This window comes from Pan troglodytes, chromosome 13 (genome assembly GCF_028858775.2).
Source record: "Pan troglodytes isolate AG18354 chromosome 13, NHGRI_mPanTro3-v2.0_pri, whole genome shotgun sequence".
NCBI classification, from domain to species: domain Eukaryota; kingdom Metazoa; phylum Chordata; class Mammalia; order Primates; family Hominidae; genus Pan; species Pan troglodytes.
In genome coordinates this window covers 48,861,760-49,005,938 of record NC_072411.2, presented here as the reverse complement: position 1 = coordinate 49,005,938, position 144,179 = coordinate 48,861,760, and the positions used below count along the sequence as shown (strand labels likewise).

The window sequence follows — 144,179 nt, the reverse complement described above, 5'->3', positions numbered from 1 at the left end:
TGTGATTTCTTCTGCCTTGTAGGGTGTCCCTGATACTCATTTTAATATTCTTTAATTATAAAAAAAGATTTGTGAAGTGGGATATACATGGAACTGTGCCTTGGGCCTCCGTGGGGTTGATTCTGGCCAAGGATAAAAATGAAAGTAGAATTCTTAATTGGTTTTCGTGATGCCTAATTATTCTGGGGCCTGTCTGAAATGGAATGCATTTTGTTTTGTGGTAAGTTTTGTGGCTGAAAAAAGAGGCAGCTGCCTGAATGGTGAGATTTCAGAAAGTCTCCAAAGTACCCTGGTTTTCATTATCTCCTCATCATACCTGAAATTAGAGGAACATTTCAACTGAAAAAAATCTTTGCATTTTTCACAAGTGACTTCAGGAAATTCAAACACTGTGGAAAGAAAAAGCCATTCTTATTTGTTACCTTTTTGAGGGACTTGTTTCCTGATTATTTTCTAACATAAAGGCTAATAAAGATGAACCTGTCAAACAAATAGGTAAAGACCAGGGACTTTTCAGAAGCCTATGTTTGATATTATTGTGGAAAAACTGAAGAAACTGGTTTTAAAATATATATACACACACATTTTTTTGATCCCTAAACATATATACTTGTATGTGTATTTATATATACATGTATATTTATATGTATGTATAAATATTCACACATGTATTTGTATGTATGTATGTACATATGTATATATTTGAGTGTCTGATAAAAGATTAATTTAACCTAATGCTTTGATTTTGAACAAACTAATTATACTGCTCCTACCTTGAAAGAAAAGCATCTCTCACGGTGTGTATCAATGCCTACTTTTTCAAGTCTAAAATGTATTTTATTTCATTTATGTCTGTTAATGTAGTTATCTCTGGGTCATATAATTATGATTTTAATTTTTTATTATACTTTATAAATTAAAAAAAATAACTATGTGTTTGTTTAACTAGAAGTAAGAAAAATAAGAAAATGTCCATTAGGTTTCTACCCACTCAAGGAATTGACTTGTAGCTACCTAATCCCCTTGATCAATCATGAAGCAACCTGTGCCTTAGAGAAATTGGAATGGAACACTATATAGTTATTCAAAGTCAATACTAGTGACTGGATTTCAACCGCAGCATCAATACAATCAGAAGGATAATTGATAAAATGCAAAGTTGATGTTACTTCTGATGGATTTTAGTTTAGCAAAATAAACCCTAAAAAAATCAAATCATTTTCTAAACTTCAATTTTGAGGAGAGGAAAATCAAAAGCTTTTACCAAACTTTATACAGAAATGAGTCAGAAAGCTTCAATTCAGTTCAGTAAACACTTATTCAGTGTCTACTGTGTGCCTACCAGATACCACAACATGCTCAAGATATGTACAAGAAATCAACGATTATGGAGAAAGTGTTTTAAATAAACAAGGAAAATGTCTGGAAGGATGTAAGACAAAATTACCAGAGGCTTATTCTGCATAGTAAGATTATGGATGATGATTCTTCTCATTTTGCTTCTTTGCCTATACTTAAGTTTATACTCATCTCTCTCTCTCTCTCTCTCTCTCTCTCTCTCTCTCTGTGGTGTGTGTGTGTGTGTGTGTGTGTGTGTATGCACATATGTCTACCTCCTATGACTTTACTATCTGCATTTGATATGGATGCTCCTTTGTGATTTTTATTTCTGCTTCCTCAATCCACAATTCTGCCCTACTGGGTAATAACATATTAGTGGAAAGAGAGTACTTTATACAGCAAGTTTTTAACTCACCTTTCTATACTTACCTGGATGCCATGCTATTGTCACTCTAAATGCCACCTACTTCAAGAATTCCCACCTCCTCTGTGACACTTTCTCTGACCATAAATTTTAAACACTTGTCTCTTTCAGTGATGAACATTTGGTGATAAGATACCTTGTACTGCTATTTATCTTAATACCTTACCCTACATAGTATGCATATTTTAAATTTCAAAGCAATTTCACGTAAATTATCTCTTTTTTATTCTGTGAGATAGTCAGGGCGGATATAATCTCTATTTTTGTTATGTGGGAAGACAAAGGATTAAGTAATTTGCCTAAATTTCTAAAGAGCCAAGACCAATAGCATAGACTTTCTGACTCTTTATATGATTTTATTTTCAGCATATGAGGCTACACTTAGTTTATTTTTATTTGGAAACCATTTTTTCTCTCTGACTACACTGTAAATAAACTCTGTGAGCTCAGGGACCCACTAGCACTTAAGACTATAGTATATAAAATAGGTCCCCTATAAAATTGTTCACTGTTTAATATTTTGACAATGTCTTTGAGGCAAATTAACTTATAAATCAAAGCAAATTTTCCAAGCTCATCTTTAAAAGATAAACCTCACAATACTAATTCTGCAGCTTTATCCTTCTTCAAGCTTTTATTTTAATATTTCATTTTAAGGTATACTTGCTTGTTTATTTTAAGATGTAAGCAGGAAATTTAGGAAAAAAAAAAACAATTCCACATTTAGAAAGAGAAGACACTTTCTTTCAACTGAAAGGGAAAATTAAGAGAGGAATGACTTATTGAGGAGAGATGAGTGTAACTGACAAAAGCTCTCACTGGAGTAGGAGAAAAGAACATCATAGGGGGAAGAGAGAAGCATAATGAAATGTAATGTAGGGGTTCTTTCCAGATTGTATATATTGCTGACAAGAGTGGGGATAGGAGGCTCTCACAGGTATAAGGCAAGATTCAACAAGGTTTGCAGTATACTGATGAGCTGAGATTTTCAACTACCAGTGGTGTCCAAAGTAGATAAACTCCTAGCAAGTCAATCTAGCTAGAATGGCAAAATTTTATGGTAAGCATTGATGCTTCTGGATGAGTTGGTTGGATTAAGGAGCAAGGTAAATCACTCAAAAGCCAAAGGTAGGAAATGAATACCTAAGGGAGAGTATAATTTTTCTATTTATAGCAAAAGTAAAATCTAGTTAGGCAAACAATGATACCAATGAACTGGGGTACTGATACATACTCTAGTTCTTTCAGTCTTTGTATATATCATACAAACTTAAAATAATGTTTATATTATAGTGATTAATGAAATCAGTATAATATATGTTTTGTATAAAAATAATGGTGGGTAGAAGCATGTGCTTGTCTCTCTCCTTTCTTGGATAATTTCTATGGAAGGTACTTTCACTCATTCAACATTTATTTTATCAATCACCGTATAAGGTAGGCCCAATAGTAGGCACTGGGGTTATAATGGTGATGTAAGCAGACCTGAGCTCTGGCTTCACAAAGTTTTCAGTCTGGTTGGGGGATGGAGATTCACAAATAAATGTAAAATTAAAAACTGTGGTAGAAGCTTTAAAGGAAAATCTTGGGTTGCTATGGAAACATATGGCAGAAAGATGAGACAAAGTCTGGATGATACAGAATTCTCACTTGAGGAAGGGACATTTGACCTGAGGTTAGAAAGAATTAACTGCATCATTGTAGGTTGGGGAAATGGTGTACAAAAATGAGTATACAAGGCAAAGAGTCCACAGGGACTTTAGCGTTCAGGCTAGGAATATCATGGCTGTGGAAGAGCCAGTATAGAACTGTACATACTGTAACATCTATGTGGGGACCTGCCCAAACAGCAGGCCTAGTGTCTAGGGAGATCTTGTCACCCAGAGAACATCCTCTGCAGAGTCAGTGTTGTATGATGACACACAAGTTTTTCTAATAAAGATTTTAAGAAGAGGCATAATAATGTAACAGTAATTATTTAAAAAATGATGAATATGGTAATTTAGTAAATACCTATTTTGATGGTCATGCACTTGCAGGCTGTTGTTTGACTCACTGCTATCATCTGAATTGTGTCCCCTTCTCCACCCTCCACCATCAAATTCTTGGGGAGGAATTAGGTTTAGATGAGGTTATAAGGATGGAGCCCCCATGGTGGATTAGTGCCTTTATAATAAAAGGCACCAGGGAACTTGCTGTCTCTGTCTCTCTGCAATGTGAGGACACAGCAAGAAGGTGGCTGTCTGCAAACTAGGAAGAGAGCCCTCACCAGAATCCATGATCTCAGATTTCCAGATTGTGAGAAATAAATACCTAAGTAATTTTGTTGTGAAAGTCTGAGCTGACTAACACACTCACAAATTGTTGTTTAATTTTTTTTAATTGTCAACATATAAAAATGGGCAATGGCAGGGTGTGGTGGCTCATGCCTGTAATCTCAGCACTTTAGGAGGCCGAGGCAGGCAGATCACTTGAGGTCAGGAGTTTGAGACCAGCCTGGCCAACATGGTGAAAGCTCATCTCTACTAAAAATACACACACACAAAAAAATTAGCCAGGCATTGTGGTGCATGCCTGTAGTCCCAGCTACTTGGGAGGCTAAGGCACAAGAATTGCTTGAACCTGGGAGGCAGAGGTTATAGTGATCAGAGATCCTGCCATTGTATTCCAACCTGAGCGACAGAGCAAGATCTGGTGCAGTATACCCACTTTCCCACAGGATATCAATCTGGCAGGAACTGGGTAGTGTTTGCTCCCTTTAAACAAAATTCATGTCCCAGTTCACAATCCCCATTTCACTTTTTAAAATCTTATCCATTATCTGGCTTTTAGCTTTTACTGGTGTGGTTCCTTTGGGCATTCAGATTTGTGACCTTTCACTAAATTAATCAGATCTAGAAAAATAGTGATGGAAATTTAAACTAGAAAATAAAATATACTATATTTAGAAGATAATTTTTTTTTTTTTTGAGATAGAGTCTCACTCTGTTGCCCAGGCTGGAGTGCAGTGGCACGATCTCAGCTCATTGCAACCTCCGCCTCCTGAGTTCAAGCAATTCTCCTGCCTCAGCCCCACAAGTAGCTGGGATTACAGGCACCCACTACCATGCCCAGCTAATTTTGTATTTTTAGTAGAGATGAGTTTTACCATGTTGGCCAGGCTGGTCTTGAACTCCTGACCTCAGGTGATCCGCCCACCTCAGCCTCCTAAAGTGCTGGGATTACAGGTGTGAACTGCTGTGCCAGACAGTAAATGATTTTTTAAATCTCATATCAAAACTGTAATAAAAGGTAGGAAGCAGAAAGCTTCAGAAATCCTTGAATGTGGCAGGTAAATAAGTTATAACATCAGTTGTTAGTTTGACAATTCCTTTACTAACTACCTCTTTACTTTCTCTTATTCTAGTAATTATCCCCACCCCTGCATCACCACACAGAAAATAGACTCTTTGATAAAGAAAATGATGACATGACAGAGTTGGTTAAAAAAATAATTGTAATTAAAAGAGAAGAGAAAAATCATATTTTCATATATCAAAATTACTGTGATTTTCAAAAATCATTAAACTCTTGGTTGAATTATCCCAAGAGTCCTTTCCTAGTCTCACAGACTTGTTAGTCTCATTTATCTTATTCACAAAATAAGAAAGAAGAATTTGCTATTTGTTCAATGAAAACACGTACATATCTTAGGGGACAGAAAGAAATCTTAGAAATTAGTCTTTGATTATAGTCCAGAAAGGATCTTGAGAAAATCAGCCAAATAGATGGAAAGAAAGAGTAATATAGCACTCTAGGTTATTTTCTCTATTTCTTTTTTTACCGAGAGTTTATGTGTGTGGGTTTAGTATCTCCCCCAGCCCCCACCCCATCTTGGTTTTCCTTGATTTTCTGCCCACCGTTTTTTTTGTTTTGTTTTGTTTTGTTTCTGCTGGGAGTGGGGGCAGAGTCTCGCTCTGTTACCCAGGCTGGAGTGCAGTGGCACAGTCTTGACTTACTGCAGCCTCAACCTCGTGGTCTCAAACAATACTTCTACTTCAGCTTTCCAAGTAGCTAGGACTATAGGAGGCACATGCCACCAGGCCTAGTTAATTTGATTTTTTTGTAGAGATGAAGAGATGAGGTCTCACTATGTTGCACAGGCTGGTCTTGAACTCCTCGACTTAGGTGATCCTCCTGCCTTGGCCTTGCAAAGTGCTGGGATTACAGGCACCACCCACCATGCCCAGCCCTTCCCACTAATTTTTATTTTTCTGTTGTACTCTTTTCATTTCAGCAAATGGCCCAGTATTGTTCAGGTTTCCCAAGATGGAGATTTGTGTGAAGACATTTTATTGGGCTGTGCTTTTGAGTACAAGAGTACAACACCTGTAAAGGAATGAACAGTCAGAAAGCAGGAGTAGGCAGAGGGAAAAGTACAGTGCAGTTGCAAGAGAAGTCTCTGCTTATTTTATAGTTTTTATAATTATTGTTTGCCAGAACCTCTCAAAATATTTTACTAACCAGTCTATTCCCTTGCACCAGTATTCCATAAGTTCACACACTGTGAAGGTTTTAATAATTGCACTGCTACAGTATGACAGAAACTAGCAGTGTTCCTTATACCATCAGGGGTAGGGTTCTCATGATATTGGGCCCTTTCTACCAATGCATTCTGTATCACTTTGATAATAGGATATTCCTGTAGGCTCTATCACAGAATAAAGTCAGCGGAGGTTGTCCCTGTATGTAGTATGTCCACTCAAGCATACTACTTCCCCAAGTCTTTGAGTTCCTTCTTCCACTATCTTACGTGGCAGTTCTAGCATTTCACTCCATGTGAATGATTACTTTTTCTAACTTTCCCAGCTTCTAATCCAGGGTATTGGTGGTGCCTTTTGTTTGCTTGTGTGTTTGTTTATAACGAACAGCTTTAATGAGATATAATTCATATACCACACATTTTACCCACTAAAGGTGTTCAATTTAATGGTTTTTGGAATACTCACAGAATTGTTCAACCATCACCAAAACTAATTTTGGAGCATTTTTATCACCTTAGAAAGAAACCCAGTACTCTTTAGATATCACTCCCCATTCTCCCTTTCTAAGCAACCACTAATCTGCTTTTTGTCCTGTAGATTTGCCTGCTATATTTTTTAGATACTTTATATATATTGAGTCATATAACATGCGGCCTTTTATGAATGACTTCTTTTACTTAGTATAATGTTTGCAAGGTTCATATATGTCATAGCACATATTGTACAACGTTCCTTTTTTATTGCTGTTTATATTTCATTGTATGTATATACCTCATTTTGTTTATCTACTTATCTGTTGGACTTTTTTGTTTTCAGTTTTTACTATTATGAATATTGCTTCTCTGAACATTCATATACAGGCTTTTATACGGACATATGTTTTCAATTAGTCTGCATATACACCTAGGAGTAGAATTTCTGGATCCTATAGAAATTCTATATTTAACCTTTTGAGAAATTGCCAGACTGTTTTCCAAAGTAGTTGTCCTATTTTACACTCCTACCAGCAGTGTATGAGGGTTTCAATTTCTCCATATCCTCTTTAAAACCTGTTATTTATTTATTTTTATTATAGTCATCCTAGTGGGATGTGAGGTGGTTTCACATCGTGGTTCTTATTTGCATTTCACTCATGACTGATGATGTTGAGAATGTCTTCATGTGCCTATTGACACATAAAATAACACTGGAGAAATGCCTATTTTAATTTAGTTTTAAATTGAGCTTTTTTTTTTTTTTTTTTTTTTTTTTTTTTTTTTTTGAGACAGAGTCTCGCTCTGTCACCCAGGCTGGAGTGCAGTGGCGCCATCTCGGCTCACTGCAAGCTCCACCTCCCGGGTTCACGTCATTCTCCTGCCTCAGCCTCCCGAGTAGCTGGGACTACAGGTGCCCGCCTCCACGCCCAGCTAATTTTTTGTATTTTATTAGAGATGGGGTTTCACCGTGTTAGCCAGGATGGTCTTGATCTCCTAACCTCGTGATCCACCCGCCTCAGTCTCCCAGAGTGCTGGGATTACAGGCGTGAGCCACCGTGCCTGGCCGAGCTATTTGTTTTTTAAGTTTTAAGAGATCTTTATATATTCCTGATATAAGTTCCTTATGAGATATGTGATTTGCACATTTTTTCACTCATTCTGTAGGTTGTCTTTTAATTTTTTGATGATGTCATTTGAAGTATAATAGTTATTAATTTTAATGAAGTCAAATTTAACTAATTTTTTACTTTGTTTTTTTGTGCTGTTTGTGTAATATCCGAGAAAACATGGGCTATGGCTTTTTTAGTGTGTCAACTTGGCTATGCTAAAGTCTCCAGTTGTTTTGTTTTTGTTTTTTTATGAGACAGAGTCTCTCTCTGTCACCCAGGCTAGAGTGCAGTGGTGCAATCTCGGCTCACTGCAAACTCCGCCTCCTGGGTTCACGCCATTCTCCTGCCTCAGCCTCCCTAGTAGCTGGGACTACAGGTGCCTGCCACCACGCCCTGCTAATTTTTTGTATTTTTAGTAGAGATGGGGTTTCACTGTGTTAGCCAGGATGGTCTCGATCTCCTGACCTCATGATCCACCCGCCCTGGCCTCCCAAAGAGCTGCAGTTTTTAAATCAATACTAACTTAGGTGTTACTGTGAAGGGATTTTGCTGATATAATTAAAGTTCTTAATCAGTTGATTTTATATAAGAGGCACTATCCATCTGGGAAACCCTAAGTGCAGCGGTGAGGCTTCTCTGAAAGACAGAAATAATTGTGGATTACAACTTTGGTCTGTGTTTGTGAATTGTCATCTCTCTCTTGATCTTCCCTTCTCCATGAATTAGAACACACTTAGCCAGCCCCAATAAGTGTGTAAGCCAATTTCTTTGTAAAAAAATTGTGTGTATACATGTACATATATATGTTTATATGTGTGTATGCGTGGTATACACACAGGCACAATTTCCTGTTGGTTCTGCTTCTTTGGGTGAGCTCTGAGTTCAGTGATATAGTGTTAAATCTAGTATTGTCAAAGGATGGTGTTTCCCTATCAATAAATTTATCTCAATAAATACATTAACGTGATTTTTAAAAATAAATGATCCCTTTTCCAGCTTTGTATTCTGCCCTCCTCCTCTTGACCCATAGTCTCAGAATCCAAGTCCGTGCTTACCTCTCCACCTCTGTTGGAAAATGCTGGATGCATCCTGAAGCTCCTTTAGTGTATATTACCTTGTGTTTCTCAACAGACCGAACAGTCTTGCAGCTGGATTATGTCATATTTTTATAATTATTGCTCTAGAGCCCATTTAGGAAGGTAGGGAGAAATGTTCTCCTGCAAGGCAGATGCCTCGATATGGTCATTAGACAATAGTGGAGCACACCTACACCTTTCACCAGGAGGACAGGCCACTTCTTCAGGGAAGTCAGTTCAGGGAAACCTAGTGACTCAACTTTTTTTGTTGTTCATCCACTCAAATAGGCCCCTCCTACCTCTGAGGATCTCACTTCTTCTCAATCAGAACCTCGACCATAGTTATCAGATGTTCTGGTGGTTGGGAATTTGATCTTCTCTGGGCTCTGCTAATCTTCTACCTTAGTTCTGAGTTTAATAAACACCTTGTGTGCACTGCAGCTATGGTAGGTGAATATATCTTTACATTCTGCCAAAAACATCCACTGCTTTTTTTGTTTTATTTTTTCAAGTTGGTGATCATTCAACCTCAGACTGTCATTAACTTGTTCTGTTCATTGACAGTTTCCAGAAAGCCACGCAAAGCCATAGTCTTGAACCTCTCAATCACATGACCTAATACACTAACCAGTGCTTCCCTTTCTATCAGTATTTCATTCCATTTCATTAATTGTGACAGTTGTAACAATGGACCCATTATAGCATGCTACAATACTATCAATGTCTATCAGGGAAGGGGTCCTCATGGCTGGCCTGCCAGCAGGTGACGATCTAGTTCCAACATCACATTTTTAGATTCTGCTTGTAGAGCCTCAACTAACACAAATCCCCTTAGGTTGGATACCCTGGAAACAGATTCTGAAGCAGAGATCTGCGTAAAGGAAATGATTGGGAGAGTTTTCTGGAACCACACCATCTGAGGGAGTGGGAAGCAAGACTGGACAGAGAAAGAAGCAGAACTGCATTCCACAACAAAGGCCTCAAATGCACCTATGGAAATCTCTGAGCTGGGGTGGCACTTTAGGATTGTTCTGGATTTTGCCCCACATTTTAATGGGCCAAGACTTTTTAGCCCATTATCTACCAGTCTTTCTCTAGAGGCTGTCTCTGGGAAGGATGTTCAACTTTGGGCAAGGCAGCAACTTTCAGCTGAGAGCAGTTTCCAGGGAGGGACTTGGCTATGAGCAGTCAGCAGTCAACACTCCCAGAGGCTGGGGAATGAGTGCCTTTTTCCTGAACGTGGGAAGGAAGGATTTGGGCAGCACACCACAGCATCTGCTACATCACACCACCATCCCACAACTGCTCCGGCTCAAAACCTGGATCCTTCTTCTTCTCACATCCCACATCCAAGCCATCAGAGTACGCTTGATGAGACCTCCAAAATATCGCCTGAATTTGTTCACCTGTCACCATTTCTACTGCAAAAGTTCATATCCAAACAGCTGTTTTCCTTTACCTGGATGTCAGTCTCCCAATGATTTTCCCTGCATTAGCCTATTAGCATTCATCCATTTTCTTCACAACAGAATAATCTTCTGAAACCATAAAGTGTATTTCATATTTTAGAACCTTCTAATTGTTTCTTATGGCAGGTAGCATAAAATTGATGTTCATTATCATGGTCTACTCTCATCATAACAGTTGCCCTTTTTGAGTCCAGAACCTGCTAAGTACATTGCGTTCATTGTCTCATATAATCCTCACAGTAGCCCTTTCAAGATGCTATTCATGTCACTATTTTACAGATAAAGAAACTGTGTCTTAGTGAGGTTAAGTATCCAGCATGACTACAGCTGCAAAGCAGTGGAGCCTGGCTTTGAACTTAGTCCTGTCTGATCCCAATGCCTTACACAATTCTACCATCCCTGTTGTTAATATGTGTACGTATATTCAAATTCCAAACTTTTGCCCTCGTTTTAGACAAACATTGTTTTGGCTTCTCAGACAACCTCTCACCTATGAAATCATCACCACTATTAGCAACTCATATTTTTTTCTAAGAACAGAAAGTATTTAATAAATATAATTTAATTTTGTATTTTGTCTTCACGAATATTCGGAAAATGATGGAGTCAAGAAATAATTTCAGATGGGGAAAGTAAGCCGTAAGGAGGTCAAGAGAACTGTCAAGGTAACCAAGTTAGCCGATTCTGGAAAGAGGAATAGAAATACATCACCAGCCTCTGAGCAATGCCTTTTCCTACCATGGCCTCCTGTCAGCCTGTGGGAGTTTCTTCATGAGAATACTACCTCTATTTCTTTCTTTCTTTCTTTCTTTCTTTTTTTTTTTTTTTGAGACAGAATCTTGCTGTTGTCACCCAGGCTGGAGTGCAATGGCGTGATCTTGGCTCACTGCAACCTCCGCCTCCCGGGTTCCAGCAATTCTGCTGCCTCAGCCTCCCAAGTAGCTGAGATTACAGGTGCCCACCACCACGCCTGGCTAATTTTTGTACTTTTAGTAGAGACGGGGTTTCACCATGTTGGCCAGGCTGGTCTTGAGCTCCTGACCTCAGTTGATCCACCGCTTCAGCCTCCCAAAGTGCTGGGATTACAGACATGAGCCTTTGTGCCTGGCCACTACCTGTATTTCTTAAGCTGCACACCACTACCACTCGATATCCGTGTTTTCAGACAAGAATGGAGACTCGCACTCTAGGAGAAGCAGTCTGGGGTCGTCATTGACTAATCAGAAGAATGGCCAACAGGCTGGAGGGCTTGTGATTTCTTAAGCCTCATGCAGCTTGAAAGGCCGGCAGTCTTCATGCACTTGAGAACATTAAAACCTGATGCCTCCTTGTGAAGGTTTCTTCTGGGAGTGACAATTCATCCACATCTTTTGAAGCTTCAGGTTTAAACCTGGGTCACTGCAGTTGCTCCAAGAATTGAGAGGGAGGAATTGATATCTTTTAGTGTTTTTTTGTTTCTTTTTTCTTTTTTGTTCAGCAAAATTATCTCAACATTGCATGCAAATAATTAAAAATAAAACAAAAAGTCAGAAGAGCTGCTAGTTACTATTTAATGACCAGCTCCGTGGCAGCAGTGCACATTCCAAAGATTTCCCAACAGGTTGTGTTTATACCGCTAAACCTTCAGCGGGTCCAGCGTTTTCCCCCAGCCTAGAGCACACTCCAAGAGCTAGTATTTTCCCTACCTGAGAACTTTAAAAATGACCTAAAAAAAATAGCCAGGAATGTAGTGGCTCATTGTTGATGATGTTGTTAGCCTAGAGAAGTTAGCAGCAAAAACTATCTTCTTGTTTATTACTGAATAGATGATGAGAATACTCGTTCTTTGTCAACTTCATCAGAGAAATTACCATACATTAAGAGAAGGCAAGTCATTTCAAAACTTGGTATGCAACCTATTTGTTTCTGGAAAATCAGGATATAAACTTGAGCTTAAAAGCAATGAGAAAGCTCAAAAGGAAAGATTTGTAAATTGTAACATTCTGACTTAATATTTCTGTTAAAAATACAGATACTGAGATCTGTTAAATAAATAATAACCAATATTTTTGTAGGCCTGTGTGTAAAGACTACTTTGCACATGCTATTGCATTTGGCTGTGTTAAGTTTTTCAGGATTCATGAAATATTATAGTAACAAGAAGTACCACTCTGAGTATGTCAGGAAGTGTGAAGTGTTGGTGCTTGTAGCAATAAAACCACTGAATCTTTTCCTAAGGAATTTCTTGGTATTGCGTTTTATAACAGCTGAGTTGGCTAAAGGATCCTTCCTTTAGCTTTATTGAATAGTTCTTGGTCAGAGTTATCTATTTCCAAATGAATATACTATCTGCACACAAAACTTGCAGTGTATAGATCAAACCTTTAATTAGTAGTTAGCATATGGAAATCTATAAGAAAATGATGTGGTTTATGGGAAAAAATATAGGGTCACAAATCAAGAGATGAGAGTGCTGTTGAGAATAACAATAATAGCAGCCAATATTTATTTAGTTTTTAGTTTGTGCCCAAAACTGTTTTAAGCTTTTTCTCTATAGCTCATTTAATCCTTGTAACTATTCTATGGATTAGATCTTGTTGCTATTTCTGACATACAGATGAGGACACTGATGGTTAGAGGAGTTAAGAAACTTACTGAAGGGCCCTGAATTTTTAGGTGGAAGAGCTGGGATTCAAAACCTAGAAATGTTAACTGTAGAGCCCATGCTATTAATGGCTTTACTGAATTGGCTTCTGATTAGTAGCTCTTCCCTTGTTAAATGAACATGGCCAATGTCCTTTCATTTTTATTCAATCTATTGCAATGATCTGATACCTACCATCACTATTCCCATGAAGTTGTTTCCAGGATTAACTGAAATAATATTTTTAAAAGCACTTTAAAAGATAATGTGCTCTTCAAATGCAAGGTGATATTATTACATTGTATACAATGGTTAGTTACTCAGAGCAATGGTCTATTAAATGGTCAGCAATGAGTGTATTTGGTATTCTAATAAATGGAACCACAGTAACAGGCTTCTACTACATGTACACTCATTAGTTCTTCCTAGAATTCATGAGCAAGTCAAGGCTCAAACTGCCTCTAAACACAGTTATTTGGAGATACATAGGCATATTTCCGGAAACAGGGAGGAACTGCTGTTAATTGTTTGCACATGCAGACATTGTCTCAAATATGATTTTGCTATTTCAGAGATTCCCTTGTCATAACTATCAAAATGACACAAGCGGTACTTTTTTGTAATCTCCATATTTGACGCATGAAAGAAGACTTAATTCCTGTTTGAATAAACAACATAATAAGGTTATTGAGATTAGAGACCATTACTATATAAAATTATGTCTAAGTGGCAGATATAATTAACATTGGATTGTAATTACACTAATTACAAGTCACATTAAGACACTCCAGTAATGACAAAGTGAGAACCCTATAATTGAATGGAATAAGTAGGGAAACATGCTGCTCACACTAATTACCTAAATGAGCTAATATGTCTTCAGAGTGACAGTCATGCTCAATGTTATTACGCAGACAAAGCAGTTGAATGAGGTATTTTTAAATTTATTTTTATTTATTTATTTTGCTAATTTTCTTTCTTTATTCTCTCCAGGACCTATTTCAAGTCATCACCTGCTTCAGAATTACACTCTTGAGCCAAAGAAAACAAAAACTGCAATTAGAGATTTCTCTAACCTTGTTAAAGGAGACTATGCACAGCAATCCATAAACTCAGGTAAGATTCCAATCTTAGTGTGTGTGGAATGTACTGAACACCAGTTGGTTTCTCAGACTGGTGATGCTCTGAAATTTCTCCTCTGTTTGGCCTTCCAAATCAAGCAGCTCCAGCTCACTGTGTAGTCTGCAGCATAACAATCATCATATTGTGGGTGCTGAAGAAACAAATATGGCTTCCAGCAACCCCACTTCAGAGAGGCCCTGGAAAGTGATAAAACCTGAATTATTCAGGACAATTAGTGCAAGCATTGCACTGGAACTCATATTTCAGCCTAAGCTGTTATGTGAGACTGTAAACTAATAGTGGAATATGAATTCACGGCACTGTGAATATTGTTTTTTTTGAGTTGTTATTTCTTTCCCCGCTTCATATTACTTTTCATTTATATGCCCCCAATTGTCTGGGGGCACTGCTTGGGTGAGAAAAGAAAATAAAGGGAAGAGACTGAAGCTATTTAAAACCTTTCTTCCAAAAAAAGAGATTTTTTTATTTTAAGGCAGGGAAATCACAATATGTGGAAAACAGAATTGATGCACTTAAATTGATAAACAATGCTGAGCATTGCTTTTCTTTCTCTTGTGTTGGTGAGGAAAGAAAATTGTGTCAGGCATGCTTTTGTTAGCAGAGCTTTGGAGCGGTTTCTGTGCATTCCACTTTTTACTGTAGCCATGTAAATGGGTTTTTCTTATCTTCATCCAGAAACTGCAATTTTGCCTCTAAGAAACCAGGCCTATGGGTTTCTAATACAAAGCAGTAAACCAAATATACAAGGTTTATTTTATTTATTTATTTTCGAGATGGAGTTTTGCTCTTGTTTGCCCAGGCTGGAGTGCAATGGCGTGATCTCGGCTCACCGCAACCTCCGCCTCCCGGGTTCAAGTGATTCTCCTGCCTCAGCTTCCCGAGTAGTTGGGATTACAGGGATGCGCCACAATGCCCGGCTAATTTTGTATTTTTAGTAGAGACGGGGTTTCTCCATGTTGGTCAGGCTGGTCTCGAACTCCCAATCTCAAGTGATCTGCCTGCCTCGGCCTCCCAAAGTGCTGGGATTATAGGCATGAGCCACCACACCTGGCCCTACAAGGTTTACTAATAAGTGGGTGCTATATTAGTTCAAAGGTGACAATTTTACCCTCCCACCCTATTAATATTTGGCATGTAGCTAAGAAATAATGACCTTGTTCTTTTGAAGTACTCCACTTCCAGGGTTATGTAATTCTTGCAATCAATTATATTTTAGTTCAAAATTGACTTAATTTTGAATTTGAATTAGGGTTATACTCCATTAATTCTGTAGTTGTACGAATTCATATAATCAAGCATTAGGATTTTACATAAGAAGGTGTTTATTGAAATAAATAGTAATGCATAAGAAGATGTTTATTGAAATAAATAGTACTGGAGGCCAGGCTTCCACTAATGACCACGCAAATCAGAGGCAAATAGAGCTTGGCATGTTTAATCTGAGATAAGGAGTGGGGTGACTTAGATTGTATCCTTAGCACTATCCTGTTCTCACTGATGATTTTGCAAGTTATTCATTATTTCTGTTTTGATATGATGGCGATTTCACTGGTTACTTGCAACTTATTTAGTCCTTGAGGCTTAAAGCAGCTGAGAAACTTATTTCATTTTATGTCACTACCTCCTGGTAAATGAGTTAGCCAAGTTGGCAGAGCAGTAAGATATCCCAGACCAGGGTTGGCAAACTTTTTCTGTAAAGAGCCAGATAGTAAATACTTAAGTTTTTCCGGATCACATATGGTCTCTGTCACATATATTTTTTTCACAACCCTTAAAAAATGTAAAAACCATTCTTAGATTGCTGTATACTAACTGTGTATATTGTGTGTATATTATCTATGTACAATTAGTATACAGGGCTGTATACTATTAGGCCATAGGCAGAATTTGGCCCACAATCTGCTTGCCAGCCCCTGTATTAGACAAATACAGGGTGTCACAGGGAAGATTGTTCTTTATTAGAAACTGAATAGAAAACTACTCAAATCAACTTTTCCTAAATACTGAAAAATGAAATGTAGACCATAGATACTCAAAGATATGGACATTTTAATTCTATTTATACTTGAATAAATTACTATACTTGGACTATCTGAGTTGGAGATGGGATGGGGGCTTCCACACAGGCCATGGGGAGCAACCTGGCCTGGGGCTGGGGGTCAGAGCCTAGGTGAAGTGAGGAGGACATCTATGCAAAGCTGGAGATGGACTGGTGACATAACAGGGTGATAGGGTTTGCCTGTGTCCCCACCCAAATCTCACCTCGAATTGTAGCTCTCATAATCCCCACATGTCATGGGAGGGACCCTATGGAAGGTAGTTGAATCATGGGGTGGGGGGGTTTCCCATGCTGTTCTCATGATAGTAAATAAGTCTCATGAGATCTGATGGTTTTGTAAAGCACAGTTCCCCTGCACGTGCTCTCTTATCTGCTGCCATGTAAGACATCCCTTTGCTCTTCCTTTGCCTTCCACCATGATTGTGAGGCCTCCCCAGCCATGTGGAACTGTGAGTCTATTAAACCTCTTTTTTTTTTAAATAAATTACCCAGTCTTGGGTATGTCTTTGTTAGCAGCATGAGAACAGACTAATACACAGGGGTTTGATCAAATAAGTAATTCTGCTAAAGGTATGGTGATCCAGGTATCAGAAGAGAGTTACAAGTATGGAAATGAATGAAACTAGAATGATTTCTGAAGTTTTCAATACATGTGGATTCATAAATAAATATAGATGTAAGTTGTGGTATACATACACACACTCATATATAGTCATGTACTGATTAGTGATGTTTTGGTCAAGGACAGACTCCATAAATGACAGTGGTCTCTTAAGATTATAATACTGTATTTTTACTGTACATTTTCTATGTTTGGATATGCAAATACTTACTATTGTGTTACAGTTGCCTACAGTGTTCAATACAGTAACAAGCTGTACAGGTTTGTAGCTTAGGAGCAATAGGCTGTGCCATATAACCTAGGTGAGTAGTAAGCCATACCATCTAGGTTTGTGTAAGTACACTCTATGATGTCCCTGTGATGACAAAATTGTGTAATGATGCATTTCTCAGAATGTATCCCCACTGTTAAGTGATGCATGACTATATACCTTTCCTACCTCTGTCTACTGCAAGGGTCTGGGAGCAGCAAAATCTTAAAAAGAATTAACAGTCTTAGTGCCCAGATCATGAGTTCTCAATATCGTTCTCCATTAAATGCAACCAGGGCTCCTCAGAGAAATGATTGATTCCAGAACTAAGGCAGGAAACGTATGAGTCTAGAACTTTTTTTTTTCTGTCCTGGAAACAAACAAAAAGATCACAGAGTAACTGGGTTGTGTCAAAAAATCCAGAAATGAGTTTGAAGGGCCCCTCATCGGGAGAGTCAGGAACAATTTCAGGAGGGCTGACTTGGGTAGGCTGCTGTATCAAAGGGCTTGGATAACCATAATCCCTCATGGGAAAAGGAGTAGCAGACAAGAAGGTGTTGGTGGAACAACGATATGGAGGGGAAACATTCTCATTGTCAAAGGTGGTTTAATATCTGGGAAAGAATCCTTGATATTGCCATTTTGCTTCCATGAACACTGTAGAAAAACACTTGGTTCCACTCCTGGTCCTCCAGGCCCCATTCCAGCACACTCAGATGTGTAATTCTTGCACCCCCTGTCAAGCACACCCACTTCCTTATCCCTAGTAACTGGCTCTATCTTTAGAGTACTGTATATATAAAAAAACCAAATCAATACTAAAGCCCATTGAGTATCTTGGTGCCACCATGATAGGTCAGTGCAGTATTCTCCCTATCACTGCTCTAACAAATTTTCTGCTATAATTCTAATATTACATTCTCAAACCTTAAGACATATTTCTGTGCCTGAGAACTTCTTATCTAGACTAGAAACTAACACTGATTGTCTGACATTCCTTTTTTAAATTAATCACTTTTATTTTAGGTTTGAGGGTACATGTGAAAGTTTGTTACATAGGTGAACTCATGTCATGGGGTTTGTTGTGCAGATTATTTCATCACCCAGGTATTAAGCCCAGTACCCAATAGTTAACTTTTCTCCTCCTCTCCCTCCTCCTTCTCTCCACCCTCCAGCAGACCACAGTGTGTGTTGTTTCCTTCTTTGTGTTCCTGAGTTCTTCTCGTTTAGCTCCCACTTATATGTGAGAATATGCAGTATTTGGTTTTCTGTTCCTGTGTGTTTGCTAAGGATAATGGCCTCCAGCTCCATCCATGTTCCCCCAAAAGACATGATCTCATTCTTTTTTATAGCTGAATAGTATTCTATGGTGTACACGTACCACATTTTCTTTATCCAATCTGTCATTGATAGGCATTTAGATTGATTCCATGTCTTTGCTATTGTGAATAATGTTGTGATGAACATGCACTTGCATCACATTCCTTTCTTAACCTCTGGGGTTCAGTATGTTATGCTGTAAAAAATGGACCTTCAGCTAATATTATTATCTTAGGCTTTAACCTTCCCAGATACTATCTGTCTACTCAGTACTAGATCAATTGTGACTGTAGAGTTCACGTCCCTGTTTGAAAGTTCATTTGTAGGTATCTCCACCTATGCTGAATAAACAGAGGTCCAATTTAGGCCCCATTTTCCCTACCTTTATTTTTTGCAACACTTCTGGATGTACTCAGTGATGTTTTCAGATGTAAATGCAATCTCCTGCCTAAAGCAACCTTGGCTAAGTCAGAAAATATACCAAATGCCTTAGTCCCTCCATCTGATGGGGCTTAGAACTAAAGCCCCCCAGAGAAACAGCTAATCTGGTCATGACTGCTGGGCTCTTTGTTGCTCCCCCAATGCCTTTGCTACCAAGAAACCTATGTATGGCCAAAGCCCCAGGAGTGTTCTTTCCCTGCGAGGCTGTGCGCCTTTGCTTTCCTTTTCTTCTCTTTCCTGTCTGCACTGTGGCTCTGTTCAAAGGCTTGAATTTTTGCCATGGTTCCTGCTCCTTAGTTCTGCCTGAACCACGATCTCATGGTTTCAGCACTGTCATTTTCTCTTTAGTGTCAGTCCTTTTCACCTAAGAAAAGATTCCCGACCTGTATATAATCCAGTTTGGTAGCTAGGGCACTGCAACATCTGGACAAATCTTTTCAATTAAAATTTCTTCCCCATCATAATATGTAAAATATGTTTAAAATGTGGTCTGAATTAGGTTCCCTCACTGGTATTTGGTGCATATGTGTACTCCTTTGAGACCCCCTGTAGTAGGCTCCTCTTACCATCCCTTAATCCACTGGGTTTCACCTTCCTCACCCTTCTTGCTTTCCTGCCATCCCTTGAGCTCAGTCTTGCTTGAGTGAAGGCAGTTGTAGGCAAATCAGTACTCTCAGTGTCACTCAGGCATGGTTCTTGATTTTAAGGCACATCCTGGCACCACATAATATTCCGTCTGCCACGTGCTACTTTGAATGGATAGCCTTGCACCTGAGATGCAACCTAATGAAATTGACTAACGTGCTATTGTACATTTATATTTTTCGTAGTGCTCTAACCATAGTTAAGAGCAGAGTTTTGGAGTTGAAGCCTCACCTTGACTCTAATTCTGGGCAAGTTATTGAACCTTTCTGGGCATGGTGGCACACCATGAGGATAATGTATAAATAAAATGTGGATAACAATTCATAATTAATCATGAGGTCATTAAGAAATGATAACAATAGCTACTTATCCAGAGATATGTGAGAGGGTGCTGTGCTAAGTGCTTTACATATATTATTTCTAATTCTTAGAATTAAATTACATAGAGTATTGTATTCTCATTTTATAGAGGAGGAAATTGAGGTTTAATGTGGTTCAGTAATTTACTGAGCTCACCACAGTAAGCAAGATGCAGAACTAGAATCCAATTCCAAGGTTTGGCTAACTCTTAAACTCTAGCATATTTCACTTTGTTCTGCTGGACGCCACTGATGGGAAGGTTTTTCTCCAAAAAAACAAAGAGACACATTTCTCTGTGGCATTTCCTGTTTTCCTTTTTCAAACATCTTTTTAGTTGCAGAAGAGTTGCCAGAATCAAAGACATAATTCATGTGTTGAACTGCTGCAGGCTGGGAAGAAAAATGCATTTTTAATCGTTTAACTCGTTCACTGCAGGTATTTAAGTGCTTCAGGTGAGGTAGAAATAGACATATTTTAATGAGAAGTTGCATTGACTGGACGTTGGTGGGGATGAAGGACATGTGAGACAGGAATGGCAAGATTCTAAGGATCCTAGCCTGCAACATATTAGGTGCTTTTGAAAATGGTAAGAAGGTGAATTTAATTCTTTGGGATCCTGGGGAAAGCGAGTCTCCACAATGTGCTGGAGATTTCCTCAGGGTAGTGTTTCCTGATCTCTTTAAAGTTGGTCCCCTAAGTATTCTTTAAGCCAACGAACTGTTTGATTCCTCAATCACATTTTTTATATTTGTAATTATTATATTTGTCTGTTTTCCTTATTTTTTCCCTGGAATGTAGTCTTTAAAGACCAGGCAAATGAAATAGTGATTGACACATAGTAAGTGCCCAATAAATACTTGTTGAATAAATATGACAAAAGTCCAAAGAAGATCCCCTACCTATGTGTGGAGATTGAGTTCAGGAACTGCCATACTAAAATCTACATACCTGTTCAGGGACAGCCAGGCAAGATAATAACATGTATAAATGCGTTTTCATTAATATTTCCTCTGTACAGTTTTAATTCTAGAAACAGGCTTAGAAATAAGATATGGTATCTCTTACCCACAAATACATGCAGGGAGGAAAGCAGGATTAGATGGGATTGAAGAAATGGGGCTGTGGAAGTTGATGCTCTGACACAGATGGCCAGACAGTCTAAGAGGCAGTGCAAAGATGTGGACAATTTCAGCACATGTTTTTTTTTCCAGTAGGTGCAATTTCATAGGTCTGAAGGAGGTGTAGGATGCATGACACCCAAAGTAAGATACACAGTGGTGTCATCGTGGTGGCTCAACCCAGCAAAGAGCCAAGAGTGTTCCAGTGTTCAAAGGAGAAGACAGGTAAGAAATAAACAACATCAGTTTGCCTTTGAGTTCCTATGGGTCAACAGCACCCTTAGATGGCATATCATACACTAGACTTAACTTTGTAGCCTTTAAATCATGTTATAGAATTTGAGGGACTAGAAAAATATTCGCAGCAATTCACTGAATGATATAAGGCTTATACAAGCATATGTACCATTTGAGGCAAAACATCCCTCTATATTTTTATCTACAACTATATATGCAGAGAAAAAAAACAGATTGGGAGGAAATATATGAAAATGTTATTAGCGATTATCTCCAGGTGGTTAAATCTCAGGTGGTATATGGTTTCATCTGCATGTTTTCCAAGTCTTCTCTTGTTAACATGAATTACTTACAGAATAGAAAAAAAAAAAACAGAGGAAGACTCTACTAGGCAAGATAAATCAAAATAAATCAGACCGTGCTGGTAATTCTTCTTATGTCTTTTTTTCTTGTCCACTGGATGAACTTTTTTGCTCTCTCTCTGAACTACAGACTGTAGTACATCCTGGGTTGGTTCTTGGCATCTTCCAATAAACCCCTGCTCAGTCAAGATCCTGCTTTGACAAGGTCTAACCTCTTGCTGTTCACAACATGTGACATTTAGATGTGATGGACATAGAGACCTGGACTTCATTAGAAGAATTTCAGGCAGGAAAATTGAGGCAAATATCACATTTGGAGATATCCTGATATGTTACCAGATATCTCTGATACACCAGTTATCAGAGATCTTAAAGTAGAAATCTTTTACCTAACATCCTTAATGACAACTCCACAGACTTCTACATGTGTGATAAAGAAGATGCTGAGATATGGTAAAAATGTAAGAAACAAAATACTGAATGTATTGGTTTATTTCTAAGATTATAATGGCTGCTTTAGAATTATGGATGAGATTAGAGCTGAAGTTTTTTGTGGAGCTGGAAAAGACAAAGACAGAGTAACCCATATCTAATTCTTCCCATTGTCGGCCTCTGGTTGTCCTTCACTCTTATTTTCCCAATTATATCTACCCTTTCTACCTCACAAGAAAGCCTATTTGTCACATTTTCCCTTCAACCATAATATACAAGTTCTTTATTTTATTCTTTGCCAGGTAACTGATTAGGCTCTTTTTTTTACATGAATCCAAGTTGAGGTGTTGATAGCTGATAACGACTAGATGTGTGAGATGTGTTAAAATGTGTGCTGATAACATTGACATTTGTTCAGTGACCTTCAGAATCTTAAGTCTAGTGGGAATTTAAGACACCATGAGGTGCTGTAAGATAAAAAGTGTAAGAGCAAAAGGGTCTTTCATAACCCCAGATAATATAGACAGCTGTCTAATTGAGCTTAACATTTGGCCAATTCTTATTTTCAGAGCAAATTGTCTGGAATCAATCATGTTTACCTCTGATTTCTGTGCAATACCTAATATTTAAAACTTAAATTTAAAAAATTGTAACTACTTATTTCAGAAAACTTTTGATGTTGGATTTCAAAGATAGTCTGATCTTTTTTTATATAGTTCCATTAAGATGATTGTTATGTACTCTCTCCATCAAAAGAATTGAACATCAATGGTAGCTGTAACGTGGTATATTTGTATATTCAATTCTGTATCCTTTTGCAAGTTAGTCAAGGATAGAGAAGTTAAGTTGCTTGAAAAAAAATACTATAAAACTCTGTGACAAAAACACTGATTATTTCTAAAAGGTCAATTGAAATGGACTGATTATGCTTTGTCATTAAGTGGCCCTTAACCTATACTGTGCTGCTCTTAATTTCCTTGGTGTGGCCTTGTGTTTGTGAAATTCACATTTAGAGTTCTGATTAGATTTTTTTTTTTTTGCATTAAGAAGAGAGAAAGACAACCACTTTTTCCTTCCAATCATTTGTGCATTTTTTTCTTTTTTTCCTGCTTTGCCTTTAGTTGAACTGTTTGCCTATATCATTTTATTTTAATGCATATATCAACTTTTACTTTATTGTCCTCTTAAGACACATGGCAAGTAGGAGATTTTTTTTTTTTTTTTTTTTTTTTTTTTTTGAGACGGAGTCTCGCTCTGTCGCCCAGGCTGGAGTGCAGTGGCGCGATCTCGGCTCACTGCAAGCTCCGCCTCCCGGGTTCACGCCATTCTCCTGCCTCAGCCTCCCGAGTAGCTGGGACTACAGGCGCCCGCTATCACGCCCGGCTAATTTTTTGTATTTTTAGTAGAGACGGGGTTTCACCGTGTTAGCCAGGATGGTCTCGATCTCCTGACCTCGTGATCCGCCCGCCTCGGCCTCCCAAAGTGCTGGGATTACAGGCGTGAGCCACCGCGCCCGGCCAGGAGATTTTTTTTATTTGGCTATCTGATTGTAATTCAGAGGTGTGTGTGTGTGTGTGTGTGTGTGTGTGTTTGTGTGTGTGTGTGTGTGTTTGAAGTTTAAGAAAGTTTAAAAACAACTTCCACCATGAGATCAGTTGTAAGACATTGTGGAAAATCACTTAATTTCTGTATCTGCCTTCTCATCTAAAAATTAAGAATAACAGTGTGTTTTTGTATTTTGAAAAGTGATTGTAAAGTTCACAATGAAATAGTTAAAAGAGGTTTTAAAAGTATAAAGTACTGCTTAAATATAAGAAAAATGCTACTTATATTGCTTTGATTTTTTGTATTTCTGCTTTATAAATTGCATATTTTAAAGATAAGTATGATACTCAAATTTCCTGTTTTTCTTTATTTTTATTGAGATAATATCTAAAGATAAAATATCTACATAAAAATATCATAATGATATACATAGACATACAAATATTTTTCCTTTTTTTTAATTTAGTGTAAGATTTCCATTTTGATTCTCAGTGAGTAATAATCTTAAATTTGGCAATTTGATTAACATACATACACTTTGTATTTATAAAATTATGGTGAAGAACTTAAGGTTTGCTCATTAACATGAAATAATACAAGCTATGATTAGACAGTGACAATTCTGTTTTGCCATATGGTTAGGAGACAACAGAACTTAAACTTTGAGGAGCTAAATAAGTAAAACAGATTGTTCTGCCATTGGACAAAAGTCTCTACAAAAATTTGACCATTGTGCAAACTGAAAAAAATATTCATCAAGATTTTACAGTCAACAATTTTAAGATTTTTTTTCTTGTGATGCTATGCTTCAATTCGTATATTATGCTGATCAGGTTAGCATCAATCTTTTTAAGTAAGACATTCTGTGCTGGATAATCCCTGTACAGTTTTTGAGGCCATTTAAAATGAGTAAATAAGTAAAGAATTTGTGATCTATGGGATTGTAGAAACAATTTTGAGCAATTTTGTGCTACAAATATTAGAAGAATATATATTGGTAAATACTATATTAATGGAAAAAAGAACTCACATTTTGCAAGAGACTTAAAATAATTAAACGAGCTCTTTGACTAATGCTAACCCCTGTAATAAATCTGTCATTTTTTTCCTGGAACCTTGCAGTTGCATGGAATTTCTACAGTCTCTGCAAATGCGACCTCATTTGGGCAGATATTTTTAAATGTTTGCCAGAAAGTAAACAGGAAGCAAATCTGAAAGTAATTTGGAAAAGTCAGGAAGATACTCTCCTTCCAAGAATCTAACTCAGTTACCACTGCTCTCCTTGCTTCTATTTAATACTCAGATAGCTTTTTGTTTAAAGAACCAGGTGACAACTGTAAGTTAAGTGGATTTCAGCACCTTCCGGACACCTCAAAATAAATCACCCAGATTCTTCTCTCCCTCCTGCAGCACCACCCCCCCCCCCCCATTTAATGAAGAGTTGTATATGCTGCAAGAGACTATTTGATCATTGAAGAGAGACAAAATGTTCTGCTTTTCAGCACATTTTAATCCACAGCTGGTGCACAGATTGGCAGAGAGTATATGTTAGTTTTAGCTGTGAATTTTTTCAAGTTGAGGTTGCCTATATTTAGATCGCTGGAGTTTTAGGATTGCTGAAAGTAAATGTTTGAATGAGAAAAATATTGACTGGAGGAAAATACTGTTTAATAGAGGTGTTGATTTTGACCAGCCTAAAATATGCTCATGTTGGATGAACATTTGTAATAGGAGAAATAAAATTGTGGGTATTACTGGGAAGGCACATTTATTCAATTACCATGCACTAAAGATAAACTAAGGTGTTTAATTTGGTGTCTAAAGGGTACTTGACTCCTTTGGAGAAAATAAAATGCCTTTGTAGGTTCATTTCAGAAAGCAAAGTATTGAACTTTAGAGATAGAGAAGCCAACACACAACCTAATTCACACTTTTAAAGTTAATTTTGCAAATCATCAAAATCCTAAAGTAATTACTATTGATTCTTGGACTACCTTGCAAAACAGGCTGTTCATCCACAGGAGATAATGCAATGTTGATATATGTTATTTCTTCCTGAACTGACTGAATTCATTCAACAAATATTTATTAAGCACCTATGAAGTGCCAGGCAATGTGCCAAGCACCGAGGATGTTTTAATTTAACTTTGATTGTTACTGCTCTGTGAGATGTAAATAAACACAATAGATTGTTTTAAACCCTGATTCTATTCTATTATATGCTTTTTAAAATAACATGGGTGAATTTATTTCTTAAGATTTGAGTGCTTTTTTAGCCAGAATGTTATTTCATTAGTTTTAATGGTAGATTTACCTAGTAGCTCAAATAATTCAGAATGTGTAGGTTTTACTCAAACCTTACCTTTGTTCAGTATGAGATGCATAAAATATGGACTCAAAGTAACAGAAACTATAGCATTATATGACTTTTTCTTTCCAAATCTCTCTCACACATAAAGTAAGCTGAACAAAGTTAGTTCTGGTATAAAAAAGGATAACTGTTTTAAATAAGAATTATTGTTTCAAAATGACTGGAGAGGAATGAATTGGGTTGTTGGGTGTTGGGGACCTCTACTTTAATTTAAACAAGATAAATCATTTTTAGTTCATTTATTTGTATTTTATCACCAGGTCAGGAATTATACTCTAAGTTAAACTGCATAGAGAGGGGGAAATTGGCAGTATATATTCAAAATATTTACCATGTACATTATCTGTGAATTAAAAAAACACCTCAACTGTGACTTTGTCTTAGGGAAGTGATTGAAGATATAACACTATATGTACAAGGAGAGTCATAATTATGTCATTTGTAATACTGAAAAATGGATATAAACTAAATATATATTATAAAATATTTCTTAAATAAATTACAGTACAACATAGAGGCCGGGTGTGGTGGCTCATACCTGTAATCCCAGCACTTTGGGAGGCCGAGGCAGATGGATCATGAGGTCAAGGGATCAAGACCATCCTGGCCAACATGGTGAGACCTCATCTCTACTAAAAATATAAAAATTAGCTGGGCATGGTGATGCGCCCCTGTAGTCCCAGCTACTTGGGAGGCTGAGGCACGAGAATTGCTTGAACTCAGGAGGCAGAGGTTGCAATGAGCCAAGATTGCACCACTGCACTCCAGCCTGGAGACAGAGCGAGACTCCATCTCAAAAGAAATAAATAAAATAAAATAAATTATAGTACAACATAGACTGAACATGATGGCATGCTAAGTGACCATAAAAATGGTTTTCTTAATAATGTATCATGGCCGGGCACGGTGGCTCACACCTGTAATCCCAGCACTTTGGGAGGCTGAGGCGGGCAGATCACGAGGTTAGGAGATCGAGACCATCCTGGCTAACACGGTGAAACCCTGTCTCTACTAAAAATACAAAAAATGAGCCGTGCGTGGTGGCAGGCAACTGTAGTCTCAGCTACTCAGGAGGCTGAGGCAGGAGAATGGCATGAACCGGGGAGGCGGAGGTTACAGTGAGCGGAGATTGTGCAACTGCACTCCAGCCTGGGTGACAGAGCAAGACTCCGTCTCAAAAAAGAAAAAATAAATAAATACAAATAAATAATGTATCATGAATATGCTTCTATTGAGTTCCACTGAAACTGCTTTTATTAAGATCACCAGAAAGCTTCACAGAGCAAACTGGAGGGGCCTTCCTTTCCTGCAGTCATCTCACTTGACTTTTCTGTAGGAGTCTTGTATCTAGCTGACCACACTGTCCCCTTTGAAACACCTTGTTGAACTTGTGACAACACACTTTCTTAGTTCTTTCTCCTCTGCACTAAATGCTCCAGGGATCTCCATTTTTCATCCACACTTTTTACCTAAGTAACTGCATACATCTAATAATGCTACATACTAGTTATAGATCAGCACTTCACACGTATGTATTCACAAACTTGACTTTTGCCTAATACTTCACAAATATATTCAACAACCAGTAGATAGCTCTATGTAGATATCTGAAAGAAATTTAAAACACAACTCTGCTAAACTAAAACCTTGATTTTTTTACCTCTCCAACTCTATTGTCTCCAATTTCTAAAAGTATATTCCATTATTATTCACTAATTTTTTCAAGTAAAAAACTAAAAATTATCTTTGACTTTTTTCTTTCTATCCAATCCCTCATCACACCCATTCCATCAGCAGGCTTGCTTACCTAATACTATATAATATCACAAACAGAGAATGGACAGTCTAGCCGGGCACGGTGGCTCACGCCTGTAATCTCAACACTTTGGGAGGCCAAGGCGGGCGGATTGCCTGAGGTCAGGAGTTTGAGACCCACATGGCCAACATGGCGAAACCCTGTCTCTACTAAAAATACAAAAATTAGCCTGGTGTGGTGGTGCACACCTGTAATCCCAGCTTCTCTAGAGGCTGAGGCAGGAGAATCACTTGAACCTGGGAGGTGGAGGTTGCAGTGGGACAAGATTGTGCCACTGCACTCCAGCTTAGGCAACAGAGTGAAACTGTGTCTCAAAAAAAAAAAAAAAAAGTCTGCACATCCATCCATCTGTCCGTCCGTCCATCCATCCATCCATCCATCCATCCATCCATCCATCCATCCATCCGTGCATCCATCCATTCATTTAGCCAGCCAGCCAGCATGTGTTTTTAGGACCTTGATAAAATCTACACTATCTCTATTCTCTTTTCTAGTCCTTCTTAACTGATTCTTTTAAATGCAATAAAATTAAAAATGCCAAGAGACAAATATCAGTAGGTTTTTTTTTTTTACCATCATCTTATTCTCTTCACACTGCACTAATGAATGTATTTGTATCTTGCTTATAATACAGTGGTTTTCGGTTCTTTGCTAGTGAGTTGTCTTTTCCCAAAATATTCCAGTATTCTGAATTTTTCAAGATAAAATGTGAAAAATAAAGCCATCTAATTCTTATTGAAGACACCTTGGTTGGGGGAGACATTTTCCTTTCATTTTCTAATAGATGCATTTAGAAAATAAGCATATTTTTTAGATACAGGTGTTTTCATAAGAATTTTGTGAACTAATTACATCCTGGTCCTCTCTCTCTCTCTATATATATATGTGTGTATATATATATACGGGTGTTGGGGGAGACTTTAGACATAAAGGGTGATAAATGGAGAGCACTATGGCTTACGTCCCCACTTTTCTCAAAGGTCTATATTTAATACCCTAAAAAAGAGGAAGAACAATTCGAAGCCAACTGGGCTTATTGGATCAAGGGTACTCTGAGTCTAGAGGGACATATGGGACTCTTTTGGGGCCACAAAACGATGTCCTGGCAGAGATGAGCCACTGACAATTTTCTTTACCTCAGATCAGTGGGCACTTCTGATAAACTGAAGGCTCAAGAAAGCCACTAGTGGAAGATTTCAGTGACTGGCAGAGTGACAGAGTATGCTATAGCAAAAGAAAGCAGAATGGAAGAATACAAACAAATTTGGCTTAAATGCATGTGAAACAATCCTAGAAATCACTGAAGAAAATTTGAAGACTAGATCTTTTGCATGGAGAAGACAAGTGTCATCAAAATTCAAACATTGACCATATAACTACAATTGTGCCTGAATGGTTTTTGCATGGAAAACTGTGGATAACCATCATTTTAGATATTTCTGCATTTTCCAAGTTTTTTATTGATTTTATGATTAGATTTAAGATTTTTGATTGTGTTTTCAGTGAAATCATCTGGTCTTGGTTACAATCCCAATTCCATTTTGGGCGATTTATTTAACATCTTTATTCTTCCTTTAAACATCACCCAAACTGGGACAACAGTGAAGTGTAAAAGAATTAAGTACCTATAAAGCACTTAGGACAGTGTCTGACATCTAGTTAGTGCTACATAGATAATTACCATTATTATATTAATACTTATTGCAGCTCATAATCTTTACATTGAAAAACAAGCAATGAAACACCCAGGAGAGACTATGGGTCAAATATTTTCTAACAAATCTTGGTAAATGACTTTTTTTTCAATTTATAGGTGGCATTCTTTGTTTCCCTAAGACAATTATATTTCAACTACAAATAACAGCAATTCCTCCTTTTATTTCTTCTTCAGTCATCAGAAGTCCTAGAAAAATGTAATCATGTTAATGGTAGATAACTTTAATGAAATGCTTTTCATGTTTGTTCATTAGGTATAAAATTTGCTTTTGACTTCATGTATGTCTTTTATCATTTCAACGATGTATATTTTTATTTATTTACTTAATTTTTTATGAAACAGTTTTCTAGACCCAGGGCATTAGGCAATGCAGAGCAGTGACTCTGAAAAAAAAAATGAGTTGAAACCCATAATTGTCCCAGCTTACTTCTTTGAAAGAGTCTCTAAGCAGTGGTGGTGTGAGGAGGAACCTAAGAGGAGCTTATCAAACTCCTGGAGTTGAGGAATTGCACAGTGAAGTATCTCAAAGGAGAGATATGCTCAGATAAAGAACCCAGTGATCTGTAAAATGTCCCTCTTGATTATTCAGCAGAATACATTTTAATGCACTGATGTGAAAAAATTCCCCAAGGTCAGGAAAAGAACCACCAAAAAGAATTAGAGGTAACAATGGCCAGTGCTTACAGAGACCAAGAAGGGTCTTGTTACTCACAGGCTGGTCTGGAAAACCTTACAACTAATACGCATTGGTGAGAGTATATAGTAAACAAGTCTTGCTTCACTCGTGGAAATAATTAGCCCCAGGATAAACCCCTCCCTGGTCTTGCCTATCAAATCTTATAAAGTAAGATCCAAAAGAATCAAAATGATTTTAAGTAACTTAAGTATGTCTCAGAACAAAGTTCAAGGATATTTTTAGGAATACAAAATGCCCAGTACCCAATAAGATGTGTACCAGGAACACAAAGCTACAGAAATATAAGACCCCCTAATAAGGAGAATAAAAACATCCAAATGAATCCAGAAATGATGCAGATATTACAATAGCCAGACAAGGACACTAAACACTTGTTTTAATTGTATTCCATATGTTAAAAATGTTAGTTAGAAATATAGAATGCATTAAAAAAGATTTAAATCACACATATAGAAATGAAAAAATACCATGTGTGAGATGAAAAATACACTGGATGGGATTAAAGCAGATGATTAGACATTGTGGAGGAAAAGATGAGAGGACTTGAAGTCATAGCAATAGAAACTATCCTCAAATTAACACATAGACAAAAGAGTACAACAGCAAATACATGAGGGAGCATCGGTGAACTGTGGAGAATGCCAGTGGACTAATATACATGTAATCAGACTATGAAGGAGGCAGAGAAAATATCTGAACATGTAATGGCTATTTTAAAATCTAGTTTGATGAAAACTATAAATCTACACATCCTAGAAGCTCAATAACTTCAAAGGTAAGGGGTACTTAAATTAAACTTTTGTAATATTTAATATTAATACATATGGTTTTTAATTGTTGAATTGTAGTTTGATTTTTCACCACTTCTGCCAGTCATATATTTCACATTGTTTCACGTGCACTAAGTCTAATTCAAATGGATACCTTTTGTAGTCTCATTATTTTTTAATTTAAAATACGTAATTGACAAATAAATATTGAATATATTCAAAGTATACAGTGTAATAATATATGTATACATTGTGTAATATTTACCAAAATCAGATTAACACACCCATTACCACCCATGCTGTACATTAGATACAAAGAACTTGTTAATCTTATGACTGAAAAGATCGTACCTTTTGACCAACATCTCCCCATTCTCCTACCCACCAGCCCCTGCCAACCACCATTCTCTCTGCTTCTATGAGTTTGACCTTTTTAGATTCCACATATAAGTGAGATCATAATGTATTTGTCTTTCTGTGTCTGGTTTATTACACTCAGCCTAAGATACTCCAGGATTATCCATGCTGTCACAAAAGTCAGGATTTCCCAATTTTTTTAAGCTGATAGTATTTCATTGTATATATGTACAGCATTTTTAAATTCATTCTTCTGTTGTTAGATACTTAGGTTGTTTCCATAGCTCGGCTTTTGTGAATAATGCTTCAGTGAACATGGGGGTGCAGATATCTTTTTGGAGATATTGATCTCCAAAAAAATCTCAAAACACACACACACACACACACACACACACACACACAATTAGCCGGGTGTGGTGGCAGTTGCCTGTAATCCCAGCTACTCAGGAGGCTGAGGCAGGAGAATCACTTGAACTGGGGAGGCAGAGGTTACAGTGAGCCGAGACCACACCAATGCATTCCAGCCTGGGCTACAGGGCGAGACTCTGTCTCTGATGTAATATCTCTGATGTATATCTCTGATGTAATATCCTTTGGATATATACCTAGAGGTAAGATTACTGGATTTTATGGGAGGCTCTATTTTTAATTGTGGGAGGAACCTTCCTACTGTTTTTCATAATAACTGTACCAATTTACATTCCTACCAACAATGTACAAGGGTTTCCTTTTCTCCACACTCTCGCCAACACTTGTTATCTCTTGTTTATTTCGTACTAGCTATCTTAACAGGTATGAAGTGATATTTCATTGTGATTTTGATTTGCATTTCTCTGATGACTAGTGATGTTGAGAATCTTTTCATTTGCCTCTTGGCCATTCACATGTATCCTTTGGAAAAAATGTCTATTCAGGTCCTTTGCCCATTTTAAAATCAGGTTTTTGTTTTTATATTTGCTATTGACTTACATTAGTTTCTTATATATTGTAGATGTTAACCCCTTATCAAATATATGGTTTGCAAATATTCCCTCCCATTCCATGTGTTGCCTTTTCATTTTGTTGATTGTTCCTTTGCTAGGAAGAAGCTTTTTAGTTTGATGTAGTCTTACTTGTTTATTTTTTTCTTTAGTCACCTGTTCTTTTGGTATTATATCAAAAAATAATTGCTAAGGCCAGTGTCTAAAAGATTTTTCCCTATGTTTTCTTCTGGAAGTTTTATGATTTCAGAATTTACACGTAAATTTTTAATTCATTTTGAGTTAATTTTTGTGTGTGGTGTAAGACAAGGGTCCAATATTATACTTTGGTGTGTAGATATTCAGTTTTTCTAACACCATTGTGTATTCTTGGTATCCTTATCAAAGATTAGATGGTTGTATTATTTCTGGTCTCTCTAATTTGTTCCATTGATCTATGTGAGTGTTTCTATGTCATTACATACTGCTTTGATTACTACAGTTTTGTAATATAGTTTTAAATTAAGAGTGTGCTGTGTCTAGCTTTGTTCTTCTTTCTCAAAGTTGCTTTTATTGTTTCATGTTTATAAACATAACGGATGACTGATAAGTATGTCCTCATGAAGACTACGCACTTAGCCGGTTGGTTACTGGATAACGGAAAGTCATGCAGGAATATATATATATATATATATATATATATATATATATATATATATATATATATATTCCTCCTTAAGCCTCTTATTAGCTAGAAAATATAAATTTAGCCTAACCATATAAAAGTTAAAAAGTAAAAGTTAAAAAGTAAAGTTAAAAAGTAAAAAGTTAAAAAGTAAGTAGAAAGTTAAAAGTTAAAAAGTAAGTAGAAAGTTAAAAAGTTAAAAGTAAAAAGTTAAAAAGTAAAAAGTAAAAGTTAAAAAGCTAAAAGTTAAAAAGTAGCTTAGCATCTTCTATATAATAGGATGTAAATAAAAGTTGAATTTAAAAAATCCACCTAATAACAAATACTATTTTAAATTATAAAAAGTAGAACCTCTACCTTTTTCAGTATGGTAATCTCCACTGCCATCAGCTTATTGTGAACAGGTACTTTGTAATGAACACATCAAAAAGATTGATTATGGGAAGTCATGTTTAAGATTTCTGAAATTGATAAATCTGTTTTTTAAACTATTTTTTAAACTCTGGCTCTTTCATTAGAGAAACTCCAACATTGTTGCCATTGTTATTTAAACTCTGTGTCTTATTGGAAACATCATTAATTTTTAAAAACAATGTGACTGTATTTTGAATAGAATTAAAAAAATCACTAAAAGTAATTGGTGACTAATTTATGGACTACTTTAAATAAAGCTTTTGTAATATTTAATATTAATATACATGGTCTTCAATTGTTGAATTATAGTTTGATTTTTCACCCCTTCTGCCAGTCGTATATTTCACATTTTATTCAAATGGATACCTTTGGTAGTTCATTATTTTTAAAAAATATTTAATAGCTTTTTGTGGTTCTTGTATATTATTATTCTTTAAAAATCAAACCAAAACTCATATCCTTATCACCCAAAAAGTATATGTGAGGGAGCTTCAAGCGAAGACTGAAACTCAAATTGGTATTTTTCTAGATTCCTGGGGGAAAACAACAACAGTATATAAAGACCTATGGTTACTAGGTTATGCAACTTTATGATTCACTTTTCTCTTTTGACTCTCAAACTTTTATAACTATATTTATATATTCTTATTCAGGCTTTAATTCACCTGGTGAATCTTTTTTTTTATTTTTTGGGACGGGGTTTTGCTCTGTCGCCCAACCTGGGGTGCAGTGGTACTGAAACGGAAAAGTTCCCTTATCCCCCTTGCAGGGCATGTGATGTGGGTGTGGCTTGCTTCTTCAGTGCTCTGCTGCTCAAACCTCTAGGGGAAGCACACAGACAACCAGGCTGTGGAGCCCTAACCCCGTGACAGTGTCTAGGGGTGAATGTTTACAGCTCCTGAAGCCCCAGTGGGCATGTGTTACAGGGTGCTCTTTTAGTTTTGTCGTGTATAGGTGGCTTGTCTTAACCAGTTCAATTAGACCCTCCACCTTATCAAAAGGACAGAGGGCTTTCTTTATTCCAGGTTCTTGCCTTGATGTACCAGAGGAATCAAATCACATTTGGGCTTGGAGAATGAGTGCAAGGTTTCATCGAGTGGAGGTAGCTCTCAGCAGATGGGGGAAGTCAGAAGGAGATGGAGTGGGAAGGTTTCCCTCTGGAGTTGAGCCTCCCAGCAGCCTGGGCTCTCCTCCGACTGCCTCAGCCAAACTCCACATTCTTCTGCTTCTGATGGTTGGTGGCCTGCCAGTGTGCTGGTGCCTGTCGGTTAGTTCCTCTCCATGTCCAGCCACCTGAGTGTTGTGCTCCTCTCCATGTCCAGCTGCCTGTGTGTCTGCCTGCTAGGGTCTTGGGTGTTTTTAAAGGCAAAGGATAGGGGCGTAGCAGGCCAGAATGGTCTTGGGAAATGCAACATTTGGATAGGAAATGCCTGTCCTCACCTAGGTCCGTGGGGGTGGAGCCCTAGCCAGGGACCACACCCTCCTCTACCCAGCATTTCCCTTCCCCAGCTCTGTATCATTTAAAGGGACCATGCTCTTCCCTTCCAAGCACTTCTCTTCTGTATCAGTACCCTCACAGATGACTGCAGCCTCGACCTCCCAGGACAAAGTGATCCTCTAACCTCAGTCTCCCAAGTACCTGGGACCATAGGCACACGCTATGATGCCTGGCTAATTAAAAAAAAATAAAAATGTAGAAATGAGGTCTCCTTATGTTGCCCAGGCTGGTTTTGAACTCCTGGGTTCAAGCAATTATCCCACCTTGGCCTCCCAATGTGCTGGGATTATGGGCATGAACCACTGCACCCAGCCTACCTGGTGAATCTTGATTCTTTTTTCAAGACTCAAAATTAGCTCCTCAGTGAAGATTATCCTTTAAACTCAGAGTTAAGAGATACCTCTTGTGTATTGCACAGCACTGTGTACTCTGCAGCTTCCATTATGATTCCTATGTGTTATGCTAAACTATGATGTCTTTGAGGGAGGGTCATAGCTGGGTATCTTATACGATAATTGATACAGTCCCTGGCATAAGGGTAAATACTTTGTAAATGCTTTTTGAATAGTCATTTTTAAAGAAATTGACATGGAAAGATCACAACATTTATTATCATGTAGTTTTAAAAGAAGCTAAATATGTTATTTTGCTTAATTCTTTACTCAATTGCTATCATTGTTTTCAATATTACAATGATGGTGCAGGAAAGCAGACAACGTGTTTCTTTCTAAAGCTGTTTTATAAATAGACTAAAAGTATTAGATATTTACTAGTACTTTTTACACTGGTTGAAATGACCCAATTTTTTTCATCTTTCCTCAAAATACATATATTTTCACAATTCAAATAATATTTGTAGATACAAATTAATTTCTATATTGTAAATAAAGTGTTTTAAATCATAGAATGCTATGCAGAGATGAGACAGTAATAGGAATACTTCAAATATAATTTTCATTCTTTACATAATTTTTAAATATGAGTTCTGCATGGTAAATTTTATAAACATGATATCATATTTGGCTTCTATATACCAGTTTTTAAAAGGCTTGCTGCCAAAAAAAGAAAAAGAAAACAACTGAATATCATTAGAAGGTTATCAGAAATAGGAAAGAGTAACAAAAAAACACGGTCCTCTGAATAAAGATATACAAAGATGGAGAAGACATATATGGTCCATGATGGATTTTAATAAATCCTAGGAAAGAGGTAGGAATGGTTCAGTGAGAAATTCAAAGAACTTGGAGTCAGGAAAACGTATCCTCTGGGTCTCACTTCAAACAAGCATCGAATAAGACACCAAAAACATAAAAGCACCAGGACCAAAGGAATAGTAATTTTCACATCAAGTGTTTTTTAATTAGATATTTCTTTTTCAGATTATACCATATACCCCCCCCCATTTTTTTTGCTAAAATACAGTTACTTTGCAACAAACTTACTCTGAATGAGTTTTCAAATAGTCTTTTAAGTGTGTTAAATTATAATTACAGTTTGTATGGCCTGCCCAGTCATTCTTGCATGTAATTTGCTCATGTACTCTGGGAGTAGGAAATGATTGAGGGTATGAAATACTAACAGGCCTTATTATGAGAGGGGAGCATTTATGTTTGGATTTCTTAAAACTGCAGTGTGGAAGTCCTCTATTGTTTATTTATTCTTATGTTTAGCATTTCAATTTTGCCACTAACTTTAGGAAACTCATGTATGTGTTAGTCATCAACCAGCAAGAATAATTGTCAATTTGTAAGTGTTAATTCTATTTCTATCATAAATGATATGCTTTTGTAGCCTGAATTGTGAACTTAAACTCTAACATAGTTGCAGTGTGAAGAGCTTATTTCTGTTTTATAGTGTCATGAGGTTGTTAGGAAGATTGAGGAAGATATGGCATGTGAAAGTGCTTTGCAATTTTTAGGAAATGATCCAAATGTAAAATATTAATTTTATTTATTAGAGTACCTAGTGTGTGTTGGGCACTGATAAACCTTATAGTCAGCATGATTTAAATTGACACTAGGAATTTCCAAATGGCATTATAGGTTTTTTATTTTAACCATTCAACCATGATTACACACTTTAGGAATGGAAAATCTGTTTTTATTCACTGATGGAAATTTATTAATTTAGTGAAGGAAAAGCAATTTAAATCCATATTTTATTATTTGCTGTTACCCAATTGAGGTATTAGTCTCTCTTTGGTCTTTAGCCACAGTGTATTTTCAATGTTATGTTTCATCAAGCTCATGTGGATTGTGGAAATAAGTAATAATAATAAAATTTTGTATTGATAAATAGATTATGAGTCATTTTACTATCAATAGTGAATGTGTATAGTTTATTTTTATGGCCTGGCTCCATGTCATTACACAGAGATTCACACAAATACATTTATCTGTTGGTACCTTTCTTTGTTACTGTCTTTTTGTTGTTGTTTGTTTGTTTGTTTTTGCTACTACCTCCCTTTGTTATCACCTTGCTTTGTTAGTCCTTCCTTTGGCAAGTTCACTGGATAATTATGTGATAGTGTCAATATGCCACATGTTAGAGAGAGTTGATTGAGTACTTTCTAACCAAAAGATAGTGTACCATTCATGGTTCTACTTGCCTGGTTTCCAAAATGGATTTATTCTCTGATTCCAGTAGCCAAAACTATCTTCAACCATGTACTGTGATTTTTATATCTAAAGAAACAGCACAATAGAAAGCAGTGAGGAATTTGGTTAATCTGAGTTCTCTCTCGTGCATGTTCTATCCCTTCCTCTCTCTCTTTTCAAATGCCAGTCAGTTAGAAATTGTCTTTTCACACAACCCCAAATAGCCTCACTCCAGTGCAATATTTGCCGATAGAGGCAACTACATAGACCAAGAGGAGGGAAATTGTTTCTGTAAGTGCTTTTGTTCCCAGGAATCTCTGATATTAAAAGAGAAATTTTTTCCATGTGAATTTTTATAGACGTGAATTTGAGGGGCAGGTCCTAATTAAAGCAGGTCCTACTGGAGTTGATGGTTTTGCAACCCTGGTACTGTCCTTTTGGCTCAGACAATGCTCCCAGGACCAATGCCTGGGAGCTGAGCCCTTTCAGCTCGCAGTGATGCTGACTGCTTTCAAGTCGGCCTGTGTCTCCCCCTTCTGGCTCTGGACTGGGTGGTCATTTCACAGTCTTTGCCCAGAGTCACCTTGTCAACTCTGTAAATAACTTCCTTGATTACTTACAAATCTTTAAGCCAGGATTTGTGTTCTGTCTATGTCACATAGGAACTGGGGGCAGCTGGGAAGAGCCACACTTCCGGAGCTTCCTGGTCTCATTGTGCTGTCCAGCACATAATGATGTATCTGTGCTCAGGTTGTTATAGAACAGCCTGACTTCCCAGAGGGAGAAGGGAGAACTGGATGGAGTAAGAGCCTCCACCGTCCTTGATGTTAACCTTACTTATGTAACTCATCTCCTTTGCTCTAGACCAAAGCCTGAAATGGGGAATATTAACATAAGAGCACAATCCTTTTGAGCTCCTTTTCAAGCTCTTGATTTCCTTTTCTTGATTGGAGACTGTGGCTTTTTATTTTTCCCATCCTTCATTATTATGCCTTTCTTCTTCCTGACTCCATCAAAACCTTAATGACAGAAAGAAATAACTTCTATTATTTCAGGTGAACTCTATCAACTTATTTCTCCAAGCTAAATTTTTAAATTGCTGAAGGGTTGGAGAGCTTGCAGTAGGAATTTAAAAACAAAACAGAACAAAACAAAAACATGAAATGACACTCAAGACAACCAGTAGAGCTTGAAGGTATATTTATTTGGGGGTGTGGAGGGTAAACCAGCAGGGGTCTCATATTCAAAAAAGCAAAAGAGAAAATAAAAATAATCTTAAAATTAATTTTGAAGGTATTGTTTTTATCCCCTGCTGGAATGTTATATGAAAATATCATAATAGCGAAGTTTTTTATAGTGGCTGCTCATAAAAAATGCTCAGAAAGTATTTATTTTGTGAATGAATGATATGTAATACATATTAAAATGTTAACACCACTATTAATTTTTAGATTTATTACACTGTGTTAAGAGAACATGAACTGTATTATTCCTCTTTTTAAAATATTTGGATGTCTTCTTTATGCTTAAGTATAAGAAAATACTTATGATTATTCCATGATGCTAGCAAAAAGACACATTCTTTGTTAAGTCTCTCATCATTCAACCTTATTAATTATATTCTTTCTTTTTTTCTTTTTTCTGTTATTTATCTCTTTCTGCCTGTTTGGGTGAAGATTGAAATATATTAGACTCCCATTATTACAGTATTTTTTCTACTGCTTTTAATTCTTCCTCTGCTTTTCTTTTTCCTTCTTTCTTCTCCTCTTTCTTTTCCTTCTTTCCCCCTTTTTTCCTTTGTATTTCCTCTATCTACCTTGTTCTTCTCTTTGTTTTCCTTTTTATTCTATTTACCCCTTTTATCGTTATTATTTTGTATGCTATCACAGTCTGTTCTGTGGTATTTGGTACATGGTATTTGATTTTGATTATAAACTTTATTAACAAAACAATCATATTTATATATTTACTTCTTTGTTCTAATGGAATTGTAATTTTACAGGGTAAAATTTTTTCCTTTTCTTTTTATTGCATGTGCATTATATATATTATATATATATATTTGACTTCTTGAAATAATGTGAACTATTTACTTCTAGATGTATCACATGTAGATAGACTTTAGTTGCATTTTTAAAAGTCAATGTGAATCTTTGTCTTTTATTGAGGGAAATGAACGCACTTATAATTACCGTCCATATCAGACACATATGTTATTTGTTTTCTTGGCTTATTCTTTCTTTTTTTAATGACAAATAAAAAACTGTATATATTTATGGTGTACATTATGTTTTCATATATGTAAACATTGTGGAATGGCTAAATCAAGCTAATCAACATATACATTACCTCATTTATTATTGTGGTGAGAATATTTAAAATCTAATCTCTTAGCAATTTTTGATTATACAATATATTGTTATTAGCTATAGCCACTGCAATGTACAATAGATCTATTGGATGTATTTCTCTTGTATAGCTGAAATTTTGTATTCTTTGACCGACATCTCCCTAATCCCCCAATCCCCGGCCTTTATCCTCTAGTGCCCTTCATTTTCTTCTCTGTTTCTATGAATTTCACTATTTTAGATTGAATAGATGAGATTATGTGGCATTTGCCTTTCCATTTCTAGTTCATGTCGCTTAACCTAAGTTGCATTGTTTATATACCTCCTTTAGCATTTCTTATAGTACAGGACTTCTGTAATGAATTCTTTCAGGTTTTTTATATCTTTAAGTCCTTATTTCACATTAAAAAAAATTTCTGGGTATAGAATTCACCCAGACAGGTTTCAATTTTCTTTCTGTATTAAATGTGCTGCTCCAGGTCTTCTCACTCGCATTCTTTCTGATAAATAATCTGCATCACCTTTAACTTTGTTCTGCCATATAATGTGTATTTTCTTCCTCCAACTGCTTTTAAGATGTTCTTTTTATTACCATTTTAGAGCAATGTGATTATTACATACATAGGTGTGGTATTTTCATGTATCTTATCTGTGGATTTTTGAGCTTTTTGGATTTGTGGGTTTATAATTTGTATCAAATTTAGAAATATGAGGACTGTTTTTTCAAACATTTTTTTCTGTCACCTTTGTTTCTTATCTTTGTTAAAGACTTGGATTACAGATCTATGAAGCCATCTAAACTTGTCATACAGCTCACTGATGCTCTGCTAATTTTTTTTAAAAATTAATTTTTCTCTGTATTTTGGATAGTTTCTGTTTTTGTCTTCTTTACATTAACTAGCTTTTCCTTCTGCAATATCATAATGTTAGTTTCATCTACTATATTTTTGATTCTTCATACTGTATTGTAGTTTTCATCTCTAAAAGTTCCTCTTTGGCATATATATACATCTTCTAGGTCTCTACTTAACTTTTTGAACAAATGGAATGTGGTTATAACTTTAAAAATATCCTTGTTTGCTAATTCGAACACCTGTGTCATTTCTGGTTTATTCTCGATTGATTTCTTGTTTTTCATTATGAGCTGTATTTTCTTGCTTGCTTTCATGACAAAATCTTTTGTTTGGGTAGTAGACATGTGAATTTCACCTTGTTGGGTAGCTCATATTTTTGTATTCCTGTAAATGTTCTTGAGCTCTGTTCTTAAGCACAGTTAAATTACCTAAAAAGATTTTAATCTTCTTAGATCTTGCTTTTAATCTTTTTTAGGTAGAATCAGAGCAATGTTATCCTAGGGCTAATCCTCACCTCTGAGACCTTTCTAAGTATACTATCAAATATCCTGTAAATCTGAACTTTTCCTGATTGACTGGTAGGAGACTGAATTCCTGGCCAGTTACTGTTTCCTCTAATTATTTCAGGTAGTTCTTCTCCAGTCTGTTTTTTTTTTTTTTTTCACTTGTTTATGCTGATCAGTGCCCAGTTCAGTACTTGAGAGGAACACATCACAGGATCCCAGAGTAGTCTCCATGTGTGGAGTTCCCTTTTTCAGTACTTTATCTTGTGACCTTGACCTGCTTTGGTTTCCTGGGACTCTCAGTTCTGTCTCCCCATTGTAGGGAATCTGCTGGGCTCTGCTTAGGTTCCCCCTTGTTGGGCTGTAGTCTGAGAACTTTCTTAGGACACTAAGCTGAGTGATGGTAGTACTCATCTTTCCCTGAGAGCGCCCCATCTTTCAGAGATCACTCCCCTTCATTCCTAATGTAATGGGGCTTGCAAACCATTGCGTATGTACTGTTTGGCTTTTTATTATTGTTGTAATTTCATGTGAAAATGTAAATTGGGTTCCTTTTGCTTCATCTTAGCCAGAAGCCTCCTTCATTTTTCTTATTTTTTGTTTAAATTTGGGCTTTATATTGTCTTTGCATTTTGTAAAATTAAATTTGATTGCATATAGTTCTGTTACAATTTTATGTATGCTTCTGCTTGATTTTAGTGTTTGAAATTCTATTTTAAATATTAGTTTCCCTTTTCATTTACTTAGATTTTAAAATTAATTTTATATTTCAGTTTTCATATGTTCTGCTGTTCAGTTACTTCTTTATCAATATACTTGTATATTGTCTTCACTAGTTGTGTCATATAATCTGTACATTCTCAAAAATTTTCAAGACCACAATTCAGTTTTGAAATTAGTCTATTCAAGACTTCTAATATTTATAACACATCATTTCTGGTGTGGGGGCAAATGGTGAAGTTTACTTTTTTTTTTTTGGTTTACCTCTATTTTCCAAATTTTTTTTCACTGAATTTACACTTTTATTACATAAAAGTTTATTTTGCAAGAAAAATGCTTTTCTGTTCTGTCTGGATTATTCATTTTTAAAGAAGACCTTACTGCTATGCTGCTGTATTTCTGTTTACTTCTCCTTGTCCTTGAAAGGCGAGAGATTTATTGAAGCCAAATATACCCTCCCTTCAAATGAGAGGTGTGCAATGTTCTTGGAACCTCCCACTCCCCTTCTATGGGGTATTCTAAAACAAAAATCTTCCTTTTTTATGTTAAACTGGAGGGCTTTTTGGTATAAATTTGTGTTATCATTAAAAAATCAAAAAGCCTTGGATCCACAAGAGAGGAGCAAGGTCCTGTTGGAGGAACTTTATTCCTTCATCCCACAATGTGTGTGTGGAGATACCTCTTCTCCTAGGGATCAGGTTTCTAAATCCAGCCGTCTTGCTCTCACCTCAGTTTGCTTGCATGAACAGCTCTTTTGATACTGTGGCCCAACAGCCTCAGTGCAACCTCTACCGCACCAGGGAGAAGTCCCCTGGCACTGCCATCTTTCCACTTAGTACACATATATTTTTAAATGCTTCAGTAAACATCTTTATCTTTCCCTTTGTATTGATTCCCAGGAGCATTATTACTTCCTGAGAGTGGTGGGCACATTTAACAAATATTTTCAAATTGGCCAGGCGTGGTGGCTCACGCCTGTAATCCCAGCACTTCCTGAGGCCGAGGCGGGTGTATCACCTGAGGTCAGGGTTCGAGACAGCCTGGCCAACATGGGGAAACCCTGTTTTTACTGAAATTACAAAGTTAGTCAGGCGTGGTGGCGCGCGCTTGTAATCCCAGCTACTCCGGAGGCTGAGGCGCAAGAATCTCTTAGAACCTGGGAGGCGGAGCTTGCAGTGAGCCGAGATGGCGCCACTGGACTCCAGCCTGGGTGACACAGAGCGAGACTCTGTCTCAAAAAAAAAAATGCCGGGCGCGGTGGCCCAAGTCTGTAATCCCAGCACTTTGGGAGGCCGAGGCGGGCGGATCACGAGGTAAGGAGATCGAGACCATCCTGGCTAACATGGCGAAACCCCGTCTCTACTAAAAATACAAAAAAATTAGCCGGGCGTGGTGATGGGCGCCTCTAGTCCCAGCTACTCGGGAGGCTGAGGCAGGAGAATGGCGTGAACCCGGGAGGCGGAGTTTGCAGTGAGCCGAGATCGCGCCACTGCCCTCCAGCCTGGGCGACAGAGCGAGACTCCGTCTCAAAAAAAAAAAAAAAAAAAAAAGGAAAAAGAAATGTTTTCAAATTACTTGCTTTCTAGAAAAAAAAATACTGGGCTCCTTTTGCTCTTTGCTCTTGCCATTTTAATGTGGGGAAAAGCTATGCTATCACTATACCAGTTTCTTGGGTAAACATTTTTGTTATTACTTTAATTTGCCTTATTTTGTTTACTAGTAAGGATAAATTTTCTTCGTGTGTGTGCGTGCTTGTGCCATTTGGAGTAAATTACGTATTCAGATCCTTCAGCCATTTTTCTCTAGGGTTTTTAATTATTCTGTGAAAATTTCTGTGTTGCCCCTTATACATTAAGGTTATTAACCTTTTTATATACTTTACAGACTTCTTTATTGTTTACAAGTACACTGTTTTATTTTTTCTCTCTTATTACATACACGCACACACACACAGACCATTATACTATAACATTTTTAATTTAATCAAATTAATAAATATTTCACTTTTTAATTTCTTCCTTTTATTTTATTGGAAAACTCTTCTTCATGGAGAAATGGGATAACTAAATATAAATGAATCCATCTTCTTGCTTCTCTTAGTTGAATATTTGTTAACTGAATGAACAGATAAGTACAGATAAAATTATAGTTTCCCTCCTCCCATCCACCCACCCTGCGTTGCTTTAACCACTTCCAAGGTCTCATGTTGTTGACATTATTAATATTTTATACCTCAAGAAGCAATTCTCACTCTTTTTAACAGCCAACATTACACCATTTTGTAGATCTGTTCAACTCCATTTCTGCTATCTCTGTAGATAGAGAAGGATTAGTAAGACTGATTGACCAGGAGAAAGTGAAATGTAAGGTTACCCAAACTGAGGTAGGCAATACATTATCTCAAAACTTAGTGATGTGAACCATCCATTTATTATGCCTTTTGATTCTGTGGGTGAGGAATATTGACAGGACACAACAGGGAAGCTATGCCTTTGTTCTGCCATGTTTGGAGCCTAGTTGGACTCAAAGCCTAGGGTTATAGTTATCTGAAGGTATGCCCACACACATGGCTGGTGATTGAGGCTGATTGTCAGCTGAGTCCTAAACTGAAGATGTCAGCTGGAACACTTACCTGCTGGCTCTTCTTGTTGCCTGGGCTTCCACTTGCTATCATGGTGGGATCGAATAATAAATGTCCTGAAAGAAAACTGCATTTCTTGTCATGAGCTACCCTTGAGAGACACATATCATCATTTCTGCCATATTCTATTTGTTAAAAATTAGTCATTAAATTTGGCCCTATCCAAAGAGAGGGAACAAAGACCTATGCTTCTCAGTGGAAGAATGTCAATGTCACCGAAAATCTATTTCCAGTTTATTTTCCTGTTAAACTTTCTGTCTCACTTGCTTCTCACTTTCAGTGGCTCCTCTTTTCTTCATGCCAATGAAGATGTAAAATGTTGATCCTTTTCTTTGATTTTCCTAAAAGAAACTCCCACAAGATATTTATATATGTAGCAGATTTTCCTGGGGGTTTGGTGTCTGTGTAGAAGGGGACATGGTTGGTAGTTGTAGAGGGAATAACATGATAGCCACTATGAAGAAAATCATTAAAATTTGAATATAAACAACTCTGCTATTAAAGACCCCTTGGAATATTCCTGTCACCAAGAACGTCTGACTGATCTATATTTCTTTATTGGCATTCACCTCTATCATGTGACGTGGTTTTCCTCTACTCTATCACTTCTCCTCCTCTCTTTTTCTGCTTTTTTACATGCCCATTTTCTACTGGTGTCATTACTATCGATATTTAGTTATTTTATTTCATCACCAGCTTCCAGCAAGGTGAAGCGTATGTGGCACCTGAGCTCCAGGTCAATTATGGGCAATCCTACAAGGGCAGAAGCTGCATTCATTTGTAATTTTAAAAACAAATTTGCCTCACCAAAAAAGCTATCACATGAGTAAACAAATGAGTAAGCATATAATTTTTTTCAAACATGTTGATAATATTCTTTTTAGCATCAAAAATACCCTTTATTGCAAAGACACTACATTTGTGATAGTTTGAGGCTGGGTGCAGAGGCCCAGGCCTGTAATCCCAGCACTTTGGAAGGCCAAGGCGGGCGGATCACTTAAGGTCAGGAGTTTGAGACCAGCCTGGCCAACATAGCAAAACCCCATTTCTACTAAAAATACATTAAAAAAAAAAAAAATTGGCTGGGCATGGTGACACGTGCCTATAGTCCCAGCTACTCAGGAGGCTGAGGCAGGAGAATCACTTGAACTCAGGAGGTGGAGGTTGCAGTGAGCAGAGACCATACCACTGCACTCCAGCATGGGTGACAGAGCAAGACTCTGTCGCAAAAAATAAAATAAAATAAAAATAAAATAAAATATCTGATAGTTTGGGAGAAGAGCTTGATCTTGACTTTCTTGTTATTTTTCTCCTTTCTTCTTCTGGGTCTTGACAATTTTCCCCTAAAAATGTGTCAACCCAAGATGAGTGCTTAAGATTTGTGAAAGTTTTACATTTTCACATGAAGTGTGAATTAATTGTTTTATGTGTAAAGGGGATTCATAAGAGTTGAGATTGAATGTTTTAAACAGCTGTTCTCAAAGTGATATACTCCAAAGGAAATATTTATTTAGCATTCAGGGCACCTCAATTCATTCTAGAACAATAAGGGAAAACATGATTGAGTCCTTTCTAAATTTTCAGTGTTCTGTGACTTGAATCCAGGATAACAGTTTGCATTTTTAGTCTTCATAGACATGAGAAGTTGTAATGCACCTGAAAGGTATTGAGTTGGGAAGATTATATTTAACATAAAATATTCTACACCATCAACACACAAGAAGTTTTCTTTTAGTTGAGAAATTAGTTTTAAAAACCATCGACTTGGTAGTAAAGGCCACCTTTGTAAGAGTGGGGTATAATAAGAAAAGTCATGCCTTCAGTTTCTTCTCACTGGGAAGACAGTGCTTGAATCAGTGGTGAACAATCTAAGGCAATTTCCAATGCTTATAAATGGTAAATTGTGTGGTACACATTATAAGTACTATGGGTTTTGAGAAGAGGAAGTCAATGAAAAATAATGAGTAAGGCTAAGCTTCATGGAACACATAGGAGAATCCTATAGGTAGAATTTGGATGGAATCTTTCTAACTAACTAATAATATGTCATAAGGGTTTCTGGTCATTTAGGAGTAGGAGTAGATATACTGTTAAGTAAAGGAGGTGAAAACATCAGGGCTTCACTTGTGTTGGTCCTCTGAGTGCAATAATTTATACAGTATTCCAGGTGGGGAGGAGAAGCAAGGTAAGCATGACAAAAGCTTATCTATATAAGTGCTTCTGGTAGGTTACCTAAAGAGATATAAAAAGACTCCAGCAGTTTACTATGATTTCTTTTTTCATTCAGAGTAAATATTCATTTTCATATCTATTTCTGTATCTGTGATTTTATGCTCTTTTCCTTAAAAGCGTCCTCAATTTATATAACTCAGACACCATAAAACCTAGGTCCACCCCTGTTTGAAGATAATCATGGAATCTGCAAGCTAGAGGTTAATTTAGTGCAGTTCTCTTTGATCACAAAAAGGCAGCTGATTCATAGCTTGTTAGTAGCAGAACTAAGAACGAAACTGGGAAGCTCTGTCCTTTACACAGCAGGTCTAGTATAGGAATCACCTTTAATGACTCTTCATTTGGCTTCCCAAAGTTATCCAGATCTGATCTAATAAAATATGACAACGAATTATGTCGCTGATGAAGTTAAATTCTTAAAATCTGCTGTATAAAATGGCTCTGGCAGCATCTACCTTTCTTCTGTAGATATTATAGTTTCTTAATTACTACACAGCTGAAATGCCTAGTGTTTAGAAATTGGAATGAGTTCATATAAGCACTTACATTATCAGGAAATATAAATAGCTCATTTATTCATGGTAGCATTACTGTGTTCCTAATATAGTTTTTATTGATGGACACTTGAACTGTATCAATCCACTTAAAATTCAGAATGGTTCTTTTGTGCATGGCTTTATGGCAAAAGCAGTATAATTTAATTTAATATAATCTTTTAAAAACAATGATGTTTGTTTCATAAATGAATATTTTATATGTTGTGTTTAATTAAAATAAAACTATGCTACTGATCTAGAAAACACAAAACAGACTTGAGTTCATATTTATGAAGTGTAGCAATATTGGCAAGGCACAACTTATCTTGTTTATGAGACATGCTTGCTATTACTTGTACAGATTGCAGTCATTTTATTGCTGAGCTTTACATGGTTTACAACCCAACAAATGCAATGAAACTATCATGAGGAAAATAAGCCTATAAAATTTTTTTTAAAAAGAAGGTGGCACTCACAGATTCAAATGCAGTTTTTGCTGAAACACTGGTAGGTTTTGAACTGTTACATCCTTTAAGGCAGTGGGTTTCTGGGTGTATCTCTAAATGAAAGGGAAAAGGCTGAGATGAGACACTAGGCTATTTTTAGTGCCTCTGCTTTGAGCATAATTCCCTGGAGACCTTCTTGCTTTTGCTTTTACTCTATTGATAGGTTCCAGAATTCCAGGTAGACATAGAAATGTTTTTGACAAAGAAACTATTTGAAAACGAGGAAATGGCTTTACATGAGAAAGGAAAGGGATGTGGATGAAAACATTTCTGTCTCCTAATTTAAAGTGAGCAAAGTACATATTGACTTGGTTTATATTTCTGTAAATTGTTGACATGGAGCAGGAGTGAGAAATTGTTGTAAGGTATCTGCAGGCTGTGGTGGTCTAGGTACAGCTCACATCCCATCTGTTATCACGTACAGACTCATTTCATGGGTTTTTGTCTCCTCTAATCCCCTTTGCCAGGGATTATGGATGCCGCCTACCTCTGGACTCAGGCCCACTGCGATTTTTCCTGTTTTTCTGGTTGCTTATTGCTCAACCAACCAATACTTAAAATGTTCTTTCTTTGTGAGATAATCACAGTAGGAAGCCAGCAATGCGGTCTCACTGCCATTAAAAGTCATGCCTCGTGAACCTGGGTGTCTGCATAGCAGGACCTACCCGCTTCAACAAGCCTCGGTACCCCAGCACCCTGTTAGGTTAATGCCAGGCCAGGATGTCACGGTGCTTGACTCTGGGACTCTACCATACTGCCTTGCTACTTAAAAAACTGGCCCTTTTCTTATTACTGTTTCATTCCCATACCTGTTCTACTTCCCCAACTCATTCACTGCCTGCTAGAGGCTGGTGTCTTGCCTTGAATGGATGATTTTTTCCTGGACTGTGCTAATAACTATCACCTTCTAGACTTTAAATATCTCCTATTTCAGTGTCCCATCTATTAGATTTTTTTGGTCCCTCCTTTCCCACTTCATCCCTGACTTCCATATAGAGTCAATGATACATTAAGCTATACTTAATTGTATAGTGTACATGCTGTAAATTGACCATTACACCACCAAGCTGTGCTCAGAGGGGTAAGCCCTATGCCTAGATTTGTTTCTCCATACCCATAACCAATAGTCAACTTCAGCCACACATCTGCAGCGTTTGTAAGTTTGAGGCCTCAGCAGTTCTCTTATTAAAATGGCCTGAATTGAAATTGATCATGACTTCACCTGATGGTTTTCTTTTCCTGTGTACACTAAAAAAAGTCCACATAGGCACTCTGCAGGCAAAATACAATTTTAGTTATTTTGTTAATGGATAATACATGTATGCAGTACAACATTCAAAATGTCCACAATAGAAATTAGTGGCTTTTATCTGTGACACCTCCCACCTCACTTCCACTCACTCAGTTTACTCACTAGATATAACCATGGCTAATAGTACTTTACCCTCCTTTCTGAGATAACATATGCATATGTAGTATATACAAACATATGTGCATATGGTGAGTGTATGTGTCTATTTATATGTGTATTATATATATAAAATTATATACACATGCACACATATTTTACTCAAATGGAAGCATACTAGTAGACTCTTCTATACTTCTCTTTTTTTAACATTACACCTTGAAAGTCATTCTATGTTATATATAAAGAGCTGTCTCATTCTTTTAATAGCTTCACAATATTCCATTGTAGGACTGTTTTCTATTGATAGATATTTAGAATTTTTCCAGTATTTTATAATACAACCAAAGCTACAAAGAGTATTTGTCATTTTGGAATATGCTGGGATATATGTATTAATATGAAAATTATGTGAAAGTGCTGGGTTGATGGTTCTATGTACTTATAATTTTGATAGATATTGCTAATTTCCCTCAATTGAAGTTGCACCATTTTACAGCTAGAAATTCTGGAGAATGTCAGTGTATCCTAAGGAGCATGGCAGAAAACAGATGCATTAATTGGGTAATATGAAGAAGACTAAGTAAAGGAATTATTTACAAAGTATGGGCAGGATACAGAAACCCCAGGGCTTTCCGTGGAATATATATTGAGGTGGGGGTGAGGGGCTGAGGTTACCGCTATGGGACCTGAGGGTGCAAGAGGAGGAAACACTCACTGAAGCCTGAAGGCAGAGAGGGTTGTGTTCAGAGGGCCACCTGAAAGGGGCTGTGAATTGGTGACATGGAGGCAGCCAGCCAGAAGCAAATCCTCAGAAAGGAAGCCTAGGGAGTAAATAATTTCGACCACACTCTCCTTCCTCCTTCTGATGCCTTGCTGATACCATCCATTGCCCAAACTTGACAGATGGCCAGAGATTAAACCAGACCCTTAATGTAATCCCCACAGGTCAGCCGCCTGAAGTACAGAGCAGGGTGGAGAAATGGGACTAGAAGTACAAGCAGGACATCTCCAGCTCAGTTGACCTCTTCATACCATCACTGACACCCTGGTCTACACTATTATTTATACTATGTATCTGAGAGGTGAGATATTATGTATACATTTCTCTTAATATGAGTGGGCAGTGAATCTCGTGAAATAAGTAAGAGATAATTTCATATCTTTTTTCTTTTTCTGGGTAGTATCTATTTCTAACCTTCCTCTTTTACATATATATGTATTTTACTTTTTATTTTTGAAATGATTTTAAATTTCAGAAGTTACAAAACCAGTATGAAAAATAGTCAGAGTTCCTGTGTAGCTTTCATCCATATATGCAAATTGTTAACATTTTAGCATACTCGCCTTATCATTTCCATTTTCTTTCTCTCTCTCTCTCTCTCCTTATATATGTGTAATTATATGTCAATTCATCAATCTAGTATATGTGTACATATATACAAACATACATATCACTATATGTGGTGAACCGCTTAAGAATGGTTGCAAACATGATACCTTTTAAGTGAGTATTTTCTGAAACAAGGCATTTTTTCCCACTTAGCTGTGAGTGCAAAAATCAGGAAATCAATATTGTTCCATCATTACCATCTATTAAAAATTTGTCCTGTTGTCCACATAGAGTCATTCTTGTGTTTGAATGTGGTTTCTCTTTAGTGTCCTTCAATCTAGTATAGTTCTTCAGTCTTTTCTTGTCTTTCATGATTGTATTAGTCAGGGTTCTCTAGAGAAACAGAACCAGTAGGGTACTTATAGAGGTGTTTCTCTGACATTGCAAGTTTGGTTCCAGACCACCACAATAAAGTAAATATTGCAATAAAGTGAATCACACTTTTTTTTTTCAGTGCACATAAAAGTTATATTTACACTATGCTGTGGTGTATTAAGTGTATAATGGCATTAGGTCTACAAAAACAATGTGCATACCTTGATTAAAACATGCTTTATTACTAAAAAATGTCAGCAATAATCAAGCCTTCAGTCAGTTGTAATCTTTTGCTTGTGGAGGGTCTTGCCTCAATGCTGATGACTGCTGGGTGATCAGAGTGGTTGTTGCTGAAGGTTAGACAGTTGCGGTAATTTCTTAAAATAAGACAACAATGAGTTTGTAGCACCAATTGACTCTTTCTTACATGAGAGACTTCTCTGTAGCATGTATTACTCTTTGATAGCATTTTACCCACAGTAAAACTTTCAAAATAGGAGCCAGTCCTCTCAAACCCTGCTGCTGCTTTGTCAAGTAAGTTTACGTAATATTCTAAAACCTTTGTCATTTCAACAATATTCACAGCATCTTCACCAAAAGTAGATTTCATGTCAAGAAACCATATTGTTAGCTCATCCATAAGAAATAACTCCTCACCCATTCAAGTTTTATTATGAGATTGCAGCAATTCGGTCACATCTTTAATCTCCACTTCTAATTCTACATCTCTTGCACTTTCCACCACAACTGTATACTACCTCTACTGAAGTCTTGAACCCCTCAAAGTCATCCATGAGCTTTGGAAGCAACTTCTCTCAAACTCCTATTAATGTCGATATTTTGACCTCCTCCAATAAATCATGAATGTTCTTACTGGCATTTAAAATGGTGACTCATTTCCAGAAGGTTTTCAATTAACTTTGCCCAGATCCATCGGAGGAATCACTACCTGAGGCAGCTATAGCCTTATGAAATGTATTTCCTAAATAATAAGACTTGAAAGTCAAAATTACTCCTTGATCTGTGGGCTGCATAATGGGTATTGTGTTAACAGGTATGAAAGCAATATTAATTTCCTTGTACATCTCCATCAGAGCTCTTGGGTGACTAGGTACATTGTCAATGAGCAGTAATCTTTAGAAAGAAAGCTTAATTTCTAAGCAATAGGTCTCAATAGTGGGCTCAAAATATTCCTGTAAACCATGTGCTGTAAAACAGATGTGTTGTCATTCATGCTTTGTTGTTCCATTTATGGAGCACAAGCAGAGTATATTTAGCATCACTCTTAAGGGCCTAGGATTTTTGGAGTGGCAAATGAGAACTGGCTTTAACTTAAAGTCACCAGCTACATTAGCTTCTAACAAGAGTGTTAGCCTGCTTGTTTTTTTTTTTTTTTTTTTTTTTTGAAGCTTTGTTGCCAGGCATTGACTTCTCTAGCTATGAAAGTCCCATATAAAGGATTTCTTTCAATAGAAGGGTGTTCTATCTACGTTGAAAATCTGTTGTATATTGAAGCCTCCTTCACCAATGATCTTGGCTAGATCTTCTGGATCACTTGCTGCTGCTTTTACTTCAGCACTTGCTATTTTACCTTGCACTTTTATGTTATAAAGACAGTTTATTTCCTTAAACCTCCTGAACAAACCTTTTCTAGCTCCAGCCTTTTCTTCTGCAACTTCGTCACCTCTCTCAGCTTTCATAAAATTGATAAGAGTTAGGGCCTTTCTCTGGATCAGGCTTTGGCTTAAGAGAATGTTGTGGCTGCTTTGGTCTTCTATCTAGACCACTAAAACTTTCTCCTTATCCGCAAGCAGTAAGGCGTTTTGCTTTCTTATCACTTGAGCATTCACTGGAGAAGCACTTTTAATTTCCTTCAAGAACTTTTCCTTTGCATTCACGACTTGGCTAACCATTTGGCACAAGAGGCCTAGCTTTCTGCCTATCTCAGATTTTGACATACCTTCCTCACTGAGCTTAATTATTTTCTAGCTTTTGATTTAATGTAAGAGAAATGTGATTCTTCCTTTCACTTGAACACTTAGAGGTCATTGTAGGGTTATTACTTGGCCTTATTTCAATATCGTTGTCTTAGGAAATAGGGAGGCCTGAGGAGAGGGAGAGAGATGGAGGAAAATAACCAGTTGGTGGAGTAGTCAGAACACACACAACATTTATTGATTAAATTCGCCACATTATTATGGGCATGGTTCATGGCACCCCCCCATCCAATTACAAAAGTAACAGCAAAGATCACTGATCGCAGATCACCGTAACAGGTATAATAGTAATGACAATATTTGAACTATTCCAAGAGTTGACAAAATGTGACCCAGAGACACAAAGTGAGCACATGCTGTTGGAAAAATGGCACCAATAGGCTTGCTTGATGCAATGTTGCCATAGACCTTTAATTTGTTATACACACACACACATGCAGACACATCTATGGAGTGTAATAAAGCAAAGTGCAATAAAACAAGATATACCTGGCTAGGCGCAGTGGCTCACACCTGTAATCCCAGCACTTTGGAAGGCCGAGGCAGCCAGATCACAAGGTCAGGAGTTCAAGACCAGCCTGGCTAATATGGTGAAACGCCATCTCTACTAAAAATACAGAAATCATCCAGGCGTGGTGGCGGGAGCCTCTAGTCCCAGCTACTCGGGAGGCTGAAGCAGAAGAATCACTTAAACCTGGGAGGCAGAGGTTGCATGAGCCAAGATCACGCCACTGCACTCCAGCCTGGGTGACAGAGGGAGACTCCGTCTCAAAAAAAAGAAAACAAACAAAAACAAAACAAACAAACAAACCAAAAAAAAGGTATACCTGAAAGGTATGCCTGCTGAAACCTTACTTTCAGCAGGTTTACCTCAAAAACGATGCTGTGTTTATTTCATTATATCACATCAGGTTGTATGCAACATTGGTAATGTTACTACTACTGGTAATGTTAAATTTTATTACTTGAGTGATACAGCTTCTGCTAGGCTTCTTCACTGTAGAGCTAATTAATAAATTGTGCTCATTAATTAATAAATAATTAAGTATCTTGTGGGAATATGCTTTGAGATTTTCACTGAACAGTACAGTCCTTCCTTCCTTCCTTCTCTTCCTTCCTCCCTGTTTTCCTTCCTTATCCCCTTACTTTTCTTCCTCCTTTCCTTCTTTCCTCTCTTCCCTACTTCCTTGCTTTCATCCCTCCCTCCATCCTTCCTTTATCCTTCCTTCATCCTTCCTTTTGTCCTATCTTCATGTATTTGTGCCAATCAGGTTTTGTGCAGAGAAGCAAGACACTAGGAGATATATATATAAATTAAATATAAATATATACAATAAAGGATTTATTATAAGAATATGACCAAATGCCATAGTGGAAACTGGTTGCACAGTCTTGTGAGCCTTTTGTTTCTGTGTCTGGAGCTGGATTCTGAATCCTATGGGATAGACAATGAGGAAAGGCCAATGGACATAAAGTTGGGGAAGCAAGGATAAGCTAGAATCTATAGGGTTAGAATGGAGTCCCTTGGTCTTTCATCACCTCCAAGCCTCCAATTAGATTTTGGGATGTTCTGTGGCAAAGGTCAGTGCCCTTGACCATGGGGCTAATCATGTACCTCTCCAGGTACCAGAGAGATGGAGGGAGGCCAAGGATCTCACAGGAGTCGGTGACCTGCAGACCTGGTTGCACCCTTCTGACACAAGGTGAGCCAGTAATGTGAGTGAGCTGTAACAGCATCTTGTTCCTTGCACCAACCTTCTAAGCATAAAGGAATACTTCTGTTCGTATACCTTTGTATTCCAAATCTTATGCAAATGATCACTTCTGGCCCATGCTAATTCAGAATTATGCAGGGAAGGGAATTCTGGGAAATGTAGTTACAGATTGACCAAGTTGACACAATACAAACCCACCATGGTATTTATAACAGTACGAATTGATGAATTCGTATTTTACTCAAAGGATTACTATCTATTACAGCTATTATTTATTTTGATGCTCAAATCATTTCAGACTTGCCCAGTGGAAGCCTTTTATACTAACTCTCATATTCTTTTGACATTTTTTCCCATTATTATTTTAGTGTTTCTTTACTTTCTGGCACCAAAAGATGTTCCAGGCTTGTACCATTTGACCCAGCAATCCCATTACTGGGTATATACCCAGAGGATTATAAATCATTCTACTATGAAGACACATGCACATGTATGTTTATTGCAGCACTGTTCACAATAGTAAAGACTTGGAACCAACCCAAATGCCCATCAATGATAGACTGGATAAAGAAAATGTGGCACATATACCCCATGGAATACTATGCAGCCATAAAAAAGGATGAGTTCATGTCCTTTGCTGGGACATGGTTGAAGCTGGAAACCATCATTCTCAGCAAACTAACCCAGGAACAGAAAACCAAACACTGCCTGTTCTTACTTATAAGTGGGAGTTGAACAATGAGAACACATAGACACAGGGAGGGGAACATCACATACTGGGGCCTGTTGGGGGCTGGGGGACTAGGGGAGGGATAACATTAGGAGAAATACCTAACGTAGATGACAGTTGATGGGTGCAGCAAACCACCATGGCATGTATATACCTATGTAACAAACCTGCATGTTCTGTACATGTATCCCAGAACTTAAAGTATAATAAATAAATATGTATATATATATTTCATTCTAGTGATTATATAGAAAGCACATGACATCTGAAAGTGATTAAAGGAGGGAATCTAATATATCAAATATATCAAAAATATATTTTTTCATGTAAAGTTTATATATTTATGTTTATGTATCTCATAAATATATATATAAACTTTATATTAAAATATTTTAATATAAGTTTTGTGGCTTCTGTGCCTCAGAATTTAGGGTGGAAAAAGGAGAGAGTGAATATCATATTTGAGAATAGTTTGAAAACTAAAATCAGAAGCTACAGAAAGTTACATATGGAGTATGTAGGAGCTGCTTTGAGCCCAGTTCTTCATTCTGTTATAGTTCTCCTAATATTTCCTCCCAGGGCTTCCTCTGTATCATAAGACTGGGAACTACTCCCCTGTTGAGACTCAAAGCCTCTCCTTCTGGAGGAAGTCTGTGTAAATCCTATCACTAGCCAATTATGAATAATAATTCTCTCCATTATGCTCAGCTCTGCCTTGTATTTCTATAATATCATCTCTGTAAGAATATATTTCATTTATGAGTTTTCATGTCATAGCCTCTACAAGACTAATTTACCATAGGACAGGGATTATATCTTATTTCTCTTTGTGTTTCCAGTGTCAAGTTCAGGGCCTGGCAAATGGTAAGTGCTCAATAAATGTTTGTAAGATGAATGAATGAAAGAATTTGCCGGTTTCCCTTCAATATTATTGGCTTTTGGGTAGTGAAAAGGGAGCACGTTTCCAGTTTAACCATTTAATCTATATTAATCTCCTCATCCCAACTATTAATGCAGTGGTAAACCTGACCATCTTGGTTTTGTTTATCTAGTTCATTTTTTGGCATGGAAAGGATGGAGAGATGAGTTTCAGATGCTGGTTCTGTGCCATTCGTCAGACATCTCCTGTCCCATGCCATGTACAGACACATTCTGTTCACCAGCTGCTGATTTCTGTTCGTTCTCAGCACATTGTTTCCTGGGCCAATGGTGGCGGTGCTGCTGCTGCTGCTACTGGCCTCTTTTCTGCTACAGTGTCCCCTAATCACATCACACAGATATAAAATGTGTTATCTATCATCCCTTCTGTCCTCCACCTTTTTTTCCCCCTCTGAGAAATAATAGGGAAAAAGGAATATGCCTGCCAGTGTATGTTTTATAAACTTCCCCTGTCCTCGTGATTTAACCCCTAGTTTCTCTGTGAAGAGGATTAGGCACTCCTTAGAGACACCACCAGAATTTGGAATTGGAGCTAGTGCTTGGAGCAGATTTTTAAAATCACTCTGGGGATTTAAATTTGCATAAATTTAAATATTGGGGTCACAGGGTTTTAGCACTAAGCCTGTAAGGGTGAATGCACTACAATTAATTAATTATTGCAGCTACAATGTTCACATTATAATTTGCTGATAAGGAAAGGAAAATATGGTATAAAACTTACAAATTTAATCTGTCATCTTTGTCACAACCTGGCTTATGAGGGGCGGCCTCATGAGATTCTCTTAATATTACTTTTCTCCCCTTGAGCTATTAAGATGCTTGCCTCCCAAAATCTACCTGTAATTTCTAGCACTTCAACCAGTATAACCTTTGAGTAGACATGGCCTCTCCCAGCATCTTAAGTCCTCCCTACCTTCCAGGCAGTGAAGAAAGGATACCTTTGGGAATTCTTCATTCAAATACTTGTATAGTCTTGAGGGGGTAGAGTGGGGAGGAAGACACTTAGATTTCATGTCTACTTCTTGCCTCTATTTTTAAGGCCAAAGCATGGTTGGCATATGCTCTCTGACCATCATTAATTCATTTTTTAAAAGTTTATCACTGTTATTAAGAACTTCGCAGTCAGTAGGCACTGAGGCTATGCAGAGACAAGGCATGGTGCCTGCCTGTCCTGAATTGCTGCAGTCTCGAGGGAAAGGTGTATATGCAAACCAGTTTTTGATTGCCCTCCACAAAGATCAAATTTTAATGTGCCCTCTACAGAGCAAGCACTGCAGGAACAATGGGCAGCTTCTTTCACTGTAGGTAAAGTCTTTCTTAAGGGAGTAGGTCACAGGCTAAGTGTCAAAATGAGTTAGTAAGGCAGAGAACAGATAAATGTTTAGATATATGTATGGTGTTCGGATATGGATTGTTCAACAATTGTAGATCTTGTATGTCTATTGGGTAGGGGTCATAGCAATACCTGAGATTTATTAAATACTTAATAGTAGATCCTTTATTATGTTATCTTTACTTCTCTTCCAAAACATTGATGGCAGGTATTTTTTATCATATTCTACCCATTTTAAAACATAAGGAAATTGATTTCAGAGTGGTTCAGCAACTTGACAAAAGCTAAGTATATAGAAGAATGAGGATTTGAATCTAGAGCTTTCTTTTTAACCATTAATGTTTTAATATTACAAATATATTTTAGGGAGAAGAATTTAAGAGGGGGTTGGAGATGTAGAGAGATGAAGTAAAAGAAGAAGGAAGTAGCATGTCATGAAGTGTTTTGTGGGCCAAATTAGGAATCTTGGCTTCTATCCTGAGAGTAACAAAGTGCCTCTAGAGAGCTTTCAGCTAGTCAGTGTCATGATCTGAATTTGGAAAGGTATCTCTGGCTACAGGTTTAGGAGGGCCAAGATCATAGGCAAGGAGACCTGTTATTGAATTGATTCAGTTGAGGTATGACAGATGAGTTTGCACAGCTCATTAGTAGCAGACAAGCCACACCAAAAAGTCATCTGCTTTTATAATCATCTTGATCTTACTTCCTAGTCAGGTCTTTGGTATCAGCTGGTTCCTCTCATTCCACTCCAAGCCGTTCCTTCCAGTTTTTAATTGATTTCCTCCCAACCTGCTGAAGAGCTCTTTCTTCTGGAGCCTTGCATTGGACTGCCTGTTAATTTGGCATTGCCAAACCAGCAGTTGTCATTGTGATAATTTAATATTTACCTCACTGAAGTAATCTGAGATTTGTGATCTAACTTGAATTTATTACTTTTAATTTAAATGCATATCAATCATAGATATGAAAAGTGTGCTTGCATAATTCTTTTTACCTTGTAAAAATATATAATGCTTATCTCTATATGCAGTTGCACCTACTGCCTGTGCAGCACAAAGAATGTTAAGACTCTACCAGCTCAATTTTTTTCAAGAGAATGACAGTAAGCTACCATTTTGAACATAGGAAAAAGGAAGCTGTTATGTAGTATAGCTGGCCAAGAATAAGATCTAGAAATCTAAGTGGTAGGAGCATGGCAGTAGGTGGTAAGTCAGGCTGGATCCAGAGTTAGGGGTCTGCGAAGGACTTGGTGGCTGTGGGTGATAAGGCAAGACATAAATTCAACCCAAGAATTACGTGAAGGTTGGAAGGTTCAGAAAGACTTTGGGAGATCAAAGCATCAGTTAGGGAAGCTGTTAGAAGTAGATCTAGAGCTTTAAATGTGGGGAGGATGGTTTACTTTGTTTCCTTTTCTGTGTTGGCTTTTAGGTATGAGCTGCTCAGAGTCCACAGCTGTGGCTGTGGTCAGAGGACAAGTTAGTGTTCTCAGTGTATAGCTTGATCCTCATGGAGTGAGACCAGAGCTCTTGGGTGGCTGGTCAGGAGCCTCTCTCACTAAGACAACTGAACTTCTCACAGCAGTGCCATGATGATTGGTCTATTCCGAAAATGCAAGTCACAACTGGACAGCCCAAATAAGTGTATGACAAGTCCTAAAGATCTTTATATAGAGCTCTGAAGCTTATAAAACTCTTTTCATAGACAGTATGTCATTTGATCCTTATATCACATCCGTGAAAATGTGTCTTTAATAGTAATGCCATTATATTAATAGAAGGGCTTCGACCAGATCCTCTAACAACAAATCCTGTCTCTCATTGAAAGACTGGTGGGAGGGATAGTGTGGGAATGCTGATTGGTTTTCCTGGATCATTGGAATTATTATTCGGGGATGCATACCATTTTATTCTGTTACCTTTTACACCTTTCTGACTATCCCATATCTTACAGAAGAACTGTCTCAAGTATTAACTGCTTTATATCCCCTGGAACATTTCTAATTAGAAGTGATTGCTCTCCTCTTTGGCCTTCCATAGCAAACTTCCTTTGTATCTTTCTGTGGCAGTTATATTTTCTTGCCATGTGTCATTGATTTTGTATATGCCCATAAGCAAAGTTTATACCTTCTTCCGAAACCCAGATATAGTAACATGCTTAACACCATGAATATATACCACTTATATTCAACAAATATGTGAACATGTCAGAAAATTCCAACTGTATTTGATTCTTCTAGTGTTGAATGCTGGGATTGAAATGCCAAAAAGCATAAAAAGAAAAGTAAAAAAAAAAAAAACCAAGATAGAGTTAGAGATGTATTGATAAAAATGTCTACCTTGTTTTTCATTCTCGTACTTGAGGAGTTTAATACATCACCTTTTAGAATTGAATATGTTTAGTTAACACTAGCACATGCAGACTCATTCACATATATGAAGATTTGACTTAAATGCTCATGGTGTTCAATAATACCATAACTTTCTTTAAGTTGGCAGAAAGGTGGCCAAAGGAGATGGAGATATAAAGGGAGACAAAGCTAGAAGTTAGTTACAGGTGGGAGAGAGGTCCTGATATAAAGAATTTTTACCAGGCTGGGCGTGGTGGCTCACGCCTGTAATCCCAACACTTTGGGAGGCCAAGGCAGGTGGATCACGAGGTCAGGAGTTCAAGACCAGCCTGACCAACATGGTGAAACCCCCATCTCTACTGAAAATGCAAAAATTAGCTGGGTGTGGTAGTGTGTGTCTGTAATCCCAGCTACTCAGTCAGGAGGCTGAGGCAGGAGAATCTCTTGAACCCGGGAGGCAGAGGTTGCAGTGAGCCAAGATTGTGCCACTGCACTCCAGCCTGGGCGACAGAGTGAGACTCCATCTCAAAAAAAAAAAAAAGAATTTTTGCCTAAGGGATCACAGGAGAAACTAACACTGGGAAGGGGACCTGAAGGATGTGGGAGGACAGCCATGCCTAAAAAGCTCAGAAAGGCCTTTGGATGTGGTCTTCACATCTAGCAACCCTGTGCTATGTGTAGAGAATGAACCTGTGGATCAAGATTTAGTAAAAACAGCAGATTTCCAGCTCCAGGTGCAGGTCATTGAAGTCACCAGCTTCACTGGGAAATCAGGGATTTTTTTGTTTTGTTTTTGTTTTTGTTTTTGTTTTTGAGATGGAGTCTCACTCTGTTGCCCAGGCTGGAGTGTAGTGGCGTGATCTTGGCTCACTGAAACCTCTGCCTCCTGGGCTCAAGCGATTCTCCTCCTTCAGCCTCCCAAGTAGCTGGGATTATAGGCACCCACCACAACGCCCAGCTAATTTTTGTATTTTTAGTAGACACGGGGTTTTGCCATGTTGGCCAGGCTAGTCTCGAACTTCTGACCTCGGGTTATCCACCTGCCTCAGCTTCCCAAAGTGCTGGGATTACAGGCGTGAGTCACCCCGCCTGGCTTAGGTAGGGATTTCTATCTTCTCTCTGGTGGTTTGATAGTATTTAGCTGTAATTCTTTTAACTCTGGTTTCAGGACCAACAGCTTCAGCATCAGCTGGAACTTGTTAGCAAAGTAAATGCTCAGGTCCCACACTAGACTTACTGAATCAAAAACTTAGGCCAGGGCCCAATAAGGTGTGTTTAACAAGCCTTCATGGTGATTCTTATGCTCACTAAAGTTTGAAAGCTAATGAACTAGAAGAGAGTTTAAAAAGTGGGTTGGGGTAAGGCTGGGGAAGGGGATAAGTGTTTAATTAGAGATTCTTAGGAAAAGAGTTTAAAGAAAATTAGACTGAATGAGTTAATTCCAAGCAGAAGGCCATGCCACTTAAAGCTCTAGGTTAATTTGATAATGAGAAAATCAGAATTAGATGCTTTCATATATTGCCTATCCCTGCTTCTTTAGCCAGGAATCTTGAGGTCTCTGGGTGAAGCCAATATGGAAAGTCCAGTTAGGTTAATTTTCTAATTCTTGGTCCTTGTGTTTCATAAGACAGCATTTCATTTGGCATCCCCTCTGAGGCTCTGGCCACTCACTGATTTAATTAAAATCTAAATTTGGATGAGGCAACTTTTCCATAAAATTCTATAATACTGATACATGTAGAATGCATTCTTCTTGGTGTTGACTTCTCAGGATTGGATCTGTCCATTTACTGGATTAGGCTTTGGTAGGGGAGTGGCCTGCCCTGGGTACCAAGGAAAAGCTTGACATTAAGAAAAATCTTCTCTCTTCTCATTTGGAAATAGGACGATGACAACAAAAATGTTGAAAATATTTTTAAAATTTAGTTTGATGGAATGTCAAGCAGAGATGCATAGGTTCAGAAATATTTACATTTGAGAACCAGAAAATAATTGGAACAGAAATGCCTCCGCCCCCTTCCACCTTTTCTGTCAGCTGCTCAGTCATTTCAAAATGGTCTGAAGTTTCTGTACAATCATCTTGCTAATGACTGTAATTCATCACAAGAGGTGTTTAGTTTTGAAAATGAAATATGACTGTATATTTTGGAGATTGATAGTGAGTGCTTATTTATTGATTATACTCCTAGTGTAAAAAAAAAAACAAATATTGCAGAGAAAAATGTATTTTTCAAGGTCCATCACAATAGCTGATGTAAGTTGATGTGTGAGACTACCTGTGACTTTACTTAAAAGAAAACTGATTTTGGCTGTCGTTATGCACCCTTTTTTCAAAAACAATTTTGAGAAAACTTAAAGACATATAGGTCAAAGATTAGTAACAAGAATTAAATCAAATAAAGGAAACAAATCAATATTCTGACCATGTAGTTTCATACATTTGCTATCAATGAGCATTAGTTTGCCTCTGAGTTTCTTAATAACTGTGGCCAAATATATATATTATATATATGAGAAGTCTCAAAATTGCCAATGAAGAACTGATTTTAAAAACAAATTTATTATCTGGAATTTTATGTAGAAGGTGCAGAGTAATGAATATTGCTCTTTACAGTAGTTTTAAAATAAATGCAGAAATGACTGTCATGTGGCTTTTTTTTTTAAAAAAAAAGGAGATGGGGTAAATTTAAGGTCAGAGCACTTAAGGGTATAATTCAGAGAAGGGTAATTATTACATGGGAAGTTAAATGAAATGAAGTTCAAATATGGAGGCTTCCTGTGATTCTTATGAGATATAAGATCAGAACTGAGAATACATGTATTCATTAGAACCTCTTCTCTATTGCTTCTCTCCAGAAGGCTTTAGTTAGAAGTCAAGGTGGTATCAGTTTAAAGTCATTCTGATTTCTGATATGCAGATATCATATGATACTGGCTTAATATAATTTCATATAATACAACTTCATAGACTTTTTAGACGAGAAGGACATTAGGTAGGGTTGTTATTCTGTTAATGAAATGAGAAGGTGAAGGGTATTCTTGCCCATGAGAAAAACATTCTACCATTAAGAGAGAGGAAACTATGGGGACAGCACAAATTTTCCTCAGGAAAACATCTTCAGTTTTTTTGTTTTTTTTGTTTTTTTTTTAAACAGCACTTGCAAAAGCACTTTATGGACTACAGCAGAGAAAAGTTTGACCAACATATTATCTTTTTTTTTTTTTTTTTTTGAGAGGGAGTAGTCTCACTATGTCACCGAGGCTGGAGTGCAGTGCCACGATCTTGGGTCACTGCAACCTCTGCCTCCTGGGTTCAAGTGATTCTCTTGCCTCAGCCTCCCAAGTAGCTGGGATTACAGGCTCGCACCACCACGCCTGGCTCTTTTTTGTATTTTTTTAGTGGATACAGGGTTTCTCCATGTTGGCCAGGCTGGCCTCAGTTCCTCCTGACCTCAGGTGATCTGCCCACTTAGGCCTCCCAAAGTGTTGGGATTACAGGCGTGAGCCACCACACCTGACCCAACCAACATAATTCTTTAAGCAGCACCTCTCCCTTCTCAGTAGAAAAACCAAGAGTGTATTTCCACATAAATGACACTAAGACCTTATTTAAAGTTGTCATTAATCAAAAGTTAGTTTTATTCACTTGAGATAGTGAGATAAGTTTTCATTCACACCAGGAGCGGTGGCTTACTCCTGTAATCTCAAAACCTTGGGAGGCCGAGGCAGGCAGATCACCTGAGGTCAGAAGTTCAAGACGAACCTGGCCAACATGGCGAAACCCCGTCTCTACAAAAATACAAAAAATTAGCCGGGTGTGATGGTGTGTGCCTGTATTCCCAGCAACTCAGGAGGCTGAGGCAGGAGAATATCTTGAACCTGGGAGGCGGAGGTCACAGTGAGCCGAGATCCTGCCACTGCACTCCAGCCTGGGCGACAGAACGGAAAGAAAAAAAAATTCATTCACCTGGGACAGTGGGATAAATAAACAAATAAGAATGCATTAATGGGGGACTTGCAGAGAAATCTGAATCTTTGGTTAAACTAAGCCAGTCCAACTCTTGTTTCTCTCTCTTTTTTTTTTTTTTTTTTTTTTGAGATGGAGTCTCGCTCTGTCGCCCAGGCTGGAGTGCAGCCGCGCGATCTCTGCTCACTGCAATCTCCGCCTCCCGGGTTCATGCCTTTCTCCTGCCTCAGCCTCCCGAATAGCTGGGACTACAGGTGCCTGCCACCATGCCCAGCTAATTTTTTGTATTTTTAGTAGAGACGGGGTTTCACCGTGTTAGCAAGGATGGTCTCGATCTTCTGACCTCGTGATCTGCCCGCCTCGGCCTCCCAAAGTGCTGGGATTACAGGCGTGAGCCACTGTGCCCGGCCTTGTTTCGCTTTTTAATCCCTTAAGAATTCCACATTCTTCAAATAAAAGCAACTTCCTCCCAAGTGAATTTTCTTTTCCATATGCATTGAAAATCATCCAGTCTTAGAGAATGTTTCAGGAAATTTAAGGAATTGTCAGCAGTATGCTTAACTTACTAATTAATCGTACAAAAAAAAATTCTATTTGTCCTGATGATTGGAATGTTCACATTTAATTTGCCAAACAAAAGTTTAAAAACTATATCGTTAGAAATGCTGCAGGCTTTGTAGTGTGGCTTTCCACTGGCTGAATGTTAGAGCAAAACCAAATGTTTATTAATTCTGTCACACTGCTAATAGAACTGTTCTTTTGATTCAACAAACAGAAGCCTGTGTTCTTTGGATGGTTATTTTATTTCCCATAGAGTCTGCATGCTGTTGGCTGATAATCACAATGGCTATGTATCTATTTGGCTCTACTGGAAAATAAAAAAGCAATTTTTAAAATTTGTTTTTGCAATAGTTCTGAAAATACATATTCAAAAATTCTTGAGAAAGTTTCTGGAAATTACTTTTTTTCCTGAGACACATTTTTTTTAATTGTAGAACTGCTAAAATAAAGACCAATGATGGATAGACAGATGAAGTCTCGAGTGTTTTTCCAGCTGCATTTGAGATACCCTCTTGAATCAATCATTGTCTTCTTTAATATATTGTTTTAACTATTTTATGTATATATATATAGAAAGAGAGAGAGACAGAGAGAGGGAGAGAGAGAGAGAGACAGAGAGAGAGAGACAGAGAGAAACATTAACCTACCTACCACCCCCCAGCCATATACACACCACACTCCATGGTTACTGCCTTACTCAAGAGGATGGAAATAATAAATAATAAAGCCGCTGTGACAAGACAGGAATAGAGAGTAGTCAAGCACATAGAGTGGAGCACAACTCTAGGTTCAAATGTCCTCTCTGCCCTCTTGGCCATGTGATTTTGGACAAATTACTTAATCTGTCCATGCATTATTATTTATTTATTTATTTATTTTATTTATTTATTTTATCTATGAAATTAGCATAAAGATAATATAACCGTGACTCTGTAAACCCAAAGTTTTGGGATTACAGGAGTAAGCCACCGCTCCTGGTGTGAATGAAAACTTATCTCACTATCTCAAGTGAATAAAACTAACTTTTGATTAATGACAGCTTTAAATAATGTCTTGGTGTCATTTATGTGGACTCTTCTGCAAGAGTGATTGAGGATTAACAAGTTAGTTCATGGAAGAGCACCAGCAGCTGGTATTGTGATTATTGTCCTAGCCCTTGATGCCTTAATGCAATGCATTTCTGTCCTACAGTTTAACTTTGCCTGGATGCACCTTTTCCTAGGAGCATTCAAATGTAAGTGTACTAAAGTTTTTCACCTCTTAAATTCTTCTGTTTGCTTTTTTTTTTTGAGACAGGGTCTCAATCTGTCACCTGGGCTGGGGTGGTATAGTGGTGCAATCTCGGTTCACTGCAACCTCTAACTCCTGGGTTCAAGCAATTCCCCCACCTCAGTCTCCCAAGTAGCTGGGACTGCAGGTACACACCACCTTGTCCAGCTAATTTTTTGTACTGTTTGGTAGAGACGAGGTTTCACCATGTTGGCCAGGCTGGTCTCAAACTCCTGACCTCAAGTGATCCACCCAGTTCGGCCTCCCAACGTGCTGGTATTACAGGCATGAGCCACCATGCCTGGCCACTTCTGTTTGCTTCTTATCATTGTTTTTGCTCTACTTTTAAACCATTAGCTTTCATTTTTTATTTCCTTTATTAGTTGCTCATCCTGCAATTTTCTGATTTTAATCTGTTGCAAACTGAGAAAACACATTATCAACCCAGTTAAAATTTGAAATAAATTGGGAGTAATTTGATTTAGAGTAAGAACTTGGAGGCTTCCCTCTGAGTAAAGCAAATCCTCTTGACCGCATAAATTTTGTACTTGGTGTTATCTATTTCACTTTCTAGGAACTTTTTTGCTTTTAAATGTAAAGGTGTTGCTATTGAAATGAAATACGGAAATGTTTTAAAAAGTGAAGGTGTTAGATAAGTCACTTTGGAGAAAATGAAGTGTAATATTAAAATGAATTTCCTTCTGAATTTACTTTTGTTCATAGAAAGCCTGGCTACAGAGTAAAAAATGAGCTAGAGGAGGTAGTAAGGCACAGGTAACAATATTTGCTACAGGAGTGTATGAGGAACCTAACGAATGAATTTAAATATCACCTTGACTGCATTTGAAATCCCATGTGGCAATAGGTTCACTACCTCCCACTTTGCTTCCAGAAAATAGAATTGGTCACTAGGGATCACTACAAAAATTCTCAGATTGTCTTCCCAGACCAGGAGCAGCTAAATTTTGGAAATGCAAATTTTCTGCCTCATCTCAGACCTGTTGACTCAGAAACTCAGGGTGGGTCCAGCAATCTGTATTGTAACAGTCCTTCCAGGTAATTCTGATGCAGGCTAAAGTTTAAGACTCAATGGCCAAGGCTGGCAGTGATCAAGCCTGATTACATATTAGAATCACCTGAGGAACTCACAGCCCCATTAATTCAATTAAGATAACAACCAGAGACCTCAGGTGATTTCACTGTAAACATAGTCAACGTCTCTAGACCATTCTTACAAGCACCGAGCAAAGTAAGTCACTGTTGCTTAAAAGCCATACTTTAAAAAGGCTCTGCAATAGATTGAAAGTTTTTATTTCTCAAAATTCATGTGTTGAAATCCTAACCCAAGTGATGGTAATAGGTTGGGCCTTTGGGAAGCGATTAGGTCATGAGGGTGGAGCCCTTATGAAGGGCTTAAAAAGCCCCCTTACAAAAGAAACCTCAGAAAGCTCACTAGCTTCCTTTCACCGTTTGAGGACACAGCAAAAAGACAGCTCCTATGAACCAGGAAGTGGGCATTCATCAGACACAGAACCTACCAGTGCCTTGATTTTGAACTTCTCATCCTCTGCAACTGTAAGACATAAAATTATTTTGTTTATAAGCCACTTAGTCTATGATAATCTTTGGTCCCTGCACTTTTTATACTAATATTTTACTATGTTTGCTTCAGCATGGAAGATATCTATTAAAATGCAAATGTTATCGGTGAGAGCTGATATCCAGAATTAATATACATTAATATCTTTTCTCCTACTAATCTAGCAGTTCTGTAGCAGTGTTTCTCAAATATTAGAGTGCATCAGAATCATGTAGAGGCGAGGTTAAACAAAGCTTGCTATGCCCCACCTTCGGAGTTTCTGATTTGGAAGGTCTGCAGAGAGACTCAACCATTTGCATTTCTAATAAGTTCCAGGTGAGATAGTGATGCTGGTCCTGGGAGCATAAAAACTATTGCTCCTTGTAAATTTGTTTAAGTTCCTTGTAGATTCTGGATATTAGACCTCTGTCAGATGGATGGGTAGGTTGCAAAATTTTTCTCCTATTCCGTAGGTTGTCTGTTCACTCTGGTGATAGTTTCTTTTGCTGTGCAGAAGCTCTTTAGTTTAATTGGGTCCCATTTGTCAATTTTTGCTTCTGTTGCAATTGCCTTTCATGTTTTTGTCATGAAATCTTTGCCCGTGCCTCTGTTCTGAATGGTATTGCCTAGATTTTCTTCTAGGGTTTTTATAGTTTTGGGTTTTACATGTAAGTCTTTAATCCACCTGGAGTTAATTTTTGTATGAAGTGTTAAGAAAGAGGTCCAGTTTCAACTTTCTGCATATGGCTAACTAGTTTTCCCAGCACCATTTATTAAATACGGAATTCTTTGCCCATTGCTTGTTTTTGGCAGGTTTGTTGAAGATCAGATGGTTGTAGATGTGTGGTCTTATTTCTGAGATCTCTATTCTGTTCCATTGGTCTGTGTGTCTCTTTTGGTACTAGTACAATGCTGTTTTGGATACTGCAGCCTTCTAGTATAGTTTAAAGTCAGGAAGTATGATGCCTCCAGCTTTGTTCTTTCTCCTTAGGATTGTCTTGGCTATATGGGCTCTTATTAGGGTCCATATGAATTTGAAAGTAGTTTTTTCTAGTTCTGCAAATAATGTCAATGGTAGTTTCATGGGAATAGCACTGAATCTATAAATTACTTTGGTCAGTTTGGCCATTTTCATGATATCGATTCTTCCTATCCATGAGCATGGAATGTTTTTCCATTTGTTTTTGTCCTCTCTGATTTACTTGAGCAGTGCTTTGAAGTTGTCCTTGAAGAGGTCCTTCAAAAAGTGGGCAAGGGACAGGAATAGACACTTCTCAAAAGAAGACATTTATGCAGCCAACAAACATGGAAAAAAAGCTCAACATCACTGGTCATTAGAGAAATGCAAATCAAAACCACAGTGAGATAGCATTTCATGCCAGTCAGAATGGCAATTATTCAGAAGTCAAGAAACAACAGATTCTGGTGAGGCTGTGGAGAAATAGGAACGCTTTTATGCTGTGGGTGGGAATGTAAATTAGTTCAACCCCTGTGGAAGACAGTGTGGCAATTCCTCAAGGTTCTAGAACCAGAAATATCATTTAACTCAGCAATCCCATTACTGGGTATATAACCAAAGGAATATAGATCATTCAGGAATATAATCATAAAGATACAGGCATGCATATGTTCATTGCAGCACTCTTCACAAGAGCAAAGACATGGAATAAACCCACATGCCCATCAATGATAGACTGGATAAAGAAAATGTGGTACATATACACCATGAAATACTGTGAACTCATAGAAAGGAATGAGATCATATCCTTTGCAAGTACATGATTGGAGAGGCAACTCATTATCCTCAGCAAACCAACACAAGGACAGAAATCAAACACTGCACGTTCTCACTTACAAGTGGGAGCTGAACACTGAGAACAAATGAACACAGGGAGGGGAACAACACACACTGGGGCCTGTTGGGGCCAGGGTAGGAGGGAGAGCATCAGGCTAAATAGCTCATGCATGTTGGGCTTAATACCTAGGTGATGGGTTGATAGGTGTAGCAAACCACCATGGCACACGTTTACCTATGTAACAAACCTGCACATCCTGCACATGTATCCCAGAACTTAAAATACAATTAGGAAACAAAACAAAAAAGCATTGCTCCTAGGAAACACAGGCTTTGACAAATGGGATTCAAAACAAGCTTTAATGAGAGGGAAAGGAAGATATGATGCTCTCCTCCAAATAGGAGACCTGGGCAACAGGGAGGTCACCCTGGTGCAAAGAAATAGAAGAGTGGCTATAAGACAACCCACTTTAATAGAAAACCATAAAATATTGATGTACCTTATAAGTTTTCAACCATTTAGAAATTTAAAAATCATTTTTGCCCAATAACTATAAAAAATCGGTAGTGGGCCAGATTTGGTCTGGGGGATATGGTTTGCCTACTGTTGAATTAAAATATTCTGCTAGTATTGACATTTCAACCTTTTTTGTTCTTTAATTTTTAAGTTTTGTTTTCATTTTACTTAGTTATATTACTAGTAAATCTCTAACAGGGAACCTATACTGATTCTATTCACTCAATGGATATTACCTATTTCTAAAAAGCTAATTTAAATAATATCCATTTGATATGCATGGATTTCTGAGAGGGAAAGGAAGATATCATGATGCTCTTAGGTGGATTTTAAAAAGTCTGGTTTTTTTTTTTTTTTGGAATTATATGTTCTCATGCTTGTATTTGATCAACTTTCCTATTGTTCCTGAAAAAGAAAATTACATGATTATGATTAAAATAGTTTAGCTAATAGCACTAATTTCTGATTTCCAAATTTTTCTCCAATATTTTCCAGAATGTATAGCGTAGCAAAATGGAAATAGAAGCATGCTTAAAAATGCAGACACCTGGGCCTCAGTTTTGTAACTTTTTTTTAGTAAACCTGGGATAAAGCCCAGAAATGAGCAATCCAGGTGATGTTGCTGAAAATGGTCTTTTATTTATTTATTTTTTTGGTGGTGTTTGAAAAAAATTTTTTTTTGCTTTATATATTTGGGTGCTCTGATGTCAGATGTATGTATTTATAATTGCTAGGTCCTCCTGGTGAGGGTGGAACTTCTTATTCAGGAGAACTCATGGCCTTTCTTACTAAATGTCTCTGAAGTTTAGAAGTAAAATAGAAATATTTTTCTTTCTGAAAGTAGTTCAAGTATACATTTGCTTTGTTCACAGGATGATCTTTTGTGACCTCGTCAGAAAAATAAAAATTGTTTAGTTTTCTACTTTAAGATCTTAAGATCAAATTCTTTTAAATTGAACTTTTTAAAAAAAGATATAATGCACAGGTTTATCTAAATTCAGGAGAGATTAGAAACTTTTTGATAGGTCCACTACTCCCAGCTGTAGAAATCAATTTAGTTGGCAGAGTACATGGGAACAGTGCACTGAGCTGCATTCTAGCGATTCTCATGACTGTTGAGCTTTCCATGTGATGATAGCTATCATATTCCTGCAATACTAATGGAAATGTCTACTGATAGTGGTGCTGTCATGCTGTTGACAGACCATTGTGATCAGAAAACATATAGCACTTCTAAAAAAAAAAAAAAAAGAAAGAAAGAAAAACTATGATCAGCAGTTGTTAGCTTACTTTTAATTTTCTTGTTCCTTTTGTAAACTCCAGTTTAGGACCCAACATACATTTTTATGCCAAGGTAGTAGCGAGTTTATAATGAGCTTTGAGTCTCCCTGCATAGGAACAAAGATTGCTTTCCCAGGTGTCTTCAAATAAGACTTTGGTCACTTAATTTGAAGGTTACACATGCTGAGGAGTTGGGGTGGGGGTGGTTCCCCTAAGAGACACAGCTGTCATATTTAAACAGTTAAGCAAATTAGGAAAGCTCTTGTAGAATCTACTCACTGGGAAGGAAGAAAGGAGTCCAGTTCTCAGAATCTTTTGCTTTATTAAAAACAAGTTTAGCAAATACATCTATTAGGAAAGAATACTACCAGAGGAAACCCTTCTTTCTAGAAATCTATGCCCATCAACTCATAAAAGGTCTCAATTGAGGATATTTAGACAAGATTATAAAGAAATGTTTGATGTTTTAAAAATGTGTTTACCTATTAACTCAAAATTTTCACCTACATAGAATATTGTGCTTCATGAAAGCCTTTCGATATGCCTACAGAATAGCCCATCGTGTTCTGGGAGATGTTCTGGGAGACTTTCCTCCAAAAACCTCTCTTCATTCATTTGATCTGTCTGTGAATTGTACTAAAAGTTGGTGTACAACTGAAATGGGCATGTCATAGGTTGGCTGTAAGGGACGCTGTGTTGGAGTCACTTCCTTAAACTATACATCAGTTTGAACGGGCTGCCTCTTGTCTTATTTGGCTTTGGGAACATTCTTTTTTTAATAGTCATGTTTACTCGGACATTCAACCTTGTCCTCATATTTGGTTCCTGTATTCAGCATAGAGAAAGATAGAAGTAGCTGCTTATCAGAGACAGTTTGCCAAGTTCCAGGGTCCCCAGGGAAATGTCTTGAGTAGAACACTCCAGAATATTTCCTAATTTTGATGCTGTAAAACAGTTAGTATTCAGCTCAGGCTGATAGGCAATTCTTGTATTCACGCCATACTAGGTGTTATACTATAGAAGGCATAAAAACACGTTTCAAGCAGTATGTTTTCCTTCCTGGCATTTAGGAAAAACTAAACTCGAGAAGTTTTAAATGTCACTCTGGATTTGCTTGTTTTCTATAGCAGAGGGTTATTTGTTAAGATCATAAAGATACTTTTGTGAATGGTACCTTATCAAAAAAAGAATATTACTACCTCTCATTTGCCACTGTGCCTCTTTTTCAGCAATAATATACTTCTGATCTTGGTGTAAATGTCATATTGTGTGAATATGCAAACATCACATCCGCCTACATATGTTCTGTTGCTTAGTAATTCTTGGCACTGGAGCACAGTGAATTCTGTGCCTAATAAATGAGATATCCATCAGAATGAAAAATGAACTATGTTGGTCTCTTGAATAAGATATCTCTATTTCAGATTTTAGTTTTGAAAGTAGGCTGCGTCGTTGTGTATGGTGGTAAAGAAATTCAGAAGGGAATTGAATTCAAGGCTAACATTTGTTTACTTATTCATGAAAAAATGCCCACCATTTCCTAAGACATTAGCCAGTATTTCATTTAAAGATACTTAGATTTTTAGATTGATGAGGTTTTATTTGAAAAATGTAAAATTTACTTTAATCTGTAAAAGTCTTTCACAGTAAAATACTTATATAATTATTTTTGTCACCCTTTTCAACTCTAAGCCCCCATCTCTTTTTTGTAACATTCATTCATAAAGCTCTGTAATATGAGGTTTTCACTAGGGATCCATCAGCAACTTCAAATCATTGAATTAAAAAATATCTATTAACTCAATTTATTATTTCTCTGAATTGAAGAGACACTACCTCTGCCCAATTAAATATACTTTTCTCTATTTGGGACTTTGAATCTACCAAACAGGGTACCAGATTTCACATTTTAAAATGTCACCCTCTCCCCCGAGATGACTTAAACATCACTGTTTTCTCAGTCCTCACCTTGTGCTAAAGACTGGTGACACAAAGGTGAAAAGATACCACCTCTCTCATTCAGAATCTCATGCTCTTGTGAAAAAGACAGATATGTACTTTGTTACAGCAGACATTTTGACCAAGCCACCAAGAAACAAGAGAGATCGTACAACAAAACAGATACAGAATCATTTTAAAAAAGAAAACAAGAATCAGATGACTCATGAAGCCCTTGTTCACGTTGAGAAATGTTAAATAAGTAAATAAATAAAATATAAAAAAATAAAATATTAGGAAATTGAGGGAAAACAGTTTGGAGAGAGTTGTTAGTTAATAATACTTTAAGTCATAACCTCTCCCAAGGTGGAAGAAGTATAGGGTGTTCCGCACTTTACCACAAATCAAGAGCGGGGCCTTTAAAAGGACTACTAAGAATTTGAGACATGAATTCTTCAGTTTTTGGAATGGGTGCAGAGTATACTGCTGGGAAAATTGAAACAGAGGTTCACCTCAACTTCCTGAGTTTGCTAGGTCTTCAGTAGATCAGCTGTTTACCATATCATAGGATAAAGCCAACAACAACCTTAACTAAATACATATTTTATATCCCTTACTTCAAGTGAACATAGAGTAGAACTATGAATGATCTTTTATAGCCAAGTTATTTTTATTTCAGCTGAAATACTGTGCTTCTGTGCCCTGGCCTGACTTCTGAATGCTGAAAATCCTGCTCTTTCTCTTCACACATTGTCTATTGGGTACTTTACCCCTTCTCATAGTTCCAGCTACCTACTATGGGAAGATGTTTTTCAATTCTTTATCAATATACTCTTGACTCATATCTAATGACATATGTGACTGTTATAACTGGCTGTCCCATGGGTACTTCAGATTTCCGTTTATACAAGCCTGAACTAATAATTTTAAAATAATTCTTCAATTTGTTCCTCCTTTTATGTTCTATCTCACATAGATAACACAATTATCCACCCAGCTGTCACCAAATCTAGAAGAGTAAGAGCCAAATTTAATACATAGGTACTTCTTCACCTTTCAGTTCCTATAAATTACTACCTAATGTTAGGTTTCCCATTCCTTTTTCCTCTCTTATCTTCATCACAGCTAGCATAGTCTAACTCGTCATCACTTGTCTAGACTCTCACTTAACAACTTTCCTGACTCCATTCCTGTTCCACTAAAATTTATCTTTAATAATATTTCTAGAATGAGGATTGTTTTAAAAACAAAAATCTGAACATGGAATTCTCTTGATTAAAATTTATTCAGTAATTTGTTAAAATTCAATCTTTAGAATATGATAAACATTGCTTCCTTGAGCTTGCTCCTTCTTGTACTCTAGCCAGATCTCCTATTACCCTCTGCCTTTTACTTTATGCTCATGCAACCTATACACCGTCTGTAGTTCCCACTTACATCATGCTATGTTCCTCCTGTGTTCCTGTTCTCATGCCATTTTCTTTGCCTGAAATGCCCTCTCCAGTGACACTCACGTTAATGCTATGAAGCTCTCACTAAATGTCTTGTGTGCAATGGTAAAATTTACTCTGAACACTTTTATTTTTATCTTTGCACTGTCTTAATTTTTGTATTTATTTGTTTGGGTCCCTGCCAGATAGTGTTGCTTTTGAATAACCAATGCATAACTAAGAACTTGGTATATTAGAAGTGTTAGATGATCGAATGAGTTAATACATAAATGTCTACTAGTCCTGCTTGGTCTTTTATGCTGTACATGTATAATTCCTGTGAAGGTATAGAGAGGTAATATTTGAACTAGTAGGCCAAAAAGATATTCTAGATAGTTGATCAGATAGAATACACAAGCGCCATGACAGAAGTGATACTGAAAGAATTGTAATTTTGAAATTATCTGTGATATGGGTAAAAAGAAAGAAACATGAGTCAAGAACAACAGTCAGGAGATCTTGGCAGTTGTCCAAGATGAGTATATTTAAAGGGGGATTGGAAAAGAAAATAAGTGTACTTGAGATACTATCAAGAAATATTCAGCCAGAAAAATTGAATATATCAGCTATAAGTGTTAGTGAAGAAAAGTCTTCAGTGTTAAGAAGGCTTAACCATATGATTTGTGACTTCTTAAACATGGGTGAGTAATTGAGAAAAGATGTTTAATCTCCCTGGACTTGGAAAGATTCTAATTTATATAGAATTAACACTATTAAACCCATTGATATTTGTAGTTTTTCTATTTCTGTCATGATGGAGTAACTGGTATTAATCCAGCCCTATTGTTGTAGATGATTAGAAAAATAGACCAAATATAAAACAACTGATTTCAGATATTGGACAAAAGATGACATAGAACTGTTAAGCCTAAGAGAAAAGAAATAAGTGAAGTGAGCTCTGTAACATCCCTTGCTTTCTTCATGGAGTCACTTTCTGAATCATAGCATGGGGGATGGAGGGATTCTGGAGAGAAAGAAATCATAATTTGGGAAATGGGGTTGGGATGAGGCAGCTTGAATTTGCAGGATGGAATACCAAAGAGCAAGAAACTAGAAGGAAAGAGCTTCTGAAATATTCACAAGAGTTGCCTTCAATCTGTCGCTGAATAATAATGTATGCATGTGCAGAGAGAAACTTTATGAAACAAACTATGATCAGTTATCAAGGAGCTGCAAGTTGAACAATTCCCAGAGCTCACACAATGCTGGGAGTTTCCATTATGCAGAACGGAAAGACCTCACTGGGTAACTGAGGCCTTAGGTAGTACCCCAGAAAGGCGGAGCCAGACTACACTTGAGTAAAGCCTACTTTAAATCAACTTTAAAAACATGTTATGAATATATCAGGCTGGTCCATGAGTAATAAAGTGAAAGATACAAAGATAAAATGGATAATACTTCAGGTGAATATTAGATGAAAACTCCCTAAAATGCAAACTGACCCAAGGGGGAAAAAAGAAAAAAAATGAACAAAAGGCAAAAAATAGCAAAATTGGCACAAAATTATAAAAATTAAAAATCAGAGTGCAAAATTGTTTAATAAAAATTTTAATAAAATTTAAATTAAGTATTTAAAAAATTTAAAAGTAAAAAATAGCAAAAAGGAAAAGGAAAAACTGACTCAAGAAAAAAAAGCATTTAAAAATAGATGGCTTTATATCCAATAATGAAATTGAATTTGTAATTAAAAATGTTTTCACAAAAGAATTCCAGTCTTAGGTGGCAACACCGATGAATTCTATCAAAGGTAAAGAAAAAAATATACCAATTCTATAAATTCATTTTTCCAGTAATAGAATATGTGAATACTTTCCAACTCATCTAATGAGGGCAGTATCAACCTTAAACTAAAACTAGGCAAAAACATTACAACAAAACAATATTAGAGTTTGATACCCCTATGAACTGAAATTAGATGCAAAAATCTTTAAATATTAGGAAGTCAAGCCCAGCAATATATCAAAAAGATAATAAATCATGATCAATTGGAATTTGCGCCAGAAATACAAAATTGGATTAACCATTGAAGATCTATTAATGTAATTTACCTTGTTAATAAGATAAATAAGAAAAAAGTAATAATTCTAGAACAGAGGTCAGCTTACAGGCCAGTCACCTATTTTTGTAAATAAAATTTTGCTATAACCCAGTCATACCAGTTTAAGTGTTGTTTATGGTTTTGTGTTACAATGGTAGAGTTAAATATCTGCAACAGAGAGCATATAACTTGTTAGCCTAAAATATTTACTATTGGGCCCTTTAAGAACAAATTTGCTGGCTGGCGCGGTGGCTCTGGCCTGTAATCCCAGCACTTTGGGAAGCCGAGGCGGGCGGATCACGAGGTCAGGAGATCGAGACCATCCTGGCTAACACGGTGAAACCCTGTCTCTACTAAACATATGAAAAAAAATTAGCCAGGCGTGGTAGCGGGTGCCTGTAGTCCCAGCTACTCGGGAGGCTGAGGCAGGAGAATGGCGTGAACCTGGGAGGCGGAGCTTGCAGTGAGCCGAGATCGCGCCACTGCACTCCAGCCTGGGTGACAAAGCGAGACTCTATCTCAAAAACAACAACAACAACAACGAACAAATTTGCCAACTCCTGCAGTAAATAGTAGGACAGAAAGAGAAGAAAATATACAGAGATTGGAAAGGAAGAAGTAAATTGTCTTTATTTCAGACAACATAATTATATAATCATGTACAAAGAAAATCCTACCTATTCTATAAAAACTCTCCTAGAAATAGTCAGTGAAAGTCACAGGAAACATGGTCTAATTTTAAAACTCAGGCTCTTTTTAATATTTTAGCCACAAATGCTTTAACTTTAAACATTTAACAAATTGTATCATTTTATGATATCACTGAAAAACCCCAAAAGCTTAGATATACATAACCTAACAAAATATTTACAAGACCTGTAGAGTAAAAAGAACCATACAGTGTTAACAGAAATAAACAATATAAAAATAAAAATAAATAGACATACCATGCTCATGGATTGGAAGGCTCAGAACTGTTAAAGGTGGCAGTTTTTCCCAACTAATTTATGGATCCAATGCAATACCAATGAAGCCTATGAGCAAGTTTTTAAATTATTTTTATTTTTTGGTGAAAATTTATAAACTGAATCTAAATTCTAAAGAAAAGCAGAATTGGAAAACTAATACTATCTAGTTTAAAGACTTACCAAAAAATTACATTAATGGAGTGAGTAGTAGTATTTGGTGTAAAAATCAATGAAATAGAATAGAAAATGCAGAAACAGACCTTTTTTGACAGGAAGAGCTACATCCTTGGAGTTCAAGTTACAGACAGAAACTCTGCAGATATTACATTACCTGCACGATACCATAAATATCTGTCTGGCAATGGCACACATGTTTAAGATATATGTTAAATATAACAATATGCTGGGAATTTATAGTACCCCTCCTTACTTAATTTATTTGAATTTGTTATAATTTTAACCAGACACTGAATCTATAATTTGATTACATGATAGTAGATGAACATCATTCTTTTGGGTAAATATCTAAGACTTGCCCAACCAACAATTCAGATTGTACATTCTTACAAAAAAGTATATTGTTATATTGACAATTTAAATATAGCACACAAAAATCCTGTGATTTTCATGTATATTATTTAAGTTATTTTTGAAATATGTATTCAATGTAAATGTGGAAGCCATAATTAATAAAACTTTTACAACTATTTCTGATTTTTTATATTTACTCGTAAGTTGCAAGAACAATTTACTTAACATATTACCAAATGTAAATTAAAAAAACAGATTATCTTGAAAGCAACAAGAGAACGATACTTTATATAGAGAGAAAAGGCAATTCTAATTGTGGCTGACAGCTTTTCAGAGACAATGGAGATCAGAAGACAAACTAAATGTTTAAAGTGTGAAAAGAAAATAAGTAAATCAGCATTCTATATTCAGTGAAAATATCTTGCCAAACATATAAGTTCAAGTTTTAACTTTTGACCTTGTTTCTTCTACTTGTTTAATAATCAAAAAAAGAGGTTTAAAGAGGGTTTTTTTTTCTTTTTTCTTTCTTTTTTTAATCATCCAGGCTGGAGGTCAGTGGTATATTCTCGATTCACTGCAACCTCCACCTCCCAGGTTCAAACTATTCTCCTGCCTCAGCCTCCACAGTAGCTGGGATTACAGGCGTGTGCCATCACGCCCGGCTAATTTTTGTATTTTTAGTAGAGACGGGGTTTCACTATGTTGCCCAGGCTAGTCTCCAACTCCTGACCTCAGCTGATCCTCCTGCCTAGGCCTCCCAAAGTGCCAGGATTACAGGCGCAAGCTACCTACCATGCCCAGCCAATAATCAGTAAAAGAGTATTATTAGCAATCATGAAAATAAGTCCTGATTTTCCAGACTGGACAGGAGCCTAAAATATATACATACACTCTACAGGCTGGATCTAAGCAAGATCCCCTTAACACTGAGTTTATTTGTAAAATCAAGCATGATATATATAATTAATACTAGGCAAAAAATAGATAAATAAATAAAATGTCTGCCCACTAAGAAGAATGTGGAAATAAATAGTGTGTTAGGCTTTCAGTATCTGAACATTAAGCATCTGATACACTCAAACAACTCTGCATGCTCTGAACCCCGGCTCACAAAGCAGTTGTCAGATAATTAAGTGGTTTTCCATGTATATCTGCCAAGAAGAAAAATGTAACAGATAGGCTCACACAAATCTTACATCTCATTTAGCAGTATCAATTTTTGTTGTTGTTAATTAATAAACTGGCATTCTACTTGATATATCAGTTTCTTAGAAGCTTGGTTAACACAAGTTGGCCTCCTTGAACATTATTATAATTGTATCCCTGAATGATCAATTTTCTGTATCTTTAAGACTTCTCTGAAACCAGGTTTCCCCATCCAAGAAATCTGTAAAGGATGAATAAAACCCTACACTCCTGAGTTTTTATTTTTTACTTTTTATTTTATATAATTTTAAACTTACAGAAGAGTTGGCAGAAGAATCCATTGGACTCTTACTATACCGTTTCCCCAAATTTAGAATTTGTACATTTTTTTTGCCATTTGTTTTATCATTTTTCTCTGTATACAACATACAGGTCTATGTACACTTACGTGCATACCAAGCATTGTTTCTAATAATGTATTAGAAATGTCGAGTTCCCTTTCTCTTAAATATTTGTGTATATTTCTTAGGAAAATGGGTATTCTTTCATATAACAGTCTGATTAGAAAAATCAGAAATTATCTATTATCCATAGTCTATGTTCAAATTGTTAATCATTACAATTATGTTCTTTATAGCCCCTTGTCCCATCCCCCTGTCCAGTGTCAATCCATTTAGTAGTAATATCGTCTTTAATTTTTATATCTAACAGTTTTTCATTCATTTTTTTCCTTTTTAAGTTTGACATTTTTGCAGCATGCAAAATGTACAGTATAATATCTCTTAAAGATTGCTTGATCTCCTTATGCATTTTTAGGAATAAACCACAGAAGCGATGTGCCATCCTTAATCAAAAGGCATTATGATATAATGTTGTCTCAATTACAGTTATATAAATTTTGATCACTTCTTAAGGTGGTGTCTAACAGATTTCCTTTTTGTGAAGTTACTGTTTTAACCTTTGAAATTATCCAGTCACTACATCTCCAATGGCAATACGCTGTCCTTTAACATCATAGATTGGTTTTGTAGGTTTTTTGTCTTTATATCAATCATACAGTATGTATTCCCCTTGCATGCATTCTTTCATTTTACATTTTTTGTGAGATTCATCCACGTAGCTATGCCATTGCTATTTGATTATTCTTATTGCTATATAGTATTTCTTTGGTGTGATATACCATTTGTTTAATCACATTACTATATAGATTATATTATTGTGCTATACAGGATTTCATTGTTGTGATATGCATGCATTCATGAGCAATTGGTAAATTTCCAGGCTTCATTATTAAAAATGTGCTCTGTAAACATTCTTACAGATGTCATTTGGAGAATCCATGTACACATTTCTGTTGGGTATATATATCTAGAAATGAATTGTTGAGTTGTGCAGTATCCATATATTTAGCATTGGTAGGTAATTTCAAAGAATATTCTGAAGGGCTTGCATTAAAATTACATGAGAGTTTCAGGTTGTCTGAAATAATACCATTTTTATTTCTTTTCAATTTTGTCTTTTCTTTCTTGCCTTATTGTACTTGCTAGGACCTCCAAAAAATGTTAAGTAGCACATTTATCATGAATGAGATTTGAATTTTGATTAAAGGCATTTTCTTTATCTATTGAGATGACAATATGCTTTTTCACCTTTTTTATCTTAATGCATTATATTATATGATTTGATTTTCAAGTGTTAAGCCAACCTAGAATTACTATATTGAAACTACTAAAAATAATGAATTTTCCTTTTTCTATATATCTAGATTTCATTTGTTAATATTTTATGAAAGATTTTTGTATCTTTGTTCAGGAGAGAGATTGCCTTCTAATTTTTTTTCCCTATAATGTCACGTTTTGGTATCAAAGTTATGCTGGTTTCATAAAAAGTTATGAAAGGGTTCTCTCTTTTTCTGTTTTCAGACGTGTATATGTCATATGAGGGAATTTTTTAAAATTTGAAAAAACTCAATGTTAAAACTATTTGGACTCTGGGTATTATATATGTTTCCAATAATTGATTCAATTTATTTGTTTTAGGTAAGAATATTCAAATTTGTAATTTCACTTTCTGCAAATTTTGGTAAATTGTATTATGTAATAACATTTACAGGTCAATGAAATTATTTTTTGCATAAATTTTATTATCATATCTTTCTAAAAAATTGTCCTAGGGTCTCTAGTGATTTCTACTTTTTATTTCAGATATTGATAATTTGCGTTGTTACCCTTTTCTTCTTTATCATTCATGCTAATTGGTATTCAGTTTTATTAGTATATTCAAAGAGCCAACTTTGGTTTTTCCCTATTGCAACTTTATTTTGTACTGTTAATTTCAAATGTATTTTCTTCTTTTATATATTTTATTTGCATTTTTTAAAGATTCTATTCATTTATATTGCTTTTTGGTGCTTTCACTTAAGACTATACATTTCTCTTTGTTTAACCGTATTCACAAGGTTTAGTGTGTCATATGTAATTCTTAGTTTTCGTTTGATTTAAAATACATTTTAACCATTAATGTGACTTATGCATAGACAAATAGAAGTTTGGAAGCATATTGTTTAATTTCTAGTTTTAATTTCCACTTTCTGTGATTATGGAAACTTTCTATATCTGAACTGTCACCTATAGTAATTGTTACCCATTTATGGCTGCTGAACTCTTGATACATGACTGGTGCAACTGAAAAGCTGAATTTCTAATTTTCTTCTAAATTTTTAAAAATTAATTTAAATATAAATAGTTACATGTAGTTAATGGCTTCTTTATTTGTCAACATAGCTAGGGCTTTCAGCAATCTAATTTCTACACTGACATACTGAAGAGTGTGTTTACTAGATTTAGAAAAAAAAAGAAGACAAAGAACTGAGATTGCTGTTTTAAAATCTCTTGATCTGGGGGGCAATGCAAAGTATACTGTGGAGGCCAGATACAATTCTAATTTTGGAGTCAGAATGGGAATTAGGAGATCCCTGGCTAAGCCTTGACTACTCTCCTATGGAGTTGCTGATTTTGTGCTCAATAATGATATAGTAAAATAATATCCATTGTGTTAGACAGCTCTGGTTACATGAGTTATAAACCTTAAGTATGATAATTTGATACATGGAAGAATGAGAATTAAGTCTAGTATGACCTAAGAATACACTGACAAATACTTCAAAGCCTTCTTTCAATTTTTGTATGTATTTTGTCCCTACCTTTCAAATTCAGCATTTAGAAGAGAAATCTTATTTCTCCTTGCTTCAGGTTGTAAATTTTCCTAGAGTAATATCTAGGGAAAAAAGTGAGAGAGGAACAGAAAGGACAAAGAAGAAGGAAAGGTTGAATTCAGTAAATAACTGGGTTTGCAATTAGAAACTATGACATATGGGCTGCATATAAATTAGAATTCAATTATCTTATTGAGGAAAACATGATTACAGTCCTCCTACCTTATAATTATCATTGTACTCTTCTTTATTATTGGTTAAATATTTCAATGACTTATTATATCAGCTTCTGTAATGTCGAGTAAATAAATGATTTGCACTGATGTGGACCTTCAGTAGCTGAGAAAATATTATCTTTCACTGAATTGAAGGTGATTATAATTATTTCCAAGGAAAACTCATAAAATTATCACCTTCTTGAAAAGGAACTCTAGCAAGTCCTGAGTTTCAGAGAATAAAATCAGATCTTCCAGTTATAAAAATAAAAAGAAAAAATCCTCAGGGGCCCTGTGAACAATACTTTCCAAAAATAAGGCTCTTGTCTTTTGGTAACACATCAAAATTTCACCATAGAGTTGGTAACAGCACAGGGAAAAGGATGAAATAACTTTAAGAATACTTTAGAGCTTGGGGATAAAAAGTCCTTTCAGGATAAAAGTCCTTTAGGATATTGTCACATTGGTAGAATACCAACATTACCGTTCCTTTATGAAATGTCACCGTCAGAGAGATTAACTTTAGAAGTATAGGATCACAGAAATGTTTCTATTGATGTTGGCTTCTTTGTTGAACTCCAAAAATGTGTCAAGAGTAACAAATCTATCTGACGTGTCCAGTCAAGGATCTGTTTTAAGCAGAAACCATGGCTTGCAGGACACTGTTACATTTTAATTTTGTTTTCCAGCCACAAAAAGGAGTCTTTGTTTGCAGTCAGGATGAACACCTGTGTAATCCTTAAACGTTTACAGACATGTCTTTAAAAGCTCTATGGTACAGTTAAGATTTAATCTATCAAAGTGGTATAAATAATGCAGACATAGCCTTGGGTGCCAGTTCTTCCCACAGTACATAGAAAAACATCACAGTAAGAACTTCTTTGCTGATTTTCCTATAGCTCAAACAACACTGCCAAGAAGGGCAGAGGAGAGCAGTGTAATTCTAGAGATATAGCCTTGACGTTACTAATAATGTGCTAAAGTCTAGAAATTGAAAATATGGTCTGCAAAGCTAAAATTATGCAGAAGAAATAAGATTCAGATGGTTTCATGCTCAAAACCTTGGATCTCATTTTGAAATGTTTATAATTGAAAAGAAGTGGTTTTAAGAACGGTCAAGTTGTTTTACGCCTAAGTACTGACCTTTCATATTATTTTCATGTAATCTGAGGGCATTTCAATGTTTATCCAAGCTATAAAAACCCTTCTGTTTTCATGAATGTGGAGATACAACCGAAATTTCAAACCAACCATTAATTAAATATGAAATCGGATGTGCAAAGCACTGTGTTGGCTACTATAATGGATAGTGAGAAGTGTAAAATGATTATGAGAGGTGAAGCCAGCTGGACTTCCTGGGTCGGGTGGGGGCTTGGAGAACTTTTCTGTCTAGCTAGAGGACTGTAAATGCACCAATCAGCACTCTGGGTCTAGCTAAAGGATTGTAAATGCACCAATCAGCACTCTATAAAAACGCACTAATCAGTGCTCTGTGTCTAGCTAAAGGTTTGTAAATACACCAATCAGCACTCTGTAAAAACGCACCAGTCAGCACTGTGTGTCTAGCTAAAGGATTGTAAACACACCAATCAGTGCTCTGTAAAAGCGTACCACATCAGCATTCTGTGTCTAGCTAAAGGTTTGCAAACGCACCAATCAGGACTCTGTAAAAAATGGACCAATCAGCACTCTGTGTCTAGCTAAAGGTTTGTAAGTGCACCAATCAGCACTCTGTGTCTAGCTAAAGGTTTGTAAATGCACCAGTCAGCACTCTGTAAAATGGACCAATCAGCACTCTGTAAAATGGACCAATCAGCAGGACGTGGGTGGGGCCAAATAAGGGAATAAAAGCTGGCCACGTGAGCCAGCAGCAGCAAACCGCTCTGGTCCCTTTCCAAGTTGTGGAAGCTTTTTTCTTTTGCTCTTAACAATAAATCTTGCTGCTGCTCACTGTTTGGGTCCTCACTACCTTTATGAGCTGTAACACTCACCACGGGGGTCTGTGGCTTCACTCCTGAAGTAAGCAAGAACACGAACCCACCAGAAGGAAGAAACTCCAGGCACATCTGAACACCTGGAAGGAACAAACTCAGGATACACCATCTTTAAGAGCTGTTAACACTCACCGTGAGGGTCCGCAGCTTCATTCTTGAAGTCAGCGAGACCAGGAACCCACTGGAAGGAAGCAATTCTGGGCACAATTAGACTTACGCTTTAGGTTCTAATCCTAAAGATGATTAATATCTAGGAAGAAAGATAAGGAGAAAGTATTTAAACAGTAGAATTCAAGGCAGTAGATTTGAAAGGGAAAGAAAACAATTGGGTTGGGTTGTTCTAGAAAAACCTCCTTGGAGAAAGAAAACGTGAGACTTGATAAAGACAAGGCTTGGTGCTTTTACAGTCATGTGTCTCATAATGATGTTTCAGTGAACAACAGACCACATATATGACAGTGGTCTGTTGGATTCTAATACTGTGTTTCTACTGTGCTTTTTCTGTGTTGAGATACACAAATACTTATTGTGTTAAAATTGCCTGCAGTATTCAGTACAGCAACATGTTGTACAGGTTTGTAGCTTAGAAACAATACGCTGCATCACATAGCCTAGGTGTGTAGTAGACTACACCATCTAGGTTTGTATAAGTGATGTTCATGTAGTGATGAAGTTGCCTAACAATATGCCTCAGAACATATCCCCATTGTTAAGTGATAGATTATTGTAGATGAGATGGCAGAGGAGTTCTTGACAGGAGCACTGAGGCAGAGTTGGAGAAACTGAGCAACAGAAGATAACCAATTTTAGCTAGAAGAATGGATTTCTTAGAGCAATAGAGAAATCTCTTTGGAGCTAGTCCCCCCGCCCAAAAGAATGTAGAAGGGCTGTGTAGTAAATTTAAGAAATTTAAAGGCCAGACGCGGTGACTCACGCCTGTAATCCAGCACTTTAGGAGGCCGAGGCAGGCAGATTATGAGGTCAGGAGATTGAGATCATCTTGTCTAACATGGTGAAACCCCATCTCTACTAAAAATACAAACCATTAGCCAGGCATGGTGGTACGCACCTGTAGTCCCAGCTACTCAGGAGGCTGAGACAGGTGAATTGCTTGAACCCAGGAGGCACAGGTTGCAGTGAGCCAAGGTCGTGCCACTGCACTCCAGCCTGGACAACAGAGTGAGACATTGTCTCTAAATTAATTAATTAATTAAAGAAGTCTTTGAAATAATCACCTTTATATATAGAAACTAATACAATGTAGTTGTTCAATAAATATTTATTGAATAAATGGAGAGATTATCACTGGATATTTATTATCAGTCTTATCGTAAAGGTCCATATGGAAACAAAAATAGGCTAATCTATAGCAGATACATTTAGAGTAGAATTAGAGTCAAGATGAGGTGCTAAAAGAAAATGCAACTGCTCCTTCTGTGGCTACACGTGCAAGAGATGGAAATAAGGTAGCAGTCCAATTATCTTCTTGTAGAATGAAAAACCCTAAGTTTTCTTGAACTTTCTCTTTTACCTAGTGCCTCCAAATTCCTGTTGCTTAGCACATGATCTTCCCTTCTGAAGAAAACCTTCTTTCTTCTCTCTGGAGGACAGATATCGATGTTGCAGGTCACCTTCTGAAAAGCCATCTCTTGATCCCTCTCAGGTAATGTTAATTACCTCCTTTTTTGCACAAAGAAATTAGGCACTGCTCTTGTTATATTGTACTTTCCAAAGTACGACTCATTCTTTCAAATGTTTATGTCTCATGCTTGAGTCTTTCTAAAAATTAATATCTCTATTCTTGGCACAATATATACTTGCCAAATATCTATTGAATTAAAAGCTTTCCAGTAACATAATGCCAATAGCATAGAGGAAACTTACAAAAAAAGCTATCCCTAGAAAATGAAAAATAAAAAAATGGCCAAAGGATTACTGGCCCTTTGATAATGGTTCCTTAGTATCTGCACAGAATAAAGAGGGAAGTGACAATTACAGCTTTACTTGGGAATTCTAGATTCAGCCATTTACTAAAATACTTTCATTTTATACATCTGTATTTCCTAATACATAATATATAATGTAGATATAGATCTGTATTTCATATATCTATATGTATACACATGCATATATGTTCATATGTATACATTATGTGTATATATGCATGCATGTGTATTATATATATAATATCAGTGATCTCTCTTTTTCTATACATATGCATTTTTAGTTGATGGGGTATCTGTAAAAATGCTGTGCTTCTGCCAGCCTGGCTTTCCAAACAGGTCTCATAGAAACAAATGAAATAATCAAAACAACTCCTGTTCCTCCTTCAGCCACACTATTAGTTACCTGTCGAGTAATTTATCTTGCTGAAGATTTCGGAATCCTAAGATTTAGAAATGAACAATAAATAGATAATCTATAGAACAAATCATACAATAAAGTTGATAATTTAAAAGAAGAAAAGTACCCAGAATATTTCTACTTAAAGGTAAGCTTTTCATATCTTAGGGCATTTTACTTTGTTTTGTTTCACTCTGAAGATCCACAGCTAGCCTTCAAAGGTTTGTGGGCCCCATTGAAATCATATGCTACATTTTGCAATATGTACATTTTTCTTAGGAAAGGTTTCTGGCCTTTTTTATGTAAAATTAAACTTTCAAGATCTACACCCTTCAAATGTTCTATTTTGTCCATTTAATGTGTTAGACAGTAGGATAAATATTTGATAAGGATAGTAAATATAGTAATACTTTACATATAGATAATAATTTCAAATTATCTATATTTGAAATATAGATATCAAATAATTTCAAAAAATTCAAAACATCTCCGTATCTTTTTGACAACTCTAAGAAGTAGGGTATTTTTAATATTCATTTTGATAATGAAGAAATTGAAATTCAGATATCAAGCATCTTGCATAAATGAGTTTTTACATGGTAGACAACGAAACCATTTCTCCCATCTTCAAATCTGCAACTCATCTCAGTAGGCTTGTTCCTTGCCCCACCAGTCTTGTGCTCTTCAGGAATTTCTCTTCCTCCATCTGTTTTCCCATACACATGAGCATGATCAGTTCTTGAACAGCTTGTCCAAATGCTCCCTGTCCCACTTCCTACCATGGTTCCAGGTCTTCTGAGCGTAGAAGAAAAAACAGATCAACAGAATTGATATTTCGAGCTGGCAATCTAGAAGTCAGAATGGTCACACTTCATTGTTGGGTCACAGTAGTGGCACAGAGGAGTGCAAACATAATTATCAGAAAGAGCTTTGTACTGGAAATTCGGAGGCAGAGGTACAAGAAAAGGAGTGAACTTAGAATAAAGCAGGCAGGAGAAAGGCAAAGAGAGATATGTCAGCTGGTGTCATGGACCTAGGCTCAAATAGAAAAGATTCCTTTTCAGCACTAGAATTGTAAAACCTTACTAATGCTGGGAGAGCCTGTTCCCAGTAGCTTTTAGTGACTCTGTCTCTATCAGTAACTACTCTTTAAATCATCCTCCCTAGACAAAAGAAATGCATCAAAGGAAGGAGTAAAGAAGTTGAGGCCAAAACAGTCCCTCTGACCCAACTCCCTAGGGAAATCTAAAGCATCTTAACTCTGCAGTGCCACCTTTATACTGCATGGATTCTAGTCCATTGAATCTTTGCAAGCCAAAACCATCTTTATTATTTTTCTCACGCAAACCTGACATCCTTTATCAGAGTGGGAACATAAGTGTTTCTTCCTTCCTCCTCTTCATCCTCTTCCTGGAAGCTTTCACCTATCAAAACTAACAAAAACTTTTGCAATGTAATTTAAGCCTGAGAAGAGACAATACTGTGTTATGGTTCCTGAGGACCTGAGATATATCTCATTCATTCTTACTGTTTGCATTAAGAAATTGAGGTCCAGAAATATCACATCACCTAATTGGAGGTAGATGCCTTGGGCCTTTGGATCCCTGGCTCAGACCCACCCCCTCTGTACTGTGAAATGTTCAGTACATACATTGTCAATAACATTGCTTAACTGACTGACAGGAAAGGAAGTTAGTCACTGCTACTTATTCTTGGTATTAAGTTCAATATATGTATTCTATTTATCTAGAAACTTACATAAATTCAGAACCCCTTGGTACTTATTTTTCATATCAGTGCATGCATGCACCAGATTAACCAGGTCAATATTTATCCCTACTTCAGACCATTTAGTTTTCTGTCTTACCAAGACAAGCACTGTGATTGGGCATATCCTAGGATACAAGAAGTTTCCACAAATAAGGGAACAATACACTTTGTAAACAAATGCTGTTTGTGTCTATGAGGACATGCAAAGCACTACAATGTACCTATCAGGGTATCTCAACACTCTTCCCTGCTTAGTCTCAGAGTCCTAGGCATTGGTGGTGAAGAAAGGGTGGAGACAGGAGAGAGAATGGACAATGTTAAGTGATACCTGAATTGACCTGTAAAGTCAGAGCAGATTTCAAAGAAAAATTGCAAAGCTAGTGAAGTTTCTCTTTGGAATTTTTATTCATTTCCAGATGTCTATTTTAATCAATAAGAAAACTTCTTGTCTGCTGAACTACTGGGGTGCTGATCCCAAATGGGTTTCTGGCTGACCTAAACCTCACTTTCTCTGGCGTGTAGCATTGAGGAGAGAGCAAAGGTTTTGCAGTCCTCTCTTTGCTCTGCTAAGATAACCGGCACTGTTCCATCTGGGAACCGTTGGGAACAGCATTTGTCCAGCGCTGGGAGAGATGGCCTTCCCAACCTCAATTTCTCAATGATAGACATGGAACATAATTTGTAACTCTAAGCCACTGAAATTTTGTATCCGTGTGTTACAAAATCCTAAGCATAAATTAGCCTTTCCTAACTAATACATTCCTCCCCGCTTTTTCCCCTCCTAGTAAAAAATTAATGGAGTTCTGTTTTTGGAACAAGAGATTAGAAAGTCACTCATTGTCTTGGTCGGCTCAGGACACTATAGCAAAATACCATATCCTGGGTGGTTTAAACAACAGACATTTATTTCTCACAGTTCTGGAGACTGGAAGCCCAAGTTCTAGATGCCAGCGTATCTGGTTCCTGGTGAGAGCCTTTTTCCTGGCTTATAGACAGCTGCAGGGCTGGGGTGAAGATCTTGTGTTTCTTCATTTCCTTATAATGGCAGTAATCCCATCATGAGGGTCCCACTTTCAGGACCTAATCTAAACTCAATTACCTCCCAAGAGCCCTACTTCCAAATACTATCACATTGGGAGATAGGGCTTCTATTTATGAATTTTCTGGACACATTCAGTCCATAACACCCACATATTACAACTAGTAATACAGGCAGAATGAACAGTGGCATTCTAACACCAATTTAGTTGAAGGTAAAGCAGTGCATCCTATTAAAAGCAAACCTGGTGAAATGAGAGGGAAGAATGAGTGAGTGGTTCTTCCATTTAGAGGTGGCTGAGGGGCACAGTGCATAAGAGAAATGATGTTATGTGACATTTCCTATATTGGCATTTCATCCCAATCTCTACTAGATTAACAACCCTGAAAAATTTTCTCAACTTCCCTGAGCCTCAGTTTCCTCATCTGTTAAAAATGTATATATATATTTCTCATATTGTTGTTAGGGGGATTAAATGAGATAACACATATAAAATACCTAGCATAATGCTTGGAGATTAGCAGTACATTTAATAAATAGAACAATTATTTTTATATTTTTATTCTAACAGTTTTTTCATCTCATCTCAATTCCTGTCTGATTACAGCCATGCATGCTTCAGCAGTGTAAAAATAATTATTTTCATTCATTTGAATGGCTTACCACTTTTGCCTAATGATGTGTAGCACAATAGCTGTTATACATATCATTAAATATGTGTCTGATTAATCTTATTATAATTTTAATTGCAACATGAAATTCCTCTCATGCATACTCAGCCATCAAAGGCTGTTGTTCATGAAACATGGCTGGCTACTGTCAACCTGAAAGAATTACAGGGAACATTGATCACATATAGTATATATCATAGACCTAAGAACAGCCTTGCACAAAGGAAAGAAAACAAATTTGGGAGTCATATACACCAAGAACTGAAAGCTTTACCCAACCACTGTAATTTATTCAACTTTCTTCTGAGAGTTTTTCTCTGAAAAATGTGGCCAGTGATACCCACCATGTAGGATCTTGTGAGGAATCGAGATATTTTATGTAAGGTGATCAACAAGGACCTTGGAACACAATAGACAGTTAATTATATTAGATATTACTACTTTCATACTTTTGGACTTTAACTTGGAAGGGACTTCCAGAAGCCCATAGTATTAACCACCTCTGCTTCAAAGGCGAGATGTTGTCACCTCCCCCACTCTCATTTTCTACAAACACAGGGTATAAGACACCAGCATGATTTGCCCAAGGTTAGGCAGCTTGCAATTGAAGGAGGTAGAAGCTGAGCCAGCAGTGGGTGCCCCACCTCTTCCTTTACTTCCTTCTTTCACTCAGCTCATGCCCGTGGCTGGCAAAACAACCCAAAGCACACATTCTTCTGGTGCTGAGTCAGTGGCATCCTGTGCCTTCCCAAAGAGAGGAAGCACATTTGAGTCAGGAGGAAATGGAATTGCCAAGTAGGAAAAGAAATCCGAGAACAGAGGACAGCCGACCTGTTCTGTGCTATAAATGTGGCAAAAAGCCACATTAAAGTGGTTCTGTAGACTCAGTAATCTTGAGAAAATTAAAATCTGTCAGTATCTGAATCTACATTCCTCCTTCAGGAAGGAAACTAGAATGACTTCTTGTTAATAAGAACCTGTCTTCATAAGGCCTAAACCCCAAGTTTCCCAGGAGACCTGGCCCTCCCTTTGGCTGTCATCCCTGAATACTTTCTTTATCATTTAGGTCTCCTTCACCTGAGTCTGACTCAGTGTACAGATGGAGCAAGGAATCTGAGCTGTCCCAGATGCTGGCTGCACACTGTCATTGTAGTAGTGGCTGCTCATTCAAGGACCCCATCTAACACATGCAGTCCCATCTCAGAATGGGTAGCTGCTTTCTCAGAAGGTTTAGCGCTGGTGCATAAACCTTGACTCAGAGCCCTATGAGGCTGATAGAAAAGTCAGACTTGACTACTCGATTTCTTTCCTTTCCATTATCACTGTGACCTAGTCTTCTCTCCAAAGCCATGGGGACAGTGTGTTATGGTGGTTTGAACCTTGGCATAGTATCTCACTGGGAGGTGAGTCACTTTTCTTCTCAGGTGTTCCAATGAAACGGTCATTGCAAGGATGAAATAAAAGACTATGGCTGAATAGACTAGATATACATTAGGTATGAGGAAAATTATACTGTGCCTTTATTTGCTGCAAAATAAAAGCTAAGTTTAGAGAAAGAGCTATAATAAATATAAATATTTCTGATAATTTCAAACTGATAGGGTTAAAGATAGAGGAGAGTGCTACTTCCCCATCATGTTGAATATCTCATTTTCTATAACCATTACTTAAAATTTATGATGAATTTATGAAAAAATTTAAAGTTTATATGGAGAAGCAGTGAGCCTTTAGAGAGTAATTAATATATATATATTAGGTATTCATTTCCATTTTAATTGAAATGACTTTTCATACATCAGGAAAACCTTTAATAAAGGAAGCAAAACTAGACGTTTGACATGACACTTTGTTGATGAATTCGGAGTATTGAAGCAATTTCAGGGTAAATATTTTTCTGGTTATGATAGAATCAAGTTGTGATTTTTCTGGTTATGAACTTGTGGTTTGGAAGATTAAGAGCTTTGTTGCCAGAGGAGTTGTTTTTCATCAGCTTGGGCAGTTTTGTTGGGTTCTTTGGTAAGGTCCTGGCAAAAGCCAGTCTCATGATTAAAGCTGAAAATCCCATGATGCTCCATGAATTTTTTAAACCTAAATATATTCATAATAATAAACACATTGTATCTCAATGTCCTTCATAACAATTTTGGAGAAGTGGGGAAGCAGTTAACTTCTTTTTGTCTGCATTAAGTGTCAATGAAGGAGAAAATGGGCTTTTATATAGGTTCTATAAGCTGGAAGTTCTGAAACATTTTCTATAAGTCATATCATCTATACTACTAAGAGTTCAATATGTTATGTGTACAATTTGTTTATATCAATATACCCAGTATAACACCATTGATGCCACGAAGAGTTAGAAAAAGTAACACTGTGGAAATGTTGGTGTGAGCCAGTATTGCCTGTTTGTATGGCTTGATGATTTCAAGCCTACCTGGCACATAAGCCATATGGGGCTATTCCTGGAATGGGATTTCCATTTGGGCTCAGTCCTATGACTAGCTGATAAGGGCTGTGGAAATGTATATGAGAGGAAATTTGTAGCTGTTATACCCTCATCTAGATAATCAAATTGAGGCACCTATAGATGAATAGCTCCAAGTTCTGTCTACCTTGCAGACTACTGAGGAAGATGAAATGTCAGTAAGTGGACCCATACAGTTCAAACCTGTGTTGTTCAAGGGTCAGCTGTATAGTACTTGCAGTTTTCTGGAAAGTGTGTTAAGTTTCATGTTGAAAAAGTATTGTTGCTGCATAACCATCCAGGTACAATTCTTACCATGTTCTCTTGTTTCTTTAAATTAAATGAAAACTTCCACAAACTCCTTCCCTTATCTCATAGCCCAATTTTCAGGAAGTCTAGAATTTTGCTCTTGTCTCATTTGCCCTCATTTTACCAATGAGGAGACAGTTTCATAGCATGAGAGGGATAACTGCTGAGTTAGGTTAACCAAAATTATTGACATGAGAGAAGGCCCTTGGGAACAGTGACAGGATTGTTACTTAGACCTTCTTTTCTTGGGTCATTATGAACTTGAAAAGGAAATCTATGTTCCATCTCTCTTGTTTGTGTTCTTAAGAGTGAAGCAAGGAGATTTAATACTTAAAAAAAATGCTGGAATAGGGCATACCTACTGTATGTCAGGCACTGAACTTGTGCTAAGGATACAGCTGTGAAAAAGACAAACATAATTTACATTCTCAAATGCCACTGTGAAAAGATAAGCGAACAAATAAGTGGTGAATACTTTGGGGACTAGTTCTTCCATTGCAAAATTACTACTATGGGAACTTACAGCAAAACAGCTAAAGTACAGTAAGGTTATCTTTTATAAAATTAACCAGAAATAACTACAGAATTTTGGAGTTGTAGGTTGGGCGCCGTGGCTCACGCCTGTAATCCAAGCACTTTGGGAGGCCGAGGCAGGTGGATCACCTGAGGTCAGGAGTTCGACACCAGCCTGGCCAACATGATGAAACCCCGTCTCCACTAAAAATACAAAAATTAGCCAAGCATGGTGGTGGGCACCTGTAATCCCAGCTACTCAGGAGGCTGAGGCAGGAGAATCACTTAAACCTGGGAGACAGAGGTTTTAATGAGCCAAGATCATGCCATTGTACTCTAGCCTGTGCAACAAGAGTGAGACTCCACCTCAAAAAAAAAAAAAAAAAAAAAAAAGTAAGGAGAAGAAGAAATTTGGAGTTGTAGACACCCTTTGTGAGAGGCTTTGGACAGATATAGAATCTCTGGCCTGTTTAGGAAAAGAAGGGACATCAGTTTCCTACTACTTAACAAGTGACCACAAACTTAATGGTTTCAAACATATTATCTTAAGAGCTCTACAAGTTAGGAGTCTTATAGGACTAAAAATATCAGCAGAGCTATGTTCCCTCTGGAAAGTCTAGGGAGATTGTGTCCTTGCCTTTTCCAGCTTCTAGAGCAAGCTTGTCCAACCCGCAGGGCACACGTGGTGCAGGATGGCTTTTAATGCGGCCCAACACAAATGTGTAAACTTAAAACATTGTGAGATATTTTTTTGCGATTTTTTTTTAAAGCTCTTCAGCTATCATTAGTGTTAATATATTTTATGTGTGGGCCCAGACAATCCTTCTAATATGGCCCAGGGAAGCCAAAAAATTGGACACCCCTGTTCTAAAGGCTTCTGACCATCCTTGGCTCACAGCCACGTCACTCAACTTCTGCACATCTTCTTTGCCTCTAACTCTCTTGCATCCCTCTTTCACCTGTAAGGACCTGTATGATTACACTGAGCCTGCCTATATAATCCAGGATACTCATCTCAGCATTCTTAACCATATCTGTAAAGTAATTCTTTGCCATGTAACGTAATAACGACTCATACATTCTGGGGATTAGGAGGTAAATGTCTTTAGGGAGGGAATTCTGTCGCCTAGCACAGAACATAGAGTGAGAATTAAAAATGTTTCAATTTAACATCTGTTGGGGATGGAATGTTTCTGTAGCCCCCCAAATTAATATGTTGAAATCCTAACCCTCAATATAATGGTGTTAAGAGGTGGGGTTTTTGAGAGGTAATTAGGTCCTGAGGGTAGAGCCCTTATGAATGGGTTCAGCATCCTTATAAAGGGGTTCACAGAGAACTCTCTCATCCTTTTCTCACCATGTGAAGATAAATGAGAAGACAGCCACCTGCAGCTCAAAAGAGAGCCCTCACTGCAACCCATCCATGCTGGTGCTCTGGTCTTGCACTTTCAGCCTCTAGAACCGTGAACAATAAATTTCTGTTTTTTATTAGCTACCCAGTCTATGGTGCTTTGTTATAACATCTCAACCTAAGACAACAATTAATTCAGGTCTTAATTATTTGAAACAGATAAATATAGATGGAAAGACATTTTAGGTTGAGTTGTGAGGAAATTATCTTCAAACTCATTACTGTCAGTTTTGCATGAGGCTCTTTTACAGTCTACGTCTGAAACACAGATGCTTCCTGGATCTTTAATGTTTAGACCTTGTTTTTCTTACAGAATAATCATGAGTCCTAGTGATTGCCCTTCAGATACCTTCAAAGGGCAGTTTAAGCTAACTATAAATTGGAACCACTCTTCTTTTGGAATAAATCAATAAAAATAGTGGGATCTCCTAATAATAGGTCACTAATTGCTGAAAAAATAGACCAAAAAATATTTAATATATTTCAGCCCTGTGCCAGTTACGAGAGTAAGTAAAAAGAGTATACACTCCAAAGCTATTGGCCAAAACATGATAAAGAAAATAAATGCTTACATGGGTCTTCCAAATTAAAAGCTAATGTGAAGGTTGGATATTAGATTTTATAATGTACATTATATTGTACATACCAGAGAAAAAGAATCAATAGGTGATATATATTAGGGATACATATATACACACACATACATACACAGATATATATATATATGAGATTTAGAGAGAGACTTATTTTAAGGAATTGGCTTATTCTAAGGAGTTGTGGAGGCTGACAAATCTGAAATTCTTTGGCCAGGCTAGCAGGCTGAAAATTCAAGTAAGAGTGAGGTTGCAATCTTGAATCCAAAATCAGCAGGGCAGGCCAGCAGACTTGAAATTCAGGTAGGATTCCCATGTTGCAGTCTTGTGGCAGAAATCCTTCTTTGAGAAACCTCAGTCTTTTCTCTTATGTCCTTCAACTGATTGGATGAGGCCCACCCAAATTATGGAGGATAATTTGCCTTACTTAAAGTTAACTGACTGTAAATGTTAACTTACATCCACAAATACCTTCACTGCAATATCTAGACTAGTGTTTAACCAAATAACTGAGCAGCATAGAACTGAGGCATGTTGATACATAAAATTACCATCACAATGCCCAAGGCTGAGAGCAGGATTCTTATTTCTTTGGTTGGGGCAGTGGGGATTTTTTTTGAGCAGAATAGTCTTGAGAATTAGCAGTAATTCTCACTACTACCACTTATATTACTACAGGCTGGCATTTAAATAAAATAAAAGAAGTCAAAGATTTCTTGGAACTGAAAATTGGGGAAATATGAGATTTTGTTACTTATCATTGTACATAATTTCTTAGTAATGATTATTACTAGAACTACTTTATTGCGCAGCCATCAATTCATGTAGAAGGACATAGGCATAAATCCCTGTGTTGATTAATTATTTTGGGAGCCTGGAATCACCTTGAATTAATCAGCCAGGTTACTTTATAATATATGACATTAATTTTATGATACTATGACAACTGTGGAGAAACCAGCTGATTTGAAAATGGACCACCCATCACATTGATAAATAGAAACTGCCCAAATGCAGAGGAAATGTTGACTTAGAGAAATTTACAGATATTGGTGTTAATAAAAAAGTTCCTTAATATTAAATATAACCAGATAATTTTTAAAAACTTGAAAGGATTAGGAGCTTAAATAAGTAAACGAAGCTGAGTTTAATGCAGAGAGATGTTTTACTAGTTCCCTTTTGAACTACATTTTTAACTGAAAGAAAAAGACTTTTAAAAGTCACCAACATAATTATTTTAAAGATAACAACTGATGCTCATCTTTGTACCTGTTCAGCTGCTATCTACTGGCATCATGCAGGAATGCTGGGCCACAGAATCAGGATTTCTATGTAGAACCGTATGCACATATATATCCTATACAAGAGGATGTTGGTGATAGAAAACATTTGATTTCAAGGTAATGAATCAAAGAGCCTGACTTTGTATTCTGTGTGGGTGTGAGAGCATATGATGTTTGGTTTTCCATTCCTGAGTTACTTCACTTGGAATAATAATCTCCAATCTCATCCAGGTAACTGCAAATGCTGTTAATTCATTCCTTTTTATGGCTGCATAGTATTCCATCATATATGTATACACACACACACATATATATATACACACACACACACGATATATATACACACACACACAGACACACACACACACACCACAGTTTCTTTATCCACTCATTGATTGATGGGCATTTGGGTTGGTTCCACAATTTTGCTATGGTGAATTGTGCCACTATAAACATGCGTGTGCAAGTATCTTTTTTAAATAATGACTTCTTTTCCTCTCGGTAGATACCCAGTAGTGGCATTGCTGGATCAAATGGTAGTTCTACTTCTAGTTCTTTAAGGAATCTCCACGCTGTTCCCCATAGTGGCTATACTAGTTTACATGTCCACCAGCAATGTAGTGGTGTTCCCTGTTCACCTCATCCATGCCAATATCTACTGGTTTTTTTTAATTTTTTTGATTATGGCCATTCTTGTAGGAGTAAGGTGGTATCGCATTGTGGTTTTGATTTGCTTTTACCTGATAATTAGTGAGTTGAGCATTTCTTCATATGTTTGTTGGCCATTTGTATATCTTCTTTTGAGAATTATCTATTCATGTCCTTAGCCCACTTTTTGATGGGATTTTTTTTCCTTACTGATTTGTTTGAGTTCATTGTAGATTCTGGATATTAGTCCTTTGTCAGATGCATAGATTGTGAAGATTTTCTCCTACTCTGTGCTGTGGATTGTCTGTTTACTCTGCTGACTGTTCATTTTGCAAAAGCTCTTTAGTTTAATTAGGTCTCAGCCATTTATCTTTGTTTTTATTCCATTTGTTTTTGGGTTCTTGGTCATGAAATCTTTGCCAAAGCCAATTTCTAGAAGAGTTTTTCCAGTGTTATCTTCTAGAATTTTTATAGTTTCAGGTCTTAGGTTTAAGTCCTTAATCCTTCTTGAGTTGATTTTTATATAACGTGAGAGATGAGGATCCAGTTTCATTCTCTTAGATGTGGCTAGCCAATTATCCCAAGACTGTTTGTTGAAAAGGGTGTCCTTTTCCCACTTTCTGTTTTTGTTTGCTTTGTTAAAGATCAGTTGGCTGTAAGTATTTGGGTTTATTTCTGGATTCTCTATTCTGTTGCATTGGTCTATATGCCTATTTCTATTCCAGTCAGTACCATGCTGTTTTGGTGACTATGGCTTTGTAGTGTAGTTTGAAATCAGATAGTCTGAAGCCTCCAAATTTGTCCTTTTTGCTTAGTCTTGCTTTGGCTATGCGGGCTCTTTTTTGGTTCCATATGAATTTTAGAATTGTTGTTTCTAATTCTGTGAAGAATGATGGCAGTATTTTGATGGGGATTGTGTTGAATTTCTTTCTAATGGGCACTATTTTAAGCTTTGTCAGGAGAGGGTGTCTGAGGAACATTCCAGTAAGATGGGGACTTCTCTTCTGGGTTCTGGTGTGTTTCCATCTGCCACTTCTTGCTCCTGCTGTGTGGTTGTTCAGTAATGTGGGTCACCCAGAGTGCTTAGGCTCTCAGCAACTGCTCAGCCCTGGCTTGGGCCCAGTGGCCATCTTTCCAGAACCATTTAGATGGAGGTAATGCATATTCCAGGCCTGTCCTGGCCCAGGTGACCCAGAGGCTCCTTTGACATGGGGAGGCTGCAGCCACACCTTTCAGCTCCAGCCTTTTGGGAGAAGAACTCACATTCCAAGTTTGCCCTTCCTTGGATACCCTTCCTCAGCTCCAGGGTACACTGTAGGGATCGTTTTACATTTTTATAGTCATTCTTCTATCAAAACAATAGGTATATCAAATTTCCCAGGTTTCAATTTTTGTGTATTTTCTGGTTCCTAATTGAATCCAGCCTAATGCAAACAGCACTTGGTTTCCAATGGATCTGTAATGCTATTGCTGTCATATATTCACTGTTATGGTTGTGGGGTGGGTGGTTGCTAACTTGCCTTTTTGTATTTTTTTTCCCAATGCCAAGTCTTAATTATTCAATGGCTTCTCAGTGCCATTTTTAAACCATTTAGTTACTAAAAAAAAATTAAATTTACTGTTTATATATATAAACTATATATATTTAGTATATATATACAGAAATATATATACTAAAAAATTCAATTAAATTTATTGTTTATATATAAACTATATATCTAATAAACTAAAGAGTAAACAAACATTTACTTAAATCTAAAATGTGACATATTTAATTATATTTAATTTAAAATATACACATATATTTTGATTATCTATATAGAGATGCTTAATATGATATCCATTGTGTTTTCCTTTTATTATTATTCTTTAAACTTATCTTGATTTCTACTTGCCCATTATTCTTCACATTAATTTTAGAATCAACTTTTCAAATTCTTCAAAAAAGTTTCTGTGTCTGATCAATTGGTATTTAACTAAATTTAAATTCATTTAGGGAGAATGACCAGATTTACAATACTGACTCCTCCCATTCATGAACATAGTATTTTTCTCCAGAAACTTATTTTGTTTATCCAGATCTTGTTTGTCTTTTAATTTAAAAGTTATTATTTTTCTCCAAAAACTTACCTTGTTTAATCTACTCTTAGGTAATTATACATTTTTTGATATTCTAATGAACAATTACCTGTTAACAATATATTTCCTGATGAATAAGAAAAGTTTTCATGTGTTTATATGTATCTTGTACCCAGGAAACTCACTGAATTATCTCATTAGATCTAAATTTTGTTTGGAGATTCTTTTGAATTTTCTAAGTACACCTTCATATTATCTGCTAATAGTTGCAATTTTCCCTTACTGTTTTCATTTTTTAAATTTCTCAATCTTTTTTAACTTGGTTACTTAATGTAGTCAATACAATGTTTAATAGAAGTGGCAATAAGCATGCTTTCTCTGTTCCTGATTCAAAAGGAATATATCTAAAATTTTAACACAGTATACTATTTACTAGAAGTTTTGGTCATATATCTAGGGAAACTCACTAGTATTACTAGTTTGCTATCAATTTTGAATCAAAATTAAGAGTTGAATTTTATAAAATGCTTTTCTCTGTGGAGATAATTATATGATCATTAAAGCAGAAGATTACATTAATAGATTTTCTAAAATTAAAACATCCTTTATTACTGACTATACTCAATCATAAAAGATGTTTCATGATTTGATTCCTTTGATTCATTTAATTAGTGCTTTTGGATGTGGTCTTATAAGTTTAATTACCTAATAATTTTGCTTTCTGATTCTGTCATTGTGTAGTTTTAATATAAAAATGTTTGTAGTATTATAAAATGAGTTGTAATTTTATATTTTCTCCATAATCTAAAACAAGTTATATAAGAAAAAATATTTATTAATTGAGGGTGCTTTTTTTATGAGCATGGATTCATGAGCATGGGAATGAAAATCAACTATAGGTTTCTTGAAACCACTGAGATTATAATTTGTTATCACAGCTTGGCCTAGTCTATTCTTACTGATTCTATAGCCAAATTCCAATTGGTCTTCTATTGTTTTTAATTGGAGACTCTGTCCTTCAATTAATGGTTTGAATATAATGAAATTTGCTATGGTTTTTGTTATACTTGGCCTTACTTCTTCAATATTGGGCTTTCTTCATACAATATGTTTTTCTTGCCTGTTTTTTCCACCTCTTTCCTTCTATTGAATTGTTAATGATTAATTTATTTCATTTTTCCCACAGTTTTCTTGTTTGGAGCTTATTCAATTTTCATTATATTAGTAGTTGGCCTTAAAATTTTAACATGCCCAATTGTCTTAATAATGTCTACATTTGACCAGTTTATCCCCACTTAGTCTAAAAAATTCAATAGAACTTAAATTTTTACTGCAATTAATCACTCTCAAATTGTTGTCATGAATTTTAGTTGTAATTTTAATTCCCCTCTAAATTGGTAATTGTGATTAAAAAAAAGTATTTAGACAATTTACCTAAAAGTTTTATTTTATCGAAAAGACAGTCTATTTAAATACCTAAGTTCATAAATTCTTCTAAAATTCTAGACAATTTTTCTAGAATTTGATAAGCAATTTCTTTCCTTATTCCTTCTTGTAGGTTTGTTTTTGATTTAATTTATTTTTTATCAAGAACATCTATTAATTGACCTTTCAATCAGAATCTGAGTGGTAAATTATCTCTCTCTCTTAAATGCCTTCATTTGTATTAATATTTGAAACTGTTTCACTGGAACTTTAGAATTTTAGGCTGTTATTTTTATCTCAGCTTTTTGAAGATATTATTTTATTGTCTTCTTACATTTTTGCCAAGAAGTAAGCTGTTAACAGTTTTGATTCCTTTGTAAATAACCAAGTCTTTTTACTCTTTAAAAACTTCTCATTTGTAAAACTTTTCTCTTTTTTTTAGATCCTGCATTTTCTCCATAATATACGCAGGTTTGGATCTATATTTATTTATTGAGTTCATATTTATTTTGCTTATTTAATCCAAGAATTTATGCCTTTCACTAATTCTGGAAAAATTTCACCTATTATTTCTTTGATTTTTTTCTGTCCCCAATTAACTCTTTTTTCTTTTATCAACCTTTGTTGAACTTAAGTCAGATCCTTTCATTTTAGCCTAGGTGGATGTTCCATTGTGTTGTCTACATTCATGTCTCTCTTTTGCTTCCTCAATAATGTAGCCATACCCAGCTTCCAGCTTATATATTCCTTTTGAGTCCAGCTTTATTTGATGTTAAATTGTTACAAAAAACTTAGTGGTATTAATAATCATATCTCTAATGCCTTTAAGTGTATTTGCTATTCTTGGTGTCTTTTAGCTTATAGGATTCTATTCCTTCTTTTGCACCTTAAATAATTATTTAAAAACCTATTTTTCACACACTGCTGGTTGCTTTATTTCACAAGTTTTTTTGTTACAAGTTCTTCTGTTTGTTGTATCTCCTCTCTTCATCATGGAAATATTTTTTAGGAATTTCTTTAATTTTTGTTGTTCTCTTTTCTCTGCATGTGTTCTATGAGCACGAGATTATGAAAATGGGATTTCAGAGTAATTTTGGTTTACAACTGCCAGTGCCTTCAGAGGCTTAATTGGTCTGGTATCAGTCCTTATGTAAATTTTTTTGAGATCTCTGCACAATTAGTACAGTGTAAATTTGAAATGTATATATGCAGAGGACAGTCTTGGGATTTCAGTTTCTGCAAAGGGACTTTAAAAGAAATACAGAATCCTAATCAGACACAGAAACATAATTGTTTCTTGGGACTTTTCTGGGCCTGAAGGTACAACTTCTCTAAGTCAATTTTCACCAAGTAGGAAGATTTCCCAGGGTTCAAATCTCATTCAGGGATTCCAGTTCCAACTGTGAACTTGTCCTCTGCCCCTGCCTGTGAAATACTATCCTGATCTTGACATGTTGGGCTCATTTTAGATGTCATATTTCCCTCGTCTTTCATTTTAGATCTCATTCTGAAGTGTTGCCTCATGTGTTTTGTTCTTCTGACTTCAAGTTCCTGAGACTTGGTCATTTTTGTCTGTCTTTCAAGGTTAGCTAAGTATTTTCTTTACTTTTGTTTAATTGTCATATCTTAGCATTTGTAAGTATTTGGAATGAGGTAGAAGTCTGCATCATTTCAGTCCACCATGTTTTGAACTTGACTTCAGTCATTTTTAAATACATGCTTTCTTATTTTAATTTTTTGCATAACTATATTTACATAGACTGTGAATTTTTACGGCCTATTTTCTATTATTAAGGTTCTTGCCAAATATGAAATAAATCTCTTTCTGAAGTATTTGTACTATCTTAGGGTTCTTGCATCATTGTCTAAATAATGTAGAGTTGTCGTTTTATCACTAGCATTTAGTATTGGGTAATATATTGATTTATATTTGCTAAATTGAGAGGTAATCTAGAACCCAGATTTACTATACCTATATCTATATATTATAGTGGCAATTTGTTAATAAACTAATGAATTGTATAATGTTTGAATTGTATTGGAAAATCAAAAGAATAGCATTTAAAAAGGTTTTGGCGTCAAATACGTCAGATACTTAGAATATTTTAAAAGCAGTGTGTAAATGAAGGTATCATAGCTCAGAGTCTGACTTTATGGCTCATAAAACCCCTCTACCTTTTTGATGTTGTAGTGTTGATCTAATTTAGGTGCTGACTTGCAGTCACAGCTCACAGGGGCTGGAATAGAAATTCAGAACATTAGATTGTCAACTCCCAGTGAGAGATGTGTCAGGCAGAATGAATGAATTCTCATGTTAGCCTGATCATTACATTTTCTCTATATAGATGAATATATGAACATAAAAATAATTATATAGTTGTTAGATTATTTTGGAATCAGAACAAGAAGGGGTGTTAACAACTTTTTGAATATTTGATACCATCAGGGCTCAAAACTTGATATGTGAATTCCTTTCATAGAAATGTATTCGCTCAGTGGACCTATACTCACATTCATCTGACACTAGATCTTCATTCATAGAGCTCAGATAATCATTGCTTATGTGTTCTCAATGGCTCCTCTGTATCTATGCTTCTATTGCTAAATAATCTTACTTAGGGTTGCCATCTGCCATTTTGAATCATATCCCTATTTTCAATCAGGTTTTGGCTAAGTTTTGTTAACCTTGCAGTCATTTTCTCCCCTGAAAGCAACTGACTTTGAAATACTGCTGCTACCTTTTTCCACCATGATTATTCCTATAATTAGCTGCTGAGATTTACCAAACTTTTCCTACGGAGGCACATGCTATACTTTTTGATACTCATTCTCTCATTTAAACCTAGAAAACAAATATGAAACAGAAAATGTTATACCTATTTTGCTGATCTATAGAGTTCTAAATGACTTGTCTAACTGTCTAGTAAGAAAGTAGCAAAGAGTCAGAATTTATATTTACTCTAAAGCACTTCTACCCACTTGCACAATAACTGGCTCTTGGAACCACACTTCTTTTTGACACTAAATCTTAGTATATTAGATCAGGACTGTGGTGATTATTCTCATTTTATATGTGAAGAAACAGATCTAGAAGTCTGTATTTATCTAAGACCAAAATCCAATTAATTACTAGCCAAGCTGGTACTGGAACCATGACCTTTAGAGTATGAGTCCTGGGAATTTTCCGAAGTTATTTTCTCTTCCTTATTTTCCTTCTACAGCTGTGCTCCTTCATATGTGAACCATTTAATTTGCAAAGTTGCCTGAAGAGATGAGTCATGAAATTATTAAGTTTTATATTGACTAATGGTATTTACTTATCTATATAGACACATGCTATACACATGTGAAGAAATGACTACTTCCATCATTACTAGGACACAGATACTAAGTTTTTTGGATGTGAGGATGGGCTTTCTTTTTTTTTTTTTTTGAAATGGAGTCTTGCCCTGTTGCCCAGGCTGGAGTGCGGTGGTGTGATCTCAGCTCACTGCAACCTGTGCTTCCCGGGTTCAAGAGATTCTCCTGCCTCAGACTCCCAAGTAGCTGGGGCTACAGGCACGCACCACCACAGCCGGCTGATTTTTTTTTATTTTTAGTAGAGACAGGGTTTCACCATTTTGGCCAGTATGGTCTCAATCTCCTGACCCTGTGATCCACCCACCTCGGCCTCCCAAAGTGCTGGCATTATAGGCATGAGTCACCGCGCACAGCCGAGTTTCCTTTTTTTCTTCTTTTTCTGTAAGCTATCCATCCTTTTTAACCCAGTGAGCAAGTTTGAACATTTCGCACACAGTCTGAAAAATTAGGATTACAAATTCTGTTTCAAATAAAGCCTTAAACAGACAAACAAAGTAAGTGTAAAAACTACTAGCTAGTATTCAGCTGTCTATAACTAGCTAAGTATCTCACTAGGAGTATTCACTTTTTCTTATATCCTGAATGGAAAGTTTGTGGCTTTGCACAGCATGGATACTTTCTAGTTAAAATTCAGAAGCATTATCATTGTCCAGCTGAGCTGCTATGTGGGTCAACCATTCCAAGACTTCATCTTTTTTATTTTTAAAATGACTGAAATAGTATTGTAAAGAATTCAGTCCTTTGAGGCTAGCAATATATAGAAATTATATGACTGTAATCCCAGATGGAAGAGTTTTTTGGTTTTGTATTTAAATTTTGAGGGAACATTATGCCTGTGCAAGATGTCAGCTTGGCAGGTTTGAAGATCAAAGTTCTTTGTTCATGTACAGCATATATGCCAAAGCTAAGACATCTCTCCTACCCCATTGTGCTACTAACTCTTAATAATAGCTGCCAATTCCAGCAAGGGAGAAAACAGTTAAATGCCCATGCGCATCCCTCCTTCGTTGAGTCTGACAGGCAAGGTGACATTGTGATGATGAATTACCGATGATGGAGTCGCAAGGAATTGAACAAATGAAGCATTAGTATCCTGAGTAGCAGCCAAACAACATTTCCTCAAAAAAGTCATCTCATTAGGTCCCCTCAAAGACTGAGAACCCTGTAACTTCAAGGATAGATTTTCAAACTTTAGAATTGACTAACCAATATAAAATCTAAAATATGAGAGTAGTATTTTTTAAGAAAATGAATGAAGTCTCCCCTTTTCTTTGCTTTTCATTTTTAGGGAGGATAGGCCAGCTTTGTGATAAATTTGTTTTTTTTTTTTACAATACTTAAAATATAATTTTCCATTAAAATTTGATATAGTCGGCTCAGTTATTTAAAACTTAGCAGCTGACAAAGTTTGGTTTCATCATTTAAAAAACTGAGAGGTTGTTTTTCCTAACATAACAACTATTTTAAAATTTGGCTGAAATAAAAATTATTGACAAAATATTGTAGAACAGTTTGGTACAATGAGAAGGTCCATTCTTTACCAATCTCAACTTGTATAAAGAAAATTTTCACATGGCTAACAAATATTTATTCAGTACTCAGCCATGTGCCAGTTTCTATTAGGTACTGAGGTTATAAAAATGGTTTCTGAGGTTAGGTGCAATGGCTCATGCCTGTAATCCCAGGACTTTGGGAGGCCGAGGTGGGCAGGTCACGAGGTCAGGAGATCGAGACCATCCTGACTGACTTGGTGAAACCTCACCTGTATTGAAAAAAAAAAATACAAACAAAATTAGCCAGACGTGGTGGCACGCACCTCTAGTCCCAGCTACTTGGAAGGCTGAGGCAGGAGAATGGCTTAAACCCGGGAGATGGAGGTTACAGTGAGCCAAGATCCCACCACTGCACTCCAGCCTGGGTGACAGAGCAAGACTCCATCTCAAAAAACAAAAACAAAAGTGGTTTCTGCTGCTTCTTATGAATTTACTGTATGGTGGGAGAGGAGAGACATATGAATAAAGAGAATAGTAACAAACCAGAGACAGTACAATTAGAAGAGGTGACACAATGCTACCTGAAAGAGGCATCAGGTAATACCATCTACCAGAGGTAACAATGGAGCTTATCTTACTGGATAAGACTGAAGTTGGCCATGCAAAAGGGAGGGGATTCCAATCCTAAAACAATCATAGTACCACAAGAGCAAGCACTACTAGAAATAATCTCATCTAAGCAAAACCATTTCACCAAACTCCCTTTTAGAACTGCAGTCTGACTCGGAAAAGTTTAGGTTTTCTACTAATTAAAAGCCCAAACTGGGGATGCTTGTTAATTTGCATCGCAGTGATCATATTCTTTGTGTTTTCTTTGCTTTTTGGTATTGTCTTATTTGACAAGGAAGAAGCTAATTTTGTTTCATTCAACTTTTACTAGGCCCCTAGTGTGTATTATGCCTAACTCAATCATCTTTTTTTTTTTCTTTGTACTGATCTGAATACGAGGATTTTTCTATTAATTTTGACAGTTCATTGAATCTTAAAAGTTTGCTTCAAGGTTGAATTAACTATATATTTAGATCTAGAATTTCCTAATGTCAAAAATAATGTTCCATTCTCATTATTGTTAAGAAAGTTGTATACATATTTCCAATGGAAGGAACTTACTTTATTGAGATTTTGCTGTCACAATGCAAATAATTATAGATAAGGTAGCTCTTGGTGACTTGTGTTTGTAAGTAAAAGGGACCATTGACTTTTTCTAGTTTTGTCTATGATTTTTCACATTTCAGTTAAACAAATACCTTCAATACAAAATGCAGTTGCCTTTATCATTTACAAAGCATAGAGTACAAAATATTCTTCCCTATTCACCAATTAGTTTGGAAAATAAGAGAAGTTGGTCAAACTTCAGGTCCTTGAAAACATTAAAACTTAAAGGGTTTCAAAGCCTCTAAATGCTAATGCTTTGAAATTTTTCATATGCAAATTTCAATGGTGCATCACATAGAACTTTAAGAAATCAGATGGCTTTTTTTTTTTTTTTCCTTAAACACAGCAGCATTTTAGGATAATGTGTGCTAGCTTCTCTGTTTGTGTAACAGTTTCTGAAACGGATCTTTTCAAGCATAGTAACGGGTTTGAATTGTGTTTGCCTAAAGGCTGTGAAAACCAGAAACTGTGAAATGGAGTTCAAGCACAGCCCTTTCATAGCTGGCAGAAGTTCAGCTGTAGTTTTGGGTAGTTTGGTCAGCGGTTTCAACAAATACTTTGAAAACTTTATCTATATATAAGCATTCTTTTACTGAGCTGTTGTAAGCGAGTATTGAAGAGTAAATTCTTTATTTTTCCATCCATTATGCACTTTCTAAATTTGTGGGAATAGAGACCACTCATTGAATACATTTGCTGGGTTCACTGCCAATTGGAATGTATGAATAATTGATACACACTGGATTTACTATCTTTCATTGCAAATCCCTTTACACATTATACCAGGATTATGGCTTAGGAAATGAGGTGGGTGTGAACCACACTTCAGAAGTCCAATCTTATTATTCATTGCTTCAAATACCTCTGCTTTCTGTATTTTTTTTTGAAAGTTTAATTCAACTATAGAAATAAGATGAAAAAGCAAAAAAGATCTATCTAAACTGTGATCCCATGCTATGTTTCTTCTAGTCTTCTGATTTTTTGTTTTGAAATGAAAGTTCATGATCAAATCTAGTGGGCCAAAAGATGTCATAATTAAAACTATGGTAAAATCCAACTGGACGCCCTTTCATTCAACAAACCTTTATTGAAGCCCTGCTTTTGACCCAAAGCCATTAGAATGTATGAAATCACTCAAGGAAACTGTCAAGCAAGTTCTGGGGCCAAGGATTCTTCATGATCTCTTATTTGAAGGGGATTCCAAAGTTCTTCATATCCTAATGCTGTATTATAAGGTTTTAAATTTCTATTGGGATTTATGATTTGTTAGCCTTCTCACATGTAAAATATCCATTTCGTAAGGAAAGAGTTATAATAAGTATGTGGATTTCAATTCTGAGCCTTCTGCTTACTGGGAGGGTAACTGAATTGCTCCTGTTCCAACTTCAGCAGCAGCTTCAGCAGTGGCTACATGTTCTGGTGGCCTCAGCTCTCCCTGAATGGATACCTGAGGTCACCTCCACAGGATGACCGTGGCTTTGGGTTTAGCCACCTCCATGGCTAGGAAGGCTACGGGTAGTTTTCTGCTTTTGCTATTACTTGGGCTCCCTCAGATACCCCTTAGCTATTTCTGCTTTTCCATTACCTGTGTGGACATTTCTTGAGTTTAAATTCTCTCCGTTTGAAATACCTAGAGTGGTGTTTGTTTTCCTGACTGATATACCTCTTTACACCTCCATTCCCCAACCCCTTGAAAATGAAGATAAAAAAAACAACTTCAGAGGGCTGTTTTGAGGATTACAGTAGTGAAATACCTGAAGGATGAAGTCAGAGGGTGGAATAACAGACAAACCAGCTGTGGGGGAAGGGTGTCATGGTGGGAGATCAGCTAGAAAAGGTTGATAGAAAAGAGCATTTACTCAGGGCTTCCTTTCTCCTAAGCACCCTAATTTGGTTAATAATCTTTATTTTCATTTTTAAGATGAGAAAAATGAGGCTTGTAGATTTGAAGCAGAGTACCATTTATTCTATGGAAGTAGAACCCCAATCTGTTCAGACTTTAAATTTATATATTTCTCCTGCCCACCTTGATGACTACTTTTGAGAAGTAAATGATGTTGAATTAGGCAGGCTCCATTTTTAGGTATGGGATTTATAGTCATTGACAAAATGCAGAACAAAATTTTTTAAGTGACCTTTCCTCTTTGTTTACATGAGTTAAAAAATACTGTTTAATTAGAACACACACATACTTTTTAGAAAAAGGAGAGTAGTTTTACATAGGTTTATGGGGTATTAACTATTCCCTAGCATTCTGGTCTAGAAAACCTTTTAGGTCATGTCAAATCTCCAGTTGTTTACATTTTTTAGCCCTTTGCCAAGATGATTAAGATAAGTCATGAATCAAAAATGTTTTGCTTTTAATTGCCCATATTGTCCATGTAAATGCCACCTTAAATTACCACCTGTTTCCCTTTTAACTGTAAGATGTTTTATGTGCAGTGTCCAGTAACTCATTTTCTACCATCAAAAATAAGTCAGATAACAGGTTCACAAATTATTTGTGGAAAATACAAATCTCTGATTTGAAAAAAAGAATACCTTAAGTAAATATGCCAGGGTGGAAGCGAGATACAGTAGCAGGTGCAAATTCTCACCTTAATTTTTAAGTTGGTAAACCTTAGAAGTACGTGGAGGAGTGTCTATGTGATAAAATTAAGGATCATTAAAATTTGTTAAAGACATTCCTTTGAGGTTTTGGCAGTTTTACAGGCCAAACAATATAGTTTATGTAAGGAAAATTACATGGAAAAAATGATTTAATAGCATGACACAGGATACATGAAGAGAACTTCAAAAGCTGTTGACAGCTGTGGAGGGTGAGCTCATATTTTGTGGAATGGAGCAGAGAGGACAGGTGGGCACAGACCTCAAATTTCCCATATGTGAGATACCTGGGAGGTCTACCAACTGCTGGGAGAAGTGATGATTTAAGGGAGGGAAACCAACTAGACACACGTAAATGAGGGAACCAATATTGATAAAAAGGAATCTCAAGGAATGTGGACATTGTTTCCAAGAATTTTGTTCATGTTCACTTAATTGATTTTTACTTTGTTTCCCATTAGATGTTTTGTTTTTGCATTCATTTGCCTAGGGTCATACCACCATGGATGCTCTCCTTCTGTTTATAGACTGAGCAAAGCTTAGTCAGAAGTTAGGTTGGGAGGGAAAAAAAGACCACCTAGAAGAGTTGTGCATGGTATCACTTAATGCCAAAGTTGTTGATGCAGTAAGAAAACCATGAATATAACATGGATTCTAAAGTTAGAACCTAAAAAAAAAATCTGGCATTGAGATAAAGTTAGAAAACAGTTGTATGACCTTTGATTACTGTACTTGAATTATTCTATTTAATCTTCATTTGTTGCTTATATTATAGGATACTATTTGAGGAAATTAATACATAGCATTTGATAACTACTTGATCCCCAGCACTGGGCCAGGTAGTTCACATGACTATCTCATTTAATCTCACAGTAACTCTCCAAAAGATGCACTGTAATTACTCCTGCGTTGCACATGAGGAAACTGAGGCTCAGCATCTTCAATCTATTAGTATAATTAGAGAGAGCCCAATGAGGACAAGGAGAGACAATGGATGGGATTGGTGGATAAGACTTAGCCTGTGAAACAGTGCAAAGATTTTAACATTTTTCGGAGTTTAATAACGTTTAAAAATTTTTAAAGTTAACTTTGAGGCTACAGGAGTAAGCAAATATGCTGCCACAAAGAAGCTATCTTTTGGGCAAAATGTGCCTCAAAAAACCTTTGGTACTACCTGAAGAAATAAAGAGGTTTTTTAATCATAAAGGGATAGAGACCCCAGGATTCATGCCAGTCTCCAATTTATTTAAAATTCCTCCCACAATTTCAACATCCTGCCAGCACTGACTGTGAATGAACGTGGCTAGGAGAATACATAAATTGTGGCTGCGCCATTAATCAGGTGCGATCTTTCAAAGTATCATAAATTTCAGTGATCAATGCCAAGTCTCATTGTGATGACCTGGGGACTAAACCCATGGATCAGCCTGACAGAGACAAATAAGAAGCTAAATAGGGATGTGATAGTCTGTTAGGGGTGGGAGATACTTGTTATATTTTCAGACGTGTCATTTATTAAAAAAAAAATACTGGATAATTTGAAACTCTTCATGTCTCTCATCTATGATTCCTTACGCTTATAAGTAGAATTTTGTGTCATTTCTTGCAGATTTTATTTATTTTGATTTGAAATCGAAAATATTAACATTCAAGTAGTTATTTTTCAAAGCATATATTATTTCTGGCAGAGTTTCAAATGAACTAGACTTAAAAACAGTACAAAATTTGTATTACACAGTTCTTTCTTGTGAGTTTATACTTTTACTTGAAAAGTCAATGAAAACTTTTAGGATTTGTTTAAATTATTTTTTTCTTACAATGCAATAGTATTAATGACTGCGTTTTGAAAATTTAATAACAATAGGAACAGAAATAGATATTTGCCTTTTCATTATTATCTTACTAGTAAGTCTTCTTAAAGATAGTCAAATAAAATTTTTTAAATCTATTTTTTTGAAAACCAACAAAATGTAATCGTGGTTAATGTCGAGTAACTTCCCTGTGATATTCCTTCTTACTCAAGGTTCAGTCAGTGCTTGGTTTAAAAAAAATAGAAGCTGCTCTACGTGTCTATGGTAATACATGGAATGAGAGGCATTCACAGTTGTGGGAAACCAGTGGAGTGAAAGGCGAGAAGCTGTCACTAACTCTCAGCCTGCAGAATGGAAGTGGTAGATCTCAAGAGCTTGCTTGGGAGCTGCCACAGAACTCAAGTGCTTCTAGGAAGTTCCAAATGACTACTGTAGCCAGCTGCACTGAGATGAGTGGTTCCCAAGAAGCCGTATCAGCTAAAGCTGCCTATAGCACCTAAGTAAATATTTTGCAGAAGTTCACCCTGAACTTCCTTGAAACTTCACATCTGATATGTACTCATGTGTCTGGGTGAATCTGCCTCCAGTGAATATCGTCATTTTATTCCCTTTTACTTTCCGAAGTTCACAGAAGTGACTGTCAGTGATGGAACTAACTATACAGGAAACCACACAGGGAAAAGGATTCTGGGGAATGTGGTTCTAGCCTTCTCTTCGCAATGCAGAGAAGACCACCAATGGGAGTGGCAATGATGTTAACCTGACGACAGTTAATCCAGCACAGTCCACTCATATTTCATCTCAGCATCCCTTGACACTCATTTATCCACATTTAAACTTCTGCCTACTTCTACCACCAACAAATCAGGATTTTAATATGACACATATATACACATATCCCTCATATGACCAGAGCCATGCTCACCTTCTCTGGAACATGGGAGGCTTCAAAGGCCCATATGTCACCATTTCCATCTCTAAATCGTCTTCATTTCTTTCTTAGCCCAGTCAAATCTCTCTCTCTCTCTCTCATATCCTGTAACATAAAGACCAGATTAAAAGGTTACGGTTATGAATACAATATAGAAAATAAGGTAGAAGACTTGCCTTTTTACTTCACAGTGATCAAAATGAGCTATATTTGGACTTGATAAAGCAACATCAGGCATCATGTAGAGATCTTGGACATTAAGTTTGAAACTTTGACCACTTAGGTTGTTTCCTTTGGGGAGGATGAGTGTATTTGCCTGCATTAAGAAGAGTAAACCCAATATTTGGTAGCCAAAAACCAGGTATTTCGTCATTAGAGTTTGTTATCAAATATTTCTGGTCCACTTGAACAAATGGTGGGATTGCATTCCTTCCATGCTTATAAGTAGGTGTGGCCATGTGACTTGTTTTAAACAATGGAATGTGAGTGGAGATGATGTGTGCCATATCTGCCTGTGAGCTCCAAAAACCAGTGCAAGATTTGCCATTCTTTCTCTTTCTGTCCCATGGATTCTGGCAATGCTATACATTCAAGCTGCTCTATGAACCTGGGTTTTAGAATGGGGATGATGAGTAACAGAGCCTGACTTAGGCTCTGATAAGCATACAATGTACAGAAAGAAAAACATATTTTAGTATATTAGGCAACTGAGATTTGGGTGTTGCTTATGATTGCAGCTTAATATATCCCATTCTGAATAATATAGTCAATATTAACTATGAAAATAGATATATTTACCAAGTTTAAAGTCCAAAGCTTTTAAATATTTGAAGAGTAAAAGTTAGAAAATGATCTTGACATTTAATGCAGCTTAGAAAAGAGAAGGATATAGAATTGGTTTAATATATTTCTGATTGTATCTAGGTTTTATTAGATAGCATAGCTATTTTTCATAAGGTTCTATCACAGTCCAGATTATGGGTCATGAAGGGTTAAAAATCACACCATGATCCTGATCTACCTATAAAGTATTTGGAAGTACTGCTTACCGGCAATTTTCTGTCCTGAGGCTCATGGCGGTGACCTGAACCAATCAATTTGTAAGCATAGACCTAGCACTGTTCCAGGTGCATGTAGACATAGAGAAGTAGAAGTCTTATTCTTCTTGTAAAATTTGTCCAAAATCAGGGTATAACGAGGATTAAGTCACCAACTTCCCTGGGAGAAGTATATCATAGCAAAATAAAAAAGGAGACAAATGAAAGGGTCAGTCTGAGTTTTTAATATGGTGTTAAGTTTTGAATTCTAATTTCAGCTTATGAAGGGTGGGGATATAATGACTATAAGTTTGTTGTGAAGTTAATCAATATGTCAGACACAGTAGTTGCTCAATAAATATGTTGGATTTTTAATATTCATCTTTGTTAATTTTATTCCGAATATGCATATGGGGTGTTTGGGATCAGAGATGGATGGCTTAGTAATTACTTAATAGTAAATAACAAGTGTATAAGCCTCCTTGCCCCACTGCTTGTCCTCAGGGCAATGTAATGAGAATCAATGGGATTTTTTTCCCACCTGAGTAGCCAGAAAGTGCATATGCAATAAATGAGAAAAAAAATGACTTTTCTCTGCTTATAAAAGGAAAGGAGGAAGCTGTCTCCCTCCACTCCTAAAAGCATCTTTTCGGAAATGTAATGGGCCTCAATCCTAACTTTCATTTGATGTTGTTATTGACTGAATGCTTTAATATGTCTATAGACATTTATTTACATCAAGTATATATGTTAATTTTTCAGCAAAAAAGGGTGGTTAACTTTCCCAGTGTTTTTCAATAATGGATAGAAAGCCTTCAATCACCCAAGTCCCATGGAACAACTTTTTCCTTCTTAAAATCCTATTAACTCAACTGTTTGGCAGAATTGAAAATAAGTTTCAGCAACTGACCATGTCTAGAAGGCAGTGATGTGTGGCCATGGCAATAGGGCAGTAGCTGCAAGATGTTTTCTTCTGAATTTAACTAGAAAGTCATGGATCATGAGAAACCCTTTTATAGACAATGTGAAATTGAACAGGGAAATACACTCCAATTACTGGCCTACATAAATATCCAAAGGGAACAAAGAGCATCAGTCAGGAGGCTATTGTCTTCCTAATTATGTTTCAAATTGGAAATGGCAGCTTGTTTTCCTCCTCACATAATAGTTCTCTAAATAAATTGTCTTCTCCCTCTGTCTGCTGTTCTCTTGAGGATTTGGTTATATAGGGATAAAGAACTTGTGGTTGTGAAAAGCATGGGTTATGAGCCAGCTAGCTTCCTATGCCAAGAGAGAAAGCAGGAATGAACACTGAGGTTATGACATGTTGTAAACCTGATATGTTTAGCAATTCCATTTGTTGTGATTTGGGTGCTACAGAAGACTTTTATAAATTTTATATCTTCTCTGATGGTTAGAATATTGACATAGTGTACTGCAATGAATAGCTTTGCTTCCTGAAAATCACATATGGAATATTTGGTAATACCCCTATCTTAAGTTGCCTTGGTATTTCTTCAAAATAAGAATGTATCTGATGGAGATTTAAGAGAAGAATGTTCATTACTATTAGTTAATTCATACCATCAATTTGCTTTGTCTTTATCCATCATTAAAAAAAAATTATTAACTTTAAAGTTTGATACTGAAATATTTTTTCTGTTTTGCTTAATGACTTTCTTTAATTATGAATTTCTTCCATTTTTGTGAATATTACTTGGTTTAAGCTTTGCCAGTGAAATACCATCTCAATTATAAGGTAAAAAATTTAGATAATTGCCATCAAATATCTAGGGTTGGATTTTGCATGACTAATCTCTCCCAAGCTTGTTTGTTTATTTTTAGTATTTTAGTTCTATATTCACAGAATTTGCTTTTATTCTTGAAAGTGGCAATCAACTGTTATTTTCTATGATTATGGTTATAATATTAATCATTATTTTGGTTGTAGCTAATTTCTGTTCAACTAAGCACCTTTCTAAATTGTTTTTAATTTCCTAGAAATGTAATTTTTAATATTTGTTGATGTATAGATATGTCCTTAGGAAGGTTTGTTTTTGTGGTCTAAATGGTCTTATAAATCTTTTATATCAAAAGCAAATGGTAGATGATCCTTAGTAGATTTTTATCTTCAAAACACCTTGTCTTTCAGTATGAATAATGACAAATGTAATGTTTTGACAAAGTGAAATTACAAAAACTAAAGACATATCTTAAAATACTAAGAAGCACAAGCTTGAGACACCTTTAAATAAAAGTTACAGAAGCTTAATTCTCAAGAAAGTTGACTCTATCAATGTCATTTTCCTGAGAGGTAACTGTAGCATGGAATATATTGTGATAAATGAAGTCATTGATCTAACATGGTACTGTCAAAATGGAATACAAATAGTAAGTATGTTATTAGTTGAAACTCTTTTCTAATTATTTTGATATTTTTTAAAACCTATTTTTTTTTTTAAGTATAGCTAACTTTCACTCTCGATTGATCACAAGGACACTTGCCTGGGCTCCGTTCATGTTGAAACAGGCTTCGATGTAAAAGTATAAATGCGCCTAATACATCTTTGTGCTGGAATATAGAAGTCTATGTGTTAGAAACACTTTTTTCCTGCATGTATACAATCTGAGAAGAAGATAAAAGCTGCTACTGGTTTAGCAGTGTGATTCTTTTCAATGGCTTTGCCAGTAGTGTCTGCAGAAAGGAAATAAATTGAGAATAATAATGTTAGTCTTCAGCAATCTTGTTATCTTTCCTCATTTAAATTTTAGCCAGATTAGAGTGAAGACTTCCCAGGGAGATAGAGCATTAGCTATAGTTTTTGCACAAATAGACTACACCTACAGAGAAGAAAGGGAGCTCATCAAATGCTAGACATGAATTTGGTTTAGAATTTTGACTATAAAGAGAAAATGATCTAATCAATAACCTCAGGGATATTAAGAATTAGCAAAATCTTTCATTTTTCCCCCCTCTTTCCCAGTTGTGGTTATATCTTAGAATCTGGACTCGCTTCCTCAAACTTAGGCATTTCTTTTCTTGATGGACCATGTCTAACATGGTGCCCATATATCTTCAAATTCAGAGTGAAGATTTGGGTTTCTGAGCAATCTGTGCACTTTTTTGGAAAACTTCTTTTTTATTATACTTTAAGTTCTGGGGTAAATGGGCAGAACGTGCAGGTTTGTTACACAGGTATACGTGTGCCATGATGGTTTGCTGCACCCATCAACCCATCATCTACATTAGGTATTTCTCCTAATGGTATCCCTCCCCTAGCCCCCCAACCCCCGACAGGCCCCGGTATGTGACGTTCTCCTCTGTGACACTTTTTATAAGGTAAAATTCTCTAGATTCAATTAATGATTCATGAAACACATAACTTGTTAAAGATGGATGACAAGAATGACTATTGGTTTTGAATTTGACATGATAAAACTGCAACTGATCAGGTAGAAAGTAAAGGTCAGTGTGAAGGCACACCATTTTTGCTCATAGGTGTTCCTACTGTTCTAGAACAGGCCATAATACATTCACTAATGGGGTGGAATACATGAGAACACCTGATTGGTTAGTGATCGGCAGTAGAGATGAAGTTCTCTTTCCATACATTAAACCCCAGCTGGGGTAAACAGAATATTCCCTGCTTCCCAGTAAGTATGTAAGAGTATGTGATGACTACTGTAGATAAGGCATGACATTTTCATCTGAGATTTTTGATCATCTTCATAACTGGCTAAATCTTTTCAGATATCATGTCAGGTTCACCTACAACAATAATAAAACAAATGACCACACTCTTTCTCTGTTAAGTCAAGTGTAATGAAACTCATTTGCCTAAGAGTTGGAATAGGGCTGTGTTAGGAACTAGAGTAATATCTAAATTTTAATGACAATGGATAAAATATAAACAGGCCTAATATCATCTCTGTTAGTTGTTGGCAACTGACTAATGCCTCTTGAATTTTCCTGTAGCCTGATCTAATTCAGATAGGCTAATATATAAATTTTCTTTTGTCTTGTATGTATAAATAAGGCCAAATACTCAAGAAAGCAATTAGAAAACTAATGTTGGTGTTTAAATAATGCCATATAAGCCCCATAATGCCCCATAAAGGGAAATGCGCCTTGAGGGTCTCAGTAAATAACGTATTTTATACAGTTGAAACAAGTTTTTAACCTTCATAAAAAACAGATCCAGTGAATTAATGCTAGATTTAGCTCTAGTAGAGAATGTACAAATTCACAAAAATGGATCAGACAGTGTTCAACTCTTTATTAAAATATTCTTTTGTAGCATTTGAAAACATCAAGGCAAACTCATGTGGCACATTTTTCTGGTTTTCTTTACAATGTATTAGTGTGATAGATATGAGAACTTCAGATAAAAACGCAGGAATCGTAAAACTTTTTGCTCACTAACCCTGACCGTCAGTTGTCCAGTTATTCCAGAGTCACAAGCCTTGACTGTGCTGGAGATTTTCTTTCAGATGTACTTTGAGATGAATAATGTTTTGTGTGATGAATCTGCTGTTTGTATTTTGAAAATGTTTATCTGGGCAAAGCGTTTTTTGATGGAAAGCAGTGGTGATGAATCCAGATAAACTGAAAGCTGCTAAGCTTTTTTGCAACTGACAGAGTGGTTTTTGATCTTTAGCTTTGTGTAAAATGGATCTTTTCCCAGAGATATTCCTTAATAAAATTAGCTAAGTATATGTATACCTGTGTGTGGATGTGAGTGTGTGTGTGCATATGAGAAAGGCAGACATGAAGAGTGTTATACTCTCAATAGTGAGTTATGGAATAAATGTCAAATTTGCTTCATGTTCAGAATATAAAAAAACACGGGAGAGATCAGACTATGGCTTACGCAGGGTCACATGTGCTACATGTTAGTGATTAACTGTTAGTCACTAACTGAGTTTGAAAACTGAAGCAATAGTTTGTGTACTTGATGTTATGTTGGACAGATCCTTAAATTTTTATGGATGCATTCACAAGCTTCAGATGCACATTTTATTTCAGAAGAGAGCATTGCAATGGTTTTTGTCTTTTTTTTTTCTTTTTTGTCAAATCAACCCAGATTTGCAAGGAGTTTGTGTAGAACATAGTCTGTAGTTTAACTGGAAAATACATTCCAATTTTTCAAATAAGTTATAAATTAATCAAGATTTGAAGAATATCTATTAGTTTGCATTTTTATAAACTACACTGGGAAATGATATATAGTGTTTGAAGCATGTTCTGCTTCAGTTGTGATATAAAACTAATAAGATGGAAAATTACTTTGAGAAGAAAGCAAGTTCCGTATTAGGTAATTGGCCCTTTTTATTGAAAATTATTCAATAAGTGAATGACAATTGGGAAATTCAGCATTTATGATGCTGAAATAATATCTCTTTATACAGAAAATTTTAATTTAAAGAGGTTTTTTTACTATGTAAGTGGAATATATTATATGGAAGCAAAAATCGTAAACTTGTCTCAGAATTTCTTAAAGTAAGCTTTATTAGGCACCTCATACACTGAATTCACATTTTAACTTTTATTATCATTATTTTTCTTCCTGGGTTTATGGAAAATAAGATTTTCTTCCCTTTAATTTTCTCCAACACTAATTTTATCCTGAAATGTTAACAAGTTTCAGAAAGACAGAAGTTTTGAAATGTTTAGACAAATATATTATTTTAGAAAATGTGTTCATTGATGTATTAATTTTGTACCACCCTAAAACAATTAAGTTAAATTGCTAATAAATTTATGAATTCTACATATGTTATATGCATATCCATATGGAATTTTTATTCAACCCAATTTCTGCACAGTAAGTTGTCAATAAATTTTCATGAAGAATGGTTTGCACTAAGATTATAATAGAATCTACTACCTAGAAAATTTGGTCACAAGCATGAAAAGCCCTCTTCTCTTTTTACTTTCTTTCACTCCAATCTGGTCTTGCTGGTTAGTTGGTGACAACTTTCTGATGCTGCTGCTATTAATGTCTTCTTGCTTTTGTTAGCTGAAGTTTGTTTTTCCTGGCCAACCTACTTATGTTGTGTTTCATTTCTCTCCCCAAATATCCTTAGATCTCTGCTAATTATTTTCCTTCATTTCTCTTCTATCCCACCTCTTATTCAGAATTGACCTCAGTTTAGCTTAACCTGAAATACAAATGTGTAAACCAGTATTTTCTGCCTCATTTTCTTTCATCTGAAATATATTTATCAGTCAATACATATTCCAGTTATCCAGCTCTGAGTATGAAGAACTTCCACTGTCCCTCCCAGATGCTGTGAGTATAGGAATTCACAAATACCTGTGGGTACTAGAATCCTAATAATGGTAATAATAAAACAGTTAATATATATTGAGTACTTACATGCCAAATCTGTACTAAGTGATTTATATGGATTTGCCATATGATTCTTCCAACCATATCATAAAATAACTGCTATGTTTATCTCCAATTTATAGTCTAGGAAACTGAAACTTAACATGATCCACACAGCTAAGAATTGGCAGAGGCAATGTTTGAATTAGGGTTTCTGGTCTCTAGAAACCACCTACCTCTGTAGGAAGGACCCATGTCCCACAGAAAGGCAGGATATCTGACTAGTTTAAAAAATAATAAATACAGCCTTCAGACTTATTGCCTATAGGGATTCTCACTCAATGACCACATCCAAATTCATACTTTATTAAGTGAATATTTTATTATTTATTTAATAAATATGTCTTAAGTACTATTGAAGGTATTGAGGTGAGTCATGAACAAAATTGATAAAGTCATGAATATCATGCAGCTTTCATTCTAATGGACAGGACAGATGGTAATTGCAAATATATGCGTTATGCCTGGCAGAAATAAGTTCTATTAATACAAATTAAGCAGGATAAAGGGAAATAGAATTGTGCAGGGGACTAACAGTCTCCCAATTTATTCTCTGATACAGTGCCATTTGAATAGAGAACAAAATAAACTGTGGGGGATAAGCCATGAAAATATCTAGGGGAAGAGTACTACCAGGTAGAAAGAGTGGTAGGTATAAAGACCTTGATACATAAGCACACTCTGCCTGGTGCTTAGGATAAATAAGGAGGACCTTGAGGCTGCGTTAAAATGAGCCAGAGGAAGTATAACAGAAGAGGTCAGAGGAAGAGAGGGGAGCTAGATCATATAGAGTCTTGTGGGTCATAGCAAGCTCATTAGAATTTACCTGGAAAGAGCTGAGAAGCCCCATGAGGCTTTTGACCAGATTTATTAAGTATCTGACTGCTGTATGGAGAATCAACTCTAAGAAGGCAAGAATCTGCAGAAAGCCATTGTAATAATTCCAGTGAAAGATACATGTGGCTTAGAATAAAGTAGTGGTGGGCCAGGTGCGGTGGCTCACACTTGCATTCCCAGCACTTCGGGAGGCCAAGGCAGACGGATCATGAGGTCAAGAGATTGAGACCATCCTGGCCAACATGGTGAAATTCTGTCTCTGCTAGAAATACAAAAATTAGCTGGATGTGGTGGGCATACGCCTGTAGTCCCAGCTACTTAGGAGGCTGAGGCCGTAGAATTGCTTGAACCTGGGAGACGGGTTGCAGTGAGCCAAAATTGTGCCACTGCACTCCAGCCTGGCGACAGAGTGAGACTCCGTCTCAAAAAAAAAAAAAAAAAAAAAAAAAAAAAAAAAAAAAAAAGAATAAAGTAGTGGTGCAAGTGGTTAATACATGTACACAATACACACATTTGCATACATACATACATATAAATTTTGTGTTGAAATGAAATGCATGTATACAAAGCACACATCATAGGCATACATTTGGATGCATATTTTTTCTGCTGGGAATACTAATGTAAGTAGCTCTCACATTAAGAAGGAGAACATTATAGCCCTAGAAACTCCCACATGCTAAATTGTAGTCATTACATAGGCCACCTTTGGCAAAGATAAGCAGTGTTCTTACTTGTTACGATAAGTTCTTTGGTAAAAGGACCAGAGAGTAAATTTTTAGGCTTTACGGACCATATGTGGCTTCTGTCACAGTACTCTTTTCAGTTATTTTGATAGTTTTTCTATGTGTACAATTATATGTTAGAAATCATTTATGCCATCAGAAATTTGAGAACCTTGCTCTTCACTCTTCTACCTTCCAGAAAAATAGACAATTTTGAGCCCAAAATCTTTCATTTCCAACTTGTGAGCCCTAATTTGAGGCAGCTTTTGATCCAGAGACTTTAGTTTTTTTTTCCAAAAAGAAAAGTTATCTGCCCCATTCTCCTTCCAAGACATATATGGACTCTGTGACTCAGTTTTGTCTTCATTGAATTATCCTAGCTATCAATAATGAATTGATCAAAACAGTGAATGATAAAGTCTTTACAATCCAAATGCTATTCAAATACTGCTCTTATTTTAGAGAATAAAGCAGTAGCTTCACTCAGTTCAGATTGCTCAGAGTCTGCAGCAGTCACTTGGAGAATCAGATGTTGGAAATGCCAGAAGCCTGTCCAACCCCATGATAGTCTTGATCTAATCCAGAAGTATACTTTCCTCAGAATCAATATTTTAAAATATTATATTATCTGAGAAAAGGAATACCTGACTACCAAGACTGTTTTAGATCCTTAGGAACCTAGGGGTTCCCTAGGATGCTGATTACCACTTCACCAGGGATATAGTAACCATATCTAGACAATAATACACTTGCTGCAATTCCCGTCAAAATACCACCGTCATTCTTCACAGAACTAGAAAAAATCCTAAAATTCATATGGAACCAAAAAAGAGCCTGCATACCCAAAGCAAGACTAAGCAAAAAGAATAAATCTGGTAGCATTCTGTTACCTGACTTCAAACTATACTGTAAAGCCATAGTCACCACAACAGCATGGGACTGGTATAAAAATAGGCATATAGACCAATGGAACAGAACAGAGAACCCAGAAATAAAGCCAAATACTTAACATTCAACTGATCTTCAACAAAGCAAACAAAAAAGTTGGGAAAGGACACCCTATTCAATAAACGGTGCTGGAATAATTGGCAAGCCACATGTAAAAGAATGAACCTGGATTATCATCTCTTACCTATATAAAAATCCACTCAAGATGGATCCAAGACTTAAATCTCAGACCTGAAACCATAAAAATTCTAGAAGATAACATTGGAAAAACCCTTCTAGACATTGGCTTAAGCAAAGACTTCATGACCAGGAAACTAAAAGCAAATGCAACAAAAACAAAGATAGATGGGACTTAATTAAACTAAAAAGCTTCTGCACAGCAGAATTATTACTGAGTTTCAAGAATGTGTGAGGCCAATACCCTTGTTGAAAGGGATCCCTAAGTTAACCCTCTGGTTCAATGATTTGCTAGAACTCAAAGAACTCAGAAAATCTGTTTTACTAATGGTTATGGCTGATTATAGTGAAAGAGCACAGACTAAAATCAGCAAAGGTGAAAGGCTGATAGAGCAGAACCCAGGAAAGGCTAAGTTCCAGCTTCTATTAATAGTTGTCCTCTCCTAGTAGAGTCCCACAGACATCACCTACTTCTTCCAGCAACAATCTGTAACAACACAAATGGGGTGTTGTCAACAAGGTAAGCTCATCTGAGACTTGGTGTCCAGGATTTTATTGGAGGTTGGTCAAATAGGCATGGCATGCATGCACATGAGGCTGACCTTAGTTTCTCAGCCTTCAGCCTCTCCAGAGGTCAAACTGATATCATGTGGCCCAAGGCCCCAACCATAACTTACATTGTTAGCATAAACTGCCTCACATGGCCCAAGGCTCCAGGTAAACAAAGACACTCTTATGAGGTACCATATTCTAAAGGCTTAGAGGCTCCTAGGAGCCATTCAGGGTCCCATCCTTTCTTTGGAATGGGCAAGGTTTACACTCCTCAGACCTGCCGAGTCAACCTGTCCCTGCACAAGCATATTTTATCACTCAAATTTAGGAGATGTAATCTTTATAGAAGATCTCTTTCCATAAATTTCCCAAGCAGAATAACTCCAATTTGAGGCCACATTTTTATCCCACATATGAAAGAGCTATCTTTCCCTCTTCTGGTTGAAATTCACTTATCTCCTGTCTACCTCCACCAGATTATAGCATGTTTTATTCTATGAAATGTTTTGCTATTGCTATATTATTCAACATTTGAAGGCTCTAAAGAGCTGAATCAGTCAGATATTGCTATGTAACACACAGCCACAAATATCTCTGTGGCAAACAATACTAAGCATTTCTGTCTCACCCTGGCACCTGTGAAGTGGCTATAATTATTTTGCATCTGTGAGAAGCAGCTCTGTTCCATTTGTCTCATTTAGAGTTCCCAACTGGAGGGGTAGCAGCTACCTGGGGTTGGTTTTTCTCATGGCTTTAATAGAAGCACAAGATGACAAGCATAAATGCTTAACCGTATTTCAAGCCTCTACTCATGTCACACCTGTTAATATCCCATTGGCTAGCTAGTCATATTGCCAATGCCAAAGTCTAGGGACAGAGAAGTACATGTCACCAACCACGTAAGGCCATGGGAAAGGAATGGATGAATAATAATTCTGTAGGTAAGTGAAGAATTGATAACATTATTTTCTGTACCTCCGAGGACATAGTGCAATGGAAAAATTTAGGAGGTTTTTCAAACCCTGGTTTGGCTACTTGTTTATATACATAGATGCAGTTACTCAACATTTTCATTACTTGGTTTTCTCATCTGTAAAAAGGAAATAAAACAATTATTCAGAATTTTGTTGTGATGATTACAGGTGTTATATATGAAGTGCCTAGCTAGCACGGAGTCCAGATAATAGGTATACAATTAATGATAACGTAATTATATTGAAGATGTCTCAGAGCTTCCTCCTCAGGAGCACTAATGAGGATAATAACAGCTGATATTTATAGAGTATCTACTATGTACTCACTATTATCCTAAGAACATAACAGGTAGAAACTCTCTCATATGATTTGTCTGTGTGTGTGTGTGTGTGTGTGAACAAAAGAAGGTGAGAAAAGCTAAGAAACATGCCCAAAGTTAGCTTCATTTTATCTCAAACTATCTCAAAACCAAGTGGCTTAAAATAACAATTGTTTATTTTGTTTATGATTTTATGGGCCAGCAATGAGAGCTGGACTCACCTAGGTTGCTTTTCTGGACTCATCTGGATGCAGGCCTGTATCTGCAGTCAGCTGCCTGGTTGGCTAAAGCTGCCTATTCTAGAATGGCCTCAGCTGTTATGGCTCATCAGTGTTCCAGTGACCTCTCATCATCCAGCACAATAGCCTGGGCTTATTTACCTGATAGCTGGGAAGGGTTCCAAGAGAACAAGTGGGAAAGCTTGCTTGAGGCCTGGGCTTCTGATGTGTCATCACATTTACCTCTTTGTATTAACCAGAACAAGTTACAAGACCAGTCCAGACAGAAGGCAATGGAGAACAGAATCCATCTCTTAATGAGAAAAGTGGCAAAGTCACATTGCAAAGAGCATGGAGGCAAGAAGGAATAAAGGATTATGAGCCAATTTTGTAATTTACCACAATCTGCCTCTGGCCACAATTTTCACCTTTCTGCCCATGTACAACATCCTTTTCCTTCTCATAAAATTCTCATGGAACTATGACATCAGGCTTGAATTCTAGAATTCAGTTATCCAGTTAAAGTTGAGAGGAAGCCTATCAAATGTAAATTTTTTTGATTCAGAGAGTCATGAAATTTAAAAAAATGTATGTCCCATAAACATCCAACCTACAATATTAACACAGGGATAGGGTAACTGATAAATACTGCCATTCTGAAAGAAAAAAATGGGAGGTACATAGCAGTTACTGATCTGTCGGAAATTTAAAATATATGCAGAAAAATATTGTTAGGCTCTCCTACCTGGGAGTAGTAACTATTCGTTAAGGCAAGGTTATGCTTTTTGGGGGTGGTTTCCCAGTTCTTTCTTCTTCATATTTATTGGATCTTGACTCTGCTCTCTAGAACATTCTCTCTTTTTAATTTCCTTCCTTAGCCTTTTGAAAAACGTTCTCAGTCGACTTCTGGATCATAGAAAGTTGGAGCCACAGAGACCTTTGTGCAATTTAAGTAAAATCATTCTTTCAAAATTCAGGTTGATGGCATTTTTATAAATTCAGTTTCTTCCAAATCATGGTGGACTTACTATGAGTTTAATTTATGTGCACGTCATTTGTTAGAAAGCCATACCTGATTGTTTTCAAGACATGCCTTTCTGTATAGACTTATTTACTCTGGGATTGGGCTTCTGTGAGACCATACTCTTACGAAGCTGAGGAGCTGTATTTTTTAGTTTGAGAGAGAACTAGACAACATATAAATTCTTTCAGATTTCTTAACAAAGGATTACAGAGCTACGCACTTGAATTGATTTTTTTTCTTTTTGATGCCTCATTTTACTTTGAGAATTTTTACTGGATGGAAAGACAGAAGATACGAAACAATTATATTTTCCCACCCAGAAAATTCTGTCCCCTCTGTGTTCCCTCAAAATTCTCCTTGCAAGCTGGCCATGTCTTTATTTAGACCATTTCTTTCTTCTTGTACCTATATGTAGCTAGGACCAACCATCTGACATTTCAACATTCTGTGGAGGTCTCTTTAGCCAAAATCAAAAGTTCATTATATACACTGGCCATCTTTCAAGTTTCTATAGGCAACACTTTTGACAATTATTTTATTCTCAAAAATACAGATCACCATTTTTTTTCCTAACCTCCAATAACAATTTGATTTTTTTTCTCCGCATTTGCTAAGAGTTTGTTTGCCATTTTTCCATCCTCTGCTCAGTGCTTACTGCCAATGGCACTTATTTTAGATTTTTGTTATGGCAGCACCTCAATTCTAGGAACCAATTATTTCTGCATCAGTTAGCTTTTGCCATGTTAAAAAAATCACACAACTTCGCAGCTTAAAACAACCATTTCTTTTATTTTTTAGCACATAATCCTGCTGGTCATTAATATGGACTGGGCTCAGCTGAGCTTGTGTTTGCAGTCAGCTGCCAGGTCAGCTGGGGACTACAGGTCTAGAATGGCCTCAGCTGGAGCTGCTCACCTTGGTTCTGTGTTTTCTCATCATCCTGCAGGTTAGCCTGGGCTTGTTCTCATGGTGACTGGTCAGAGTTTCACGAGAATTAAGAGAGGCAAGCTAAGGTTTTTGGGGCCTAGACCTGGAACTAGCACACTGTCACTTATGCTGCATTTTATTGACCAGAACAAGTTACAAGGCTAGCCAAAACATAGGAGAATGGCAAATAGACTCTAGGTCTTACATTGTAAAAGATATAGATATTCAGAGTATAGAAGAATTAGGGATCTTCTTCCAATATACCATACCTCTCACTATTAGTAAATTTTGTTACCATTACTGTTTTCTCAAAAACACTATTAAATTTTTATTCCATAGAAAAGCATGACTGTGGCTTCACCAAAACTTTTCGGCTTCCTTGAGCATAGACACTAATTTTCTGACCACACAACCTGACCATGTATGTGTTAGTATCCTACTCCAGATCCTTCTTACTGGTCTGCTTGTTTCAGTAGGCAGCTCCTCAACTGACTTTTGCCTACCTACCTGCCTCCATCTTTGTACAGCTCTAACTGGTTGAATCCAGACCTGTAGACTTGCTTGTCTTTGGATGGCTTCTGATCTTCACCCACCTTATAAGCAACAGCAGCACCAATCAGCCTGTTGTTGGAAGGAAGGCCCACCTACATAACTTCTGCATGCCCCACCTCAGTGGTGATCATGTTCCACAGTCCCCTCTTCCATTTTGCACCTTCTTCTGATCAGCTCCACTACTAAAAGTAGGAAAAATTTGTTGAAAATATGAAGTTCTTCAAAAACTAGCTATGCAGAGAAGAGAAATACAGCTTCTACCAGTTCAATGGTGTTAACTCCGTGAGTTAGGCCCAAAGACCTTTTTTTCAAGCCCAGAAATTGTTGTAAACTAGATGTGAGGCTTTGGTTACTTCTTTGACTTTCAAGTCTCCAATCTTTATTATGTCTGATTTTTGTCCTTTCATTTGTGTTTTTATGGACAGTTCTACAAAGGAAATATGAAACCTACTTGAGAACATTCAAAGAAAATGGTGAAGATACAGAATTACACCAAAAGGCCACATGTTCATTAGGATGGAGAATAAAATCACAGTGTGTCTCAAGATCTATTTAAAACTCCATTCTATATTTACATATGAATACTTGCTTTTTCTCTGATTTTTTTTTTCTGAGAGCATAAAATAATTTTGAGATGATTCTGAATGTTTTAAGTTAAAGAATTAAGAGCACAAGAATCCTTTATAGTTCACATAAGCACACACGCACACATACACACATACTAACACACATTTATTTCTCTTTCTAATCCACATTTGTTGGTCAACAGTATAGATGATGAAAAGAATATCCTCCCTCATTATATCAAATAGCTCCACCAGCTTGGCTATGAATTTTACCCTGAAATAAGCAACATACACACACACATGCACACATGCATACATCCTTCTTTCTTTAAGTAGAAAACAGCCCTAATTTTGATTCAATTCAATAAAATATACTGTTACAAAATTAAGAAATAATTGAACAGTAGTTTTGAGAGTTAATAATGCAAAATCAATATATTATACTTTTCTTACTGCCCGTGATGTAATATTTAGCAAACCAGTATTTATTATTGGACTAATGGTAACACAATTGACAACACACTGGGATATTATGGGAATTTCCTGTCATACGAGTACACCCACTTCAATTTGAGCTCTACTGGAAAAATCAATGCTTAGAAAATGCAAAAGCGAAACAATGACTACAACAATTTTTTAAATGTCTAAGATATTATTACATGGTTTTTTTTTGTAAGCAAAACTGAATAAGAATAGCTTTATTTCCTAGAAAAAGCTAGATATACTCCTAAAATAAAGTTGCATATGATTTAAAAGTAGATTCTCATTCATCTGTGTTCTCTGACCTTTATTAACTTTAAGTAAAATATGTAATAATTTGAAAGTAAAAATTGAAGAGTTCAACTTTAAAACGAAAATACCTCGAAATAAAATCCTTTCTCCCCATGAAACATTTGTTTTGCTTCATGCATGTTAGTTCATAGGCTTTCCCCCTTGAGTCCCCAGTGTAACATTAAAGAGAATTTAAACATTTCTTTCTCAGCACGGAAGCTTACGAGCTGAATAAGATGGTAACATAAGCAGAGACTCACAAGGTAGTCCTCCCTTCCCACCTCAGACCAACTTGCAGATTGACATTCTCCTATATCAGACCTGAGGATGATATCTAGTCAAAATCTTTACTTGTCCAACAAATTGTATTATCCAAAAAATAAACATACTCTCTAATCTCTTTGCTGTAAAGTAAATGAGCTTTCAGAACAATTTTGATTATACAGAGTTAAACTGAAATGCCTTAAAGTGTATAACAAAGTTAGTTTAGAGATAGTGCCAAAGGTTGGTATGTGAAAGTCAATATGGCTCTTGTCCTTTGGTGAAGACATGGAACACAAGGTTTCAGGAACAGAATTAAGCTTCCATTTTTGGACGTATGATGGAAGCTATGTCTTATTCATGGAGGTCATAAACTCAGGAAACAAAGATCAATAATTTTTGGAATTCCCTGAGTCATGAAGCAATACACTTCTGACCAAGAAGAATCACCTGCTGTGGAGATTTGGTCTGGACCTGATATGTTTGCACTGAAGTCGTCTCTACTCAGATCAAGAAAAAAATGTTTGAATGGGGGTGATTCAATTCAGAGGGAAACACAGTGAAGCAGTTTGAGAATTCTCTCATTTTGGCCTGCTATACATTATATATAATTTTGGGTTTTTTAATTTATTTTGTTTTATTTATTTTTAATTTTATTATTATTATACTTTAAGTTTTAGGGTACATGTGCACAACGTGCAGGTTTGTTACATATGTATACATGTGCCATGTTGGTGTGCTGCACCCATTAACTCGTCATTTAGCATTAGGTATAGCTCCTAATGCTATCCCTCTCCCTCCCCCCACCCCACAACAGTCCCCAGTGTGCGATGTTCCCCTTCCTGTGTCCATGTGTTCTCATTGTTCAATTCCCACCTATGAGTGAGAACATGTGTTTGGGTTTTTAAGATTCTGTTTAGGAAAGATATATAGAATGTAGCATGCTATAAAAATAACTGGATTAATTGGTACATTTTGTTATTCCACTTCTTGAGAAAATGGAATCCAGATTCTAATTTTATTGACAGTTATGGCATTCCAGTAAAATTTTATAGTTGATTGATATACCTACGTAGATTTATGTAACAAATATTTGCCCTAATTTTATGATATACAGTGGACTCCATGTGAGAAAAAAAAAAAAATCTACCTTAAAACTGCTCTTTGTAGCTTACTAAGAGATCTATTTTCTCCCAAATTTACATAATCACAGAGAAAGAAACTATTCTAGTGTGACTAATTGTAACAGTAATCTGTCCTGCTTTTGGAGCATGCTTTTGTTTGTCAGATGTACCGTACAATATTACAGGTAGCCATCTCCCCTGACTCTTCACTCCCTAGAACAAGCAGCAGGTTACAAATAAATTCGACCTGAATAAGAATCCAAATATAAAAAAGGAATATTACCAATTTATTTATAAAGTGCAAGTTTATTATAATAGTGATATTTTGATAAACTTCTTGTATCAAGAAGAATTATGGGCTGGGCATGGTGGCTCATGCCTGTAATCCCAGCGCTTTGAGAGGCCAAGGAAGGTGGATTGTTTGAGCTCATGAGTTTGAGGCCAGCTTGGGCAACATGGTGAAACCCTGTTTCTACAAAAAAAATACAAAAATTACTGGGCGTGGTGGTGTGTGCCTGTCAGCCCAGCTGCTTGCAAGATTGAGATGAGAGGATGGTTTGAGCCTGGGAGGGAGAGGTTGCAGTGAGCCCAGATTGGGCCACTGAACTGCAGCCTGGGTGACAGAGTCAGCACTTGTCTCAGAAAAAATACCGAAAAAACAAAAAACAGAAGATTTATGAACTTTACTTAGTCATATTTCTTTCATTATTTTTAGTCTTAAACCAGGAATGTTTTATGAATAGATTTAAAACACTTGAAAATGCATTGTTTGGTATTTTAGAATGTGTCTTTACTAGTGTGTTAGTGGTTGATAAAGTGCACATAGGCAACAGTTTGTTTTTCGTGTAGCTAAACATGATTACTGCAAATGAGGAACAAATCTCTCCAGTTCTTTCATTGGACTTCATGATTCATTGAGTAGCATACAATGAATAGCACCAATTTTTATTGGCAATATCTTTCTAATATCTTTATATAGTGAAACAAATAGCTCTGACAAAAAGTTTTTTTTAAAAATAATATGTGACTATAGACATCTCTAGTTACTATTTTAATAAACTTAGAGCAGATATTTACAACTGCTCTATTATGAATGTTGGTTAATATAGAGAACTTTGCATAAAATAGTATATTCTTTAGATCTGTTAAATTTTGTTTTTTAAAATAATATACCACTTTGTCTTTATAGTAATTTGATGCTGTTGAAATAAAAACAAATCCTGTTGAAATAAAAAGGTTGGATCTGTCCACCTCAACATTAAGAAAATGCAGAGTGAATAAATCTCATAATATGTCTAACTTTTGCATGTAAGTGGCTTCCAACAAGAACATATAAATTAAATAAAATATTCTTAGATTTTATAGGAAAAAAATCCTAATTTCTTACTAGAAAGGATATGTAGAGAGAGGCAAATCTGTGAACCAGAAGGAAGCAGGGCTTGTTGTCAGTCTTGATTATTGGCTTGATTCCATGTTGAAATTTATTTAATATGGCTTATTATATTTAATTATTAATGCTTAATATGTGCTTACTATGGATCAATCATTTTATAAAAATTTACCTCTCATAATAGACCTCAAACCTATACAATTAAAAGCATATTAAAATGAAACTTCCTTTACTTTCCTTTTGGCTTATTAGATAAGATTAGCACTTACCTAATATAATAGATAAGTACCCACCATTGCAAAGTGAAAGTGAAGCACCAGATGACCTTGGGAGGACAATTGAAAAAACTGACTTTGTATAAGTTTAGCAGTTCTCAAGCATCACCCACCTTTAGGCTATAGAAATGGAGGCTAAGGATTGCACCAGAGGGTTTAGACATTAAAGGCGTGAATTCTTTGAAGAGAATATTCATGACTACGCATTTCCTCCTTTTACCTCCTGGGGATATTTGTTGGGAGTTTTCACTCTGATCTGAAGCCAAGTAAAAGGGATCTTAGGGAGATTACTAAGAGTTTGACATGCATTCTTTAATTAGGAGGCTACATAATGGACCAGTGTTTTAGAAATGTCAAGGCTGACTGGGGCTCTCTGACTGGGTGAAGAGGATGTGAGGATGCCACATAGCAAGCAACCACCTTTCCCTGATAGCCAGACAAAGCTTCTATGAATTCAAGTAGGCCATACGTATTAGTTTTTTATGCTGCATATGAAATTTCCACAAACATAGAGGTTTAAAACAACATCACTTATTATCTCCAAGTTCTGTAGGTCAGAAGTCTAGCTGGTTTTTGTTGCTTTTCTCCTGTGTCTTACATAGCTGAAATCAAAGTATGGGCGACAGGTTCTGATCTGCAGTTTCTGGAAAAGATCCTACTCCCAAGCTTGTCTAGGTTATTGGCAAAATTCATTTCCTTGTTTTTATAGCACTGGGGTCCCCATTTCTTGCTGGTTATCCCAGAGACCATTTTCAGCTCTTACAGGCGACTCTCAGGTCCTTACCCTGTAGGTACCCACATCTCAGCAACAGAGAACTTCTTTCACATGGAATTCCTCTCTTGCTTCAAATTTCTGACTACTGCTTCTCTTATCAGCCAGGATAAACTCTGTTTCTAAATGGCTCATGTGATTAGAATGGGTCTACCTGGAAAATCTCTCTTTTAAATAATTCAAAGTCAACTGATTAGTAATCTTAATTACATCTATAAAATCCCCCATCTATAAAATCCCCTGTTCATGCAATATAATGTACTCATGGATATAATATCTGATGATATTCATAGCCCAGAGATTAGGGGAAGAAATCTTGGGCCATTTCGGAATTCTGCCTACCATACAATGTGGGAGGAAGCTGGTCAGGGATGAGGCAACCCCAGCCAAAAGAGGCTACAGTTTTAACACTGGGTGTTGTAGATAATTAATGACTATACCTATTTGCTTGATAAAATAATATGCGTATATTCTCTAGTTCCTGGAGTTGGAATAAACAGTTGCGTATATACTGATTATTTTTGTAGATTATGCTTGAGTCATTTATATGCTTTGATATACACTGTTAAATTGCTAGTAGAAGCATGTCTTAATCAGGATAAGCTTAGTTATGCTGTGAAAACAACACCACAATCTTAGGTACTTACAACTGGAAAGGTATATTTCTTGATTACACTGCAAGATCTTTCTCAGAGTAGCAGGGGAGGTGGACTCCTTCATGTTGTTCTCATTAAATGACCAAGATCACAGAGCAGGCACTATTGGAACATTGTCTTTCACTGAGGTGGGGGGTAGGCAAGTTGTAATAGAATATGCAGCATGTTATTTCTAACATTTTGTTGGTTAAAGTAAGTCACATGGCCATGCCCAATTTCAGTGAGGAAGGAAAGTGCAATCCATCCAGAACCATAGTCTTGCTAAAAGCTCTAATGACTGTCTCAAAGACAATTTGGAAAAATCACTCAAAAATTAAATATGTATAGCTCTTGACCTAGTGATTTCTAAATGAAATGAAATCACTAGTTCAAATTGTATTTATATTATGGTACAAGCATGTTTCTGTGTTATCTGTAATAGCAAAAAGTAAGAAAACACTTAAGTTGTAGAAAGTTATATTAGATTCATTCAGTGGGATACCTTACAGCCTTTCAAAAGTAAGATGTATCTGGATTAATATGAAACTGTTCCAAGACCATACTATTGAATAATAATCAAAGTCTATATGTGTGAGATGGTGGTAATGATTATGGTGGGTGTGTGGTGGGGCCAGGGATAATACATACAAAGCACTTACAATAGTGCATGGCAAAAATAATAGTAGTTAACACTCATATGCAATTTACTGTGTGTAAAGTCCTCTTCTAAATGTTGTACATTCTTTAAGTCATTTGATACTCATAACAGTCATTTGAAGTGGTATTATTCTCAATTTTCAAATGAGGAAATTCACATACAGAATATATTCATGAATAATTTCTAGAATAATATTTAAGAGAATGTCTGCCAAGAAAATGTATCTCTGGGTAATGGGACAGAGAGATATAATGGGGCTATTTTATGATTTACTGTGTTGCTTTCTGTTGCTTTTAGAGTTTTTATCATGATCACATGTTACTTTCATAGTAAAACTCTGGTAGTAAAAATATAATGACAATGAGCCAATGGGAGCTGTTCCACTCTTGTTAGAGTGTATTTGTGCCTTTGTGCCCTGACAAGGGCGAATTTTTTCCTGTGGAGAGAGAATATGTAAGACATAAACACTCAACACCAAATCTTCCCTTTTTCCTAATGAAGGAAAGTCTGAGTTTGTCACTCTTTAGTCCAGATTGTCTGTTTGGGTGTGATGATCCATGGTAGGTTCTGTTACTGTCCAATATCTCCCCCTCTTTTAGGGTGCTACATCACTTGTCTATGACAGCAGGCTTGGCTAAGTGCTGGCTTTGGAAGTGACGTGTACTGCTTTCAAACAGAGGCTTTAAGAGTCACTGTGAGGCTCTACTCCTGCTCTTTTCTGTTTGCCATGGGAATAGCAATATAGAGACATGGGCTACTTTTTAGCCAGGATCTTGGAGAGACAAGAACATAAGTGCAGTTGTAGGAATATGTAACACAGATGAGAAATTAGAGATGAACTTTTCTTGTAGAAAGCCACTGATGCTGAGCCATTTGCTACCATAATATAAACCAGTGAAAACTAATATAAGATCTCATAGAAATAATGGATATGCAGAAGTAGAGAAAATATACCTTCTGGACATCTTCTGGAATGGGGGCTCTGGGACATTTCAGCATTTTGTGCTTTTTATTATTTTCGTATTATAGCATTTTGCTCTTGGATCTTCAATACCTGACAATCTCTATTTTATTCTTCTGAAAGAAAAATGTGTATTGTCCTACTGCTTTAATATTCGCAGGCTAGTAGTGGAAGACCTGTTACACAATTTCAATTTGATTTCTCTTTCTAATTGTGGAAGATTTACTTGTTCTACACAATTAGATTTCTCTTTCTAATTGTGGAAGATTTACTTGTTCTACACGTCCTGTTATTGAAAAAAGTGGCAATATTATAGCAGTATAAATAGTTGTAGTTGTATTTCCTTTTCAATAGTTCATTTCTCTAAGCTTCTCACTTAATTGCAAAATGTTGCAGTCACTTTAACTTTATCTTTTTTATTATCTAAATTAAATCATGAGGTAAAATTATCAAGGGTTTTCCCTAGACATTCTATTATTTCATTTCACACAAAATTATATAAATAAGAACTTGCAAGTTTGTAGTTTAATGTTAACTCTAAAGAATGTCCTGCTTTAATGATTGAATTATAAGCTAATACCCAAAGAGTCATAAGTTAATTTTTCCACTAAGCATAATTTTCAACTAATATAAAAAAATTTCTAAGTTTTTTAGTCTTTCATTTATAAGAACAATTTTATTTTCTCTTAATGGAGTTAAATTAATTGTTTATATCTTATCAAAATAAAGCGAATAATCTATTTTATGTCTCTATCCAAAGGTCCATTTAGACACCAAATTTTTAGCTTAAAGGGATACACTGATTTCTGTTGGTTTGTTTATTTCTGTAGTTATACTATCCATTGCAGCACTATTAAAAACACTTGTGGGATGAAGAGTATTTGGGGGATTGTCCTTGTCCCTAATCATACTATACACACTTTAGTAAAACTGTTGACTGAAAAGGAGGCAACTCTGCTCCAATATTAAAAAAAAAAAAGAAAAATTCCAAGCTATCTAGAGGAAATATCCTTTATTACAATCAATCAGTAATTAAGTCCCTACCCCACTGTACAACCTGTTAAGAAGGCTGCCCTTCTCTCTTCCACATTATATACAGGCTCTAAGCCCTTCTGTGGCAACTATTTAAAGACTAATCCTTTTATCCTGATTTCCAAATACAGTTTCAGTAGGAGGGCTGCCTGAGAATACCATGTGCTCTGGTTTGAATATGGTGTGTCCCTATCAAAATACACTTTGGAACCCTAACCCCAGTATGGCAATTTTGGGAAGCAGAGCCTTTAAGAGGTGAGGCCTGTTGGGAGGTGTTTGGGTCATAGGGTGGATCCCTTGTGAATGGCTTGGTGCTGAGTGAGTTCTCACTTTGGGAGACTGGATTAGTTCTTGCTGGAATGGATTAGCTCCTTTGTGAGTGGCTTGTTTATAAAGCCAGCCTCTCAGGTTTTGCACCTTCACACATGTCTGCTTCCCATTTGACCTTCCACCTTGTGAAGCAGCACCAGAAGCTGAACAGTTACTGGTGCAATATCCCTTGAATTTTCCAGCCTGAAGGACTGCAAGCTAAATAAATCTCTCTTCCTTATGAATTATCCGGTCTCAGATATTCTGTTATAAGAACAAAATGGACTAAGATATCATGTGATTTATGGTATGCTTTACAAAGTCTAGGAGGTATTCTAATGGCCACACATCAAACTGCATTGGAGGACCTAGGAAGCTTCAAGGATAATCCTATCTCCCCTCTTTTGCCTTCCAAAGCCAGTAATAAAGAATTCAATAGCATTCTAGGGAAGCTCTGTGGGCTCTCTACAGGTAACAGGGAGTTAGGTGGCCTATAGGAGTGGTTTTTGTTGTTGTTGTTGTTTTAACAAATAATTTGTGCCCACAACTTCAATTTCAATCTAAAGTATACGTGTTTTAGTTAATATCAAACATATATTATAGAGGAAAAATAAGATCTTTGGTGGTTAATATAAAACATGAGTTATTCCACTTTGCACATTTAAGAAATATTTTTAGCATATACATATGAAAACAGAAAAGAGTTTCTATGATGAAGATACACATTTTAAAACATTTTTAATCTCAATGACTGGAATAATTATGTTTTAAAGAATGGGGCAGTCAATTATGAATTTGTTATTGCTTAATGTGATTCTGAATGTAGTATTCCTGGATTACTTTCTGTAAATTTTATGTTAATAATTTTAATTTGTACAACACTTTGACATGAGAATCATTCAATTTATGGTCGTAATTCTTAAATTTATTTGTAATATATTTAATGTCAGGTAGATTTCATGCCAAAGACACACGAACAGACTTGAATGAAATAGTATCTTGGGGGATGGCTTTTGAGTCTAAGTCCTCTGGGAAAATCTGAGTAAGAAGAGAAATGTAGTTGCTGAAAGAGCTGTAGGAATCTGTTTTCTGACATAAATTTTCTAAAAGAATGTATAAATTCAGGAAAAATAATATAGGAAAAATAAAATATTAAAATATTCTATTTGGTTGTAACATGTTCTTAACTATTTTGGGGCCTGTAGCAAGCAAATTCTCTCATGGCCTCTAATAGTTTCCAACTCCTGGTATTCTTTTTTTTTTTTTTTTTTTTGAGATGGTGTCTCACTCTGTCACCCAGGCTGGAGTGCAGTGGTGCAATCTTGGCTCACTACAAGCTCCGCCTCCCGGGTTCACGCCATTCTCCTGCCTCAGCCTCCCAAGTAGTTGGGACTACAGGCGTCCGTCACCATGCCTGGCTAATTTTTTGTATTTTTAGTAGAGAAGGAGTTTCGCCATGTTAGCCAGGATGGTCTCGATCTCCTGACCTCATGATCCACCCACCTCGGCCTCCCAAAGTGCTGGGATTACAGGTGTGAGCCACCGCGCCCAGCCCTCCTAGTATTCTTACTCTTGTGTAATCCCCTCCCCTCAAGTGTGGGCTAGCTCAGTGACTTGCTTCTAACCAATAGAAAAGAGTGAGATGGGATAGAATAGAATGGGATTTCTCTTCTGTGATTAGTTTAGAAGAAACTAACTTTCATCTTGATAGCTATAGTCTATGGTTAATAGCTTGGTAGTCTATAAAAGATTCTTCTTTATCCTGGCTGTCATATTTACCAAAAAGGGTAAATATCTTGCCATGTGGCAAGAAAATGAGGCTTCTGGCCAATAGCCTCCTAGGAACTGAGGCCCTTGGTCCCAGAGCACTTGAGGAACTGAAGTTTTGCAGACTTCTTGTAAGTAAGCACAAAGTGGATATTTACCCAGTTGAGCCTTCAGATGAGCCCCAGCCCTGGCTGATACTCTGATTGCAGCCTTGTGAGAGACCTTGAAACAAAGGACCCAGGTGCTTTTTTTTTTTTTGAGACAGAGTTTCACTATTGTTGCCTAGGTTGGTGTGCAGTGGTGTGATCCTGGCTCACTGTAACCTCCACCTCCTGGGTTCAAGTGATTCTCCTGCCTCAGCCTCCCGAGTAGCTAGGATTACAGGCATGTGCCACCACATCCAGCTAATTTTGTATTTTTACTGAAGATAGGGTTTCACCATGTTGGTCAGGCAAGTCTCAAACTCCTGACCAGCTGATTTTTGCACAAATTCCTGATCCACAGAAACTGGCTGACCAGCTGATTTTTGCACAAATTCCTGATCCACAGAAACTGTGGAATAAATGTTTTAAGCTGCTAAGTTTGTGCTAATTTATTACACAAAAATAGATAACGGATATAGGTCTTTTAATTTTAATTTTATTCATCTTGTAATTAATTTCTTCAGTATGGCACGGTTCAAAAAATGCATATTGTATACTGTATATTTAAGCAAATTTCAGTGTAGAAGAAGAGGAATTGAGATAGAGCAGTAGTTCTCAACATTTCATGTGCATCAGCATCACTTGAAAGGCTTGTTAAAAATAGTTTTCTGCTCCTTTCCTCTAGGTTTTTGATTCATCAAGTCTTGAGTAGTTCCTGGGAATTCATAGTTCTAAAAAGTTCACAGATGTATTAGTTTCCTATTGCTGCCCTGACAAATTACCCAAAATTAAGTGATTGAAACAACACAAATTTATTATCGTATGATTCTGGAGATCAGAAGTCAGAAACAGGTCTGCCTGGACCAAAATAAAGGTGTTCTCTTTCTGGGTGCTCTAGGGGAGACTTTGTCTCTGTATTAGTCCATTTTCATGCTGCTGATAAAGACATACCCAAGACTGGGCAAATTACAAAAGAAAGAGGTTTAATTGGACTTACATTTCCACATGGCTGGAGAAGCCTCACAATCATGAGCGAAGGCAAGAAAAAGCAAGTCATCTCTTACATGAATGGCAGCAGGCAAAGAAAGAGCTTATACAAGGGAACTTCTCTTTTTAAAACCATCAGATCTTATGAGACCTATGTACCATCTCAAGAACAGCATGAGAAAGACTTGCTCCCGTGATTCATTTACCTCCCACCAGGTCACTTCTACAACCCATGGGAATTCCAGAAGAGATTTGGGTGTGGACACAGCCATACCATATCAGTCTCCATGCCTCTTCCAGCTTCTAGACACTGTCTGCATTCTTTGGCTCATGCTTCCTTCCACTGTCTTCATCAAAGTAGCATCTTCAAATATTAATATCTTTCTGACTCTGACCCCTGACTCTCCTGCCTTTGTCTTTCACTTATAAAGACTCTTGTGCTTACAATGGACTCATCTGGATAATTCAAGATGCTCTTTCCCTCTCAAGACCCTTAATATAATCACATCGGCAAAGTCCTGTTTGCCATGTAAGGTAACATATTCACAAGTTTCCAGGAATCAATTGTGGATATTTTTGTGGAGCCATTATTCTGCCTGCCACACGAGGCAATGTTAATGCTATTGGCCCAGAGACCACCCTGTGCGTATCACCAATTATAGATCGCTGTAAGAACCAAGCTCTCTCTGTCTTGGATTCTGTTTGCCTCAGCATGCCTTCCCCTTAGCCTTATCATCCAAAGATTCTACAGAAGTGATTCTCTTTGTGTGGACTGGAAGTTCCTTGGTACTCATATATATCCCACAAGGAGTTTCACTTGACTATAGGAAATTTTGTGCTGTGTTGATGGCAGCTGAAATGCTAATCTATCAGACCACTTGTTATGGTTTTTAATTTTATCTATGTTTTACCACAGCAAAAATCTTTTCTTTGATTATATGATATTTTGCCTTCTTCTGAGTTAGGCAAATTCCAAAATAGGTTTTGAAGCTCTCTAAAGTGTTTCCAGGATTAAATGAGTTTCAAAGATCACACCACTTAAAGCAGGAATGATAATATGCTAGAATTATCTACTATAAACCCTTTCCTCACATTTTTATCTTTTATTTTCCTAAAAGACTTTATTTTTTCCTCTAGTGTGTACATGTGAATGTGGGTATTTATTCTGGCATTTAAATATGCCTTGACTGTAAAAATGATTGTCTCTAGGAGAGGTATAATTGTTGTTAGTCAGTTAAGCTGATTAACACTGAAGGTTTAAAAATAAATATATTATCTGCCCTGATATGTCACCTTATGTAATAGCACAGTTTTAGACTTTATGGTGTATGTGTGTCTATGTCCATATCACAACATATCCCCTATCTGAAAGGGCAGGAAATATGTTTTTAAATTTAATGTCTACCTATTTTCCCTCCTAGGATGCTCAGAGGCTATTGTGGTTTTAACCTCTATTAGGAATTCTTTCTCAATTGACTCACACATGGTATTGTTAAAAATTTCAGGGAGTTTGCCACATTTTGTCTGGGAGAATTAGGGATGTTAAGGGTTGAAAAGGACTCTAGAATCTTAATATGTGCCATAATGTATTACTGTTTTATGATCAGCTATTACATGTAGTTATGGAGTTAAATTTCCACACTTTGTTAAGTGAGCCCTTTGGTAATCTTCTATCAGTCTTTATATTCCAGAATATTTATAATCCCTTTGGGTATAAACACTTTATTCATTTCTTCCTCTGAGTCATGCTCCCATACCAATACAGCAGCAGATGTCCGAGACAATGTGGTCTCATTTGCACCCCTGTGTTCAACACTGGTAGTGGTTGCTATCTGGGAGAGAAAAAAAAAAAAAATTAGCCACATTTTACTCTCAACTTGTATCAGTAATTTGGGTTTTCATGAGTTTGGTGTGTTGGTTCTTTATGCATGGCATAAAAATAAAAAGTACAAGTTCTTTCTATTTTTTCCAAACGAAAGATAAATTGGATTTAGAAGCTCATGCCTGACTAAATGCTTTTGTCCACAGACCTGCTAACAATGGAAAATACCTAAGAATAGAAGGGAAATAAAAATAAATGGACCTCATTAAAACTTCTAAGGGATACCTGTGGTATTTGACTTCCTCCCATACAGGGGGGTAAAGTTCAAAAAGTACAGAAAGTCCCAGGCTGTTGTCAACAAAACTATCACAAGACATTTTTGGAGGATTTTAGGTTTGTCATGTCTAAATTAACTTTTGAATGAAAAATAAATTTTTGTTAACTTTATTTTAACAGAAGATTGTATAATAAACCTGCAAAACCAATCATTCACAGTATAAGACTCTTCAAAGGAGAGGGGGTTATGAGTGTGTATAAAATCTGTCTTCTGATTTTTTAACAAATATTTTTGCGAAATTTAGCTTTGTTGCTCTGAATTCATTGATTCTATTGCTATTTTTCAAATGAGTCAGTATACGTAATTTTAGATTTTTTTCAATTTAAAAAAAAATACATTTTAGGGAAGTTTCCCAGCTTGTGAAGTTGTAGATGTTACTGTGAAATAGTTGTCATTTTCTATTGCTAAAACTAATATCAATACGTTTACTTTAAAAATCAATGCTTTTATGAAATGCCAGAATTATAGATGTGCTTATATATTGAAACACTAGTAAAAGAGACTCAGTAATGTACGTTTATTACCCTCTTTCTATTACATTCAAAGCAGATATTTTCTGAATATTTTTTAGATTTAAAGACACTTGCTCCTCCTGAATTATTTTAGTCCATCTCCAGGGAGTTCTTCTGTTGCCGACTTATCGGATGTGAGACAATTTACATGCTATAAAAATAAGTGAAAGTAATGTGATGTGTCAGATTTCTAGTGGCGTATGAGTCATCATCCTGTTGGCATGGCATGAAGTTTCACAGAAAAACAATCTTTTATTATATTATTGCTGAAAATTAATTAAAATTAAAGCCTTTTTTAAAAAAGAAAAAACATGATAGATTTAATTCCTAACTAAAAATGAAAAGCTTCTTTTGTCTCTTATTATGCATTTATATGAAAATTGTTCTTCCTCTCTCTATTACTTATTAGTTAATATATATTTATTAAGCATTTGCTATGGATAAGATTGGGCACTTGGTAATGAAATTGCAAGGAGTAATAGATAACCAAGAATCTGGCCAGGCGCGGTGGCTCACGCCTGTAATCCCAGCACTTTAGGCGGGCGGATCACAAGGTCAGGAGATCGAGACCATCCTGGCTAACACGGTGAAAACCCATCTCTACTAAAAATACCAAAAAAAAAAAAAAAAAAAAAAAGAGCCAGGTGTGGTGGCAGGCGCTTTTAGTCCCACCTACTCGGGAGGCTGAGGCAGGAGAATGGCGTGAACCCGGAAGGCGGAGCTTGCAGCAAGCTGAGATCGCGCCACTGCACTCTAACCTGGGCGACAGAGCGAGACTCTGTCTCAAAAAAAAAAAAAAAAAAAAAAAATAGATAACCAAGAATCTATAGATTGTAACTGATCATTGACTAAAGAAATGATACACATATCAAGAGTGCTAAGAAAGTTGAAGGAAAAAGAAATAATATCCAACTAGGGTTTAGATGGAAAGCTTAAAAAGATTCCAGCAAAGAAACCACCACTTGAATGTAATATAATAATACAAAAACAGGCAGAGAACAAAAAAATGCACAGCTAATATTTACCCTACTTCTTCTACTGTGGGCATTAAGCCACATTAGGAGACTAAAGAAAATGTTATCTATTTATATTGACACATTTTCTTCCAAAAAGTTAAAATTATCAGTAAGTCCACTTAAATAATGGATTCATATTTAATATTGTTAATGATAACCCTTTCTTTAACTGTAAATTATGCTTTTTGCTTTGAATTAATGATAATATGCAGATATTGGTAAGACAAATTTTTAAATTTAATCTTTATCTCAATTTTCCAAATGTATATTGTAGTGTGTCGTTTGAAATATTTATGTATAAATTATGTATAGATTATATTGATGAGCATACATACTTAGAAATAAGTAAATATGCATATATTAGCATGTGTGTGCTAAAAAATATTTTACTGATAAATGGAGAATGATCATAATAATTTGGTTCTTTCTCCAAAGCAAAAGACATGCTTCTTTTCCCAACATTAGTCAAACCTCTCTTATCATTCAGCTCTTTCAGAAAGCTCAAACTTCTTAATCCCTTGCTAGATTACAAGCAAATTGATTGCTGTCTATCACCATTTCGTAGGATATATGAGGTGTTCTTTAAGCCATGGCTCCTGAAGCCCTTCTCCCTAAAATGTTCATGGCCTTAATTGGCCTACAGATAATTTATATTTTATACTATATTAACTATTTATTCGTGCTGTCTTATATCCTCCAAAGGTCTGTCCACAGACCTAACAATTCAGTCTGTAAAATGTTAGAGATGAAGAGCTGAGTCACTGGAGCTTTGTGGACAGTTATAGTTAATAATGAGAATTCACAAACACATGTACATTTTAATACCGATGAAGCTCTATAGTAGTTTGTTTCCTGCACAAGTCATTGCTTTGTCTTGTACAAATGCACAACTTTTCAGTTGGGCATAATTACAGAGGGAAGGGATCAACATGTGATGCATGTGATAGAAACCACCGCGCTATCATTTCCTGAACATCTATTTTATGTAACATAGTTAATGATGACAGTGAAATGGCAAAATATCCCTTTTTACTATGTGCAAGGATGGAACTTCGTATCCATGTATTGTGTATGTTTAAAAGGACATGTGGTTGTCTGGGCACAGTGGCTCACGCCTGTAATCCCAGCACTTTGGGAGGCCCAGGCGGATCACGAGGTCAGGAGATCGAGACCATCCTGGCTAACACGGTGAAACCCCGTCTCTATTAAAAATACAAAAAATTAGTCAGGCATGGTGGCAGGCACCTGTAGTCCCAGCTACTTGGGAGGCTGAGGCAGGAGAATGGTGTGAACCCAGGAGGTGGAGCTTGCAGTGAGCTGAGGTCACACCACTGCACTCCAGCCTGGGTGACAGAGGGAGACTCTGTCTCAAAAAAATAAACAGAAACAAAAACAAAAAAAAAGGACATGTGAACAGTGTTTCCAGGAGACTGAGGCAGAAGCTGCACCAGGGTAGTAGATCCCTCAGCTTGATCTGGGAAATGTAAAAATCTCAGGCACCACACGACATTTCCTGAACCAGAACCTCAAGAAGCAGGGCCCAGGAATCTGCATTTCAACAAGCTCTCAGATGATTCTTATGTACACTAAAGTTTGGGAAGCACTTCTCGAAAAGAAATAGTGATTTAGGTTGCCACTTCAGAATAGACATGAAAATTTTCAGAATTCTCCAGGAAACTATGTCAAAGGGTTCTTATGAGCCTCCATGACTCACTGATGC

At 36.5% G+C, this 144,179-nt stretch overlaps 1 long non-coding RNA gene across 3 annotated transcripts; it reads right to left on the bottom strand.

Annotated features, from left to right (window-relative positions):
- Positions 1-51,135: 51,135 nt before the first annotated feature.
- Positions 51,136-125,091, bottom strand: LOC107973699 (uncharacterized). 3 transcript variants are annotated; one of them, XR_010149746.1, is made up of 8 exons: positions 113,488-115,455; positions 112,433-112,543; positions 103,197-103,258; positions 85,546-85,643; positions 84,609-84,726; positions 82,256-82,329; positions 77,356-77,442; positions 51,136-51,289 (listed from the first exon to the last, which is right to left on the bottom strand). It is a non-coding gene; the product is annotated as an uncharacterized LOC107973699 (long non-coding RNA). The 3 variants fall into 3 exon arrangements; XR_010149745.1 differs by lacking the exons at positions 51,136-51,289; positions 77,356-77,442; positions 82,256-82,329; positions 84,609-84,726; positions 85,546-85,643 and adding exons at positions 115,981-116,170; positions 124,781-125,091 and having other exon boundaries at positions 103,156-103,258; positions 113,488-113,656; XR_010149744.1 differs by lacking the exons at positions 51,136-51,289; positions 77,356-77,442; positions 82,256-82,329; positions 84,609-84,726; positions 85,546-85,643 and adding exons at positions 115,981-116,170; positions 124,622-125,076 and having other exon boundaries at positions 103,156-103,258; positions 113,488-113,656.
- Between the last annotated feature and the right edge of the window lie 19,088 nt (positions 125,092-144,179).